This window comes from Embiotoca jacksoni, unplaced genomic scaffold (assembly GCF_022577435.1).
Source record: "Embiotoca jacksoni isolate LCO1_2020_lvr unplaced genomic scaffold, fEmbJac1.0.p SCAF_2, whole genome shotgun sequence".
Taxonomy (NCBI): domain Eukaryota; kingdom Metazoa; phylum Chordata; class Actinopteri; family Embiotocidae; genus Embiotoca; species Embiotoca jacksoni.
In genome coordinates, this window is record NW_027185340.1 from 15,216,750 (window position 1) to 15,360,928 (window position 144,179).

At 40.1% G+C, this 144,179-nt stretch overlaps 5 protein-coding genes across 10 annotated transcripts; 4 read left to right on the forward strand and 1 right to left on the reverse strand.

Moving 5' to 3' along the window:
• Positions 1-7,934: 7,934 nt before the first annotated feature.
• LOC138201654 (motor neuron and pancreas homeobox protein 1-like) lies at positions 7,935-9,930 on the forward strand. Its single transcript, XM_069155271.1, has 3 exons — positions 7,935-8,403; positions 9,230-9,390; positions 9,589-9,930. Exons 1-3 carry the CDS (start codon positions 7,935-7,937, stop codon positions 9,928-9,930), a joined length of 972 nt encoding a protein of 323 aa, XP_069011372.1.
• A 1,338-nt stretch (positions 9,931-11,268) lies between these two features.
• On the forward strand, positions 11,269-23,690 carry cfap65 (cilia and flagella associated protein 65). The gene is made up of 35 exons (XM_069154748.1): positions 11,269-11,350; positions 11,632-11,714; positions 12,246-12,433; positions 12,528-12,630; positions 12,962-13,128; positions 13,294-13,502; positions 14,163-14,299; positions 14,384-14,609; positions 14,781-15,049; positions 15,136-15,330; positions 15,485-15,708; positions 15,805-15,961; positions 16,141-16,269; positions 16,418-16,669; positions 16,762-16,901; positions 17,046-17,130; positions 17,231-17,377; positions 17,537-17,702; positions 17,861-17,989; positions 18,092-18,305; positions 18,535-18,663; positions 18,863-18,953; positions 19,107-19,192; positions 19,429-19,495; positions 20,089-20,199; positions 20,384-20,575; positions 20,877-21,014; positions 21,210-21,353; positions 21,565-21,681; positions 21,824-21,958; positions 22,053-22,103; positions 22,230-22,447; positions 22,670-22,798; positions 22,976-23,314; positions 23,466-23,690. The coding sequence occupies exons 2-35, from the start codon at positions 11,634-11,636 to the stop codon at positions 23,542-23,544; spliced, it is 5,244 nt and encodes a 1,747-aa protein (XP_069010849.1). The 5' UTR covers positions 11,269-11,350; positions 11,632-11,633; the 3' UTR covers positions 23,545-23,690.
• Positions 23,691-24,357: 667 nt separating this feature from the next.
• On the reverse strand, positions 24,358-29,145 carry LOC138200751 (FAST kinase domain-containing protein 3, mitochondrial-like). 6 transcript variants are annotated; one of them, XM_069153633.1, is made up of 9 exons: positions 29,088-29,145; positions 27,911-28,783; positions 27,572-27,722; positions 27,242-27,429; positions 26,597-26,765; positions 26,230-26,381; positions 25,890-26,061; positions 25,271-25,368; positions 24,358-24,928 (listed from the first exon to the last, which is right to left on the reverse strand). In XM_069153633.1, exons 2-5 carry the CDS (start codon positions 28,013-28,015, stop codon positions 26,754-26,756), a joined length of 456 nt encoding a protein of 151 aa, XP_069009734.1. In that variant the 5' UTR covers positions 28,016-28,783; positions 29,088-29,145; the 3' UTR covers positions 24,358-24,928; positions 25,271-25,368; positions 25,890-26,061; positions 26,230-26,381; positions 26,597-26,753. The 6 variants fall into 6 exon arrangements, with proteins under 6 accessions (XP_069009734.1, XP_069009733.1, XP_069009732.1 ...); XM_069153632.1 differs by having other exon boundaries at positions 25,271-25,385; XM_069153631.1 differs by having other exon boundaries at positions 25,271-25,643.
• Positions 29,146-40,250: 11,105 nt separating this feature from the next.
• wnt6b (wingless-type MMTV integration site family, member 6b) lies at positions 40,251-66,034 on the forward strand. Its single transcript, XM_069154749.1, has 4 exons — positions 40,251-40,830; positions 51,087-51,307; positions 61,217-61,521; positions 62,986-66,034. The coding sequence occupies exons 1-4, from the start codon at positions 40,751-40,753 to the stop codon at positions 63,445-63,447; spliced, it is 1,068 nt and encodes a 355-aa protein (XP_069010850.1). The 5' UTR covers positions 40,251-40,750; the 3' UTR covers positions 63,448-66,034.
• An 11,034-nt stretch (positions 66,035-77,068) lies between these two features.
• Positions 77,069-102,548, forward strand: wnt10a (wingless-type MMTV integration site family, member 10a). The gene is made up of 4 exons (XM_069154750.1): positions 77,069-77,133; positions 78,976-79,241; positions 85,236-85,609; positions 99,996-102,548. The coding sequence occupies exons 1-4, from the start codon at positions 77,078-77,080 to the stop codon at positions 100,521-100,523; spliced, it is 1,224 nt and encodes a 407-aa protein (XP_069010851.1). The 5' UTR covers positions 77,069-77,077; the 3' UTR covers positions 100,524-102,548.
• Positions 102,549-144,179: the final 41,631 nt, after the last annotated feature.

Consider the following 144,179-nt stretch of genomic DNA (forward strand, 5'->3'; position numbering starts at 1 on the left):
CACTTATTCATTATCACTAAACACTACTTGCAGCTAACGTTTATTTAAAGTCATTGGTTGTGTGGTTATTTCAGTAATTGAGAAGTTGTCCTGATAATGTCACTACATGAGACTAAAAGGATCACAGAAGTCATTACAATTCTTCTTAATCAGTATATGAATGTACTTTATTGTTGATCCATACAGTACAATGAAAGTTTAAAGTTCATTGAAACCTTAAGGACAAGTCATGGGGAAGTTAGTGGGAACATCCTCTGGGGACCATGAATGCCAGTATAAAATACTGTAGCAGTGTTGTTGATATATAGCGCTTGTAGAATTGATTGGAAAAGTAAAGATAATTACCTGCTAGCGTCCCTAATTTAAAGGTCTTTGGATTACCAAAGTCAGTAAAATTAAACCTCTGAGCACCATGAATGTAATATCATGTGGTTGACTGTTTAGCCAATGGCCTATAACTACTTCTGTAGCTTTACTATTAATATGACAGCATTTAGGAATGTTTTCATTTTGAAAAAAAATCCCTTTGGATTGAGGCCTTTCTCATTTTGCTCTCCCATTTTCCCATCCTGTAGAGAAGAAACAGCTAAACGCACACTTCCTCTTTCTGCTGCAGGCACACTTGACATTATTAAGTTTGAGCAACTAAAGTGGTAAATCATCACTATCTCGATGCTCGTTGGGCCAACAGAAGTCATCAGGTTTATATCTGTATATTTGAGCGTCACATGCACATAGGCTGTGTGTGAACACAAGCAGCTGTGGAACTGATATAGATAAGCAAATGGCTGCACATACATCATTAGCTGCTCGTTTACAGACATTAGACAAAGAGAGGTAGCTCAGGAGCTGACAGGCACGTATATGTTGGCATATCTGTCTTCATGCATGTCAATTCTTTTGTGACATCCCAGACTAGTACATTTAGATGTAATGTGGGCCATGATGTTGTCAGTTATTCCTCTTATCATCAGCTTCCTCTTTCATTTTTACTGCTCAACACTTCTTACCGTCATTACATCTGGTTGTTTTCTTACTCAGCAGGGTTCCAAGCATATCTATCAAATGCCACAAAGTGATGCATTGTCACTATCTACACCGTTACAGAGGTTGAAACAAACTTTGTTGATTGACTTTAATCTGCGAGCTGTTTGGGGTGAAACGGTGGATAATGACTCTCCGTCAAGTACTTCGCACGGCTTCTAATGATGCTAATCGGTTCAACACCTGTTTTTTCAATGCGTATTACTGTAGCTAATTAAATTGTTCGGACTGCCATTAGACGAGCAACATCTGTGGCGGGGGAAGGAAAGAAGCAAAAACAGGGTCGAAACAGAGCAGAAGGTTGATCAAAACAATAACGAGAGAAGGAGTAGTGTACAGGGAAAGGGATGAATTAAGATAATGAAATCTCATCTTCAGTGCGGCACAACATACATCACAGTGACAGCCCCACCTCTAAGCCTGTCAGTCCGGCCTGTGTTGAAATGACCAATTAAAGCGAAGCTAACTCTCTTGTTAACCCCTGGATAGCCTCTCTGTCGCAATCTCCTCCTTTCAGACACGTGAATGCAGACGGACACTTGCATACTGCTACCTGCTGGACAGAAACAATGCACACACACACCTGTCACACACCATTGAGTTTAATTTGCATGTGTGTTTATTTTATGAAAGAAGGACATGCATTTAACGCAGTACTAAAAACATACACAGCATTCCATTTGCCTCACGAACACGTTTGGATGACTTCAATTACCGAGAGCAGCAAGAGCCCTGCAGTCAAGACAAAGTTACTTTGTACACCAACTATCTTCAAAACAACATTTTTGTGGTATAAATGTCACCAATGTATGAAAAGACGGATGTGAATGCTGCATTCCCTCTTTTACCCAAATTGCTTTGAAGCCATATATCACCCCGTCTGTCATTTCAATACACACTTATATACAGACAACACCTCCAGCCAGCTACGCAATAATTTAAGAAACCTGCAACCTAAACTTATTACCAGAATTACAAGCCTCCACCTCCGGCCTTTTTATTTTATTCTTCTTCACTGAATGATAAAGGTTTGTTGCATATGACTTTGTCAGGTACAAGAGTAACCGCAGGAGAAGGGGGGGGGGGGAGCTGATGTGACAGTGTCAGGCAAGGTGATGGTAAAGATTTATGTGTTTGCCTTCATCACCCAAACCTAAACCTCCGCTCTACCTCCCCTCGCTCACACATATGCACGCAGCTGATCTGATTAAACCCCACAAACATGGATTGGTGGGAGTGTCTGTGGACCGTGAAGCTAATTGACCTGTCTCCACTCTGAATAGATTGAGTATTAGTTTTAGAAAGATGCATATAACAAAAGATGAGGAGGAGGTGGTGGTAAAGCAGAAGATGAGAACAGGAGAGATGTCTGTCCGATTCATATTCATGTGTAAACACTAAAGAAAACAAAGTTGTAAAATGATTGTTTCTAATGATTACTGATACAATTTCTTTTTCACATCATCCCATCTTTCATTTTCCCAATGCTGGATATCATTTTCTTGTTGCTCCGTCGGTTGGTTTGGTTACTGATCCACCATTATGGTCCAAGCTGACTCTCAGGACATCTCGGGAAGTAAAAAGTTCCCCACAAGATGATTCGCAATGATCTGAGCTTTTCCTGTAGCGCCATCACAAACAAATTTAGTTTCCAACTTTGCTATAGCACCAAATACCTGCAATATTCTAGGGTAAAAACAAGTGATGATTTGTTTACCAAGAGACAGATGTGGCAAAAATTGTTGGTGACCTTCTATTAAAAAAAAAAAAAAGAAAAGGACAAAAACAAGATTTTCTCTGAAATAAATTAAAATTGACTAAATGAATCATCCACAGACACGTGCCTTTTGATTTTAAATGTAACATTATTGTAGACGATGCAACAGATAAAAATGACCTGCAGGAGAGTAATGGCGACTTCAACTGTTTTGACGCTCTCACTGCAATTACGCGGTTTTTTTTTTTTTTTTTTTTTTTTTTTTTGTAGCTCTTGATTAAACTTCTCAAGAAGTAGTTTTGCCGACTCTTGAGAAAACGGCACTAATTCTCTCAAGGCATTGCATGAGCACAGTATATAAAAAGGCTGTGACTTTATAAATGCTTCATATGTCTAAACAGAGATTTTCTTTGTCTGATGATTTTAGAATGATAATATATCTCAAAGGGAACTCTCTGTTCCCAGTTTGACCGAATGACAGCGTGTGTTCACTGGAAAGTACACTTCTCACACAGATCTGAACTAATGCCGGTTTCGTTGAAGACTTTGTTTGGTACAGCCTTTAAGAACATATTTGGGTGATGAGTATGTTGGGGACCTCACCCTGCAGAGCAGTCTGGGTGTCCCACAGAGCAACAGATGTTGAACTACTCTGTGCAGCCACTCCTCTGCTGCCCCATCACTGCCCCCCGTCTTTGTGCGTTAACAAGCTCTACGTGTGTCTGTCGCCTCCTCTCATTCACAGACCTCTGTTTGGGACTAATTCGCTATGTGCCTCCTCTCCAGGTCTCCCTCTGCTTCTACCCTGAAGCCTCATCTTATTGTACTGTCATCTCACCGTTTACTGTGCAAAGTAATAATCATCCCATCTCGGCCCTCCTCCTCCCACCTCCCCTCCTCTCCCTCCTCCTCTTCTCCTCCTCCATTGCTCCCTCTTGTCCCCCCTCATTATCCCTCCAGTCCCAGTCGTGAAGGCTGCCATTAATCAACCCAGTTTGAATGACGTTGAACCTTGCAACCCTGAACACCCACCCCTGCTCAACCAGGAAGTGTTGAATTCCCCTGCGGTCCATTAGGACAATCACAGCAAAACTGGGGTTTGACAATAGATACAATAGAAACCAAAAGCAGATATTAGACTAGAAACCACAATAGGACACAGACAGCAGGAGAACAACAGGCTTTATTATACTCTATCTGTTGGCAATTTGTTTGTTTTTTGTCTTCTTGATCTATTGTCTCCTGGGATATGTAGTCATATTTTACTTTACTAACACACTGGCCCCCTTAATCTGTGTCGCACTCCTCAATCTGCCATGGTAATTTGGTAATTTGCAATGTTTTGATACATCCTAAATTTGTGGAGAAAGTCATCTCACACCCAGGAGCTGATCCGATGTGTCTAGCAGAGTTTATATGCAATAAACAGGATATAATAGCCATAGGCTGAACAGACATTGTATTCACAAAAACATCAACAACACATTATTGCAGAATCTGCATGTGTAATTGGTCCCAACTGCAGTGCAAAACTAATTTTAAAAATGACCTGAATAGATGTCCAAGATGTGAAAATTCCCTGCAGAAAGCTGAAACAATATCTGGCAACTTTTGGCCACGAATGCCTACAAAATGATTTGAGCTACACAAAGTTTGTCCCATGCAGTGTTATGTTGTACAAACATAATGGTTTTTAATTGTTTCTGCTGCCAGATTTGGATGGAAAAAAATAATACAATTATTATCAAATCTATCAGAGGTTACAATTTCTTTTAAGTTTGTCCACTATTATGTTGTTATTTTACACTAACTGTTGCCACTGCAATTAATCTAATTCACAAAACAAGCTATTGTCTTAATTGAAGTGAAATTAGATCAGCGTTGATTACGTCTCGGCCTCCACCTCTTAAGAGTGGTGTGACCTTTTTGCCACTTAACTCCAGAGGTCTGCCACAGTCGCCCACTGGGTTAACCTCATTCACATTTGGTTATGAAAAGAGACAACATGAATGGTTCTTTCACAGCTTAGGGTAAAGAGTGGAGCAATGAGCTGAGTAGTTGTTCTGCTCTGTTGCGTGGCCTTGTCAATTTTGGCTCTTTAGTCAGCATTGTTACTCTTGTCAGTAGTGTGTGGCTTTGGAAAATATTTCGAGGTCATCTATAACATTTAAAATGTCAAATCAAACGGGGAAGTAGTGAAATACCGATTGTACAAACTTTAACTGCAAAAGCATCGGTCTTAATTTGAAGGGGTCTTAATAAGAACACTACACAACAAGTTCATATTCATTAATACCTAATCATTTTGGATGAATTTAAGAAAAACCTCACCAACCATAACTCAAACAGTCAATGCAAAATATGTAATATGTGCCAACAAAGAAAAGAACATGAAAGAAAGGGAACCATTTAGGCTTTATACTTATGCAATTGCCATCCCAGCTTTTGACTCTTGTGGAATTCATTTTATTTTCTTTAAACCAAGTTTACATCACATATTGAAGTGCGTTAAATTGAAAATATTTTAATACCGTCTTGAATCAGTTTTATGGCTTACACTACAATTGTTCTTCAGTTACAGAGCGGGCAACCCTGAAAAATGTATTTTTTTTTCAACTCTGTTGATTGAACTTTTTTCAACAAATCCTGAGACTGAAAGACTTAGAGAAAACAAACCTCAGTCTAGTTAAGGCCCCTACTGACCTCTGGCTTAATGAATGCTGCTGATGATAAGAGATTGCCATTGATGAACTCTGATTTAATTTCACTGAAACAACATAGAAAGTTTGGCCTCATACACCTGATCATTCCTTCCTCGAGGCCAGAGTATATTACTGTAGAAAGGATCAGGTTATGACTGCTATCTATATGTGAATAGATAAAAGCAAACCGCCTGTGTTATTTGAGTACAACGACTCTTTTGTTAGGGGTTATTAACGGGGCAATCTACTGACCATAAATCACAATTCCATTATATTACCAAACATAATATCTCTCAATGTTGTTAAATATCAAATGCTGTGCCCTTTTATATCACAGCCTTGTAGCACAGTCTTATCTTAAATGATGTGACATTTTTGCTCGCATATCGAGATATGTTGTAAAAACTTTAATAAACGGTGAGAGATGTTCTTTGTCTTATTTGGAATAAATCACAGTGTTAATTATTTTACAGTTGGCTTTTACAACCTCAAATATCCTACCTTACTGTGACCTACCTGAATATCAAAGGCGGTGAGAAAGAATTATCACTTAATACATTCAATATTTTTATTATTTATTTGCAATTAAATCAATTGCTGTCGCTAAAAAGACAGACAAGAGATACAAACTTGATGCTCCATGTAGGTATAAGTTGGTTTAAGGACTCAAATGTGACTTTTACTACGCTATGAAAAACACAGAGGAGCTTCTTGCTGTTTTATTCACAACAAAATAGACTCAAAATAGAGACATAGAAACAAAATAAACATGCATGCTAAACTTTGTTAATGTTTACAGGTTAAAAAGAAAAGCTTTAGTCCACATCTATTGTTTGCAACGGTGCACATTTAAAAGGTTTCTGAGAGTTCAAAATGCCTGAAAAACTTGGCCTTTAAATATAAGTGCTCAGCATTGATTGTCAAATCTACACGTACTGTATATCCACATGCCGCCACACATATGCAACTTGGGCCGTTCAGTTCAAGCTGTTTAGTTTAGAGGCTCTGTTTTGCAGGGCAGCAGGTGTTGGTTGTGTTTGTCTTTGACATGAGAGCAGCTTGTTTTCCCAGGTCTATGGCTGTTTCTTATCAGTCCTGTTTAATCCAGCAGGAAATCACCAGTGGTGACTGGCAGAAGTCTGTTTGTAGATGCAGGCTCAACCCATTTAAGTGTAACTTAATTGCTCTATCTGAAGCTTTTAATTGAGAATTTTTTTTTTCTTCCAGAAAAGGTGGGAATCAACGGGAAGCTCCGCTACAAACCTGGGTGCACATTTATGCTGTTATGCTTTGTTTACGGTATGTATTATTGCAGACAACATGAGATAAATAGATCGAGATTTGAGCTATATGCACATTTCTGTCTTCCTTTTGTAATTCTTGTGCCCATGTATGAAGTGTATGAGACAATAAACAACAGTAACCTGCCCACACTTTGTCTGTGTGCAGGGAGAGAAAATAAGTTTGCTTTCTGTCAGTTTACTGCCCGTTTATCTGGTCCATGGTGTGGTGATGGCCGATAATCATTGCAGCAACCGCTGATAAGAACAGTTGGGTTTCTGTCAACCTTACTAGGCAATAAAGTTTAATGAAGAGTTCGCTGTAAAATCATTCTTTTCATCGTCACTCCAAGAGAGATTACAGCAATTAAAGCAATAGAATGTCTGTGTCTCATAGGCTGGATGTGTGTGGATGTAAAATGGTGTGAGAAAACTAAACCTTAACCTCACCTGAAACTGGAATCATATAAGAGCTGACAGATAATAAATATACACAGAGATAAAGCAAGAAAGTGACAGAGAGAGAAAGGAAGGCACTAACAAAAAGACAAGCAAAATCTTTCTTTTATATATTAAAAAAAAAAAAAAAAAAAAAAAAAATAGGATTGGAAATGCTATTAAAAGGGAATGAATATTTGCACATTTCTATAATTTTATGATAACGTGAGGTTTACAGAAAAGTATCCCCTATATTTTAACCTGCCGTTGTATATACAGGCTCATAAAAAGACTTCAACTTTTAATATAATATTTTAATTCAATACTCCGCAACAGAGTAGGTTTATATGAGGCCCCAAGTGACCTTAGACAAGTTTATGTGTAGGCCACCCTGCCCCTGTGCTGCAGGGCTCTGGCCAATCACAGCTCAGCAGACTTTATGGTGCAACTGGTTGCGAGTCATTTTTCCGCTCACAGTTGGAGTGGCTGAAGTGGTTTCTACACGCAGGGTTAAAGTGGATTGGCTCAGAAAGACGATCTTTTTTGGCGAAGAGGAATGACAAAGGAACCAGCATCGTGAAGTTTAACAGTTGACATCTTGTATTCAGAGATTAGAGGCCACTTTTAAACGTATCAGAAGAGTTTATTTCTCAAGTTTAGGTTGAAACTTTGGATCTCAGGTATTAACATTAACCCAGGGCCTGTTTCAAACTAACTGGCATCAGCTGGTCACTGGAAACATCCCGGGACAGAATGACGGCCACCATGGAGAGATCCAAAAACTTTTGCATTGATGCGCTGCTGGGGCACGACGTGGACCAGAGGACGGACAGCGACGGTCCGTCCCCGGAGGTGTATTACAGCAGGAGCCCCGATGATAGTTCAGAGTCGAACCGCGGTTCAGAGACGCCCTCCCCTCACCCGAAACCTCCAAACTCCTCTGCAGCCCAGCCAGGAGTCCCATCCAAGTCTCATTTTATCAACTTGCCCCACTCAGGATTCACTGCTCTGCATCAAGTGGGTCTCCTCAGAATGCACCCGGGCTCCATGTATCCTTTGGCGGCCCTCGGAGGTCAGCACCCTGCCTTCATGTACCCCGGCTTCGCACAGCTGGTCCAGGCGTATCCGGAGCAGCTGGAAGGGACCAACATGACCGGAATGCTGCCCCTGGAGCCCTGGATCAGAGCCGGGATGATGATGCCCAGACTTGGAGAGTACGGCGGTGAGTTTTGTTTTTTTCACGCCCCTGTAGATATAAACTTTTTCGTTCGTACTTCCGATTATTTAGGGTTAAACAACCAGCAAGTTAGATAGGCTATTCATCAAGCTCCGAATTTTGGATCAGGGAGGAAATTATTATTATTATTTTCCTAATATATAAAATGTAATTTAGTTGTGTATTAATATACAAATGAATATTGTAGTTCTATAATACTACAAATTGATTTATTTATTTGCAGGTATTAACCTGTTTAGCTAGTTTAGGCAGTATACAATGGAAACTATTCCAGTTTAGAGCAAATTGATCGTACATTTTTCCCTAGTTTATCAGTGGATTTAGTCAAAGCTGCATTTTATTCAAGAAGTTTTTGTCTGGAGATTCTCAGGAGAACAACCAATCAATGTTTACTGTATTGTAAAGCCAAGATAACAAACAGCTGTGTGTTGGTATTGGTGTTGAAAGGACAGTGACATTGAGATGCTGTCACTTAAGTACAATTTATCTCATACGAAAAACATGCAACATTTAGACCTACCGCTCAATCAATTGATAACATTTATAGTGTTTTCATTAAGGTAATGGAGCTCTGTGATGGTATGATGAACAGGCAGGTTGGCCTGCGCTATACAAAAAATAATATGGAAACCAAACTTCAACATTTTGTAATCTTTGTTTCGATTTGTTATTTCTGCATATTTCTACTTTAAGACTTGTTCATTTATAGGCCCACAAGCCCAAATATGAGTAGTATATACACACAGAAATAGATGAATAAAGATGTCAAATATGTAAATAAGTTGTCTGTGCTTCTGTTTTCCCCTTTCAGCTCCAGGTCAGGCTGGTTTGTTGGGGAAGTGTCGGAGGCCGAGGACAGCTTTCACCAGTCAGCAGCTGCTGGAACTGGAAAACCAGTTCAAGCTCAACAAGTATCTGTCCAGACCTAAACGCTTTGAGGTGGCCACTTCTCTCATGCTGACAGAGACTCAGGTAAGAATATGAAATATTGAAATGCTACAGATGATTGCATGGAAGTTACTTCTCCCAGCCAATGACAGTTTTAGTGCCCTCCTTTTTTGGGGGGGATTATAATAATCTTCTCCTCCCAAGCATCAACAAAGCAAAGCATAAATTAACAGAAAGAGAACACAATTAAAATATTCACACTGTTGTGATTCCTATTTTTAGGTGAAGATCTGGTTCCAGAACAGACGGATGAAGTGGAAGAGAAGTCGTAAAGCCAAGGAACAAGTAGCTCCGATCTCACTGACTGACACAGAAAGAACTGGACTGGATATACAGGTTATTAAAGCTCATGGTGGCTCTCTCAGCTCGAGCCTGGAGGATCAAAAGGAGCTAGAAGGGGAGGATGAGGATGAACACGAGGAGATAGAGGTGCTGGAGGAAGGTTCCTACAGCTCTGTTGGATTCACAAAGCATGCAGGAGGAGGAACGGGGAACTACAGCTCTTACTCAGAGGGGGAGATGGAAGAAGGGGGCCCAGGAAGAAGGAGTGGGGATTTTCTGTAGTTGTAAACTTACATGTGCTTTTATTGAATGTTTTTTTTTAAATGTTTATTACCATTAAAATAATAATACATAGTGCGAACATGGTGGCATGAAGAGGATTTTTCTTTTTTCACAGCACAAATCATATCTGGACCTCCTAAATTAGCAAAAAGGGATACCAACATTGGCACACTGTGCTGGATGTAATTACATCAAACCAGGATATTAGCATCTTTATGTACGTGGACATTTAATGGTTTAGTAGCAAGCAATCCATTCATGAGACTTCAGGATCATCTATCTTGTGTTATTCACCTGTATGATTTAAACAGTTCAAACTATTTAAAGCCCATGTCCCTGTCTTTTCATCTGCAATGAATTCATTTATAAATGTACATGTATTACAACTTTGTAAATTGCACTTTCATGGAAGGTAGTGGACAAAGAAACAGACTGAAAAAATAACTTTGAGAATGATGTTGTAAAGATTGTCACTGTTACATTATCATCCATGCTTCCTGGTCTGTTACAAAATGCTTGACAGTTATTTGTCTAAAATTGGAAACGTGTTATGTTTTTAAGAAGACTTGGATTGACGCTCTTTCGCCTAAAGTTTCAGGGCATGATAATTGTGTGGCAAGAAAACTGCTGTTAAGACTATTGTCGTACTCTTTTTTTTTTTTAACAATATTGTTCTGTTGTATGATATTTAATGCTTTGCTTTGTATTTCCTTCTTGAACCAGCATGTTGTATTTAGTTAAAGCCGCACACAAGCAAATGTCTGCACATAGACCACTTATTTGAAATTAATTGTTAACATGGCATTTCCCTTGTGTTTTGTAAAATGTTGTCAACATAATGTAATGTTTATAGAATTTAATATATTCCAATTTGAATGCAACATTTGTGGAGATGAATAGTAAAAAAAAAAATAAAGTCTAATTCATAAGAGTGTGTTGAATCCAATAAGTTAAAGCGGAAACAAGAATGACTTTAAGAATCTGGTTTGTGATGGAAAAGTGTGAGCAGGCTTTTAAATCTGTTGAGGCTCGTATGTGTCGCTCCCCAGTTCTGTCAGCTCCACACTTTGCAGCGCCGTTCAAGTTAGCTGGACGCAAGTGGTGACTGCTTGTATCGATCCTCGGACAATATTTATATTTTCCATCACATCAAATGCCCAGAATCTCTCGCGTTTATAAGGACTGGCTGAAACTCTCAAACTGTAAGACCCGCAGACTTTCAGTTTCCACCGCAATGGCGCCTCTTCGGATCCCGTAGTTTCCGTGGCGACGCAAACACTCGTTGCCATGGAAACGCGGTGACCCGACAAACTCGGCTCATGTCGGTTGCTGCTGTTAGCGGTGTTTTCATTAACTCCAATGAAGTAAACAAAAAAAAAAAATACTCTGTAACCTTTAAGTGTTGATCATTTGTTGTTAGGTAAGTTAAGGTTGCTTTTTGCGTCTCAGACCACCCGATTTCAGTTTTGCATCAACGTCATGATAAGGTTTCTACGTCCTGGGTTAGACTTGTCCTGATTTGACGCTGCGGTAGTTTTTAAAACACTCTCGGAGCTTGGTCGCAACATTTAGGGCGGCGAGCTCTTCTTGCGATCCTGTAGTAGGTGTGTAAATTGTGCTTAAGTAGCCGTAGGTCCTGGAAGAAACTTTGAAGATGTCTAAATGCCTTCTCTCTCTCTGTTTTTGTTGTTGTTTTTCCAGCCATGTTAGCGGAGATTCGGGGTCCAGACCGTTTGACGTCAGCAGCTCCATTGCAGCCCTCCGCTGCAGGGAAAGCTATCAAAGTAAAGTCTGAATATCAAAGGCCCTCTGCCATTAACGACTTGCTTTGTTTCTCTTTAAAAAAAAAAAAAACCTGTTTAAAATTATGGTTTAAATTTCACTTTAAGTCTTACACAGAATTAGCCAAATAATCCGTAAACCACCGCATTATCGATGATTAAGATACCCTCGTCTTTTTTTTCCTGCCTTCATGCTTCTCAAGACAAGAGTTTTAGAGTAAATAGGCTGCTCAACAGTCACACTATTGTTAATCAGCCATGTCTACAATGCACTCATAAAACGTACATTATGTATCGTTCGTTGTTTTGACATACTGGCACCTGTGTACAAAACATGTTAATTTATGGTTAGTTTCCTCCAGTCTTATTTCTCAGTCCAAAGCTTGCACATAAATGTCTGAATAAAACTACTCAGTACCTGGAGATAACTATTAGTGCATGATCATTTTAAGCTCCACTATTTATCTCCACATTTATACTATCCTCAGTGAACTGTATTTTTTTCTCTAAAAGTCTTCTGTCTGTATCTGGCAGGGTCCTGGGATTCACCAGAGGCAAAGCGATGGGAACTACCATCGACAAGCTTCCGACCAAATAAGCTGCTTCTTAGGATTGGAAACCAGGCCAGAGCTTGTCTGGGAGGACTGGGACCTGAAAGGAGAGTTCACCAAGCCGTTGGTGTTAAAGAACATCCATATCAAGCTGCAGAAGCTACACATAAGGTCTTACAAACTCACAAACACATGCACACAGCCCCAAGCTTTACAATATAGATTTAATCCACAGGATAACATATCCTATTTTATACCCTCACAGACCTCCAGTGTCCAAGTTCTTCTCAACCTTGATTCCTCAGATCATTGTTCTCAGCCCAGGGACTTCCTTCTCAATGCCAGTGACCTTTAGACCGCTCCAAAGGGTAAAAAAAAACCTGCATGTGTATTTTGGACTTTGTAAGTCTAAAGACCAAGTGTGAGTGAAGTACAGTTGTAGATGAGGATCTTACAAAAAATAGATTATATAAAAATAATTTTAAAAACCAGCTGTCCATTATTCAGTAACACATATTTTATTATTGTCATACACATAGAGAAAGTTAAGTGAAGAAGACACGACACCACAAGAAGAATCGGACTAGAAAAAAGATACAAATGACTTAAAAAGAAAAAAAAAAGTGAAAGTTGATTCTCTTTAGCATGTTCAACTCTCCTGTTTCATGTCTTGTGTGTCTTTCTGACTGAATGGGGAAGTGTGAGTACGAGGACAGCATTGAATTTCATGGTAAAGAGGGGAGCTTTCAAGTATGCCTCCGTGCCATCATTCCCTGCCATGCCCTGGAGCTGCCTGACTCTGTGATGCTTCCACTATGCGCTGTTCAACACTCCTCACGCACTACTTTCCCGCTGAAGAACGCCAGGTACACATGACTGTGACTGTGTGTGTCTGTCCCTCCATATGCTTATGTGTGTGTGTGTGTGTGTGTGTGTTGGTGTTTGGTGGGCAAGGAAGTTCAGTTAATATCTTTGCTCCTTTTTTTTTAGTCTTTGCTTTTATTGTGTTTTCCCCATTTTTCCTCCAACAGTAAACTCCAGACGTGCTTCCAGTGGGAGAGTGCAGCCCCATTCCAGCTGAGCCCGGAGCAGGGCCTGTTGAAACCTGGCCAGGAGCGTCACATCACGGTGGTCTTCCGGCCACAGGAGGCGCTGGTGTACCAGCAGCAGGCTTACTGCAGGTTTGGAGAAGACGTGGACATGTTTGAGAGCTGCTGCGCTGTGCATCTCCAGGCAATAGGTACTGAAACTCACAGCAGAGACAGGACAAGAGTATTAGGTCCAAAGATTTGGGCTTCAGTGTCTGGTTAACAGGAATTTGAAAGGTTACCGATAGTTCTTACTAGCTTTGACAATTTAGCCTGACATACAATGTGAATCACTACTATAGACTGTATGATCAGTACCTCAACATTTACTGTTGTGGGTGCAATATGGGATAGAAATGTAAATGGTTCTGCTTCGCCCACTACCAAAATCAAAGAATAAAATTATCACACGCTATCAACTTGATTGTCAGTTTGGTACATCAGTAATATTAGCAAAACAGACCAAAAAAATGAGTAAGGCCTTTATTTTATAGAACTCTTAGTTGGAAAACACAAAAGACAGAGTTTCCATGTAAAACCCCACTGCTTTGTTATCTGTCAACTGGCCTCGAATCTACATGGTCAAAAATGGACTTATTAGCACTTAAGCTACTGATTTTACCGAGCTGTTCTCGGGTCTGACCATGTATAACTATGCAAATAAGAGCATAGATGCATATTCAATATTTGTTTCAATTGCAGCTTTATATTTTATGTACAGGCAGTGTATGTAGTTATACTCAGAAGATTGTGTAAAAAGAGATGAGGGGGGAAAAAAAAAATCTAAGACGCTTCGCTTGCTTTCATTTCAGCCAAATACCCGTATCTTCAGTTGAGGAATCCCAATAGCAACAAGGAAGAAGAAAATGGTGCTCTGGTGCTCCACTTTGGTTCTGTGGCAATTGGCCAGAGTTTGGAGAAACAGTTTGACATCTTCAACCCCTCCCCAGTGGGTAGTACACATAGATATACAAGTGCAAATGTCCACCTTCAGTGGCCTTCTCACAACTCTCTTTTCGCTCCTCTCCTCTAGGTAACGGTTTATTTTTCTCTGTCACGAGTGTCTGGCGGGGTGCCCATGTTTGAATCAGAGTTCAGCTGTGATATCATCAGGGGTAAAGTGCCGCCTGGTCGATCTCTACGGGCTTCAGTCACTTATTCTCCTGCTGTGGTTGAGACTGTTGCTGTGGAGTACTTGTCCCTCAAATATAAGGGGACACTCAGTGAAGGTCTGCTCAAACTTACAGGAAATTGTATAGGTAAGAGGCACACATACATGAGAAATCCATTGCTTTGTATTCTTAGAAAAACAAATAAATGTTTACAGCCAGAACATATTTTTTCACAAAAAAAAAAAGAAAAGAAAGGTATACTCAACCTGTAACTGAAAGCCCAGATGCATGTGTATGAAAATGTCTTTGTGTAACTAGGTCCCACGGTTTCCCTGTCCTCCTCTGTGGTGGACTTTGGATGTCTTGAAGAAGGAGGATCAGTTGTACAGACAGTGAAGCTGGTTAATTCTTCGCCTGCCGAGGCTTTCTTCACATGGGATATTGACTGTAATGGGAACAGTGTGTTTAGTATCCTACCAGCAAGTGGCACTGTACCCCCTTATAGCCATACCACACTGAAAACAGTCTACAGGCCTACGCAGTCTATTGTTCACCATAGAAAAGTGGCATGTCTCATACTGCACAGAGTAAGGGATGCAAATGCATACACACTCACAACATGCAGAGTAACATGACCAAGACTACCTACTTATTAACCCAATCTCCCTTTTAGGACCCTGTGTTTCTTAACCTGATTGGCACCTGTCACTCAGAGTTCCAGCGACCAGCCATACTAAAACCTGAACACCTGGTTCTGTACAACCTTCACTGGTACCGCAGACAGCAATCACCAGGCACTCTCAGTGCCTTGGCGCAAGATTGTAATATACACTTGGACCAGCAGGGGGAGGACTCACAGGCGGAGGAGGTACACTTCCAAACAGATTTCCAGATTTCTCCTTTTAAATATCCTTAAAGAAAACACACTAACAATCACCTATTAACACCAAACTGACATTAACTAAAGTGACAGTAAATGTTTAGTGTTGTTTCTCTGACTCTTTCTCTGTGTCATTTTCTAGCAGTCAAACCAAAGACCAGACAATGCTGTTGTCGTGAAGAAATTTGACCAAACTTTCCCTGGGTGCATGGATCCACTCTCTTCAAGTGCTTCTTCATCATCTCTGCCTGTATCAGTGGTGCCAAGTGAACTGCTGTTTAATCACAAAATGACATCCTCTTTGTCTACATCATCTGCTTTCTCACAGTCTGTCTCCATCACAAACCACACCAGAGGGAAACTCAGGTACACACAATATTTTTCCACATGAAATATGACTAAAAACTGTTTTAGTTTTTCTTGCCCAACGAGGCTCATGTTTTGCTATTTATTCTGTTCCAGCCTCCTGTGGACTGTTGCCAAAGAATCTCCATTTTCTGTCTCTCCCTCATCATGTGACCTGGCTCCACTGAAGTCCACATCATTCAGAGTGACTTATGACCCCAAGCAGCTCAATACCTTACATGGAGCTCAACTTGAGTGCTTTGCATTGTACAAGGTATTATTGTAGAATACACTACAGTAAACAATCCATTACAACAAGTGATGGTGCTTTTTTGAGTTGGCAAAAGTGTGTTCCTTTGTTATTGTTATTATTTTCTCCAATGTCTTCTTATTGAATGAACCAAACAGTTTCTTGCTGTCAATGTTTTGCTCTCACCTCTGTGGATGCTGCAGGACGGTCCTGATGTAGGAGAGCTACTGCTGTGTCCGCCCTGGTGTGTGACTGTCAGAGTCATTGGCCATTCCTTTCAGCTCGGCAAAGAACACTTCATCCCTTGCTGTACCCTAAAGTCCCCTCTAGTGGTGAGACAGAAGTACAACCAGAAACTCATTTTCTCAATTCTCAACAGGAAGATGTATTTAAATCTAATACATTATATTTTTCAGTATTTTGACACTATTATACCAAGAAAGGACACTCTGTTACTATACCATTTTTTGTTCTTGCCAGGTGTTTCCAGCCCTGAGTGTCATGTCCTATCGGACAGTGCTGCTACAAAATGATGGAGACTTGCCCCTCACTTTCTGTCTGGACCACAGCTCAAATCCTTCCCTGGCAGAATCCGTGTTTGTAGTGCCGAGCTGTGGTTCGATCCAGCCAGGGGATCACCAAATCCTCACCCTCAGAACAACTCCAACAGAAGACAGTCCCAAACAGGGGTTCAACTTATGCCTGCAGCTCAATGCAGCTAAACACATGAAGGTACTACACAACACAAGGACACAGGTCATAAGACTCAGTCACTCAGTGTTCTTGCTGGTTTTTCTATCTGTGAATGTCTACGTCTTGTTCAGGAACTGACGGTTGTCAGTGTGGTGGAAAAGCCGTGTGTGTCTCTGGAAGGAGGCGGCAGTTTATATTTCCACCCAACAGCTGTGGCCTCACAGACCCAGCGCACCCATCACATCAAGAACTTGAGCCGCCTGCCTATACGGTTGGTTGGCTGATCTGTTATCTCACTGCTGTTATTCTAGTCCAGTGTTCTGACATTTTTTAGTGTATTGTTTGTAGTCTGGACTTATCTCAGCATCATTAATTTTGTTGACAGCTGGCTTTCTGTGATTGTGTTTGGTGATAGGTTCCAGTGGAGCGTTCCAGGCTCGGAACAGAAGCTGATTTGCGTCCAACCAGATGCTGGCGAACTGCATCCCAATGAGAGCTCAGTGAGAGACTGACACAATCTGACATTCTGGACATTTCTGTAGATTGTACCTTAAGATCAAAGATTTATCGTGCAACTGACTTTGTTTACTTTTATCACAGGTCCAGACGTGGTCTTTCACTCCGCTGGCAGAGGAAACATACACACTCAAACCTACTCTCACCTTCTGGCCGATCCGGACTGATGGATCTAACAGGTCACACCTTACACTTACAGTGGTGGGAACGGGTTCCAAAGGCTCCATAGAGGTGGGACTGCCATTGTGTTTGTGTGTATGCATGGTCATATCCTAGTGTGTATATTGTGTGTGTGAAAATTCAAACTACATCTTAATGTAGTTTTAGAGCATGAATAGACCTTAAATTGAATCAAACAAAGCAGTATGTGCATCTTTGTTTCCTTCCCAGGCAGAGAAAGCAGTGCTGGATGTGGGGGAGATTCAGGTTGGAAGCTCTGAGTCCATTGAGGTTCTTCTGGTGAACAAGAGCCCTTGTCCAGTGTCCTTCTGTCTCTCAGTACAGCAGAAACTTCTAGATGATGAGCTTGATTACAACCCTGAAACAGAGAGAAGTGGTAATTATTTCCTTGGCCTTGTTTGTGATTGTTTTACTGTACATGCATGAGATTAATCAGTTCCCTGTGACAAAGTATTTCATTTTAGCATGTGCATCAGGTAGTAAGGTATATGAGTCCTTACTGTTGATTAGATATGTCCTGTCTGGCCCATTTAGGTTTACATCTGGACTGTGAGGAGGGAACCATCGCCACATACTCCACAATGCAACTCCGATCTACCGTCAGACCATGTAGACGAGCCCAGTACCTCTGGCTCATCAGCTATCAGACACTCAATGCCATTGGTAGACAAAAAGCATACACATGCTATATACCTAAGTATATTTCACAGGTTAATTCTCAATACTTATTAAGTTCTCTTTCTCTCTGTATCTGTGTCTCTCCAGGGTTTGTGTCGTCCCCTCCTCAGGCACTGTGTGAAGTGCGAGCGAAGGGTGTGTTTCCCACTCTACAGGTGATGGATGCATGCAGCAGTGGCAGTGTGGGCAAGCTCAGCAGGTTGCTTCTGTGGAACCTCTTCTCATTGGACAGCCTCAATGAGCACTTGCTGTGCAGCCCGTGCTCTGCAGAACTCACATTTAGAACCCTGACCAGGCACAGGTAAGCTGCTGATTTAGAAACAACTCGGCATTGTATCAATTGTTTATTTTTGTGTCAGTTTTGATTTTTTTTTATGCCATTTTTAAAATCGAACATGCCAACTATGATTCATTATAAATTACTTTTAAATTCCACTATTTACTGATTCCTTTAAGTTGAATATTTATCCTGCATTTTCGTTGTCGTTGTGTCGTGTGTGCATAACTTTGTCTTCTCTTTCTGTCTCTAGGCTGAGCAGGTGTCCTTCCATCTTCACCGAAACTATGTTGGATTTCAACTTTGGTTCTGCTCCCATAAATTCAGAACCCTCACACTTTACGTTGATGTTTCACAACCCTGGTTCTATCAAGGTGGACTGGTATGTAACAGACTGTAGAAAATACAGTAACACCAACTCATACAGTTCATTTCAGTATAACAGATAGGTTTATATAGCTCATCATTTTACCATTTCACCATCTGTACTTACCAAATAGTGGTTAAAAGTAGAGTTTGTTAATAACAGACGTTTTATTTGTCTACTGATTGATTATTTTTGGCCTCTTCTTCAATATTAGGGCATTCGTGTTTCCAGAAGACCAACAGATAGAGGTGGAGTACTGGGCAGTGACGGGAGAGTTCAGCAGCACAGAGCTGTATCAGATGAAGGTCAGGCATTTTTTATTTTTTTATTTTATTGGCAAAAAAAACAAAACAATTTCCGAGTTTTACACTTAATTTTAAATATCAATTTGTGATTACAAAATGTTGAGACTCAGAAAAGACAGAGACTTGAACGCAAATATTTGAACCTACTGACAGGTTCAGGACAACCAACTGTTCAGCGTTTCTCCTCGCTCTGGATCGTTGCTCCCTGGCCAGAAGAGGGCAGTACGCTTCAGCTACAGGTCAGAGATCATCACTGTAAATGGCACAGAAACATGTGCACTTCAGAGGAACTGTAGAAAAGAGGCAATCTATAGCAAATGAGCTTTGATGTAACAATTAAATTATCCTAACTGTGAGGGTTTTGAATGTAAACAAATTATGTGTTTTTAGCTCCCAGTCTATGCATCAGATTACACTGATAATGTGACACAATGTATTCTTGTCCTTCGTTGTGTTCAAATGTCGTCCTTCACAGTCATCACTTTGCTGGGACAGATCGATTCCCTGTCGTGTTCAAACTCTCTTATGGCAGAGAACTCCTGGTAAAGTTATATTTATTCAAGTCTAACACCACAATGATAAAAAAAAAAATTCAACTGACAGTTCTGGTGGAATCGAAAGTTAAATTAGTCTCATTGCTGTAACTTACAGTTTCTTCACTTCAGTAATGCTTTTCCAGTATTGTCACAAGTGTATTATTCGTTCACTTGAGTTTCGAGAATATTAGTAATTTAATTTCTAAATTTTGCTCGTTGTGCAGGAACTAACATATGTTAAATATATTGAAAGACATTTATGTTAATGATTGACATGCCCTCTTTTTTGTGATATAACGACGTCATGATGGCAGCAGGTGCCTAACAGAGAGCTGCGTTAGGCACGGGAGCGTATCGTCTTTCTACCGTGTGACAGAGTTGATTATTTTGTGTTTTCAGTTAAACTTTTTGCTGCGTAAAATAAAGAAAAAAGGAAAAGAATGAAAAGATAAGGAAATGAAGTCACTGCGTCTGCAGCTCATTTGCGGCTTAACAATTGACAATGCGGACGGAGCGCCGCTGCAGTCTCTTTTAGTCGTTCCACTGTATCTCAGTGTTTTCACTAACTTTGTGAACATGTGATGTATTTCTGTGTGCAGCTGAACTTTCAAGGGGTGACAGTAGAGAGAGATCGACCGTATCTGCACTTTGCCTCCAGTCGACATGTCTTCACCCCTGTAACTATCGGGGACCGCAGTGCTCCGAGGCAGGTGCGTGTTTGGTTTTCGAACATTGAGTCAATACAGCTCGTTGTCTTTTCACAGTGAGCTGAAAAATAGATTGCGCTGCACTACATATGCTAAAAACTTTCATTTGTAAACATCGCAGGTTAAGGCTTTATAATGGTTCAGACATCATCTGGGATTTGTATGTATATATTGTTTTGCCATGCAGGTGTATGAATTGTACAATGGTGGTGAAATGCCAGTCCGTTATGAAGTGGACACAGCGGTGCTGTCACAGCTTCAGGTGGACAACTTTAACCATCCGGTGCTTTGCTGCCTCAGTCCAGAGGGAGACGTCCCTCCTGGAGAGACATCCATCCTGGAATGGATCTTCTCTCCACTGGAAGCTAAGCTGTACCAAGTATGGATTTAATTATCCTCTGCATACCTTCTTCACATTGTTCTTTTACAAACTGTACGGCACCATGTCACACCAGGTGTTTTCTACTGTGGCTTTGCTATCATTAATCTGATAGTAATTTAAAAAAATTAAGAGTAATTGCGATAATATACAACGGAGTGATTACAATGACTTGCTCAATTGTCCTTCATTCATTCATTCGGAATAATGCCACATACTATAGTAATTATAAGGTAAGCTAGTCTCTAACTGTCCAATCTCAATCTGTAATTTACATTTTTTTCCTTCTCTCTCTCACCAGATGGATGTTCCTATCCACATCCAGGATGGCGAGTCGAGAGTGGTGACGTTTGAGGGATGTGGGCTTAATACTCCGACACCGAGTTCAAACTGCAGTGACAGTAAAGCCGCTGTCCCCAGAGTGCCCTTCCCAGGACAGGTGAGAGCACCTATGAACAGAGTTAAATAAAACGGATACTGTGTGAATGAGTGAACTCTTGTTTTCATACTTTGCATATCATTCCTCTGACATTTTAACTGGAATCTGTGGAATAAATCTTTATGCCTGTAAATTGAGGTGATTTCAGGCTATATGTATTAATCTCAATGTGTGTGTGTGTGTGTGTGTGTGCAGGTATTATTCCTTTCTGAGAACCGTGTCTGTATCGGTGACATCCCTGTGTGCTCAAAATCTTCAAGAATCCTCTTCCTCACCAATGTGTCTTTCACGGACACTGTCCACTATAAGTGGGACATGTTCCAGCAGGACAACCAACAGGTAGAGGAAGGTGCACAGGTAGCCTCAGTTTGTGTGGATGTTTGGAGGAAGGAAGCCGGTCCTTCCTTCTTTGTTTTGCTCTCCGACGGTCAGAAACAGCAATGAAATGAACCCCTTGTTCTTTTTCTCAGGTGTATTTGCCAGATGAGCTGTCTGTTTAGATTTTGAGGTTTACTGCTGACCAGGTTTGCATGTGTTAATGTGTTGTCAGGTGGTGCAGATCCATCCAGAGCGAGGCCGTGTTTGTCCGGGGGAGTGTGTTCTTTGTGTCCTCACCTTCACCTCTACAGATTACCCCAGCGTTTATCAAATTCATCTCGTCTGTCAGGTACAACAGCTGTTTCAGTGTAGATTTAAAGCTGGGTTTTTTTTTTTTTTTTTTTTTTTTAGCATTGTGAATATGAATAAAAGCACTAGTTTGGCAGATTATTTCTTCCATTGATGTTGGTTTTCCCTCCTCTCTTCTGCAGGTCACTCAGGAAGCTGCACTTGTTCAGTATCATGACGCTCTGCAGCGCTGGGAAGAAGAGAAAAAGAGACAGCAAGAAAAATTCATAATCACAGACAGAAATGTTCCAGGGAGCCAAACAGTTCTGATAGATCAGGTCTGACTTCAGATACACATTGCCAGATTTTTTATTTTTTTTTAAAATTATATGACAGTTGTTTTTACTGTATTCACTCTTTGTCTTTAATCAGGAACCTCTCGTAGCTCCCGCAAGAAAAGGGCCACCACTCCGAAAATACAAGGTTGTTTTTGCTCTGAGTATTATCGTTATTATAGACACGCTGTCAAAATACGAACCTTTGAGATCACAATTTTAATTGGACTCGTGTCACTGAAACTTCATGTGTCACTTTGTCTTTCCCCTCCAGACTCTTCCTCCTATCTGTTCCAGTAGATGTGAGACAGTCAGCATGATATGTGCCAAACTAACAAAAGCTGAGCGGCGGGCGCAGCGAGAAACAGAAAACGTATGGAGGCGGCCTTCGCCCCCCCGACCTGCTCTGCTGCATCTGGGAGTTACAGCACACTCCCATGGGCATCAGGAGTATCTAATACACTCCCCTGACCAGTTTCATAAGCACCACAGGTAAAGACTATTACAGTAATCACTGTGTAGGTACAGAATTAGTTTCTGTTTGCACGAAAAAAAATCTTTTCACGTTTCACAATTAGGACATTTGCTCACATTCCTGCTTCAAAAATGAAGATCTGATTCCAGAAGAAGCTGATCTCCATTGTAAACACTACAGCAATATATATACATATATATATATATTTTTTTTTTCCTCTGGTGCCTCTCTGGTACCAGTCTCCAGTCATTACAGACCCAACAACCTGAAGCCACTTCTTCACGTACATCCCTCCGGGCTGGACTGTCTACATCAACACGTGGCCCTGAGAGAGATGTCCACGTGCTCTTACTCACCTCTCTGCTAAGGTAAAAACCCAGATCTATACAACAAACACTTACCGTACATCCAGACAGATCGTTTTACTTAAATAAACTTTGTTGTTTAGGTGTAATTTTTAAATCAGTTCGGTTACGGTTGGATTTACAGCTAAGAGCTTCATAACAAGAAGTTATTCACTGTACGTGTCTGTTTTTGTGTATCAGGAACATACTTGATGATTCAGCCTTCGTTGAGTCTCTGATTACTTTGGCCTCAAAGCACACCACCTACAGGCCTAAAGAGACGTCCTCCTCCCCGTGTCCCAGCTCGTCTCCTCCCCCGACACCCCGACCTCAAGTTCTGCTGAGTGGGACAGGAGACAGGGAGGAGACGGCAGGATGCTCAGGTACATGGAGCGCCCTGCGGCCTGAACGTGTGCCTGCTGACATGAGTGAAGATATTTTGCTGAACACGCTGCAGAACCTGATGATGGAAGCTGTCAGAGAAGAGCTTATCCTCACCGCGCACCCCCGCACCATTATCCTGCCACCCGTTTCAACCAGGTGAAGACACACACACACACACACACACACACACACACACACACACACACACAGTAACCCTAGCAGTGTTGCCTCTTTTCTCTATTTATTGCATTAGTCAGGAATAAATGATTACAGCGAGTGGTTTACATATATTTTGGTCTATTTGAAGCAGAAGGATTTCCAAAGTCACGGCGGAGGAGACAAAGGAAGCAGAAAACTTGAGTCTCTCCATCCAGCCATCGTCCTAGAGGTCCGTCTCCCTCTACTGCTTTCACCAAACTCCAACTCATTATCTCGTCCAACATTACACTTCCCCTTTTCCCACCCATTGTCATCCGTCTCTGCAGCCTTGTTTCTTATAACACCTCTGCATAAAAACGTGAATAAAAGAGATTTTAACTCATCAGACCAGGAGTAGAGAATGTTTTGGCACCTTTGGTTTACAGCCTAAAACTTCTTCAGCTGATTGGTTTGAATAATTTAATGCAGAAACTTACTATGTGACACTGAATACTGGAGTCTTTCTGGATCTTTTTGATATTAGAATTTGCGTATCCTTGAGGATACAAAAGGAGAAGTTCAAATATTTAAATACCGACTCCTGACAAAAGGTATTGCAGACAACCATTAACTGAAAATGTGCAATTTTACTTTTTGAATATCAGATTTACACTGACCTCATTTAACTGTGCAGCTTCAATCCTTTTTTCTTTTCTTTTTTTTAACAGTGTTGCTCTGTTTGTCTGATCAAATCAATATGCTTAAAAGTACAGTAAATGTTAAAATATAAATCTAATATTTTTCACAGTAGATCTCTTTGAAACTAATATGCTACACTTTTTTTTGACACTACAAATGTACCACAAAGTTTTCCCGTTGTTTACGGTTTTGTTTTCAACCGCCAGTCCATCAGATATTATGAGGTAATTTATGCTTAATTTTTTCACCAAATAAAACTTGATGTATGTCATTTACATTTAATGTAAATCACATTTTGAAATTGAACATTTCCAACCCCAAAGAAAGTCATTAACAAACAGGACAAAAGGATAAAAGCCACACCACGGTGCATTTAATATTTACATATCAGATTTTGTTTTTAGATGAATCACCATCATTTCCATTAGACGGCAATAAATGAATGGCAGAATATAAAATGGCCATTATTATAAATAATTAATAATAATAGGCCATAAACTTCAAATATAAGTGACATAATTACAGCTACGTCCCTCCTGCAGCTTCAAGATCTAAGAGCTTCACCCAGTGTTTCTATTCCCTTCGTAGACAGCTTTGATGTCTTGGCGCCTTGTTAAACTATCAGTTGACATTTCCTAACGTCTATGCTGAACATAAGGCCGGTTGTTAATACAATTTAAGGTCACATGGAAACAAACAAAAACGCCAGAATGAACTCCAGCTTGAATCTTGTAACTGGACACTAAGGTTAGTATCCTGTCAGTCCGATATATTTGAAGGCGGTCATTAAGGATCTCTGGTTGAACTTGTTCCCAAATTGTCAGGTGACTAAGATCACTGACTGAACTTTGAGATGGTGGGAAAGATCCTGTTATAAAGATACTGGAGCTGTTCCTCCTGAGTTCTCAGCTTCTCGAAATCATAGTGAGGAATCTGTGGGAGAGAAGGAGATCCTGCTGAGTACCAGAGACAAATTAATTCATGCTTCAAAATTCTTTAAATAATAATACAAATCAGGGCCATTTTATGTTTGACCAACTTTTACTTGGGTATAATGCCTTGAGGAGAACAACTAAGTCAAAATGTTAAAAAAAAAAAAAAAACAGTTTAACAAAAATGTAGAGCCTATTTGAATTAAATCACCACTTAAACAAATATAACTGCAGGTACGTTTTTCTTGGTGTACCAACTGCAAATTAGCAGCCTACAAATTTCTGATATCTCGGTGCTACAATCGAGTTTTATGATAACATTTACAAGTTTTATCAAGTATACCTGCACCACCTCGTAGCCCATCCTGCCAAGATGTCTCCTCTTCGTGGCTTCCTTCCCCAGCAGGTATTGAGTATTGCTACAGAAACGGTTTTGTCCATCTAAACACAACGCAATTCTATATGAAAATGAAATGAAGAAAAGTTCAAATGTTCAGCTAAGAATAGGTACAAAAGTCTGGCAGCCAAGGTTCAATTCTAAACAGGGCAGGGCTTCACGTTTTTAAACGTGGTCAAAAAGTGTATTCGTTGGTAATTATATATATGTTAAAGGGAATCTGACTCCACCGACCACAGCTGTTCTTACCTTTTGTAAGTGCAATCCCACTGAGACAGAGGCAGAACAAATCCCATCTCATCCAGACATATCTCCACGTCTGGACAGACAGGTGAGGCGAAACAACAATCACGAGTACGACGGGAGCAAACGAGGGGCGAAAAAGAAAGAATTTGGAGAGGCGCTTTTGGAATTTTAAAAGGGCCAATGCAATAAAAACGTCCCAAATTATGGATCTCGGCAGGTAAAACATTTGGGTGACACTGATACCGTGTACCTTAACTCTCATTTCTCTTACATGCCCCGTTTTGATCATACATTTATGCAACAGTTGGGTATGTCTTACCTACGGTGTATCCAGTTGCACTAACGACTCTGGTGGAGTAAAACTTCCCCCCCAGCAGCTCTGCAAGTGGACCTTTGACCTGTTTGTACAGCAGACGGTCCATAGGTGTCTCAAAGGCCTGGTCTGCAGAGGAAAACCTCTTCACATGGAGGAAGAAGGGCAGTCTGGGACCCTAATGAAGACGGCGGTAATGACAATGTATTGTACTGTTATCGGGCTCAATCATTTCTTTCAATGAAGAAAATATAAGGGAATTACTTCTGCTTAATTTACTGTAAGATCTGTGACACTCAGGGAATAGACCTTTTACAAAACATTTAAACGTTTGAGTGATGCTCACCCAGTAGTATGTGCACTCTAATGAGGAGGAGATGGAGCTGCGTCAGCTGTCCCAGTGCGCTCCTGTCCAATGGTTTCCCCTCTGCTGGAGGACACAGAGACAGCTTACATCGGAGACATTACGTAGCCTTGTTTGTTGCGCAAATAATTGTGCTGAAAAAAAAAAAAATGGAAGAAATCTTAGTCGTACTGGATGTGTAGCAGCAAATAAAGAGTAGCATAAGAAAATAGGAGTGTTTCAACAGATGCCGATACTTTATACAACTTCACTAAGTATCCAACCTGAATCCACCTCGGATAGGAAATAGAGAAACGCCCACAAAAATGAAGTGCTGACAAACCTCTTCCTCTACAGTCCTTACACGTACCTTGCAGGCTCTGTAGGAAGTGTGGGCTGAAAACTTTGGCCATGTGGTTGAGCGGGAAGCGTTCCAGGTGGACGCAGGCGTGCAAAACGTCGATCAGCGAGCGAGGCCGGAACTGGGAAAACCTCGTCGACAAAATGCTCTCCAGCTTTTTAAACATCTAACCGGAGCACTGAGGAGCAACGGAGACATTACAGAAAAGAGCAGATAACAACATGTGGTTATTCAACTGCAATGTCCTTCATCTTTGCAAAAGTGATGTGAATATCTTCTTCCATAAGTTCTTCTCTTCTATCTCTATGCTGTCCTTTTCTCTCTATGCTCTCCTCTCACCCCAACCGGTCGAGGCAGATGGCCGCCCACCTCTGAGCCTGGTTCTGTCGGAGGTTTCTTCTTATTAAGAGGGAGTTTTTCCTTCCCCTCTGTTGGAGGTTTTTCTCCCTTAAAGAGGAGGGGTTTTTTTCCCCTCCTAGCTTATGTGGGAATTGTTGAATTTCCCTGTATAATATTGTAACGTCTTGCTGTAAATGTGTTAAGTGCCATGAAATAACCCGTGTTGTGACTTGGCGTTGAATTGAATTGAATTGAAGTCTCGTGGCTTTATTTAGAACAGTTTATATGCAAAATACATCATGGTAACAGCCTCACCTGTGGCAGGTAGTTGAGTCTCCCCATGGCAACGATCTGCTTGGCTATCTGAGGGGTGGTGTGCCTCTCAGCATTACATACGAAGTTCTCCGCCACGGCCTCGAAGACCGGCACAGAGCGGCACCTCATCTGCAGACAGTACTCCATGACAGCACTGATCAGCTCCGGATCGCACCCTCCCAGCCTCTCTGACACACGAGACAAAACAGCATTATTTTCTACCCGCATTATCATCTTATAAAATTTAGACAAGTCACGGAAGAGTGAAATCTTCTCAGGTTAGTTACAGACAGGTTTGCCGAACACCAATTAACGGAGAATATACTACACCTGGCAGGTGTTTCTCCATAGCAGACAGGAGCTCTTCATCATGCTGTCCCAGAATCATTAGTGCAGAGAGCACCTTAATTATTTCATCATCAGTGAAAGATTTGAAGACCCGTGATGCCCGGTGACTCAGCCTCAACACCAGGGAGATGGCCTAGAAAACAGAACATTTGTATTAGTGTCATATTCTCTCATACTGCACATAGAAAGATGGATCTTAAACAGATTAACAACGATTATATTGTCCCCCACAGGATGTAAACGGTGTTCAAAGATGTGTATTTGACCGCTCATTTCTCATCACAGATCAAAGAGAAGTAAGAAAGTGGCTGCTGCTCCTACCTGTCTCTGCTTTAACTTCACCAGGGACTGCAGAATGTCGCTGACTTGGCTGGCTCTCAGCCGGTGGACCAGCCTCTGTGTGTGTCTGTGCAGAGCAGACAGCATCAGAGTCTGCTGCTGGCTGGCAGGCTCATAAGACAGAGTCAGCAGGGAGTAGATGGTGGCCGCCTCGCTGGGAGAAACCAGGGCCTTTTCTACAGCAGTTCAACACCTCTGTCGCCATGGGGGACCGGCGGCCTCCCAGGGCGATGGCCATCTTACCCAGGTGGCAGAGCGGTGCCACCCGGACGACTCTGTTAGAGAGCAGCTCCAGGCCCTCATTCATCAGTTTGAGCACTGGGGGGCTGTGAGCTTCCAGGCCAAACTCCACGCATGCTCCGAGTAAAGTGGCCAGTCCCTCTGCCCTGTCGCTGCTGGGAAAGTCTGCCAGCCTGGCGCACAGCTGGCCGACGACATCCTCCTCAAACAGAGACTCAATATTGACGAGTGCAGCCGCGTTGCTCTGCAGTTTGGCGTGTGGTGTGTATGGAGAGAGGTGTGCGGCTGAACTCGCTGGTGTTTTAGGTGTCACCCGCCTTCCGGTCTGGTACAAGTGGTGAGTTCATCCTCCCTGTGCTCTGGTGTCGGACCCACGCTCGTCATCTGTACGGCGGGGTTGCGCGTCCTTTGGAAACAACGCAGGTCGGTTACGCACGGTGGTTGTGCCACTACAGTCTTACTGGCGAAATCAAAATGTGTGCATCTTCCCACTGAACTGCAAACACTTAGACCACGATTTAAAGGAAAACAAGCTGAGCTGAGCTGACAGGCCGCCCTGACACACGCCGAGATACAAACGATGGACTTCATTGTTTGTCTCAAAGAGGCTGCTTCCTATTTGAAAACACGAAAAGACACGAAGAAAGTCGCTGTCAGTACATTTTCTTACTTTCACACACAGTAACAAAAAACACGGTATAGAGTCAACAGACAAGCTAAAGAAAAAGCTCACACGTTGAGACTGATTGTAAAGAAAACAGTTACACAAACAGAAACGAAAAAGACGACGACTTTCAAATTGAAATCAGCGAAATCATATTCACCGATTTTGCGCTGAAATATGAATGAAACCTCATTTAAACCAGTCTGGAAAACACACTCAGGTTTTATTTTTATTTTAAGGTTATAGTCCACGTACCTTCAGAAAGACTTCTGAATCCTGCACGCCTTCAACATATTACAGAACTCGCCTTCAGAGTTGAATAAGACAGTTGTGTAAGATGACATGTGTTTACGTGTGCCGCCACCGTGTGGTCAAACCACGTACTGCACGCTGGCTGCACGTTATTTAGTCCCGTGGCGCTCTGGGTTGGTGTAAAACTGGTGGAGGGCAGGGAGCATGGGAGGGGAACTACGGGGAGAAATATGCTTCAGACATGAACACATTTGATCTTCTCACGTGCTTATTGTCTCGATTAAGCACCACTTTATCGTCAATATAATTTAAAAAGCATATTTTAAAAGTAATCAAATCTGCATTTATAATAGGCCCGAATTGTTAATAAATTGGTTTTACTTAAGAATCTCGGGATTTTTTTTTTTCTATAAGTTAGATTTTATTAGTAGGTCTTATTTATGATTTAAAGAGAAGTGAGGAAAAACATGCCAAAAGAATGTTGTTGTTTTTTTTTACAATCTTGCAACATTGACCATAAAGCACCTGATTTAAAGAACATCATTTTACTTATTTACTCTTTACATAATGAGAAATTATCATAATTTGTTTTATTCTAAAATGATGCTACTCTTGAAATAGTCCTTAAAAACACCAAAACAATAGAAAATACATAGATGGGAGTTACGAGTTATGGATGTTTTTTGTGTATAAGATAGTAACTTCTGAACTTGAAGCATCATTTGATTTCCACCCATCCATCCAGCCATCCTTTATATCCATATATCTCAGTCATTCAAGAGCACAACATATTTTTCTCCCTCTGAGATTTACTGGCTATCATAAAATAAAAATAAACTAATCATAGAACTGATTGCAGTGAAAACTTAACTTTATTTTAAAAAAAAAGAAGTTTGTTTTAATAATTTAGATCTGACCGAAAAGGCTCATCCATCTCTTGACCGCATAGAGTTTAAAGACATTTAATTTTTTTTTTTTTTTTTTTTTTTTTTTTTTTAATGAGTCAGCATCGCACATAACAGCTATTACTAACTTCTTTGTCCTCTTGATGGTGCTTTTACTCAGCAGCTTATTTAACCAGCCTCCACTAGATGGGGCAATATACAAAGGAATGGACCTGCCTCGAAGTTCATTTCGCCTCAGGTCATAACTGAGGTTAATTTCATCCACATTTAACAGAGAAGACATGCTATGATTTGTAATGTTACAGTAACAGCAGAGAAACAGCATTCAGTTTCTGTCTAACAGAGCTCCTCAACGAAATCATAAAAGGAGGAAAGAGTTTCTGTTCACTGATACCGATGCTTCATGCTCTCGTGTCTAAAATCAGTTTGGTTTTCGAGCAATGCTTACAGTTTCTTGGGTTAATCTTTTTTTTGTGAATTACATCTATTAGCTCCTATAATGGAGTTTGAAAATGTCAATACGGGGATGTTCTTCTTTTAAAAAAAAAAAAAAAAAAAGCTGTGTGTGTGTGTGTGTGTGTGTGTGTGTGTGTGTGTGTGTGTGCGTGTGTGTGTGTGCGCGCTAGCAGTGTATAAAGGCAGATCCAAACGTTATCTGCACCCGCTATCTTCAAGACAGTCTGTGTGTGTGTGTGTGTGTGTGTGTGTGTGCGTGTGCGTGTGCGTGTGTGTGTGTGTGTGTGTGTGTGTGTGTGTGTGTGTGTGTGACCCATCTGGCTGTTCCCCTCTATCTCTTTGCAAACAAGCGGCAACACCACAAGCCCTCTGGACACAAGTTGGACAAAGAAGAAAGAACAACAACAAAAAAAACTCGAGCTCTCGAATGGTGAGCGGTGCAGACTAGATAAGATCTGTTATAATAAAGTTACTGTTCTGCCAGTAATGCTGATGAATCACACTGACTACTAAATTTCTGGAGGTAAATCAAACCCATGTCATTCTTAATAAATAATAATCCCATGCACTGACTATATGTAAAAAAAACAAAAAACATTGCACAGTTACACAGACAAAAAAAAAAAGAAGAAGCTCGTTTTACTGAGTGAAACTGGCAAAAAATGTTGGAAACTTTTAAACTGCTATGAACCCGGTGGAGGAACATGCCAGCTCCATGTGCCCACAAACGCACTGTGTGGGAATAACATCGCACCGTGAGTCAGCCAAATCTAATCACATAATCAAAAGTTCAGCGGCGATGTTATCATTACTCACAAATAGATGTGACGCATTTGGAGAACATGTCTACCCTGTCCCAGTCTTGTCTGATATTGGATTAAAAATAACACAGAGTTAAGTGGTTAACCTCACTGGGAAATTAGGAAAGTCTGGTCGTTCATCATATCGATACTCAGCTGTTTTGGAAACTGACAGGAGATCTTAAATGGACACTGTGAGGCCCCGATTATGGAGGTTTAGAGGACCACGTTTAGATAGACATGTATAAAAGATCAGATCGATTGATATGCAAGTAATTCGTTTTTAGTTCTAGGTCAGTGATTTTATGCGCTCAAAGTGTCGGTTTTTTTTATTCTTCAAAAGGTTTTATTCGCTGCTGAGGGGATGATGTCATAACCTGTAAAAACACTGAATGACAATGGCCTAGATGCCATACAGCTTAGGCAGCTGTGCTGTAAATTCTGTCCACTCGTACAAATTAAAGGCCATATCCCCACATTGGATACCTTCAATGGAAGGACACATTCCTTTATTATAACAATGTTTTTTGTCCACTGAGGTTTAGGAAACATAATATGAACACAGCATTGACATATAATTATGTAAATTCACATGTCAAATATGTCAGCAAACTGTTTGTTAAACATTTGGAGTTGTGCTTCTGGCAATCAGGTACGTCCAATATTCGCTGTTTTAGCTCTGGTTTTGGTCTCTACCAACTCCTGACGGAAATATCAGCCTATTCTGATGCTAAGTGCTCCACTAGTTGCTAATTTCTCAGCCTTACGGTGGAGATTCTCTATCTTAATTGTAAGCTTTGTTTGTCTCGTGTTCGGTGATTCATTATTTTTTTTTCATGGCAGAAAGTGATTTTTTTTTTGGAATAAATATTATGATAATAATGGTCATAAATTTCATGAAAATTCATAGTTTTAGTCAAATAACTGCCCTCCAGAAAATATCACTGAGAGCAGTGAGACTGAACTTAACTTGTGAAATTGTGGACCAGATGGCAAAATATTGAGCTAAAACTCGCACTGTTAAACTACAGTACGTTGTACATTCATCACTACTTCTAGTCATATATATATATATATATATATATATATATAAATATATATACACAAAAAATAGGGGTGCACTCTCAACAATATTGCTCCATAGTGCCTCAAAAAGTGGTGGAAAAACTCCATGAGGTAACTATTATGAGCAAAGTAACAAGTTACTGAAGCTTTCAAATAAATAGATGAATACTACTACACTACTACTACTTGAGTAAATGTTATTTTCCACCACTGCTGCAGGGTAAAATTCAATTGCTCAGAAACTGTTTTATGTTCCGAATTGATTTAGTAAATTTATGTGAGCTATGAATTGTGAAAGTGTTGTCAGTCTTATGTTTCGAATTTGACATATTTCTAGTTTTTCTTTAAAGCAATGAAATAATCCTCCAAAAAGAGGTCAAAAATTAGTGGAAAAACTTACAAAACCTGAGAGCCAAAATTTCAGACACCATGTAAGTTATTTATTTTTTTTACCTCTCATTCTCATTTCTGCTTGTGTATAAAGATGGCAGTGCTGGAGGAGATCCTGTCAGCGACAACTTGAACAATTCAAAATCTTTTGGCAGTTTACGGGACTTCCAAAGAAAATATCTGATTTACTGGAACCTTTACAGTTGAACTTTATCATCATCTCTCTGCAGAGTCACAGATTATTATTCCTAATAACTGGTGAGCTGGTCGATTCCAAGTGTCTGCAACTTGTTATAACATCTAATAATAGACAGATTGCAGATGGGCTGCACTTTCGTTACTTGCTGTAACAAGACCATTATTCTGCATAACTGCAGTTACTTCCTCTGAGAAAACAGACGTTCTGCTTGTAGACATGTAAAATCATGTGGCAACGGGAGGTATTAATATTTTATACAACAGCCTCTCTCACTTCCAGTGTGTGTGTGTGTGTGTGTGTGTGAGGTGTGTGTGCGTGTGCGTGTGCATGTGTGTGTGTGTGCCCGTTATGAAGGAATTTCATGAACATGCCTTTCTCCTGGGGATTCCTGGGATGACTGTGGTTTATTTTAAAAAGGTTAGGGCCATCATGTGTTTCTGATTTAAATGTAATTCTAGTTGTCAAATAAAATATTGGGCCCAATGGGATTTCTAATCATTTTAGATCATAATCGCCTGGGAATGTGTTCTGTGGGCTCGGAGTGTGGGCCAGGCATTTTTTGTGGAAACAAAAGGGCACACGTGTGGCACAGAGGAAGAAGAAGAAGAAGTAAAAAAGGGGAGGGGGGACAAAGAGGGTGAAAGAGAATCACATCCAGAGATAGGTGGTGCGTTCTGGCAGACAGTAGGAATCCATTTCACGCCCAGATGAAAGCAGTGTCGGAGGGGGAATGTGTGTGTAGCGTGTGTGTGATAGGTGTGGCGGGACAGGGGTTAGGCCTGTTAGCTTTTCTGAGGTGGAGGAGGGTGGGAGGGAACACTTCATAATCCAGACCAATGCTCTCTCACTTCAATTAATGACAGACTAAAGGGGAAACCACAAGTTATTGCAGCAGATAGTTTATTTTGTGGGTTTTTTTCTGGACAGAGACGTTTTCTCATACAAGATTGTCCAACTCAGTATTACACAGTGCAGCATTTAATTGCAGTATAACAACATATTGTAGCGCCACTTACAGTTTAGGTCTGTACAGTTTATACTCAATATGTTTATCTTTAAGTGTATATTTCAAGGTGGGGCTTGGCATGGCAGCATGCTCACAATGACGATGCCAAGGCGGTATCAAAGCGTGTAATACAGCCGTCAGTCCACTAGAGGACTTCCCAATCCCAATGTGTATGGTATACATAGTACCCTCTAGTGGACTGATGGGTGTATCACACACTTGTTATTGGTGCTGGAGGACAAATTCAGTGGACCCCGTAACTTATTAGAATGTATACTCAGTGGGAAATCAATGTGTGTACCAAATTTCACGGCAACCTATCCAATAGTTTCCAAGCTATTTTGATCGAAACCAAAAATGTTGATATTATGGTGTCCCTGGATTAGAAGAAAAGGCAATGAAATGTTTCTCTCTGGACAGACCAGATGGTTGCTGCCGCTCTTTGGTTCTAAATGTAATGTCCAGGGAATTATTCAAACTACCCGCTCGAAAGCTGCCTTCAAAAACACTCATCTAAACTGTACAGAAACAATATGCATGTTTAATTTGTGTGACACTGTATTATTGTGAAGCAGCATCAAATTAAATACATGTGTTTGACTGACCATGCCCACATACAAAGTGTTGGAGTCTGACACATGAGCCCTGGGCTACACTGAGATCCAGCTTTCATCATGTCACTGGTCATGGTTTCATCCCTGCCTTTCTTTTCTTCCTCAACTATCTTGTACAACAAAACTCATGTTATAAGTTTAATGTAATAACTAAAAAATGCAGCATTGGCTGCTCTTCGCAAAGCTCCCGTATCTATCAGGGCGTTGCAACACTGACCTAAGTCCCCACAGATGTATTATACATGCTGGAAGGACATGTCACATATCTCCACTCTGAGCTATGTGATTAAGATGAAACAGTCAGGGAGTAAACTGAAGGGACTCCAGTCCATGGAAAGGGGGAGGGCAGAGAGAATACATAGTAGAATGCATAGAGAAACCTGGTTTCTGCTCCTGTGTTGGCGAGCATCGGCTCTGCTGAAGTGTCGCTGAGCAGAACACTGCATATCTCTTCGTCAAAGACTTGTTGATACAAAAATAACAAGCAGTTACAGGTGTTAACTATGAATCTCTTACACTTTTTTTTTTGCCAAAGCTTACCATGTGTTTTTTGACTGAGCAGGCAGTCACCTAGTTTCAACCACAGACTGTACATACGAGTAGACATAGCTTATGGGTCTGAATAATTAGGCCAATATGGAAGTGCCTTAAACTGTAATTCCTCTGAGAGACACTAGGGATTGCCTCCAAAAAGCCTCTGGCTCCATAAACTCCCATTCAACTTGCTTCATGAAGTACAAGGGCAATAATTGTTTTTCCACAAGTCATCGTGCTGTCATTTGCTAAAGTTGCCCCTTCTTATTAGTTCTCTGGTGGTCCATTTGAAATTAATCCCATCATTAATTAGATCTATTAGGCATCAAAAAGCAGTATGTTTGGGGGCATGGCTGGTTTGATTGACAGGCCTGTGGTGCAATCAGGTTTCCACTAGTAGTGGGCGTGCACCGAGTCCATGGGTTCCCAGTCAGATCGAGCCAGAGCCACTTCTCGCATCTCCTCAGCTCGTCCAAATATGGTCAATTATGGCTCCGAAATAGCAAAATGGCGACGGGCAAAATCTGAATTTGAGGCAGTTCACAAACCGATGGGTGACGTCAATGTTAGGTGCCGCTTTGTTTAAAAAAGTTAAACCAGGTATGGGACAGGTAATGCACCCTGAACTTATTCTTTGTCATGAGGCATGAAAAGTAAGTTGCATTAGGTTTAGCCACCAAAAACCATATGGTTAGGTTTACAAAACAAAAAACTTGGTTAGGGTAGGAAAAGATCAGGGATTGGGTTAAAATAAGTCATTGTTTGTCTTTTCTTTTACAAAATTGTGAGTCAAATGCTTTTTTTTTTATGGCAGTGCACACAATATGCGCTGTTAAAGTATTAAATCACTGACACGAAGGGTAATTATGAGGAAGAAGAAGTGCACTTAGTGACTCTGGCCAAGACCATGCTGGTGTAGAATGGAGCTGCACACAGACAAGAATTTCAACAATACACATCATGTACAATATGAATCTACTGTATGTGGGCTGATGGCCATCTGGTTAGGGGCTGTGCAGTGTCTCCTCCCAGCAGGCAACTAAAGCTGAGCCAGGACCCCAGGCCCAACACCCTGCCGGACTTTGAAATCAGATCTTTATTGTCCATAAAGCCTCAGCCAAGTATGAAGAATCAGCCCTCCCTAACAAAACACACTCATCCAGCAGACCAGCAGAGAGAGAGAGAGGGGCAAGAATTGAGAGAAACTGGGTAGGAACGAGTGGGTAAGGTGGGTGAGAGAGAGAAAAGCCAATGTAAAGCACATTACAATTGTCAAAGCTTATGTTCAGAATGATGCTGCAGTTATTTATGGGTCGTTGACAGATAACTCAATTTTCATAACTTTCTAATTCTGCTGCGGTTGGTCTCTGGCCACATTTCAATACAACACTCTGCATGGAGTTCTGCTGTGTCTGCTAAAACATCACTGTGTGCTCTGTTTCGGCCACTGAAAGACAATTATTTGCTTTATTTTGGCCACATGTTATATGAGATGTGGTGAGAGACTTCAGGGCAATAGAGACAGAAAACAAGAGAGGAAGCTCAACAGAATAATGCAGGTTTGATATAAAAATAAAAACTTGATGTACCGTATATATGGAACAGTGATTTCCTTTTAAGTACAGTATATTATAAATCTACTTCATAAGACAGGGATTTTTTGGAGAATAGAAAACCAATAACATGTTATTTTTGCTAAAGTTAAATGCATTTAACTCCTGAGTCTTTCTGTAAATGAATAAAAAACTAAAGGGGCCAGGGTGCGTCACTTTTTAGATGTGGAGACAGGACACCAAAAGCATGAATTTAGAAAGGCCTGTCACAAGACAGCCAAAGGCTGATTTTCCACAGTGATCACAAATGTTGAAAAAAATATCTGTTCATCAGAGACGAAAGCTGCACAGATAAATCAAATAAAATGAGCCTCTGGTCACAGCGTACAAGTATGTTTGAATGTGCGGAAGACTTTGTGGCTCACTGTGAGTGGACCACAGTTTTACAGAGGATGATGTCTCGAAAAAATGGAATAAAGCAGTTAGCTGTGCAAGCATGTTGAATCAATTTGGCATCATTATGTTAATGAAAAAAATCCTGCAAATCTGATGTCATAATGAGGCATCCTGCTCACTGGTTTGCAGCAGGACTTTGGTATAAACAGAATCTGGAAAAATCTAAAATGGTGCAAATTTCTGCAATATCATTGTATAATTGTCATGCGGTTCAACCTTTGAACCCAGTGTAGCAATGAGCTAATATAGCTAACCTCCATAGTGTTATTATTAAGGATGACTGTACACCTGCTCACTCATACATTTATGCAATCAGAAGAACTTTAACTCGGATAACTTTTTACAACCGTGGAGAGCAATGGGCAGAGACTGTAAAAAATGTCCGATACAAACAACAGAAACATGTAAAGACGACTACGTGCAACAAAAAGTTCTGTGTGGAACTTTTTCAAAAACAATAAATGAAAATGAAGTGCAGTGTAAACTCTGCCAGGCAAACGTAGCCTTTCATAAGTCTACCACTGCTCAGAACAGATTCGATGGTCCATCCACAGATCAGCAATCAATCAATTCCTTCAAAATAATAGTCAAATAGTTCCCAAAGAAAATGAAACATGCAATAATATTTTTGCTTACAATGCCAATCTCTATTCACTACTTGGAAACCACGAGCATGAAAACCTTTCCCATCACTAAAATGGAACTGACGTGATTTGAATGCTGCGTTAGAAACAGATTGTCTGTGGAATGAAACACGACAGCCAAAGATGTTGGACGAAGATTCTACAACTGAACAAACCAGAGGAAAGTTACAACTGACCGAAAGCATCCCAACTGACTCCAGTCCAGTCCATCTCTTTAGTGGTTCTCAGCACTGCACGGCCTTACAATACAAACAACAGAACACCTAAAAATCTGCCAAAATTAATTAGAGCTGAGTTTTCTAAACTACTTGGAGGGAGCTGAATCTGATGCTGAGTGCAATGAGCATAAATCAGTAACTGCAAGTAAAAGACAAAGGCAAACAAATTTGATATGATTTTGGTCTTTGCTGATTTGGTCTGATTGGCTGACAGGCTACTAAATGTATTTTTCCATTCTGGAGTTTAAAGACGAAAAGTCCATTTTGAAACAACTTTAAAGGGTCAGGACATCAGTCGTTTATCAGTTTTATCGGTTGCTTAAATTTATGTTCGCAACAGGTGTGGAAAAAAAACGTGTGAAATATTTCCATTCATGCCTGCACGTCTTCTCCTGCAATGTAAAATTTACAACATGAAACACGGTTAAACTGGTCTTCTTCCACCTGACAGACCTAGACAAATGGACCAATTCAATTGTTACACATGGCCAGTAAATCTGCCTAAGGCACCAGTCTATAAGCTCAGGCATCCACTGTGATTATGTTTTATGCAGGTTTTTTTTATTTACAGCTTGGACTTCTGTTACCAGACACATAGAGACTCAGAGCCGCCTGCTAGCCAAGCTGAACGGTCATTTCTGGACTTCTGCTTTTAGACATATAATCACACACATGACAAAAAACCAAAACATCAAATACTCCATGTCAGTGTTAATGCTTATGTTAACCGTCAAATCACACAGGAAGCTGAAGTTGTTGATTCATAACAATGGTGCTAAACAGGCACCCTTTGACCATGTTTGCTAAAGTTGTCAATCAGAAATTTAGAAAGTTAGACATCCTTAAGTTTGGATGATGTATGAAGGTATAAGCCCTTCCCATGCACACATGTCAAACATTTTCACGTGTTCCCAACTATCATACTTTGAACAACAGAGAGCAACAAAGCCGAAGTGAGACCATGTCAGACAGAAAGTTGAAAAATTGGATAAAAAAAAAAAAGAAATCCCCAATAGTTCGATGTGCATTGGTCAGCTGCAACTGAAAGTAAACCTGATTGAAATAGACCAAATTAAACAAACACCTTTGTGTGTTTTCAGTGGATTTGTTTCAAGTTGATTCAACCTTTTCACATGGCATTCACACGTAAAAATACTGAAAGGGATGACAGGTTTGGATAAACAAATGAAACCTGCTCCTTTGGGTCAGAGCCCGTATTTTGAAGACTGGCAAAAGCAAAGAATATTGACGTTGATGTTGTTCTCTGCATGGTTTGTGTCAAAATTTAAAGATTGAGACTTTTCTTTGTCAACCCTTGAGTGAGAGTCTACAGTCACGACTGGCACGAGTCTTTGGTAATAACAGCCATGGTTGTGTGTGCACTGGTAAATGGAACAGAGGCCCTCATGAAAGCCAGTGTTCGGCGACCTGTCTGGATGAATTCGCCAGTGTTACACTTGTGATTGATTGCATCAGTGCAGTGGAACGAAGTTGGGTGTCGGGGCTTTTATGGGCGACTACAGAACAGAAGTGTTGAATTTCAATGGATGTGCCCTTGGCCAGACAGGTGATCATATACTACCCAGTCCCTACACACACAAACACACATTTAGTAATCCAGAACACACTAAATAATTCATCTTCAGGGAGATTTTTAAACGTTGGCATTTAATGCATGACGGAAAAAAAAGTTGGTGCCAACAGCATGGCTTTAAATTGATATAACGAGGTCGTTTTGCCAAAGACAGAATAAGACATCCACCCAGGTGGGTTCACAACGTGCCAGTCTTTTGGCACAAATATCAGAGAAGTGGTATCACACCTGTACTGACATCACCTCATTCCATAAGCTCTGATTTCTGGTGACCCTAAACACACCGTATGGCAGCTCTCTCTCCCCCTTTCTTTCTCTCTCTCTCTCTCTCTCTCTCTCTGTGTGTGTGTGTGTGTGTGTGTGTGTGTGTGTGTGTGTGTGTGTGTGTGTGTGTGTGTGTGTGTGTGTGTGTTAACCCGTCTCTGCTCTCAGACGGGTCCTCCTAAAACTAATTGCAGTTTCTTTCTCTCTCTCTCTGAGTGACAGCGAGGATTTCGCTTCGCCCGGAGCGACGTCACACTGAGGTGGAAGGAGAGGAGCGCATTTTTTCTCCCTTCATCATCCAAAGAAAACACATTGACAGACTGCGTAGTAGAGACGCCTCTACCTGCAGCCGGTGGGCACCGAAAACTATTTCACGCGCTTCATCCGTGCGTCAGTTCAGGGCGCGTAAAGAACGACCAGCAACTCGCTGCACCAAACGACGTGTTTAATTTTTGTTATTTATTTTTATAGGAAATGACGCGTCTTATTCCTATCTGTCTTTATTATAATGTCTTACTTTAAAAAAAGATCCCCAAAGAGTGGCGAGATTCCGAGTATCCTCACCACCGGACCTGATTCGTGCGCTGTTACGCAGTCAGATAAGACCTCGCTGCCTCCAGTGCTCTCTTTCCTCCTCAGACCGCTTTGAAAGCACGTAATGTGCTGCGACAGATAGAGCAGAACGACAATGAAGAGGTTAACCACACCTTTGAAAGCGGACATCTCTTCAGTAGCCTCTTGACCAACTTCGTTGCGCATTAAGATGCGCCTGACCGAAGAGGAGTTGGATTTTCGCGCTCTCGTTGACAGACAGTTTCCAGCGAGCTTTTACTGATTCGTTCCGTCAGAAAAAAAAAACAAAAACAAGGACCCTCTATGTATTTAAGAAATAATCTAACTCGGTACTGGCTGTGCTCGTCACTTTAAAGTTTGCTGGGAAATCTCCTTGAGGATTTGCAGCGTTCAACATGACTGTTCGTCTATCGCGGATCCAGCTGGCCCTGTTCTTTATCTTGCTCTGCCCGGTCAATATCATCGGACTCTGGTGGTAAGTGTGTATTTTACCACGTGTTTTATGCTTCTCTGCCTCATTTCAACCTGTGATTTTAATGATCCCCCCTGACTTAGCCTACTTTGTATGTGTTTTATGTGCACAATGGGGCGTATTCAGCTTTAAAAAAATATATATTTACAGCACCATCCCGTAGCATTAGCTTACCGGCTTTCCCTTAAATACAGTATTGGAATGAATTCCTGGGCTTTCCTAAATGTCTTGCCCAAAGTCAAATATGATCATCTTGAGAAAATGAGCTCCGCAATCAAGGCTACCAGGATGCAAATGAGAGCCAACTCAATAAAGGGAATACAAAGGGGCAGTTAACCTTAAAATAAAATCTACTTGTTAATTTTATTTCTGAAATAATGATAATATATATATAATATAATAATAATGTATTCAAGCATTCCCCTGTGTTGTCTGGCCAGTAGTGATATATAATTAACTAATGATTGATAAGCTGGGAATTTCCTGCAAAGTGCCAGCATGGAGCCAAAAATGCTCCTAAACAAACGCAAAAAAAATAGGAGTCTTAATTAAACTGAGTAATGTGATTTCCCAATGTGAGGAAGTCAGTCAAGTTGCATCTTTTTTGAAAAGTAAGATGTGCAGCGAACAACAGACTGAACCAGGTCAGAAGAGAAAGACAAACAGGGAGGTGAGAGAGGTGTGTGCTGCTCATTGCCTGCAGTGACAGAGAGGACTTGGAGATTGGTGGAGGTGGTGGTGTTGATGGTGTGTGTGTGTGTGTGTGTGTGTGTGTGTGTGTGTGTGTGTGTGTGTGTGTGTGTGTGTGTAGAAGAGTTCAGGGTGAGGAATGTCAGGTGGCCCTCTAGGCGCAGTGGATATGTCATCATAAAACAATCCATATAGGCTCAGCTCCGCAAGGTGTGTGACAGTCGAACAGACAGACAGACAAACAGACAGACAGGCCCAGCAGATCTGCTGATAACATATTTTCTCTTCATGTGGGCCTCTGTCTGTCTGCTGCTTTCTTGTCTTATGTGTAGTGTTTCAGTAGAAAACATCCAAAGTTTCTTCCCTCATATCTCTCTCTCTCTCTCTCTCTCTCTCTCTCTCTGTCTCACACACACACACACACACACACACACACACACACACACACACACACACACACACACACACACACACACACTTCTGCAGTGTTTGAATGTGAAGCTTTGTGATATTTTTTTTCCATTAAATCCTCCCACTGTTCATTCACAGCCCAGTCAAGGTCAATGTGGGATGTAGTGTCACGGAGGCTCTGTAAGTCTCTGTCCTTGTATGGCTGGCAGATGGATCTCCTCAACGTTGGCATTTTTGTGTCACTAAGTGTAGATGGGAGGTAAATTCAGGTAACCTAAGGGGATGATTAGAATTACCACGAATGACCATTATTAGGGAAAATGCATAATTCCTGCTGCTATCTACAGAATGTACTGTGTATGGAATGAATTTGGCTAAATTACTGGATCTCTCCTTTGTATATAAATGCAGAGTCAACAATGTGTGCTGATGGACCAGTAGGATTAATGCTCAGACTACAGGGTGGGGAACTGAGTATGAATAGCGCCCTGAAAAGGGCATGGGTTCAAGCTCTGAGGTGTCACTGAGCAAAAAGTGAAGACTGTGTCCACACTAAGATAAAAAAAAAAAAAAAAAAAATCTGCAAATGCAGTTTACATGTAACAGCACACATCAAAAAACAGCCAAATTCTGCATTTGTGTGTGTGTTTAAGCTCTCTTCTTTGTGTGTTTATGTGTGTGTCAGTCAAAATACACGTCCAACCAGTGGGTTAATCTGTTGAACATGCACTCAGAAATGTACACTCATTCAGTCACACAGTTATGGGAACATACTGTATATGCACATACACACACGTTCACACACCGATTCTGTAATTTCATGAAGCCAAACTCGTGCTTTGTTCTCTTTTCATTGGCGTTTTTGTTCATGCTGTTAGTCAACTGAAAACAGTAATTTAAGTGCAGCTTAAAAACACACAGCTTCTACCCTGTTTTGTTGCTCAGTCTTGTACTTTTAAAGTTGTTTGACAAAATAAACATGAATACAGGTTATTAACAACATGTGTGCTTTAGATTGGTTATATTGACATCTAAAATTAATTATTAAAAATATTCTTGAGGTGAAAGAAGGTTGTCTTCACAACAACAGTTTTCCTGAACCACACTTAAAAGCAAAAATGGGATTTTCAGAGACATTTTCTTGTGACTTTTTTTCTTCGGAAGTGTGTGTTAGTGTTGATGTGGGGCCAAAACAGTGTGTTTTATTCAGACAAGTAAGATACTAGTAGCCAGACGGGTCGCTGAAAAGCGCTGTGACCCAGCTATGGAAGGAAAGAGGGAAAAATAACGATGCGTAATGTATTTCAGATCTGTCAATTCATAGGTTTGTGCTAAATCTGTAGAAGTCCTGTCATGAATTAAAGCGGAATCTAAATCAAAAAGAGAAGTGTGTCAGTGTTGAATTGCATTTCTATAATGTTTATGTGTGTGTGTTTAATCTGCAGTACATTCTACAGGAGTCGGCACATTTATTTTAAACAAAGCTGTGGTGGATTAAGGGAATCAACACTAAGAAATCAGCTACTTCCCTTTTATCCCCATTGACATACGCTGTCATCTTCTTTCACTCACTCACTTGTTCGCCGGCTCACTTACACACTCGCTCACACAGACAAACGAGTGGGCACATAGAGCGCACACACAGCTCCACACAGACAGAGTGGCCGACTGTGGTGCAGCTCGGGTGAAGCCACACCTGTGGGTTGCTCTGCCGTCTGCCAGGACAATGATTCTCTGTGTTGAAAGATGCTGGACATACCATCATACATCTCTCCCCTTCTCTGTCTCGGGCTCGCTCCTTTTCAATGTCTCTATCTCTTTCTGCCTTTTGAAGGAAAATGCCTATCGTATAGATAGGTTGTCGCTGAAGGAGAAGAGAAAGCGGCAGTCAGTGACAGCGAGTGAGAGAGATGAAATGCTGGGAGATAGCCGTCCTTTCAGAGCCTCTCCTGATTAAAGCGCTCTAATCACTTGGCCTGAGAGCAGAGAGCGCCGCTCAGACACTGAGAGAGGAGTGAGGAATGTCTTTGCTCTGTTATGCTAGTTTTGACCGCAGTGCTTAGCAGGGCCAACTCTGTTGTGTGTGTGTGTGTGTGTGTGTGTGTGTGTGTGTGTGTGTGCGTGTGCGTGTGCGTGTCTGTCACAGCCGTGGTTTGGCGGACAGCCCGCCTGGAGCGTGCCACGAGGCCGCAGGTGCACGCACACACTGCATTTGTGCGTGTGTGTGTGTGTGTGTGTGTGTGTGTGTGTGTGTGTGTGTGTGTGTGTGTGTGTGTGTTTAAGCTCTCTTCTTTGTGTGTGTGTGTCAGTCAAAATACACATCCAACCAGTGGGTTAATCTGTTTAACATGCACTCAGTGATGTACACTTATTCAGTCACAGTTATGGGAACATACTGTATACGCACATACACACACGTTCACACACAAGCACAGATTGTGTAGTAAGAACCTCCATCATCACCAGAGGAGGGTTTCATTGTAACAGATCTTATCTTGTCCGCTTCAGTCCTGCTCTGAGAAGCTAAATGTCTAATCAGGACCAGAGAGATGGGCACAGATAAAGATTAAATGACGATGTGGGTTTGGCATCAGCTACAGTGAAGAACTGAAATCAAATTGGTTGTGTGTGTGTGTGTGTGTTGGGTTGCATGTGTGTGTCTGCTCTTTTGAGCATGCATGCATGCATTTTGTAGACTTTCATGCCAACAGTGTTTTCGAGAGTCAAGAATACACAAAGCAAAAGACAAAAATGGTCCAAGAAAAGTCAAAACATGTCAATCATTTGGAGAGAGGCAAACCTGGTTCGGAATACAAGCCAGCTTGAAATGTAATTGTAATATTGCAAGCTGCTGTAGCCTTAACATTGGGGTTCATTGTTGTAGATTTTGCTGCCTTACAGAGTTCAGTGTCAGGTCCGAGGACTTTTGATTCCTATGATCCTGTTCTTTTAGAGTGGTTGTGTAACAAATTAAACTTTTCACAGTTCTCTGATCTGTTCTCGTTCGTCATACTGCAAGTTTACCCATCAAATATCAGGACTTAGTTTGCCATGCCGAAGGCATGTTTCTGACAGCTTAATATTTGAGAAATTAGTCACTTCTCTGTTCAGAAGAAACCTCACCGTGTCCGGTGCAAACACAGAATTTTTGCTAATATTTGAGGCCACTGGGATTTAGTGACAGTCCAAATAGTAGCAGAGAAAAAGGCACAATACGATTGTAACTGTACTTTTCATGACATTAATACTAAGTTTGTCTTCACTGGAAATGTCTACAGATTGTATCGAGAGAAATCATTCTGTCGTCACTTTGACAATCTTTCGTACCACTTTGATGATTGACAAACAACACTGACAAAGGTAGTAGCAATGGGAGCACATCTATTTCCAAGGTCCCCTAGTTCAACCCTAACCCAACCAGACTAGCCCACACAGAAACACAGGAAACATAGAACCTTTTGAACGTAGGATCCAGGGAATGTAGAACACTGGGATCATATGATGTTGGGAATATGTGACCAAGGGAAACATAGGACCTTAGGAACATAGCACCCTGGAAACATAGGACCTTAGGAACATAGAACCCTGGGAAAATAGGATTTAGGGAACATAGGACGTATATGTAGAATTGGGTAACACAGGACGCTTTGTTATGTCCCCACTATGCGCCATATAAATCTGAAGAACACAGTGCCATGGGAACATAGGAATGACTCCAGATCAACATGCATCTTTTTCAGGATAGAAAACCTACATCTTGCCAGATGCGCTTGCTGAAGTTATTTGCTAAAATTAAAGGAAAAGTGATTGTGCAGTAGCCCCTATTAATTTTAGTTAGGTATATTTTACTTTATTTACTCTTCTCAGTCACACTTGCTCTCTATCATCCGTAGCTAGTGTTGAGCTCATCAATGCACTATTTTCACCCCTTTTTATCTGAATACATCCATACTCGGACTCTGTATCGTTTGGCTGTCAGTGCTGTTGGGTGTGTCACCGTCGTTAGAACAAAACAAATGTTGTTCTCATGTGAAATTGGTTTGGTGGTGTTGGTTTCTTGCTGGTCACACTTAATTGCTGTGTAAACTGAGAGCATTGCAAATTATGAGAGCTGAAACGTTTCATCATGACAGATTCCATTGTTCTCGACCTTGTTTTACATCAGCAACAACAGCATGATCGAACATCGCTGAAAGTGACAGACATGTCCCAGACTGCAGGGTCAGACAAAAAAAGCGTGGTCATTATTGAGAGGCACCTAGAATTTGTTCCAATCTTTAAATTCTGTTTGTGCCAACAGATGCATTTTACATGCGATTCGATTTTCAGCACATTTATACCCTTGCTTATCTGTTTGTATCTGGTTCTCTTCCCTTCTTATCTTACCTTGAACCCCCAGCGTCTTTTTTTTCCATCTTTAGACTCTCTCTCTCTCTCTCTCTCTCTCTCTCTCTCTCTCTCTCTCGCTGTCTCTCTTTGACCCTTTTCCTTTTTTTTTCTTTCACTCTGGCGTCTCAGACTAGCGCTTGTCGTGACTCTCTTCATCTCCAGCATACTTGAGGGATTAAGGAGGGATGAAATTCACTCATTCGTGGGTGGAGTGAAAAAAAGAAGGGCCCCGTACAGTACAGCTCTATATCTATGGTGCCGTGAGATCTTAAATGAAACCTGAGGTCTCTTTGAGCACCGATGTTTAATCTCTTTCTGACCCACCTCTGAGCCCAGAAAACACTGAATAAGGCATTTACTTCTAATATCTTCATTTAGAACCTTTTTTATTTTTTTTATTTCAACATTATAAAAAACTGTCAATCCAAGCTTTTTAACATTGCCTTAAATCTGAAATATTTTTAAATATTTAAATATAAAAACGTGTCTGATTGAAGTTTTTTTTAAGCCGTACATACAACTCAACATTGATAACCCCATAGAGAACGATGTAGACAGCCGTTGTAGATACTGTAAGGGTTTAGTTCTTGATTGGATCAGCTGTGGATTTGTCGCACTGATAGTTTTGTTGATTTGAGTACGTTTGAATCTTTGTCCTGTTTTATCTTTGGCTGCTATGATCCTCGGCCACTGTTTGGGTCTTTATCATCACAGAGAATGCTCATGCGAGACAGTGTTTCCTTAAAGTCCCCCGCATACTATCAATGGCTGAACATCCCTCTCTGTGTTTTGCCCTGAGTTATCTCTTCAGGAGTTGTATCGTAAATGACTGACTGAAGCACAGTGGCACTTTGCATGGAGAGGATCTGATTACTGTTTCACTTTGAAGTTCCTGTTTAGAAGTGTGTGTGAGGTTTTTATCAGCAAGCACGTATGCACTGTACTAAATGCACCTGTTTGGATAAATGTGCATGTAAATTGCATCTTGTGCATGTATTGTATTCATATATACATTTAATAGATCACATTTTGATGATTTAAGCTTTGAGAGGGTAACTTTGATGCTCTAAAGTCATCAGTTGACCAATCCTAAGTATTTTTTTTTATCTTCATTGAGGATGCAGACACATGAACTTCCTTCAGCCACTGTCGCTTTGATCATTTAAAAAAATATTTTTTTTGTTATCATATTACAAAATATTTTTAAACCTTTCCTTTTTTTGCCTGCTTTCCTTTGTGCCTGCAATATGCACTTTTTGGAGGCTGAAGTATTCCCATATTTTACCTGACCTCGGGGATGCACATTACTGTTTTGCTCTCCAAACAAGGGCAAGAATGCTGGGCACTTAGCAGTACGTTTATCCCATTATCCAATGAATGCACACCATTTTTGGGTGTATCTACAGCAATATACTTTTCCACCTGAGTTCACCTCACTTCCACCATGCCCACTCTCCTCATCATGCCCTGTTTCCAAACTTCTGAGGCGGTGCAACACGCACTATCCAAAGATCCTGCAGCTCAAATATAGGGATGACTCCAGTGTACTTTGTTAAAAAGTATTTTTTTTGGTGCAGTTAATGTTGAAATTTTAATAAGATGCTACTTTGTTATTTGTCATAATTATTCAAAAGTTAAAAACATTTCCTGTTTCAAAACAATGTCAGCTGTAATTAACCAAGAGACAAGTTAAAAAACCTGCTACTGCTTGTTTCTCTTCTCTGGCTGGTGTCTTTCTCCACTGTTTCAGGTATCCCATTCAAACTATTCTCCAGCTGCTCAGGCTGAAGAAAATACTCTTTAAATTGATTAAGTTGTTTGATGTGACCTCAAGAACAAAGCAGACTGCAGCATGGGAATGTGCTGTGTTTATGTGTTGAGGTCAGGATGATTCAGGGTCACCTGAGCCAGTCCTAACTATAAGCTTTATCAAAAAGGAGAGTTTTAAGCCTAACCTTAAAAGTAAAGCTGTTATCACATGGTGCATTATGACCATTAAGAGAGAAAAACATGTTCATGCAAGGCAGAAAGGTACAACTCAGATACAGCTTGCCTTTTTGAATGTAGTAAAAAGAAAATGAAAAAAAATGTAGGACAGGAGACAGAAAATGAAATAATAAAAACAGAAACACCAACGAAATCACTAAAAGTAATACATAAAGATGTCCAATGCAACCTTTTAAGGATGACATTTCTGTTTTTTGGGTAAAGGAAAAAAAGAGTGTGGTTAGGTAAAGCCCAAATGACTGATGAATAGTATGCAGTAATGGCCCACAGGTCCACTCGCTAAATTAAATGTTTACAATATTCTTTATCTCTTTGACGAGCTCACTTTGCAGTATTTTCTCTTCCACTAAAAGAGTTCATTAGAAATGTCTCCTGGCATTGTCAAAGCCCTCTAACTATCTCTGTCTCTCTCACATCGAGGCTCTCTTTCTTTCTCTGGCAGTGACACAGGACTCGGAGAACAAAAGTCCATCCAGTGCATTCACTAGTTTTACAACTCTACACCTCCCATTATAAAAACCCGGCTGGCTTTTGTGAGCTGCTGACAGAGCTGACTTCCCAGCGCTGCCCCTGGCACATGCACAAACACATGCGTAGGCACAAACAAGCCAATTCTCTTTTTCACATCCATAAAAAACCCAAACAGTCTGCACAGAAATAAATTTGCATGCATGGACATTAATTTGATTCTCTCTGTGTCTGTCTCACACTCTCACACTTACTTCCTGATGGTAGTGGGGAGATAATAAGTGGTTTTTGAGTAGGAGTGTGTGTTGCTAAGTATTCTTTCTGAACCTGCTAATTAACACCCACAGACTGTCTGTATGATTTCATTATCTGTGTAAGCACCACACACACACACACACACACACACACACACACACACACACACACACACACACACACACACACACACACACACACACACACACACACACACACACACACTGTATACACAGAACACCTGTATTGGAAATACACTATTGTTTCCATAGCGATGTTGTCAATACACACTCAATAATCACAGAAGGAATGGAAAAGTGGGAGTCGCTAGAGTTTGCATCCAAATATGTGTCTGTGCAGACACTGCATGCTGGCTGTGATGCAAGCGTACGTATGTACGCTTTTGTGTCAGTGCATTTATTATTGTTTTACTCTCGATGTCACACCTGACATCATGCTAATTATGTGTTACATTTGTTCCTCCTTTTACAGGATGAAATATCTGTAATCAAGTTTGTTTACCTTTATCATATATTAAAGTCCTGGTGGGACAGTGTTTACAGTTTGCCTCCAGACCTGCCTTACCATGACAGGATCGTCACAAGATGTCCTATGAAGAGTGTTTAGAGTGTTTGTATTCTGTTGTCTGCTTACATGTTAGCCTGTCATGTCATTTTATTAATATGAAAAAATAGATAGGTTTTCAAATGCACAGGGTGCTAGAATTATTGTGCATGCATATGTGTGTGTGTGTGTGTGTGTGTGTGTGTGTGTGTGTGTGTGTGTGTGTATGTGTGTGTGAGAGAGAGCAAATGCCTCGCTGTGCATCAGACCGCCAGGAGAGGGGATTGACAGGAGTGTTTGTTCTGCTTCTTAAAACAAACTCTCAAGGCAGATGAATGATAGCAGGAGGTGTGATTAACAGGGACAAGGCTGAATGAAAAACTATAAGGTAGCCCTTTTGTTCACCCTCGCTTTTTCTTTCTATTTCATTGTAAAACGTAGAAGTTATAGATCCCATTTGCTGAGATTCAGGGACGAAAAGTGGAGGCCAGACTGAGATTGAGTATGAGAGAAAATGTGTTTAATGTCCACTAAGTTTGCAGTGCAACAGGGATGAGTGGGTGATAGCTAAGGGACCAAAGAAAGAATGGAAATAAAGTAATCTCATAAAGCCACTTTGCCGTTATGCCACTGAAGTGGCCACAAATGCTGGCAGTTATTCTAACTTGTGGAGCCAAGCCCCTTTTTTCCCATTAAGAGTTAGAATAAACTATTTATCTTTATTATATACACTCATCTGTCAAAGCTGTGGAGGAGGTCCACAGATGTATTCATAAAATGCAAGATGTATATATATATATTTTAATGTGTTAAATATTTGAACTGCATGAAGCAAGCTTGATTTATTTTGCCACACATTTAAACATTCATTTTTTCCTTTCTTTTCTGTAATATAATATATACACTTTTCATTTTTACGGGTTTAATCTGGGAGGTTTGAAGGAGGGCTGATTTGAGGGATATGTGTGGTTTAAGCGGTGAAGTTCTTAACTGCTACAACATCTACAGAGAAGTGGTATCAACTGGAAATCTAGAAAGTCTGCCTTCTGGTTTACCAAAATCAACTTAAGCAGCATTAACATCAACTGTGAATGACCTTTCGTTGAAAAGACGTCCAACTATATGATTTCCAACTTTGTCAGGACCACACAGTTCTTCCAAGTGCAGTCCAAAAGCAAAACACAGACTTGTGAATCTGACGTCAGAGCTGAGATGCCTCTGGGAAACTATGCTGTGTTGTCGCCCACGTGCCTGTTCAAGAGGCACATTGTCACCACAGCTGAGATGTGGTGGGTAGAACTGGCAGGCTTACGAGCTAAAGAAAAAACATTGGTGTGCGGCTGCTGATGACTGTAGCCACAGATTTCACTGTTTGAACTAACAGGTGTTGCTCAACAAAAAGAGCAGTGTGAAGTGTCTTTTGTTGTGTAGCATAGAGACTGTTTCCCTCTCTAACACAGTTTCAACTTTTGCAGGGCAGTGGGCAGTCCACTGGTAATGGACCCCAACAGCATTTGCAGGAAGGCAAAGCGTCTGGCGGGGAAGCAGGCTGAACTGTGCCAGACTCAGCCCGAGATTGTCAGCGAGGTGGCCAAAGGAGCCAGGCTGGGTGTCAGGGAGTGCCAGTACCAGTTCCGGTACCGCCGGTGGAACTGCACCAGCCACAACAAATACTTTGGCAAAATACTTCAGCAAGGTAAGTGAAGAAGGAATGAATGTATCTGTATTGCTTGACTATGGGACTACGGGAACTAATCTTATTTGATTTTTGCTGCTAGTTAGATGAGAAGATTGATACCACTCTCGTGTTTTATCTGTCAACTATCAAGCTATAATTGGCAGCCCATTAGCTTAGCTTTGCATAAAAACAATAATCAGGGGAACAACTATCCTGGCTCTGACCAAATGAAACAAATTCTGGCTACCACCACCCTTAAAGCTCAATAATTAGTGCCTTTTTAACAACTTCATTTGCTGACTTAAATAAGTTGCAGAAAGAAAAGTATAAATATGACACTTTAAGGACACAGTGATTTCCTGGGATGTCACTGCGATACATACAAGATGTTTCGTTTTTCACACAGCGTAAGTGAGTGTTAGAGGTGCTTGTAGGAGATGTATTTTAACTTTTGGAAATAGCTTGGCTGGGTGTTTCTCCTTCTTTACAGTCTTTACATTAAGCCAAGATAACCTGACTGTAGCTTCATATGGCATTTAACAGACAAGAGCATAATATTGATCAAGAGAAGTTAACTTCCCAAAATGTCGATCCATTCCTTCAACAGAAATGTTGTCAGGACATTTACTAACTTTGAACACATATAAAAATTACCATTAACTAAATTGCATGATACAGATCATACCAGTTGTTTGGATTTGGTAAGGCAGTTTTTAAAAAAACGCCACAATGTACACGATTATCAGTTCTTTGAATTTATGTACGTTGCTAATGGAAAGGCTATTAATTCCCCAAATCATCTTTGCTCTCTTTATCAGTCCTTCCAAAATATTTTCATAGGATTTAAAGTCCTTGCATAAAAATAAAAAATAAAAACACAGCCGTGAGTACCTTGGGATTGCAGCCTGAGGTCAGATCCCTGTCTGATGGCACTCCAACAGACAGACAAGGGCAGCTGTTGTATGTCAGACTAGACGTATTCACACTTGAATGACTCTCCTCTTCATCAGATTGGGCACGCTTGAAATGATCAGCTAAGATTGCTTTTCCTCTTAACATATCTCCTAAGATCTCTTAACATCTTCCTCCAGCTCTTTGAAGTCTGTAATATAACTGATGTAGGGTCACGGCTGGGTCTTCTGCAATTACTGTGTTGGTTTTTCTCTTGTGTGATTAGATTCATAGAGAGCTTCTTGTCTCTTCTTTGACTGGCATCACAGAGGACCTTTATCTGTGTGTTTAGTGAACAAATAAGGAACATTTAATATTGATATGCAGCAAAAAAAAAAAAAAAAATTGGCCAAACATGTTATTAAACCCATTTTGGGGGAAGATCTTCATACTGAAGTTTTGTTCTCAGCTGTCATCAATGTCATAAAAACTGACATATTTTAGTCATATTAATCTGACATGCTGCATTGTAATGATCAGTAATAGAACATTATGACTGTCAAAGCTCTTGATCAAAGCTGTATAAGTTTCCCTTTTGGAAAAAGTCTGATTACTTCTTGGCCTAACAGTAAGCATACAATATTCCAAGTTCCCTTAAGCAAGCAAAATACTTATAATGCGGTTTGTTATGTAAAATCTTAACAGTTTCTTGTATTGAGAAGATAAACATAATAGTCAAAATTGTTTTTTTAAGATTTTTCAACATCTCTGTTGGAAGCCTTTGCAAAACGTGTGTTTCATACTGGTGTTAAAGTTGCAACCTTGTTTCTTTTAACTGAGACAAAGTCAAAATGGTGACATTTTACATAAATAAAGAATATGCAATATAGCAATTAGATTGTCCCTGCTATCAAATAGATCTATGTAACAGAACTTTCTACTGCTATAGTCTGCATATGCCTGAGAAGAACCTATTCATTTGTATATTTATTGAAAATAAATGTAACCTAGAGGCATATTTTCTCTGTCCTACTCCAAACAATGCATAATCAAATTTATAATTGTCTGCATTAATATTTTTTGAGATCAGAAAAAAGGTAGGCAGGTCTTTTTTTTTTTACATAATGTACTAAGCTAATGGACACAAGTGTTATTAAGCAAAATTGCTTTAAAAGTTTTTTCTCAATATCCAGACCCACACCGTTCAGCAATATTAGGAAATCAAAAAAAGTAAACATAATTTGTCAGTAACGCATGTAGTCTAACTTGGTTGAGGTTAAAAATTATGATTATTTTGTCTCTTAATCTCATTTGAATGTACGACAGCACCAGTGTTGTCAGTCTCTCAGACAGAGTAAAACAGAAAGGAGGAAAAAAAAAAAAAGAGTGAAGACACAAAGATAGATTGAGAAAGAGAGGAAGCGAAAAGGGGGCAAGAATCTACCAGCAGAAGACAGACTCGCAATTAATCATAAATTCCTGGCTGTCTATAAGTGAGGCCAAAGTGCTCTCTCTGTTTTGAAGCCTTTGTCCTCAATTACTTGGATCTGCTCTTAATGGCTGTTTATCATAGACTAGTACCAGTAAATGTCGAAATAAAAGGGCCTTTGTATTTAATGTACTCTCTCTCTAAGTGGTTTACTTAACCTCACTGACCCCTATTTAGAGATTTTGTGATATTTCATTCTTACAGAATATCCTGATGACACGAGTTTTTATTTGCCAGAAAATGTCATAATCAGAGTGAAAACTGCTGCAGTCTGTGATTTTTAAGTCCATTCATTTTTGTGTCCGTGTGTGTTGCAGTGCTTGAGCCGCATGCATTGTCGTTGAGTTTTCTCTACTTTTTTTTAAACCACTAGTCAGTTTCAAATAGCACATGTGGTGGTACACACGATATGTGATGAAAAATCTGCCTTACTTCCTCTTATCGTTGAAGTATTGAGGCAGTTGATAAGAAATTGTCAGGGGACTATTATTGGAATGCATGATCTTATTTTAACTCAATGTAGCAATGTTTCATAAGTAACTTTGCATGTGTACATAAGTTACTTAACACATGTTGCGTGAGTTAAATACGTTAAGTTATATAAGTAACTGCTATTTAAAGGAAATCCCAGCTGAGTTTGGTTTTCAAACAGACTTGAACACCGGCCGTCCAGTTCGAAGTCCTGTGTTTGTATCATCATTTATTGTGACATCACCAATTGGTTTCTGAGCTGCCATTTTGAAGCCTTGAATTTGGCATTTTGGCTATCTTGGTTTTTTTGGGAGCCAGAAGTGAGAATAGTTGGACAAGCTGCAGGGGTAAGTGGTGGATCTGACTCCATCTATAACTGTCAACCTGAAAACACTACACAAGCCCAACTGTGTCGGAACCTGACAGCACCCCTGTCAATCAAATCGACACGCCCCAAAAATATACCTCTCCTTGAGGCCGAATATTGAATAATGGAATTATTTTCAGAATGATCACCAGAACACTAATGAGCAAATTTAGCGAATGACTCCAAAATTTTTGGACTTTGTATTTCATGACAATTTCAAAGGGAGCCTGCAGAGCAACACGATTTTAGGAGCCAACCCCCAGTGGCTCTCAGTGGCATTGCACGTCAAGCCACGTCCGCATTGGCTTTACTTTTCTATGGTTCCGTCCAACCAAGCCTGACCTCCTCCCTATTTGTACATTATTACTCTTTGCACTTTATCACACGATCTCTGCTACGTGACCTTCTTCACCCCTGGTCAAACATGTGTGTACTTTTCATGCATAGGCAAGTCAAAACGTGGTACTGACACGGCGTCCTCTACTGGACTTACAAGTGTATTACAGATTTTGGTGTGAATTTAGTTTGCTAATTTAGTTTCACTCCCACCTGCTGCTTGTGCACTGGGGGCTTCTTCTGGTAACTCATCAAATAAAATTCACATAGTAACTCACTGAAAATATATATATTTTTAAAGTCCGATAGAAACTGACTTGTAGTTAATATAATTTTTATTATGTATATTTTTTGTATATTTTACTATTTTTATTTCAGCTATGGTTATTTCTGCTTAGTGTTCTCCATTAGATAGCAGCCTTTTCATTGTACATTTAAAAAAAAAAAAAAAAAAAAAACCAGCATTAATTGCTTGGTGCCGTTCACTGAATTTCTTTTCTTTTGCCCTGATGAAAATTATTTTTGACTGAAATCAGTGGCAATGAGTTTAATTTGTCTGTTTGTAACACAATGGTGCCAGAACATAATCCTTTTTCCTGTTTACTTGCCTGATAGAAAAGTGTTTTGCTTTGTATGAAGTTAAACAGTCACATAATCCTGTTCACAAATAATCTAAGTGCTCAGTTAAATAGATGTTCACGATGATGTAAGCGTGTACGACCTGCTTTGTTTTTGTACTACTTTAAAATGCATTTCGAACCGAGGATACTTCGCTGTGAGTTTGGGATAGGGTCATACAAGACAAACTCCTCCAAACTATACAGTGAAAACGCAGCAACAGGGCATTAGGTTCTGGAGAGCAACTAATCAGGCTGAACCATCCTGTTTTTTGTATCCCATTTCTGCGGAAAAAGATCAAGCTTTCTTCACCCGCTGTTCAAACATAAATCTTGCAGCACTCGTGTCATGTCAAGTGTTTCATTAGACAACTTTCCTCAGAAATGGGATTAAGTCTGTGACATGTTAAAGAGCGGCATGACTGCTGTATGTCAACATGTTTCTGAAGAAGAAACAACTGTAGCTTGTCAGTAGAATAAGAAGATTGAAGTTAAAGTGAGTCTGTGTTAATTACTGTGCAGCCATCTGGCCATCTGTGTTTGTGTATTTCATTCTTCATGATGTTTTAGATGATTAGAATGATAATGTCACATATTTAGCTCTATCGAAATTAAATAACAACACAGCAACGTACCATGCCACAAATGTTTACTTTTTGACTTGCGTCAAGCCAGCAACAATTTGTGTGGAAACGTGTATCTGTGCGTCTGCGGTTGTGTGTGTGTGTGCATGTTTATAGAATAGGGGTTTTAGTTGATTTCACAACATCACTGAAACACTGCCATTTCACACCTTTATTGCGACAAGTGTGAATGAATGAACATGTCGACGCAAGGACTCATTTTGCATCTGAATCAGAATGTTCTCTTCTCTGGACGTGAACCTTTCACATGGAAAACAAGGTCAAATTACTTCTTCTTTGTCATTAATTGCTGGTTATTATCCTCTTTTGGTTGATCTCCGCTCTGTTTAAATAACATACAGACCCTGGAGCGGTCAGGACTCGCCGTGTGAGCCAGCCTGCATGCAGTGATGCTGGTAATCACATAAGCGATGCTGCGGCTCTTCTTTGAAAGTCCGATTGTGTGTGTGCCAATGTGTGTGTGGAAATCTGTACTGTAGAACAAACAAGGACTGTTGCTCTGGGCTATGCGGTGGTTGCACGTTAATTAAACCAGTTGTCAATCATGTCAAAAGTTTTCGAATTTTCTCATTAATAATCTTCACTGGCAGACACACAGAAACAGGTACCGCCATGTTTACATGTTTGCTTTTGTTTTTAGTCAACTGGTATTTAAAGTTAATTAATATAACTATCATGGTTTTCAAATAATATGTGATAAAGAGACGCCATACATAAATAAAAAAGAGATGTTCAAAAGGACCTGAGGACAGTCATGACTATTCTGAATAGATCTAAGGGAAATTAGACCTGATCCAAAACATGGTTAACTTGAACAGACCTTCTTGAGGGACAATAACTGTCAACAGCACAATGGAAGCCAACAATTACCAAGGAGTCATGGTATGAAATAGTCAAAACACTTGTTTTTTTCTGCACGTCACACTCACTGTAGTGCCTCAGAATAAAAGAAAATCCTCCGCCTGGCGATCGTGACGCACCAGCTGATCAGGGCCTATTGTGTGGTTTTCTCAGACCCACTTGAGTATAAAACATATTATGACACAATACTGCCCAAACTGAACAGAACAGATATATATGTGAGGAGACACATTCACCGACATTGGTTGGTATGTTGTTTAATGCTTGGTTAGTTTTGGCGCACAAACAAAAGTCAGATGGGGGTCAATGCTGATTGATTAAAGTTTAACCTTTAAAGGCTGCTACATCACCCTGAGGTCTATATGCCCATGAGGATGCAACAACTGGAAACAGTCCTCAATGCAGTCTGGCCAGACCCTTATATTTAGGCAGAAATTTGGGCTTGATAATATTTGGCTAGCAGGTGTCACCAAATGTGTTTTTCAAACTTTGCTTTTCTGCACTGTAAGGTCTTTGTCTCTGATCTAACCTACCTGAACATGATTCTATCACTGGCTAAAAGTTGAAAAGCTATTAAAAGAATATGTGCTAAATCCTGCAGAAGGGCCTTTTGGAATTAGAAGCAGACGTAGACAGGCCCAGACACCCACCGGCTGAGAATTTGTTTGGAATTCATGTCTCCGAGGAAAATGTGAAGCAGGGTGCCTCAAATCATCAGATTTTTGATAGCTTCTTTTACTCTTCTTTCACTCTCCGTTAACCCTCTGCTTGTTGTTACTTTCTCTTTCTGTGCGTTGTTTGTCTCTCTCACTCGCTCAATTTCTTTGCCCAGTTTTAGAGGCATGATATTTTGCTCGTATTACCAAGAAAGAAAACGCAACTTTAACAAATATCAACATGGCATTTGCAATATCCACATTTCATTGACTAAATGCGGTCTTTCGTTGGTGTATTTAAGGACATGTGGACAGCCTTCCAGCTTGTTTGAATGCAGCTTGTGTTACCATCAGCATAGTGTACTGATAATGACTTCTTGTGCGCTGGTGTTTCACATACGTGTCTCTAAATAGATCCAGGGATGTTTCAGAGATGACACACCTTGATTTGGGTATGCTGCGGCTCCTAAAATCTCAGCCCTATTTTACCGAACAGCAGGAACGATAAGGTGTGGCCGATATGAACTGTAACAAGGGCATGTTGGACACACACAGTTGGAGAAATGCTCGACATGTACAACCACACAGATGTAAAGGGATATATTCACATGAAATTGCACTGGACAAAGTCACTCCCAAACAAATGACCACATTAAGAGCACACAAGCTGACTGTTGGTAAAAGTTATATGCTTTCAAACTACATAGAACAATACTGTTCACACACACATGCACACAAACTTATACAAATTGCCCTGCATTGAAGACATCTCTGGGTGTTGGGGTGTACAGCTGGTATTGATATCAAGGCGTGCTGGGGTGTGCAGGTTTCGTCGCACGCCACCCATTCTGTGTGTGTGTGTGTGTTACCCTTCCTAATGAATCCCATTCACTGAATCATGTGATATGGAGTTGGCAGTGTTGACGGTGGTGACTGCACGCTCACAGCCTTCCAGCTCTTAGAAATAAAAGTCCTTTCGCTTAGTCTCCACACACCATGCAAAGGATGGAATATATATATTTTTTTTTTCTTAAACTCTCTCACAGTCGTGTTTTGTTCACTGTAGAAGACATTCATTTCCTGGTGAATTAGCCTAACTCTAACCATAATTCCAATTTGCCTGATTGTAACCTTAACCTTAATCTAAATCTAATCTCACCCTAACCGTTGACCAAATCTTCCTACTTAAATATGATTCATTTTATGAAGACTTGCTTTTTGCGAATAGTTTTATGTCCCAAAAATATGGATAAAATGTTACTCACATGGACTCACACAAATACAGCCCCAAGTGTTTCATCTTTCATCCTGACAGAATTTTGCCTTTCAAATCATCGAGGTCCCCAACGATTCCTACTGCTTGCTTGTTATGTTCAGGCTGTATTGATTGGATGGTAATGCTGATTTGTTGGTTGGTCCACCCCTTTGAACCAGACTGAGTTATCTTAACAACTAATGGATTTTGGTAATCGACTGACTTTTGCTCTCGCACAATCCGCTGGTTGACATTTGTGGATTTGACTGAAATGAGTGAAATACTTCACCAACTATTGCACTGATTGTCATAAAATTTTGTGTATGACCAAATACGGACAAAAGCAATGATATCCCCAACACAATCTGCTTTACATTGTGGTTGGCGCTAGTTACCACATGTTTACATGCTACGATGCTATATTAGCATGTTGAACATCTCAAGTAAACATGTAAACTTTAGCACGCTGGTGTTAATTTGTGAGAAAGTTGCCTCAGAGCTAATGTTGCTGTAAAGGCTTTGTCTGGTTTCTTATTGTCAACAAATCCCAAGAAAAGACCAATATTCAGCAAGACCATCTTCAACACCCCTCAAGATCTTTTGTTCCTACTTGAGATTTTTATAAAAAGGCTCGTTAATTTCCTGAAACAGCTGGGCAGTGTGGTTTTGTAGTAAAACCTTACCAAACAGGAGTAAACTGAATTTAATGAGTGCTTTTTTCCAGCTAAAGATAAACAGACATTTGGGACAATTATGAGTATCCACCACAGCAAATATGTGGGCTTGACACAAAATAAACTGAAAAGCTCATGTTGTTGGAACATGTCACTTGTACGGTGTGTCATGTAATAGGTTTTAGACAACTATAGAGGCACAGAGCAGTATGCTTTATTAGGCTTTGGCTAACAGGATTTTTTTTTTTTTTAGGAGCATCAGTTTATAGATTGTTGTAGTTTTGTGTTGTTTAAAATTGGAAAAAGAATGATTATTACAATCCTTGTTTTGCAAACTTTAACAGCAAAAATATACTAATTCTACAGTGACAGTCAATGGTACACAAATGTACAATAAAAACAAAGAAAAAGAATAATTAAGACGTGTGTAGCAATGTCTACTTATTTCATTCCAGTGAGATGGTTTCATAACAGCTCTTTTCTTGGAGAGAGAATGACATTAGCTGAGAACAGAGTGTTGAGCTGAGGGTGAGAACGGTGCTCAAGCCACTGGGGAGGACATACGATCAATTTGCAGTTGTGGTTGGACATGCCTTTAGTCAGGAGTGTTAAGCTCTGCACCCAAAATAAACCAGCAGCTGTGGTGTGTGTGAGTGTGCGACTGTGTGAATGCATGTGCATGAGAGAGAAATAGCCATCCTCTCAGCACCACAAATCCAGTGACGCTTGAGATTGTAGTAATGAACCAGGACAGAGTAGAAATTGCTTTCATCCTGTTCCATGCTGCTGAGATATTGACTGACTGGGTGCAGACGCTGATGTCTGGAGGAATAGGTGGATGGAAAGTAGATTATTTCACTGGACGCACTGCCATTCCTCGTCGTTGTCCTTCAATTTATTGTGAAGGACATGAGGATGTCCATTAAAGAGTATGTCAAGAATATAGTGTTGTGTAATATATAGATATTAGTTTCATGCATATATTTTCACTGTGAGGGAATTTTTGAAAGTGGAAAGCCTGTGATGCCCGTGTGAATAAGATAGATAGCTCAATCAACAAGGTCCTGAACGCAGTAATGTTCATGGAGCAAGTGGACACAATAGCTTTTACAACGTTGAATTTTTAGGGAACAGAGTAGTCAGAAGGCGTTAAATCTGTAGGGGTGGTACAGAAGGGCAATTGTAATTGGGAAACTTGCAGGTGAGCGGGTGCGTTGTCAAGCTGTAGAACCGGAGTGCAATGGCACCACAGTTCAGGTTGTTTGCATTGAATGTTTTTGTGTTCAATCTTTTTAATTGAATAGAATACAGCTGAAAGGCACAGTCTGACATAATTAGTCTATTGGGAATAGACTAATATTGACTTTACTGCCAGTAGTTTCATATTTAGTTGACAAAGAGGAAAGTGGTAATAGAAAATTATAAACTTGTCGCTTTAACAATCAAGTCAAAGAGTGAAAGAAAGTTTCAGTCATGTGTTTTAAATTTTGGCAATGGAACTGTTTAAAGTATAGATTTTTCTACAGGTCTACGCATCTGATATTGGAAGATAACTGAAATGACTCTCTGCTCTGCATTTTGGTAACATTTTATGCAAACCAGACTTAAATAAAAGTCCAAGCAATCTAAAGTAAAACTCCTCTTTTGCTTTTACATGTTATTGTAGATATCCGGGAGACGGCGTTCGTTTATGCCATCACGGCTGCTGGCGTGACGCACGCTGTGACCCAGGCCTGCAGTATGGGAGACCTGCTGCAGTGCGGCTGTGAGGCGACCAGGAACAGAGCACCTCCGAGGCCACCTTCAACCCCCTCTACTGGGGACGGGGTTAAGTGGGAGTGGGGCGGCTGCGGAGACGATGTGGAGTTTGGCTATGAAAAGTCAAAACAGTTTATGGACGCCAAGAGGAGAAGGGGCAAGAGCGACATCAGAACGCTCATTGACCTGCACAATAACGAGGCCGGGAGGCTGGTAAGAGATAATTTCACAGGTTTCCGTTTACATTTTGTGGAATACAACATAATGCATGTGTTAAAAAAAAATTATTATATCTGCTACTGTGTTCAACACAGGTCTGATGTTTCACTGTAGGTGTTTCACTAAAGGTGTTGCTTGTCCTTTGGAATGTTCCTTCATTCCACAAACACGCAAAAGAGAAAGACATTGCCTCCAGCCATATATGTGTCGTGCCGTAAGCTGATATTCTAACAAGAATCAGGTTTCTGAAACAAAAAAACAAGAGCGTGCCACACATTTTGCTTTTGAGCCTGAGAGCAGGTAGCTTCTAACATTTCCACAGTCCCTGTAGAAGTTTAACGTTCTTCTTTGTTGCTTGGGTGAACACTGAGTGAGTTATGGCTGTGATAATTCAACATGCTACCAAAAGAGCGGAGATTAAGTTGCAACTTTATCAGATGAATTAATTTATAATACCTCTTAGTACGTCTTTCAGAAGATGCTTTACTTTATAGCTATCATTATTTTGTTGATCTCCGCTTGTTGTAGCTCAGAAATGTTGACACATGCGCAAGCGTCACATGGAGACACTAAGCTCACTTTGGTTGGGGTCAAAAGCAGGTAGAGAGGAAGAGGGGAGGAGGAGGATTTTTGGGATGTAGTCCAAACCATTTGAACATTAGAAGAAACCTACACACAAATTCCCAGAAGATGAGAAATAAGCACGCTGTGATGTGCCCAAATGTCTGTCTACTTGTATACACATTTTGTATGCGTGTGTTTGCATGTGTGTGTGTGTGTGTGTGTGTGTGTGTGTGTGTATGTGTGTGTGTGTGCGTGTGTGTGTGTGCGTGTGTGTGTGTGTGTGTGTGTGCGTGCGTGCGCGAATCTGTGTCTGTGTGTCTGTGTGTCTGTGTGTGTGTGTGATGGGTTAATTATGTGCAGTATAAGTGAATGATCTGTTGTCAAGGCTTGTTAGATGTAGGAAGGCCAGAGGCAACATTGAGGGGAAGGGGGGTTGGGGAGTTAAATTCCTTCTGAATAGCGTCTGCTTTTATCTTACCTATCTATCAGTGCGTGCTTGTGTGTGTGTGTGTGTGTGTGTATGTGTGTGTGTGTGTGTGTGTGTGTGTGTGTGTGTGTGTGTGTGTGTGTGTGTGTGTGTGTGTGTGTGTGTGTGTGTGTGTGTCTGTGTGTGTGTGTGTGTGTGTGAATGTGTGCATGATCTGGTGGCTTTGTCTGTGATATATCATGAAAACACAATAATAAATTATTCTTTAGTGAGCTTGTCATTTGTCAAAAGCAGTTCTGCTTCACTTCAGGGTAAAAGTTCTGTCCCTTTTTTTTCCCCCTGTGTGATTAACCCTCTCTCTCTCTCTACTTTTTTTTTTTTCACCTGTTTGCCCTCCTTCACCTCTCTTTTCCCCTCCACCACCCAAAACCCTACATCCACACCTTCTCCACACTTTCCCCTGCTAGGCAGTAAAGCTCTACATGCGGACTGAGTGCAAGTGCCATGGACTGTCGGGCTCGTGCACCTTGCGCACGTGCTGGAAAAAGATGCCTCATTTCCGCGAGGTAGGCGACCGCCTGCTGGAGCGCTTCAACGGCGCCTCCAAGGTAATGGGCGGCAACGACGGCAAGACCCTAATCCCTGTCGGCCAGAACATAAAGCCGCCAGATAAGCAGGATCTGATCTACTCAGACGAGTCTCCAGATTTCTGCCTCGCAAATCGGAAAACAGGTTCACTGGGAACAAGGGGGCGCATGTGCAACAGCACGGCCATGGACATCAGCGGCTGTGATTTATTGTGTTGCGAGCGAGGCTACCGGGAGGAAACGGTAGTGTTTGAGGAGAACTGCTTGTGTCGTTTCCACTGGTGTTGTGTTGTCCAGTGCAAGAAGTGTTTGGTACGAAAAGAGCTGAGTCTCTGTCACTGATGAACTGTGGTTGAGAGCAGTCTAATTACTAATTATTACTACTTCTGTTACTTTTCGAGGATCTTGCTTTAGTTTGGCTACTGTGAAAGAAGGAAAGGATTTAGACTGTCATGGTAATCCTTCATATTTTTGTTTTTCACAGTATGATAATGTCCTGAAAATCTTTCCCTTCAAATACTAGTCAGTCTTTTTTGGCTCCCAGAATAATTTAAAACATGAGAGCTACTGGCCAAAAGTTCAAAAGATGCCACATGCCAACAACGTCAGAAAGCCAAATACTGTATGTTCCTTTTCTGAACTACCTATTTTTATATTTCTTGTTTATACAAAAAAAGGACCAAAGAATGTTCCATTTCAATTAAAAAAGAGGCCCTATGCATGTTCAATCTAGGTTTGACTAACTACATAGTTTGTATGTCTTCTCCCGTCGACTACCTGTTCAACAACACAGCTCAGTATGAATCTAAAACCAAAGAGGGTTAGGCATCAACATATAGTGATGTGCCTGATTTACCCAATTTTATAAACTGACTACTCATCTAAAAGGGCTACACTGACTATGATTAAACCTTTTAAGCCTAAAATTTAAAAAAAAAAAATTGTACTCTGTTATTTAAAGTCCTTGAGAGACATTGTTTTTATTTTGGTTTTTTTTCTCCAATATGCTGTAAAATCATATATTAAGGATCTCAGTAAGGCCCAAATTCGAGTACTTTCATTTTACTTTGACATGTGAGTTCACAATATAAGTGTTATCTAACAGTGTAATCATATTCTTGATTATGCATTACCAAAAATCAGATCATCTTTACATTTTAACCACCCCACAATACTAAAATCTTTAAAAACGTTGTTATAAATCTGTTTTTAATAGAACATGAACACACACACAAAAAAAGATAAAGACACTGGTCTTGACTCTTTTTTTTTTCTGCTACTGTGTCAAAATTACTTAAAAAACAAAGGGAAATGGAATCACATTATTATATTTGAAGAATGCTGTCAACACCGTGCTTTACCTGCCAGCAGAGACTCTTATTTATGTAAAGATATGATGACAAGACTACTCACTTCCAACTCTCTCAGAGGCACTTTGGATACAACAGCTGCCGCGGACTTCCTCAACAGCTTGGCAATAAAACCTTCTGGGGTAAATAAAGAGAAACCTTTATTTCCGTGACTTTGTTTGGCATCAAGAAATGTACATGATGTATTTTGTTTATCTATTATGATATACAGGGCTAATAATGCACTTTGGATGTTAGCTTTTATTTGATACTGTAAGTGCATGTGCATGTGTGTGTGTGTGTGTGTGTGCGCGTGTGTGTGTGTGTGTGTGTGTGTGCGTGCGTGCGTGTGTGTGTGTGTGTGTGTGTGTGTGTGTGAGAGAGCGAAAGTATGTGTGACTCTGTGTTTGTGCAGGTTGGCCAGTTATCACCATATCCTTCAGTTGACAGTAATTTTGTATGTATCTTTATTTAGTTGCTGTCTGATGTAAAACTGCATTATGCTGGTTATTGAAAGCACACTGTTTGTCGACGCTCTGTCTCCGACTGGGACAGACAAGATCTTTTTATTGTTGTTCATTTTCAGGGGACGTATGTTTCCCATAAACCTATCATGTCATCTCATTTACACTTTTAACTTTTATTATCCAACAATGTACAGTAGTATACTGAACTGTAACAGCATTGCTTCAACTTGTTCTGTTTTGGTCTTTTGAGTCAGTTTGTTTTGATCTCTCACATGGTGGTCTACAGTATCATGACTCAGATCTGGATGATGTTCCCAAAGTCTGTTACTGTTCTATGTGACAACATTTGCAGAGCCTAAATCAAAATGATCAACTTTGTTATTGACTATTGATTATTCTGCCATGAAAGACCTTTTTTTTTTTTTGTCCAAATGTTATTGTTTGCAGTAACTTCAGGTCATGATAACAACTGCATCTTAAACTGAGATTTTTAATGCATATTTTAAGACAGAAGATCACTTTTTTTTTTTTTTTATCAGAACAAGGACAAAGTTTAATTTTTTGCACTTAGGATATGCAATTAAAAAGCAAAGAAGATAAACAGAAAGAAAATGAAAGTGGGACTAAGAAAGCAAATTGAAATGAACTATAAAGGCATTTTTAGCAAAATAGAAATGTGGCAGAAGTGACAGTTTAACAACACTAGGTAAAAGCTTATGGCTGGAGTGTGAATAAAATGCTAGAGGGCTTTTTGTTTGAAACAGATACAGGAATTTGTGGCGTTCAACCGACCAATGGTATAACTTGACATTTGCATATACAACTGGCTCGCTGTGGTGCTCCAGCCCAAACATTTCACTGACACTAACTACTACTAAACCAAACCCATCCATATCCAGCAATCCAACACAAGTCATCTGTTTGTCATTTATTTAAATGCTGTTTGTCATATGTTGCTTTTGGTTTCCTTCTGCTCTCCATCCTTGTATTCTTCAGAAATCATTTCATATTTGGATGTTACACTGCAATTTCATTAAACATAAATGTTTCAAAGTGACTACAGCGACTCACATTCAAAACATGAAAAAAATTCACATTCCACAACGTATTTTCTCTGTAAGCAGTAGATGCTTATATTAGATTTTGAGAGCTGCCTTTTGATAATTAAATAGTGTTACATGTTGCAATGTATTTGGATAATGAATTTAACTATGTTTACATATTTAGGTGAACTAAAAACACTTAAATACCTAAAACACTTCATTTAAATTCCAATATCATGTTTTCCCATCAGGAGTCCTCCCACCGTATTTATGTGAGTTGTACAAGCTTTCTTCATTTTATTTTCATTCTGCAGGCTCCAGGTCTTGGAGGCCAAGATAGGTTTTGACTTCTGTGATGATTATTGCCAAACTACATCCTTTCTGCACCTCTGTCTCGATTAGATCATTTCTGCCACTCTGCAAGAAGAGGTATTGTTTTGAGGTATTTATGCTGTAGAAATGAAAAGACAAGTGGGGGGAAAAAGAAAAGTGGGCCTGTATTAGTTTGAGCTGCACAAGTTGACACAAGTTCATATTTTCCAGGAATTTGTGTGTAGCACTTGAGCCAGAAGTTGTGTTTAAGACATGGAGGGGTAGGCCAAAGAGGAGGAAAATGCCATGGGGCATTCATCTCCTTCTCAAACTCTTGTGCCCTCTCCTCTCCTCTCCTCTCCTCTCCTCTCCTCTCCTCTCCTCTCCTCTCCTCTCCTCTCCTCCCATCCCCTCCTCTCCTCTCCTCTCCTCTCCTCTCCTCTCCTCTCTTCTCTTCTCCTGTCCTGTCCTGTCCTCTCCTGTCCTCTCCTCTCCTCTCCTCTCCTCTCCTCTCCTCTCCTCTCGCTCCTCTCTAACCTGTGCAGGCATTCAGTACTGCATGGGCAAAGCCAGAGAAAATAGACAAATGAGCAGATAGATTTATTGGAGCATTGGTATAAATATAGTTGCCTGTCGACATCTGTGTGCATGTGGGTGCATGTGGCTGCAAGTGTGTGTGTGTGTGTGTGTGTGTGTGTGTGTGTGTGTGTGTGTGTGTGTGTGTGTGTGTGTGTGGCCAGGTTAGAATGGGTGTATTTTTCCATGTGTCCCTCAGAGTGAGAAATAATGCCTGAGGAATGTATCGTCGCTAACAGGGATGAGTTTTGGTCTCCACCTACATTGACTGTACTTGCACAAATACATATAAAGCCTCGCACAAAGCATTAATGAAGGGTTGCCACGGTTAATGGACCTACAGTGTTACTCTGCAGACAGTCATTCCTGTAAATCAGTCGGCAAAATAGTGTCCTGTCATTGCTGAACTTCTACTGTAGAGTCTTGGTGGTCTTCTGACTATATTTACCATGCATATACTGTTCAAAATGTGTGTTTACTTGCAGTAAAACAAAAGGAGGGCTAGAACATAGATAAAAGGTATGATATTATATAAAAGTGAAAATTTAATGGGCCACTAGAGGGAAATGAGCGACATGGTCGGAAAAATTGATGAGGAAGATAACGAAAGTGAGAAAGAAACACAGACAGAGAACTTCGAGGTAACCTGACACTATAATGCTCCTCCATTTGTGCGAACTCTCCTCCGATCCTCTATCAATCTAGCAGTGAGATGTTGCTTACACAAAAGGGCAGAGCAACTCAGTGTGGGGTTTCATCTGATACCAATGACTGTAATTACAGGAGTGGGAGAGACAGACTCACAGAGACAAACACGTTTAATAGAAAATGAAGCAATATCGCTTCTTTTAAGATGAAATATGCACTAAAAGTATAATTCATCATGATTTCAAAATACGGACGTGCACGTTTCACATGTTCTCACATTTGCGCACATCCCCATCAATGCACACACACATCTATGTTGGCTGAGTGTATTTGGAAGAGACAGTGATCTTTATGAGTTAATGCAGGCCCTGGAGGTGGTGGCTCAGCTGCTGCTTAAGTTCCACAGCCCACCCAACAAGGCTGCTTGTGCTAAGAGATTTAATAGTCCATCTCGTTCACAACATCACATCTTCACCGTTTAGGCAAAGCTTGCCTCAGGATGCCTAAATGACATTTACTGTACAACAAAACACATCAGGAGGATTTGACTTGACTTATCTTGCACAGGGTTGGTCCTGAACATGAGCTGAGTGCAGCGCTAAGCCAGATAAATTGCTCTGCAGATAAAGCCCGGAGCTAGGGTAGTTTCATTTTAGACTGTATTTTGGCAAAATGGCCCGACTCCTTGAGAAATATACTATATGAGAAAATATGAGTGCTTTCCTCGAGGAACCTGTCATCATTGCAACATCCTGAAACAACACTCGCTGCCTTGAGAAAGACTCACTGACCCACATCATTGTCGTGGGTGGATAAACATTGAGATGACCTCGCAATGTACTCATCTTTCTCCTTCACCCCCACTCCCCTAGATCTCCCATACCTCTGTTTCTCTCTCTTCCTCTCTCTCCATCAGACACAGACACAGACACACACAGACAGACAGACACACACACACACACACACACACACACACACACACACACACACACACACACACACACACACACACACACACACACACACAGTGCTGCTTGTGATTGTGTCGTTTATCAAACTCTCTAACAGTCTCTCTGCCCCACATCCTCTCCTTCTTCTCTGTTATCTCTGGTTGTGAAAACATGGCTGCCAGAAGTTGGTGGGAAACGGGGGGTCTTTTGTGGCTGCTTTGGCTCATGATCTGTTCCTGTGTGAAGACGGGGGCCGGCCTCTTTCTCTGTAAGACTGTGATAACTGTAATAATGGTTGTTTGTACGACGACGGTCAGGGAATGCAATGATGGAAACAGATGACAAAAGTGTGGTCAACCTGTGATGAGTATACAGCATCTGTAACATGCCAGTGGAGTAGATAGGTGAGCAAGAAGGGCCCAGAGCTCAAGACAATCCTAAACCGCAACAAAGTGCAGCTGCATCTGTCCAGTACAACGTCCCATGACTGTCAAATACTGAATGTTCAGTTCTATTTAGATCCAGTACGGTAATAATACAGTAGAACAGGTCCATGCAGTTACATCTGTTCTGCAGAATACTACACAGTGGATATGCTGAACGGAGATTTAGATTCATTTTAGTGTTTGGACACAAGATGGCGTCCTTGGAGTAGAAAGCTGATTTACTCAATGGTGTTCCTCCCTTCTCTGGATTCACGGATTTCACTAAAAGGACTGATGACGATTAATAAATATTATCATGTATTAGCCAAAGTGACTTAGAGGAAACTGCAATTAAGTAAAATATAGCAAGTACAGCACAGCATATATAAAATAATTAAAATAAAAGAATAGAAGGAAATATGGTACAATACATACATTTCATCCGCTGTGTTTGGTTTATGGTAAAAGTGAGTGCCATTTGTTGCTTTGATCGCATTTTTTGCTCCATTTTTTTCATTGACATTTTTAGTTTAGTAACCCATATAATTATCCAGTTGTTCCTTATATGGTCGTTCTCCTCTGAAGCAATGATAAGGATTAAGGACACATTCTTGGACCCGCTGCGACTGCTACCTTGCATACCTCCCGAGTTGAATTACACACTCACAGAAACACACATTAAGCATGCAAACAAACACACACATGCACATGCACACACACACACACACACACACACACACACACACACACACACACACAGACACACACACACACACACGGACACAAACATTTTGAGACAACAATAGCATGCAAACATGTCGTAATCATCCTAAATTAGGGATACCCAGGGGTAAGTGAGGCAATAAGGAAAACAAGCACATCTGATTCTTCAAGCAAAAAGGTTTGTTGAGTGTGTGTGTGTGTGTGTGTGTGTGTGTGTGTGTGTGTGTGTGTGTGTGTGTGTGTGTGTGTGTGCATAAATCCCTGCTCCATATTGCATTTGTGCATGTATCTGTTTTAACACTGGCATGTTTTCACTCTCCTATACATGCTCCTGCTTTTCCAACACTCTTACTGAGTCGGCTCCTTAGTTTCAGATTAGGGAACAAAACATATTGTTAACACGGGTCAGAATATAGTGCATGAAAACGATTTTGTTCCCATGCGCTATATTCTTGATGGGGCTTCTGCACTGCTATGGTGTATCAAGCAGCTGTTTGAGACCATGTTTTTTAGCTCAAGCGATAAAGTTTCCTTTTTGGCCATAAGTTTGTAGTGAAGAAAGAGGAAATCAGAGAGGAATGAGGTTCTACAAAGGTTGTGAATGGGGCTGAGGACATCATGGTGTGCAAAACTTTGTTTCTTATTGTACTAATGGTTCCTTTTTGACACCTCTTATCAAGTTTGGGGAACAAAATGAGTAGAATTACAGAAGTAAGCTAACTAATCAATCTATTATTGTGACCCCATTAAAATGCCATGTGGGCTGGTCATTACTAACGTACTGTATGCTGTGCACCAAATCGTGGTTCGAAGCCACTAAATAAATAAAGTTCTGAGTTGCAGCCCAAAGTTACCCAAGATATCACATGTCAGGCTATATGTTGGTGAAAATATCTAGGTTTCCGATTGATGGCACATTCATGTAAGAAAATTTGATTAGAATAAGATAGGTGTGTTCATTCCTGATGGAGAAAGTGCAGAAATATAAATCAATTATTAAAGCATTAAAAAGTGAAAATCCATAAAAGCCTGTACAGTATTTGAATATTTAGAACTACCTGATAGTGTTTCGCAGTGATTAATTGCATGATTCAGTAATGTCAAAGCAACACAGGGGAAAACTGTATGTTAAGGGATCAAAATAATAATAATTAAAAAAAATGACATAGGCTTAATCTTTTACTTTCTCCCTTTCCCCAAAAATATTTTCTTTTCCATTCTCCAGAAGAAAAAAAAGATTTGCATCCCACGCTGGTGCCTGTTTTTTTTTTTTTTAAAGGATCATCTGTGAAGTTATATCTTCCCTCCGGCATCTGTAAGTTCTATGAATCTGGGATCATCTGAAATGATGCCCGTTCTCACTACCCTTGGATATTTTCTTTCCCCACAAAGACCGGTTAATTAGTTCAAACCACACAGTCTCGGACTGGGATTGTGACACAGATACAAAACATTACAGCGAGAGATAACTTTGTTTCTCTTCTAATAACATGCAGGTGTTACTGGTACTGCACCGCTACAACACACGTTAGATCTATGACAAAGCACGAGTGGGTAAAATAAAGTGAGATAAAGTGAAAGACAGAATACTTAAGATGATATTAAATGGCAAGTGTGGTAAAACATAAAATCAGATCCCTGCTGGTTTAAAATGACATCCTTTTTCTCGTGTCGGATAAAGCCATACGATGTTATGCTGTTGCTTCAGTCAAAGTGTTCAAAAGGACTCAGAAAGAAGGAAAATGATGTCATGTGTGTGGTGAAAGGTGAGCAAAAATACTTGAATATGAGTATTTTATGTTTTCAACGTTCTCTTTTTCAAACCAAGACTTTCAGTCATATGCGATCGATATCTATTGCAGATTGTTTAACAGGGAGCCTTGTCATTTGTCCCAGCATGATATAATTGCACAGCTGTTCCTTCCTTTGCGCTGTTTGTCCTCCCTTGTCTGCTCTCCACATTTCACACAAAATCACTCACAAAACATGTGTCCCTTCATGCAAAAAAATATACAAACACTCATGTGCCTCATGCAATCACACTGTTTTTCTGCCCATCTTTCTGTCTTCTGCACTCTCGCAAACACACACACGGAGCCAAGACGTTGCTTGTTAGAAGTTTGTTACAAGAGTTGAGCCTTGTAATTGACTAACCTCTGCTCTGCCGCGTTCCTCTGCTTTACTCATTTTCATCGGCTCAGTCCAAAACTCTCCAAGAAATGTGAACTTCACTTGAACTCCCTTGTCAGAGAGACAGTGAGAGCGAGGGTGTGACAAACATAACTAATGTTAGTTAATATACTGAACAGTTTACTGTCAGTGTTATTTGGTCCATGTGCTGAGGTAAAGAATGAAGGCGCAGTAAGAGAAGATGAGGGATTTGGCAAAAATAGCCACAAGCTATCTTTAAATGACTATATGTTGTAATTATTCCTGACCTTCTGTCATAAATCCTATCACAGTAAACTACCTTCTACTTAATTTGTGGGCTGTCAGAGAGTTTGGGTTCATGATGGTTTTTGGTTCATGATTTGTCCTGTCCATGAATTAAGTGGTGAAAGTAACCAGGACACCTACTCTGCAATTTCTGGGCAGTCTTAATAAGTTCATGGCAGTAAAAAGGTGGAGTTACAGTGGGGTGGGTTGGTGGCTTCAAGCTAATGGCAGCCCATTACTCTCCAGTTCAAAAATGCAATGGAGTGAAGACACAATGGGAACCCTCTACAGTGTAAAAAGTAGTAATATATTACATTTCCATTGACATATCACCTTTGACTTTACAAGCGTGAAAGACGCAATCAGAACAAAGTTGCCATGGTTTTCAACCAAGCATGAAAACAGCCATTCTGTTGACCTTTGCAGTTAACAGGAAGGAAATGATGTGGCTGCCATACACATACACATACACATACACATACACATACACATACACATACACATACACATACATTAAAGAAGCTTTGATTCAATTTAAAGCAATGGCATGACATTTTTGGGAAAGAGCACTTTTTTTTTACTTTCTTGCTACTACTTGATTCCACTCTATTTTTTGTAGGTTAAATATGAAGCGACAGCCTGTCACTACTTATTTTAGCTTAGCACAAAGACAGAAGCAGCCTGGCTAGACCGAAGGCAACTAAACCAACCCACCAGCACCTCTAAAGCGCACTAATTACCTAACAAGCTATCACTAAGCTAATGATAACTGGTGAAAGCTTCATATTTACTGGCATACACGAGACCAGTATTGCTCTTATTGTAATTTTGGGTATTTCTCATAAATGTCAAAGTGTTGCTTTTTGTTGGATCAAAACAGTTTCCTACTGTTTTTTTTTTGTTTGTTTGGTTTTTTATAGCATTTCCTTTCTTTTAACTACAAACCTCAACTGCATTGGTGCTTGGCAGCTTTAGTCTAATTACTGTACACTTTCACACTTGTTCAGTCAGTTGTGATGTAATAACAGAATTTACGCCAAGCAACTTCGTCTGCATTATGTTTGACAAAAAAAGTTTCCATTTCAGCTAACATATATGCCGAATTTGATATATCTGTAGGCCAGTAGCGCATTATCAGCCGGCCGATACATCAGTAGGGCTCTAAACTAAAAATGCTGCCATTACAACAGTATAGTGGGTATTAATGAACTATCTATCTATCTTATCTTGTAAGTTGTTTTATACAGCAAGTACAAACTAAGTGTATAAAGTATTTTAGAGAAAAATAATTTGTGCATCCTTTCAAATGTACAAATACTGCTTACCTTTTAATTACGTCAAACAATATGATACATTTAACACCTGGAAAAAGGTGTGCAAATGGATTCTTCATTTGCTATGAGTGTTTTTATAATACATGACAATAAAAGTAAAGTTGCATTGCAAAGCATTGACTATTTATTCCAGGGGAAGATCAATAAATAACTGTATGAAATACATGAACCCAAAATTTTACAAATGGATTTGTCTAGAAGACAAAGAGGAGACGCATAAAGATAAATTCAATAGATTTTATTGCAGTGATTAATCACTGCTGTCCCTACCACACTAAAAGTTAACAATGTGATTGCACAAGACCATAAACTATATATTCATGAATGCTGTATGACCTAATGTGTTTACATGGCACTCACCACTAGACTGTGAAAAGTTAGTCATGTCTCTCCCTGCAGGACAATAAAGATTCACTTTATACACTGCAACCTGACAAAAATACAGCCGCTATTGGGAAACCTCCGTGTTTTAGTTTATTATTGAATTAAATGTTCAGCGGTTTCATATTTCACGTAACAAAGCAAGAAACTGAGCAGTGCAAGATAAAAAAAATAATAAATGTTTTCAAGGGCTACATGAAAATCATGTTAAAACAAAACTCAGGAACAAAACTGGGAACTCTGAAATTAAGCTGGCGGGAGCATTCGACAAAAATAAAGTCTTTATGTCTCTAGACACAAGAGTCAAGTTGAGCTGAGAATAGCAATGTAGTGTTTCCCACATCATTTTTAATGAATGTAACGGAGCAGGAATATATTCACTGGTGAACAATGGGAAACAGTTAAAGGTGTGTGAGAGTGTGTGTGTGAGAGAGAAGGATTCTTTGGCAAATGACCAGTCCAGATGTGGAAGTTGTCTGAACTATGTTTCTGGATGTGCATGACGTTTGTGCACACAATCTCCTTTTCATGAATATGTAATATGTGTGTCAAAACTGCTGCTGCCTGCTCGGAACTAAACTTGTCTTTTAAATTTGGAAAAATAGGCTTCAAAGTCATCATCGTTGACATGTTTTAAAAACATTAAAGATTGAATAAAAACAGGTGACAATTTGAATTCCTAATGATATTTACTTAAACCCCGATGATTCAACCGTAGGTAAATCATTTGAGGTTCAATCTGAGCACAAACTTGACAATGAGCCTAAAGTTAGTCATTATAACAATAAAGATAACTGATTACTCATGATACGTCACACTTTGTCAGGAATTGTACCAGCTGTCTCATCATTTCTACTGCTAAGACAATATTTTAACTTCCTTTTACATAGTTCTGACTCACATTCTTCGTCATTCTTTATATCTATTTAAACAGCACTTTTTTTTTTATCTCAGAATTTTTTACTTGACTTGAGCATTTTTATCTTCATCAAAACTACATTTTACATTATCTTTCTCTGTTATCAATAGACTTCAATACATTCTAGCCTGTTTTACAGTACAGAAAAAAACCTCTTGGCACCTTTTCCTAATTCGGTTTATGGGACTGCTTCATGGTGTTACAATCATTTTCCGCTCTACTGCTGTTTTGGATTCTCTAAGTGGGAAGAGGGGGGTAAAGTATCAGTCATGTTTATAAAAAATTGTGATTCAGTTATTATCAATGTTATTATCAGTCATTATGAGAGAGACAGGGAGATCCAGATGACTCCATGCAACGTCCTGCTGTAGAACTAATGTCAAAGTCACATAACCACTAAGTCTACTCGCAATCCAGCTTTCCTTACATGCCTTGAAATAATTAAGCACAAATTTGCCATCCCTGCCAAATCTTCCAGATCAGGGTGCTGTTATAAATCCCTCTGGGAGAAAATTTGATGTGGGATTGTTTCCCTGATCTTCTAAATTTGTGTATGGCAACTTAATTGCGTCTGAACGCTAAACCCGTGTCGTGTTTTACTACTCTGGTGACTCCATGTTGGCAGAATGCTTGCTTCCCTCCACTGGTGGGGGAAAACCTTTTTATTTGTGGTTTCTGAATCTTTATTCTGAGCTACTCATAAAGCACCGAGATGAGTGATATCATGTGGTCTTCATCAACAAGGGAGCTTTTTGTTATACTTTATAGTCATTTAAATAGAAAGATTAAAGACTATGACACACAGGCAAGGTTAGACAGCAATGGGAACCGACAATTTTAACAACGCCTCATTTTTCTTCATACTCTTTGTACTTGCGGATCACGAGGGTTGTCACATTTAACAAATTCAATCTTTGCAAGCCCACATCCTATACACATCTTGAATTGTTTTCAAATAGATACTTGAGATGCTCCCGGTACAGAACATCACGATGTGTTAAAGGGCAAATACAACAGTTGTACACATCATGTTGAGTTTACTTGTTACCGTTAGTGCTCACCAGCCTGCAAAAACAAAGGGTTTAGTTGGCTCTTATATCTGAGAAAATCATATACTGATGATGTCAGCAGGGGTTACCAGGCGGGGTGGGTCTAATAAAATTATGCTGCTGGTTGCATTATGGGAAGTATAAGGCATTTCAGGACTGGGGATCAAAACCTTTTTGATTTTGACCTTTTATTGTTAATATGTCTCCGGTGAGTCTATTAATTTTATAGAAGTGAAACACAAAATCAGCAGAGTGCCCCTTTAAATTCATCTTGAACCAGTGGGAAAAATAAGCCTGGATGTGCTAAATGATTTTGTCTCTGAAACAGAAAGTTTGAACTAAAGTCATGAGTGAGGTCATTGATTAAAGTATAATGTTAGGAATTAATCTTGATTTGTAGTTACCTAATTCGGTCTCTTCAAGATACAAAAAGCAAATGTGCCCTGTTGTAAAATTCCACACAAGCTGAAAAATCACTAATCTCTAAATTGAGAATAAAACAGGCTAAATATCAGTGATAACTTAATGTTCTTTCACCCTAATTATCTCATAAACGTGAATCTACAATTTTCTATACAACTTACAGCTTTCTTATTCTCATCCTTTCTTTCCCCCACTTTATTATCATTTTCATTATCATCATTTTAACTTTAAAAAACCTTAAATCAAGCCCAAAAAGAAAGTTTTTCTACTGTACTACACTTCTCTTCATCGCCATCCTCCTCCTCGCCATCCCTCCTCCAATGAATATAAATGTTCTCCGTCGCAGAGGGCGCAGGCTAAGTGTTTCTGGTTTCCTTATCTAGAAGGATCTCTATCCTGCTTTAACGAGGCACTTGACCTCCCTCGGCGCTCCCCTACTCCCTGAGTGACGCAAAAAAGTGGGCTGGCGAAGCGCTAAGTGCAGTAGTTTAGAGGACTATCGGTGCGCACCGAAACATACTCAAGCAGACTTCATTTAGAGCGCCTATAGGTCAGCCGTCTCTCTCGGATGTTACACCAACGCAAACACCTTGTTGGCGGAGATACCGGCATGTGTACGGATGTGTCTGAGAGGGAAGACTTTTCCTCAAACTTTGTAGCAGCCTCCTTCGTCCAGTAAGTTGGGAGGTTGATGAAACTTTTTCTTGAATGAGTATCCCGCCGCTGGCTGGCACATCTGGATTCGGGACAGTCGGAGCTGTCAAGTCCAGCGCGAAGTTTCAGCCGGACCTGACCCCTCCTCTTTTGTTTTTTTCATCGCTGAAGTTTGAGGCGGAATATTGGAATTGTTTGAATCAAAGTTTCCTCTCTTCATTTTTACTACTTTTTTATTTATTTATTTTTTTACTCTTTTTTTTTTTTATTGCAAGGCAGAGAAATGGAACACTCTCTCCTCAGAGTGACGTGCGTCTTGGTGATTATCTGTCTCAAAAGGTGAGTTAAATTTATAAGTGATGTCTGAATTTAAACTAGAATAAAGTCCATCTCTGTGCTGATTTAATCCACTTAAAGAGCATGTTTGTCTCTTCACGACTTGCTTCATAAATTTTTTTTTTTATCATATCCTCAATTGCAGTAGTTATTAATAGGATTTTGAGAATAAAATTAAATTATGAACTACAACAATAAAGTAATCTTTCATTCATGCAAGTACATGTTAAATAACCCATAGTTTTCAGGCAGCTGTAAAAATAATTAATTTACATAATGAAAAAACAGGCGAGAGATAAAACTATTTTTTTTCTATTGCAATATTATCATCTGTCACAAATGATCTGTTTCTCATTCAGCCCCCTTATTCACAAATAATACTGGCAATTGATAAAAAGTTGCCTTTCATAGAGTCCGTTGTTGCACTAGATCTCAGAGCAGGAAACCCAACAGGTAGCAACAGAAGCCTAACTGAAATTATGATTCACACAGTGCAATGCCACCCTGAAAGTATAGCACCACCACACAAACAAACAACATTTAATGCCATGACATTATCTATTTGTTTTAAATCCAATGCTACTGGCTGCTTTTCAGAAAAAGCAAAAAACCTGGTTTGTGAAAGTTTTTCTTTGATTAAAAAATACAACAAAGTCGTCTAGAAGAGACAACTTAAATTACACGTGTTGACGAAACTATAAAAGCAAGTAATATACAAAGTACTATGTGTGTATGTGTGTGTGTGTGTGTGTGTAACTGCACATGCTTCACTGCACCTGGGTATTTGTGTGTGCATGTCGAGATGTGCTAGAGTATGTGTATGTGTGTGTGTGTGTGTGTGTGTGTGTGTGTGTGTGTGTGTGTGTGTGTGTGTGTGTGTGTGTGTGTGTGCATGCGCGCTTGCTCAGAACTATGCATGCTCCTGACTGCATGCACGGTTGTGTGTGTTTCAGTCATACAAACACTGAAACACACAACTGGTGTTTTACTTGTAATGATAATGAAAAGACAAGTCGGGCACCTTTCAGCTCTCAAGCTATCATCAGCGCAGCATGTGTTTTCCTTGTTACTGCTGTTACGGTTTCCCTGTGAAGTAGAAAAGAGCTCAGACCGCGCTGTCAGCTGAATTACTATTGTTCACATGATTGATCTGCAACAGAAGCTTCAAAAAGTTGAGGGCAGAGACACACCTTAGAGCCAATAAGATATCATGGGTTAAAGTATTTCCTCATGATTTTATGAGGCAGGTAAGTACTTTTTTTTCTCAGCGTGAGTGTATCCAAAATCTATGTCGACAATGGGCAATCATGCCAACAGATGATGGTCAGGGAACAAAATTAGACTTAAATTAACAAGAAATGCAAACATGTGTGTTTTAAGTGCATGTCTAAACCAACATTTTATTTGTGGAAACCCAATATGATCCAGCAGTCTTCTCTATTCACTCAATGTCCGTAAGCATTGTCTATTTTGTCACCAAACTATTTTGTTTTGGTAACAACTTTGTACGATCATAAACTGTATTAATCTGAAAAACTAAAACAACAGATCTGAGAGAGTGCTTGCCCCTCTAACCGCCAGCATCTGGAGATGGTTTTACAAACGTTAACCCACAGTATTTGTATTTTTGAGGTTTTAAAGGAATCAATTATATGGGGGACCATCAATCAGGGCATCTTTTTGGTACTGTGGGAACTCAGCATGAGGTGACACCCAAGACACTTGAACAGAAACCCTACTAGTCCTAATTAGGCTGTTTTGACCAACAAAAGTGAATACAGCAGAGACAAAAGATTTGAGTTGTGCGTTTGTCTTGTCAATAACCCGACCATGTGCTCCATGCAGGGTAGACTCCAATGAAATCTTGGGCCTGAAGCTCCCCAACATCGACCCTATCCTGAATGCCAACACGGTGTGTCTGACACTGCCAGGTTTGACCAGACGCCAGCTGGAGGTGTGCATGCGTAACCCAGATGTGACAGCCTCAGCAATCCAGGGAATCCAGATTGCCATCCATGAGTGCCAGCACCAATTCAGAGGTCACCGCTGGAACTGCTCCAGCCTGGAGACCCGCAACAAAATACCCTACGACAGCATAGTCTTTAAAAGAGGTCAGTTTTATGGTCACTCTGCTTTTCAGTTTCTGCCTTTCTTTATCGACATTTTGCATCTCTTCCAGGAGGAATTTGAATTGGGGGAAGCAAAATGATAAATTTTCAAAATTATAAGACACACATCACTGAATACTTACAAGGCTTTTAAAGGGCTAAAGAGATGGTTTAGTAGGCTACAGAGGTAAAACTTCACCACAGGCAACAAGGCAAAAGTGTGGTCTTCAAACAGACTGTGGTTTTCCGCCTCAAACACACTTCAATGAAGTTCCTTGAAAGGATAGGCTTAGAAAGATTACCTGCCACAGAGATACAAAAGGTCCCTAAACAAGAGTTAATATAATATAATTCTTCACACAAGAAAGAGATCATTTTCCCCATAGTTGCAATTCATCAATGTTATCTTACAAGGCGTCCTCCAAACGGTCAAGTCATCTCTAGTCACTAGCAGCTAGGTATCTACTTTCTAATCACCGCACTGTCGCTTCTCAATAACCCGTACAAAAGAGCAGGTAGCTTCAAAAGCAGTTAGTCACCTCCAAATTACTAAACCTCATGCAGATCGGTTTTCCCTGATGCTTTGTAGTGTTTGGAGCTTTGGAAGTCAGCCACAAAAGGATGAAAGAGGATCTTTAGAGTTGGGAAGCCTTCAGATGGTCTCATCCCAGGTTATTGACTGGAAAAAAAGGCATACATTTCTTAGCAGCCTGAGCACCTGGATAGCTAGCACATCACAAAATGCGGTTGGTAGTTTGAGTGTTGAGTTTAGTTGCCTTTGATTTCGCAGGAAATGAGGGATACGAGAGTGCTCAAAACAGAATTATTATGAGCCCTCAATCCAAATGTTGTATCCAGCATCTTTGAAGCTGTAGAAAATTTGGAGAAATTAGACTTGAAACTGGCTTTGTTGTGCAATGGCTGAGATTATAAATGTATACCCTTAATTTAGCTTTGGTAAGTATGAAAGCCTGAAGATTGTTGCTTTAAGACAGTGGCACTGAATTGTTGTTGTTCCCTCTCATTAAAGAAAGAATAAATAAACAAATAAATAATAATAATTTATAAAATGTGAAAGGACGTTTCCATAATTTCTTTTCATTTTTAATCTTTGTGCAATAAAATCACGAAACTTTACTTTTTGTGACCCTCGTTGGGGACTATATCCCATCATGCCATTGAACTTATATGAGAAGAAACACCCACTTAATTCCAGTATATGCTTTCACACCAGTGGTCTTACTTTCACTCCTTACTGACTCATTGAAAGGCTGTTTGTCATTATTAGTAGAGGCAGTTGCTGGTTGTCTGGCATCCCTGGTTTGCCTCGGGTGCAGAAACTCCAAACCACTGACATAAACAACCTCTTTAAATCGGATGATTCATCTGTTACATGTTGATACGATCCTCTCTACAGAAGCTAAAAAACTGGATACAAGTTAACATGCTGCAGCCATTATAGCATGCAGCTACTGCAAACGGGCAGCACTTTCAACAGGACATGTTTACTGACGAGGATTAGATAGAATTGTTGAGATTAACCCACATTTACGGTGTGAATGCTCATAGAAAAAAAATTAGTCTCACACAAGGTGTATGTATACCAAAGTGGTATTTTTGCTTTACAAATCATAAATTGTATCCAATTTATTTATGGTTTTTAAAAGCTTGTGCAGCAAAAAAAAATCCTTCTTATGAAATATATTCAGATCTGGTGTTGGAAGTTTTCTGCTATTTAATTCCTATATCTGATCTCCTAACAAGTTTTTGTGTAGGCTGCAGGTGTTTTACAATTTAATGTTTGCTTTGATGTCTAATTTTACTGCATCAGATCCTGCTCGGATCCTCTCAGGCTCTGGGATCTCTGTGCTGATGGTCTCTGATAACTTTTATGGGCCGATGTTCATTCCCTGTTTAGCTTGCATTAAAACTAGGCTAAAGATGATGCCAGCCAAGACAAAAATAGAAGAATCGGTCCCCCTCTTTCTGTGTCTGTCTTTCATTTCTCCCTCTCCTTCTCTGTCACTGTGTCTGTGTCCTCCCTCGCTGAGCTGCTCCTAATGCTTTTACTTCCCTTGCCAGTGCAAGTGCTTGTGAATTTGCTCTCAGCACTTTCCCAACTCTCTGCGGCAAAAGCATAAACCTGTTTAGTCGGTTTCTGTAACACAAAGTGACAGTTTCCTTTGAATCTTTAATTCATTTTGCCACTTCCTCTGCCATCAGTTCAGCCGGGCGTGCCACAGCTGGTGAATTATTTGTTAGATTGATTTGCTTCCAGTCTTCCGGGGGCCTGCGTCGTGGAGCCCAGCTCAGAGCGGGGCAAGAGCTAAAACAGCCTTTCTATGTATGAGGATGTGCCTAAGTGCCATCCCTCTCTCCTCTCCCACATGGTGTGGGTCAAGGTGGGCGGGTGGAGGAGGGGTGCAGGTTGCGAGTTTGCGAGTCAAATTTGATATATATAGTCAGTGCATTTTCATAGTTTGTATGCGCGCATTTCTTTTGGTATAACTAGACAAAGGAGGAAGTCTGGTGATGTATTATAAAGAGTGACAAAGTCTGAAGGAGGTCAGGGGCAATGGGATGGATCAAACACAGAACTGTGCAAGTTAGCTTACTTAATGTATTTAACTCACAGAACCTAAGTTATGTAAGTAACATATTTATCTTAACTCAAAGCATAAACCTAAACATGTGGTTTTGCTGCATAGTTTTGCTGCCTGAATCTGAAAAACCTGCAACAGCGTCCCAACTTTAACCACGTGTTTAATATTGTTACCATGATGATGAAGGCCTAACGTGCCTGTCGCCAATATTCCATCATATATGTCGTTGATAATGGCCCACTGAGCCGACCAGGAGGTAGAGGAGGGCCATGCTAGACGTATCTATGGTCCTGATGACAACTGATAACGCCCATTTATTCAGTGGACTGACAACATTGGAAGCAGGTGAATGTGATAACATGTCAATGTGGTGTTTATAGCTTGTTTTCACAGCCTCCAGTCGGCAGCTTGTAGAGATGATGACTTAGCCTCCTTGCTGTCTGAAAATCATCCAGCATCTGGTCAGCTCACTGCCCCATTCTCAGTTAGAAGACGTTAAAACTGATACCATATAAAAATGCCAGTGAACACGACTTGAGACATAGTAAGAGCACATTTAATTGATTTTAAATGTGACAATTGTGAAAAGTTAGTTCAACTAGTTCTGCCTTGCCCGCAAGTAACTGAGCTAGATTTAGACAAAGCTAAATCAGAGCACTGCGGTCATCATTCTGAATGTGACAATTCCCTGACAATAAACTTTGTACTGTATATAAGTATGCCAGAACTACAGAATGTCTCTTGCAAGGTAGATGGATTTTTTTTTTTTTTTTTTTACTTATGGCTGCCACTGGCTTTTTTAAGCACTCAGTGTTAAGTATGCGAAGGCAAAGAAGTGCAGAATGACGGCAAATGTGTCAAACATTACGCCATATCTCCAGGTTTTTTTTTTATATATATATAAATGAGGAAGTAACATCAAACAGTGCTAAAAGGGGCAGATCCAGTTAATAGCTTTTTATTTGACTCTAACAAGCAGCCTGAATCATTTCCCCCTTCAAGCACTGTTCTATAAACCCCTAAGTGGTTTCTTTTCATGTTTTCTTTACAAGTTCCATTATAATCTCCACTGTTTTGTAACGCAGTGAGTGACTGCCAGTGGGGCTGCTTTTATGGAACCTGAGGGCACCTTCACAGGCAGTAAGTTGAGCTCTAACAACAAACAGAGGGTAGCACTGCCAGTGATTCTGTCGCACTTCATCCTTCAATATTCACGGATTCCACAATTGGACATGGATCTTTTTTTTTTGTCACAGAAATATGTCAACATGTATGGAGTGTGTTTATATTTCCAGTGTGTGTGTGTTTTTATGTGTGTGTAACAGAAGTCTACTATAACATCAGTTTCACGAATTACAGATCAGTCATGGTAAGGTTACACTCATTACATGTGCTGCATGCAAGTTAGACTTGCTGTCAAGGAGCAAGGTATGTGTTTAAGTGTAAAGGCAGAATAAGTCACACATTGCATGGAGAGATTACATGCACGCAGTCATTTAACTACGTCCTCTGCATGCATCCATCTGAGTCCATCTGAGTCAATCCGAAGTGATTACAAGGCAAAAGCAGCGGTATGGCATAATTAGCCCCTCTAAGTTAAACAAGTGTACATTTGGCGGTAGGTTTCCATCAGTATGTACGTCTGAAATGACAAAAGAAAAAAACAATAAAAGGATATAAATACAGCCGCCAGTCAGCCAGAAAAGTAAGTCAATGACTAAATGTGCCAGGCGTAGTTAATGGTTACAGTCTAGATTAAAGATCCATGTAAGATGGAGAGAGACTGACAGAGAGACAAGGATACAGAGCCAGGAAAACATCCAATGTGGTTCCGGACTCATGATGTTTAATGCAGTGCTACCGAACGAATTCAGGAACTATCCGACGACTATTCTACTAACTTGCAGCAGATAGTACATCTAGGCAGACTACAGTGTACAGAGGTACGCAGCTGTGTATCTTTATGAGCAGTAGGACAGACAGAAGGAGACACAGCCCTGTTTATTCACAGTGTGTGAGTCCCCTGTGAGTCCTCTGTTGGGAGTGGTGAGGGTCTGTTCACGTTCAGCTTCGTCCATAGAGAGAGAACGCAAGTGTTTGGAACACTTAATTGCTATTGTCCCAGATGCATCCTCCCGTTTTATGAGTCTTGGTCTGAGTGCATATAAAAGTGTGAATAAACTATTTTGTACATCGTGTATTTTGCAGAAAGTACAAAATTTAAATAGCCATGACGTGCAAACTTACAAAGCATCGTGACACAGGTTGCTATCTGAGAAAGTTAAAGCCCGTCTTTAAAAGCCAGAGTTTTAGGCCAAGGAGAATTTTACATCTTAAAGTTGTATCCAGCACTCTTACAACTTTAATGAGGGGAATGACAAATCTTTGTTGCTATTTATTGTGTTATATTGGTCAAAAACATACTGTATATAAAAATGGACATAGTCTCCAGGTCTAAAAAGTTAATTAAAGCCAATGTGAAAGTGCCTTTAAGTGCAATACCACTACGGACAACTAGGGACTGGCTCCAAAAGACCATTTAAAAAAACTCAACTTCTTTCAAGAAATGCAAAGTCAATCCATTTTTTATGGTCTCATTTGCTAAATTCACTCATTTTGATCAGTGTTCTTGTGGTCCATTTCAAAATAATTCCATAATTAATTTTATATTAGACCTCATAGGTGGGCAGGCATATTGTCCTCTGGTTCTCAGTCAGATTGAGTCAGATCCACCCCTCAATTCTCCCCAGCTCATCCAAACATTGTTTAAAAAATAAAACTAAAACACCAGACTTCAGGCATCAAAATGGTAGTTCATAAACCAGTGGGTGACTTCATTGTGGATTCCCACTTCAAAAATAGAAAATGAACACCTGCAAACGGTTTCTTAATCATAGATATGTAAAAATGGATCACTATCTTGCAAATTCATTTTCCGTCCTCCATTTAGCAGATAATCTTCTTATTTCACTTGACAGGTTCATGACACACATACAATGGTATGTTGTGCCTGCAGGTTATTGAAAATTCTACATCAACTCCATTTCGCAGTATAGCAGTTATAATGCCTCTACAGCAGCTTCTTAAGAACTCCATGCCACATAGCCAAACACTGACATGGTCCTCATGTCAACTTCTGTCTGGGTTTGAGTGTGATGCTTATGTCATTTAGGCAGTAAAATACTGTGTCAGTTTAAAGAGCATAAATTCCCAATGCCATTATAACTGAAAACATGTCTTAGACTAACCTTTAAAACGACATGTTATAAACTGTATATGTCGCAGTCTTTTCTTTCCCAAACCCTGTTTCCTGATTGTGACACTTTTTTTTACACTGTTTTACTGCCACATTAGCCCAAACAACAACATCACTATATTCTCCCTGTACCCACAGGTTTTAGAGAGAGTGCCTTTGCATACGCCATCGCAGCAGCAGGCGTGGTGCACGCGGTGGCCAACGCCTGCTCAATGGGCAAACTCAAAGCATGTGGCTGTGACGAGAAGCGGCGCGGGGACGAGGAGGCCTTTCGCATCAAGCTGCACCGCTTGCAGCTGGAAGCCATCCACCGAGGGAAGGGTATGGTACACGGTGTCATGGAGCACTTTCCGGCTGACCTGCCAGGGCCCCAGGACTCCTGGGAGTGGGGCGGCTGCAGCCCCGATGTGGAATTCGGAGAGAAGTTCTCGCGGGACTTCCTGGATGCCCGTGAGACCTATAAAGACATCCATGCTCGTATGAGGCTTCATAATAATAGAGTTGGCCGACAGGTGAGTGCAAAGTGAGAGGATGTGTGTTTTCCTAAATGTGCATCACTGCTGCCGTATTTGTCATACCGCGTTGAAAGCTGATTTGTAATTTGGTTCAGTTTGCCACACAACAGTTAGGACTACACCTGGCACTTATAAATATTTTGTAAAACTAATCATTGTGCATTATCTCCTTCTCCTATTACCATCACTATTATGTTATGTTCTATATAATTTATTACACAATTAAACAGGTGGGCAGTGGGTGGGTCGAGTGCCACGGGGTCAGAGATAATGTTACAGTGAGCAGCACAAACTGATTTAACAGGTCGACACGGGACTTTTTCTGCTTGCTGACTTCCAGAGACTGTGTGTGTGTGTGTGTGTGTGTGTGTGTGTGTGTGTGTGTGTGTGTGTGTGTGTGTGTGTGTGTGTGTGTGTGTGTGTGTGTTTTTGCATAAACATGCTCACTCTACAGCTTAAGTCTGTATAAAAATAATAACAATAAATTTCTTTCTTTTTTTAAATAATTTAAGTCAGTTAGAAATTTATTGTAATACTATTTACTGCAGGAATTTCTGATATGATTTGTTTCAAATGGGAATCGTATCTTATCACAACTACGTGACTGGGTACAAACAGAGACTGAAGAAGTTCAAAACATTTTCTGCAGTACTTTGAAGGTCAACAGTTGTTTTTACCTAATAAGAATTGTTTGAAAAAAAAAACCTTAGCAATGCAGTGGAGTGTGAGGCTGCTACACTGGGTGACACTGTCAGTGTATTTTATTTTATTTTATTTTATTTTATTTTATTTTATTTTATTTTATTTTATTTTATTTTATTTTATTTTATGAGATTATAACTGGCTTTACCAGTCGTTGAGGTTTTTTTTATTATTATTATTCAGTTATACTTATATTTTTTTTTTTACATTTGTGAAATTTGTTCGGATAAATTCTGAAAAACAGATGGAAAAAAATACGTGGGTGGATACAATTAATTATTTATTTATGTCTTAATCCACAGATGTAGAGATTACCTCTCAACATGTAGAGTATGTCTGGAACCAGTTTCCATCTAAATCACTCTCTGAATTACTGCATGTTGTGAGAATGAAATGGTTTTAATGTTACTTTTGAATTATTTTCAGATTACTTGAGTAAGGAGGCCAGTAAATAAGCAAAATATTCACATGTAGAGGCTCAGTCAGTGGACACAATGTACATTTTGTGTCAGTGTGTTATCATTTGCGCTGTTGTAAGTGGCTGGATTGTTTGCTTGTTTTGTTGTTTATTCAGGAAAACTTCAGTAATTTCTCCAACTCTTTCAGAATATTTAACACATTTACTAATCAGTCTCAGAGAAGGCAAATTGTCAATTTAGATTGAAGGTTTTGTTAAAAAGGTGCTACTAGTCATATCAACCAATCACATCAATCGATCAGGGTGTCAGGACCTCTGAAGTTGACTCTCAGAGTCTTTCACATAGGTTTACTGACGTTTTATTTTATTTGTTCTGTTGCAGTAGTAATTACATAATAACCAGATTGCTATGGATGTCATTGTATAGCGTTATGGACTATCTCTTGTATCTATCCCTGGGTACAATATATATATATATATATATATATATATATATATATATATATATATATATATATAGATATAGATATAAGCTCTTGTATTTTAGAAAGTTGATGTAATTTATAACATGTTGAGAAGATTAGCCCTAAAGGTTTTTGCTTTGGACAATTCAAGAGAAAATGTAAATGGCAGTGATAAGCCATGGCAATGTCCAGCACTGTGGTGGAGCAAAGAAGGGACCATAAATTGCTCATTGTTCCCTGTTTCCTCCTGAGTAATTTGGGCTAGTATCTTTTCATCAGTTTACTTCTGGTTTCCTTGATTATGCAGACAAAACACAAATGTGGAGCGCGTCAGCGGGACTCAGCAACAGCTGGCCTCCCTGTAGTAGCTGCAGTTCGTAGAAAAAAATCATAGACGTGGGACATGGGAGTAAACACGGGTGGAGGCTGACATGACATGATTAGTAATGAATTATTGAGCTAAGCAGAGAGAATAATTTGTCTTTTGAGTCTTCCCCTTTTGAGTTGTAGTAAGTATGGTTATGAAACTCAATAACATACATAGCCACAGTATGCCCATGTGCATGTTGTTTTTAATCTATCTACCTCTTGAGGCCACGGGCTTCCCCATAGTTAAAAATGTCCCAGTAGCAAATTGACTTTGACGGTGTCTCACAGCCAAAACGCCTCAGGTTTGATCCTGTTCTGTCTTTGCTTATCAGTCTGTCTTTTTGCAGCAGTGTATCCTATTGAAATGCAGTTTACATAAACACTGAAACCTTCATGTGAATCCTTGTGGTTTAGATTCATAATAATGTAAAAATTCAAAATAATGGTTTGTAATGAGTAATGACTGAAGCAGTCTGCTGACATAATCAATCACAGTTTCACTGTGCTGTTACAGTACATGCAACCTTACTTTTATATTGGCACCTGGAGATGGTTGTATATCACTGTCACCGACTGACCTTAAATATCCTTTTACAGGGACATAATGACACAGGCACCAATTATCTCATTAGCCAGATATTTAAGTGTCAGTTGTATTATACAGTAGCCGCAACCTCAATGACACTGTGAACGTGATCCAGTATCGTATTAAATAATTACCACAGACAGCAGTTGACAAAAGCCTGGCAATGGAAGACATTGCTGCTCATGTTTTTAAAAACTGACAAGAATCACTGTGAAGTAGTGGAGAGCAGAGTCATAGTCAATATTTTGCTCCTTATTTGGTCCATGAGTCTCTTTGGCAGCATCGTTGGTTAGTGTTTGTGATTTAAATATATAAAGGTAATGAGATGTGCCATTCATTTGTCAAGAGTTCATGTGCAGGACAAGATATGAAAAACAACTTTACGTGTAAATATGACATGACAACATGGGACACTGCTGTGTTAGAGGAGGCCAACTTTCACAGGTACAAATGAAATATCAGTCATATTTATGAAGTGAAATGAAATGATAAAATTGTATTAGGTTACAAATAAGTTAATCTACCCAGGCCAGTTGCTTTTGGCAGGTGAAGTGCCAAACGGAAACTTTGAGAAGAGCAACAGTAGCTCAAAGAAAAACAAACTATAACTGGCACTCCTCAACTTCATTTTAATTTACAGTTTGATCTTTCCAGAAGGATATTTAGAAAGTCTAAGTATTGGCTCTCAGGTTCCTCGCAATAAATTTCGTTTTCAGCGTGCCAGGCTGCAAATGTCTAGCCAAGCAAACAGAGGCATCCATCAATCAAGACAAATTTTAACTAAAATTGATCAAGTAGTACATTTCATACAGAATACACCTCATACAATATTGTGGTGATGACTAGCTGGGGCTGAATGACACATAGTGATCAACACTAATTTTCGATTCAAGCCCGATAACCCAGATGACCTTGGTATGGTTTAAAGCTTGAGTCTTTTGCTACTGACTTGTGTGAAAGATGTCTTTATTTCTAAATTTGTAGATAGAATAAGGATAATTTTTATTATGTGGCTGAAATTAAAAAATGGGCTAAATATCTTTCATTGAAAATTAGCTTAAAATGAGTAGAATGGGTATAGAGTTAGCTTCGTACCATCGATAAGGAATTTTAAAAAAGGGTCATACTGACTTGTTGCAGCTCACTGCTTTACTGTTTAAGACAACCTTCACATGAGTACATTCTTATTTTGAAACAGTGTGTAATCTAAAAATATATCTGCCCAATCATGTGTTTTACTACCATTTCAGAAATCATCATTTATACTAACACTCCTAAAAAAGGATTTCACATGATCATTCTTCTACACTGGGCATGCCACTCAAAACAGGTGAAAACCAGGTATTTGGTGACCTATTAGATTGTGTGACCAGCAGTGTTGGTTGGGTTTTGGCATGAGGAGTGAGATGGGGAGGGTAAGAATATCAGGCCAGGTCACAGAATCTGATGGGTCAACAAATAGGGTGCAACAGCGATGCTCCATGTAGGACTGATGACGCTGCTGAACACAGTCAATTTTGCAAATTGCTTGATTACTAGCCTGCGTCCTGCACATGAAGGCCGTACGAGTCCTAGATATTTGCATGATTTAGACACATAGACAACAAGGTCCGCAACACCTGTACTTATCCGTGTTGATTTAACCACTGGTAGTCAACCCTGATGTTGTTTGTTTTTTTTCAAGAAAAAGGTCACGTGATAGGGGAGTGATGAATCAGGAAAGACATGGCGTGACTGATAAGACCCAATCAGGAACTGAACATGGGCGTCTGTTTCGCTGTTTTTGCCCATCCAGACAAAAATGTAAGCCCGAAGTTTTCAGAGTAAAATGGAGTCAGCAGCATTTTTTTTTTTTTTTTAAATCTCCATTTCAGGTATTCCAAAACACCAGAGTAGTGTGAACGCGAGGTGTAAACACAGCAAAAGTTGTGTTTTCAATCAAAGAACTTATGTATTATTGTGGCCTAATAGTTAACGCCTGGCTGAAAAGGAAAAGCAAACGAAGACAGAAAGCAAAAATAAAAAGTGTGTGTGTGTGTGTGTGTGTGTGTGTGTGTGTGTGTGTGTGTGTGTGTGTGTGTGTGTGTGTGTGTCTGCATGTGTGTGTTTGTGTGTGAAGTGGGGAGCAAGGGGTGAAGGATCGAGAAAAGGAGAGAAAGGCAGCACTCCAATGAGTCATCGCAAAGCTGTTACTGTAAAATACCACGCATCTGATGACTTCAAGTGTTACAGAAAGGCGCAACAAAACCCCATTTAGACCTTGCGACACACAGACACACATGTGCGCACACGGCCCCTATCAAACAGAAACCACTGACAGATGGGGCCTCAAAATAATGCCTACCTTTCCCGTGTGTCCTTCCTCCCACCAACCCACCACTACCTCCCTCCATCCACCCCCGACCCCCACCCCCGCCACCCCAGTTTCCCCCCCCCCCCCAACCCCCCCTCCACCCCCACCCCTTCAGAGAAGTAGTGTTTAAGCAGAGGAATGCGGTGGTTTCTAGCGGGGTGTGCATGTCGCCTCATGCCCACCCCAGGGTTCTCACGACGTCCCGTCTTGTTTTTAGCCCTAATTAGTGTCTGCTGGCAGTTTGGAAACAGATGTTTAAAACCCTGCAAAAGATGTTAGACTTCAAACACCGGGGCGGAAAGTAGAAAGAGATTCGCCCTTCCTTCCCTCCCTCCCGTCTTCCCCTTCTCCTGCTCTGCCTCCTCCAACTTCTCTCCAGCAGGGCTTTGCTACAGAAATAATACTGTACACCATGGCGGGAACAAGAAGTGTATCTACAAATGATGTCATTATATGAATAATGCATATGCAAAGCACAAGTTGGGCCTGCTGCTTCTTTATTTTTAGCAATTTAAAATATTGGTAAGGTGTTATTATGAAAATGCAAAAAATAATTATCAAAAGTCAAAGAGATTTTTTTGTGAGATTTCAAGCTCTGTTTTGATTATTTTTGTAGATAGTGGTGTTAATTTGGACTGAAGAAAAACACTATTGTTCAGTGGTAAAAACTGTTTTTAAAGATTCTTACATGTTTAAAGTGGCTGCGTATAAAATGGAAACACGTCACTGAGCAGTAAAATGATTGGAAGCATTTATTTTCACCTGAGCGTTTTTGTCTACTGTTTAAAAGTTCAAACCTCGAAACAAATGCTTGGCACACTTCCTTGTGTTCATGTTGCACAGCTTAGAGCCATGTCGAGGTTCTGTTGAATCCTGTCTGTTCATTAGGCAGGTGGTGACAGTGCTGGCGATGCAATAGTCTGCTGTGTTACTGGCAAGCAACTGCTGGTAATTACAATTTACCATCAAGGCCTGACTTCAGGGGAATAAGAAGAGATGGTGTGCACCTTTGCAGGAAGGAAACTATACATTTCAACTTCTTGTGGGTACACATCTGAGACTGATTCTCTCCAAATCATCATCAATGGTTATTATCATGATGACACTTGTGTCTTTGGTATATTTCACTCTTGGCAATCTTTAACAGTACCTGAGTTGGGGTGCAGGTGCAGCAGTGTGTAGGCTGCAGAAACGTTGTGTCCAACGGTACAGTGCAGTTTTGGGTTTAAAGTCACGATTAACCTGCAGTTAGAGTGTCTTCATCATCTGTAATACAACGCATTTTTAGGGTACGCTGAAATATGAAGGCTGGGTATGGTTACAAAAGGGATCCTTCAGGTCCAATTAGGAATGCTAAAAAATGGGAAATGCATTAGTGAATATGGTGGAATACAACATATTAGAAGACTGTAGACCTCTACCCACAACAACTTCACCTGCACCATCGGAGGAGTGAAAGAATGGCACCAGAAAGAGTTTGTGATTAGATCAAGTGGCAACCCGCTGTGACATGAGTCAGACATTTTGGCTGTCACTATCTTGTTTTATTCTGGAGCCAGAAGTGACCATATTTGAATGATCTGCAAAGGAAAGAGAGGTGAATATAACTTGATCTGACCAAAAACTTTAGGACACTATGGCCGGCAACGTAAACCCATCCATCCATTAACTATACCCGCTTTATCCTGAACAGGATCACGGGGGGGGGCTGGAGCCTATCCCAGCTCACATTGGGTGAAGGCAGGGTACACCCTGGACAGATCGCCAGTCTATCACAGGGCCAACACGTAGAGACAGATGGAAACTTCACGCTCTCATTCACACCTAAGGGCAATTTGTAGAACCACCAATTAACCTGAGACGCATGTTTTTGGATGATGGGAGGAAGCCGGAGTACCCGGAGGGAACCCATGGAGGCACAGGGAGAACATGCAAACTCCACACAGAAAGGCCCAGGCCCAGATTTGAGCCAGGGACCTGTTTGCTGTGAGGCTTTAGAAAATTACACCATAATGACTGGTGGAAAAAAAATTGTTGACTTTGTATTTCATGAGAGAAGTTGACGCTTTTTGAATGGTAGTTTATGGAGTCCGGTTTTTTGGGGGGAGCCAGCCCCTACTGGCCCTCAGTGGTATTGCAGGGGAACTTCCACATTATTCTCACTTTTCAGACCAGGACACTACATCCATCTTTTTTTATACAGTCTGTGGATTAGATTCAGTCACCTTCGAATCATACTTGGACAAACTAAAAAAACTGGACGAAATGTACACAATTTACTTTGTGTATGTCAAGACCCATCATTACTTAACTGAAAACACACCAAAATGTATTCAAGTCATAATACATTTGAGCAGCACCCCTTCTAGAGTCATCCAAACCAGCAACAGATCCTTTTTATGGTTAATTTAACCATTCAACCATGATAAACTGCTCCTATGACGCTATTCACGTTAATTCATTGACTCAGAACCCACACAAAAAGCAAAATGTGTTTGATCAAAAAATAGAAACATTAGTGCTGGGTTAGTCCTGTGCACCTCAGAGGCCCTTCTCATATCATCAGTGGTGTGCATAGCATTCCTGAGTCCTGACAGTGCAGAGGCAGAGCATTTGATCTGACCTAACATGCACTGAACATGCGCCAGTGCATGCACACACACATGCATGTGCATATGTACACACACATAAACTCGTGCCCACTCCAGCCTTACAACTCTTTCTTTTTTTACGTACATGCGCGCCCGCACACTCGCCCGTAAGTATACACAGAGGCAAATGTTTCTTAGTAAAAGCTCAGCAGGTGGAAGTGCTTATGTTGGTAATAACATTTTATTAGACTCTCTAAACGAGAGCTGTGGACATTGTGTGCAATTAACAGTGAGTACATACTGTGCACATGGACACAGACGCACACACACTCAAATGTAGTATAGCTCTTACTGTATACTGTATGCTCAGTAATTACATGTCATTGTGCTTGCACGTGTGCATGTGTATTTGTCTGCGTACGCTCAACTGTTCTTTTGAAGTGAGGCGTTTGATTTGTTTGAAGTGATGTCTGGGTTTAATGTGTTGCTGTGGGATTTGTTTGTGTGCTTTGATATCGCCTTGGCTTTCTGCTCAGCTTTAAAGAGTCCTGTAGTAGATTTTCTTTGAACTGACAAACTCAAGGCAGCCTGCAGACTAGTCTGCCGTTTATCTGCGAGAAGGGTCGACTGTGGGACAGATAGACCTTAGATTAGGATTTTCCCAAATGCGGTTAGTGACGATGACACAGGGATTGGCCAATGACTAAATTAAAGGCGCCCAAAAAAACAGGGACTAAGTCATAAATTTTTGTTGTGCAATGTAGCTGGTTATGACAAGCAATTAAGTCGCCCAACTTCTGTACTTCCCCATGGTGAACTTGCAGTATTCTTTGCATATGGCAAATGTTGCATATTGCAGAAGTTGTTTATTATTGAAAAAAAAAATGAAAATCTTCTTGCTTGCATCCATCGTTTTGAAGAGTAGCGTTGGGATCACATATTTGACAATAAAAAACACAATGCAATGCATTTTCGCTAAAGAAGGAAAGGCATGGTAAAACAAATTTTCATTGCCATCAGATATTTCTAAGTTTTAGTCTGTGCCATACCACAGGGTTGTTCCTGTACTACAGGTCATCATCAACTGCCTCATAACCAATGAATCAGTCCTGACTCAGTCAAATCTTTGTATTTGATGAGGATGACCAAATTGAGTCTAAAAAGAGTGTGGTAACATTTCACCTTTGGCACACTGCAGTCCGGGATCACAGTATGTGTTGACAGGGCTGCAACAAGCGTGTGCATGCAGGAATTGAAACACTGCCACATTAACTGTTCTAGAAAAAGAAAAAAAAATGTAATTATTAAAAACACTCACAAAAAATATGTCATATTGGACACTTAAATTTATTCTAACACAAAATAAAAATGAAATATTGCGTTAAATGACTAAAAAGTGGCTTAATCAGCTATTAATTGTCAGATCTGTACAAAAAAATAAAAAACAGGACAAAGTTTGTAGTTTATTTCATCCACTCCTTCAGATATCACAGTAGTCTGCTTATACTTTCCCCTGGCCTACTGTATTCTGTAGCTTCCAGTCCTGTAGTCTGCCACCAACATGTTGTATTTGATCTCTGTCTGGGGGTTGTGTTTTATGGATGTCTCTGTCTACTCTCTAAGCCAATTAAAACTTGCCAGATGTTTGTTTCTCACTATGGTCCACCATTGACTTTGAAGCAGTTACATCTCTGTAGTGTATGTGCAGTGTGGGCCAAAGTGTTAGTCATGAGAAAGCATAAATTAACAGGTTTCCATCCTTCCAAATGATAATATTCAATGCAGATTCATTTACCAATTTTATCAGTTCCAAGACTGCATTGCAAGGACTCGAGCGTGCAATGGGTCTCATATTATGGACACTTGTTTTCTCTGAAAACAATCAGCCATTTCCCCTGGTTAACACAGTGACCTACTTCACTCTTCCCAAACCGCGGTTCTAGACCCACGCTGAGTCTCTGGATACATTAACATACGCCATAGTAACTGAAAGTAAGATCGACAATATTTTTACATCTTGCATTGCCAAGACAATCAGTGATGACAGTTTAGATAGGACTGCTGACTGCAATCTAATCTACACGGCTAAAAATGGCAGTGGTGGCTGAGCATAGATAGAGTATCAGTTAGATGGACAGGTGATTTATGATAGCACACGCACACGCACACACACACACACACACACACACACACACAAACGGGCTTTGTGTATCAAGTGGTGTTGGGACAACAAAGAGATAATCCAAAAATAATCTCTTCCTTCTGTCATCCCCTTGTCCTCACACCTCCCCTCACCACTGAATTTACTGTACCCCCCCAACAATAAATCATTGCATCAGATTTCTTCCTGTTTTCACAGTAAGGAAATAGATTGTAAACACAGACAAAAAGACAGACACATAACATTTATCTGTGTTGTCTCTCTTTCTCGTCTTTGTTACACACAGTCATAGCCGCAGGTACAGATCAAGAAGGAACGGGAAGAAACCAGAAAATCACAACCTTTCATTTGATCATCAATCAACCAGTCGGATTCTTAAAGTGGTCTGGATCTGGAAAAATACAGTTTAATTTTTTTAAAGACAGACTGCAAGTTCATAATTTTAGATCAGTCACCAACTCAAAAAAATACCTCTTTGCAGACTGTCATCTTCTAAAAATAGAATAAATCAATCATTCAATCCTAAAAAAGATACTCTAAGTGAGACTACTTTGAATAAATAAAGGTTAAAAAAGCATTAGAAAAGGCAATGCCATGTATCTGAGCTTCTGTCAGAACATGTCTTTTGACAATCAAAACTCATTTTAACATGCAAAGGGATTTTTACCCTGTTTTTCATTTGAACAAAATGTTCTTAACTAATGCTCTTTTGTCAGATGAATCAGTACTTCACATGTCATACTGACAGACCACTTCTAATATAGCAAGAGCAGACAGCTTCCTCATTTCTTATTACCTGCTGAGGGTCTGATTTGTATCTGTTTGCCTTTCATCTTCATGCCAAAAGAATATTTGACATTTCCCCCAACACACATAAAGCAGTTATTTTCTTTTGTTGAGGTTTTAGGAGCTCACAGTCAGAGGAAAGGGTGTGCAGCATGCCTCGTGCGTTTAATTAATAAATACACCCTGAAAAAAGAACTCAGATGTTAATGCTTTGATGCAGCATTGGCAGATGTGCTGCATTTTAAATTGAGAGCAATTCCCCCATAAATCTAAACAACTGTTGTAAATCTCACCATTCTTTAAAGGTTTGGGCTTCAGCTCAGTAGGAATAAGTTGTAAAGCTAATTGGCTTTGTCTGACAGAATAAATCTAATTTATATGAGGCACTGTACTTTTGTAGTGACACATATTCCATTAGAAACAAAGGGTGCAACTGATCGGTCTGGCACTCCTAAGTCGCTGTTTCTGATTTACTTTAGTCATTTGTAAACAATGAGTTAAAATCTTGCTAATGTATGACAATCGTTAGTCAGCAATGGGTCGATTGCAATCAGTTTGTTGATACATTCAGAACTGAATTAATACGTTTAAAGACCAATTCATTACTTCGAAAGATGCACAAGTGTGTCAAATCCTCTGCCACGTTTCCATAACACTTCTTCCTGCCATTTTCTCGCAGCCGCTGCCGTCTCAAAGACATGGAAAGTAAACGATCACATTTGGGTTCACATAAGTCATTTTATGTAAGTAACGATGCGCACATAAATTAAAGACATTACATTACTTAAAAGGAGTGTACGTTAGCTTTTGCTTTCTCATGGGACTGGAACACCAGACTCCTGGATGAAAATCCGGTGTATGTCCCATCCAACCAGCCACTTACCAACCCCCTGCCTCCACAGACCTGGTCACTTCTGCTCCATCCCATACCCTCACCTTTGACCCTCCCAGGGTCAAGGTGCTGTGAGTGTCTTTCTGACGCCAACAGCTTTAACAAATGTTAATATTTATTTTTGATGCTCAAATTTCATTTTTTTTTTACCATTTTACAGCTGCTGCTCTTCTAATGATTGTGTATGGAATCGGAAAATGCTCTTTGACACAGTGTGCATCATGTAATGTGTATGGAAGTTGTAGTAACAGGATTTGGCCACTCTGCCAAAACAGAGTGAGAGCCCAGTGTTTCTTGGAGGATTGACATTAAAGCATTTGATATGGAAGCCAGAAATGCTGCACACTTGACAAGCAATAATTTTGAAGACATGAGAACATCACCATATGCTGTGTCTGCATCAGGAATACGTTCAGTGAACTGCTCTACTCTGACACACATCTACGTAAAAACTTTCTAAACACGCTGCTGTGGGTCATAATCTCCAAAAACATTTTGTCTTTCTTTTTCTTCCCCTGCATTGTACATTTGTAAGTAGAAATAACACTTTTTAGCTGTTTTTGCTGTTTCTACTGTTACTTTGAAACCCCTCTGGTGCTGTGAATCCACCATCAAACAGTAGCAATGTGGATGCAATTATGACTCTTAAGGTCAGTTTGTCTCTTTAAGGTTTAAGTGGGCTGGAGCGTTTCATGATTACAGACTTTGCTGTATGTTTAAGGCCAGCACGTTTGTGATTCTGGGGTTGCCTCTGTCCCGATGTAAAAACTGAACCAGAAGCTGCAATCTGAACTCAGTGCAAGTGCTGTTTGAGCTATTATAGTGTTGTTTACTATAAAGCCGTACTGCCTCTAGTACCTCCTCGCCACTGATCACAGCCCCTTTAAACTTTCTTTTCAACACTCGGAATAACAGTAGAACTATGTTTATCCAAAAAGCACACTTCTAAGTCACTTTCTGTAATCCTGAAACTGCAAATATTTTGCATTCTTTCGCATAATTATTATAATACACCATCTAAATATGTTTAAGCTACAACACCAGCGTTGCTAACTTTTCATTTTCTCGACTGATCCACATTACTGGAAGGTTTGATGAGTGATGGGAAGATAAACAGATTTACAAAAGTTGTATATAATTAGTCTAAATAATAATAAAAAAAAATAAAAATAAAAAAAACAATGTTCACATATTCTAAATGTAACTCCTTGAACACATTTTGCACAGTTGCAGAACACAGTATTCCCCCTATCAAACTTTGCAACTTTAGCTGGATGCATCATCTTCCCTGCTTCATAGTTTTTGTGACAATGCCCTCTTTTAATTATTTAATTCTATAGCTCCTTTCTAAAGTACACATGCTCATTTATAACTTTGGCTGTGTGGTGAACAGGAGGGTTTTCTTTGGCTGCACGCTCCACTTGTTCATTCTGAACAGATGAGTCAAGCGTCGCTCCTTTACTCTGCATTGTTTGCTCAACTGGGAAACCCGCACAGCATGAAATGGTGTGTCATACGCATAACATGCACTTTGCTACATTCAACAACTTGTTCCCTCTCAAAAAGGTTGAACAGAACAAGGAGGCAGAAAAACTGAATCATCTGATCATTGGCAACGATCCCAAATGACCTTGTTTCTGAGATTGTGGGTAACAGGACTGCAACACTCAATAGATGCAAGAAAGGACTCTCGCTGGGCTCTGTTTTTTTTTCTCCTTCTATGCTTCTGTTCGTAGTTTTTCCTTTTTAATGGACAAGACTGTAATTAATAATGGAGACCGTTTGACTCAGTAATGTCTAAACAGGGGAAATGCACCACTGTATCACACAAGAAGAGTCTACAGGATAAATTCTGCACACACATCTTTTATCTATGCATAGGTACATATCACAATGTACACACAAGTATACATACACACAACAACTCCTTTGCTTGTGTCCATGGTCATGCCTGTATGTCTGCCGTTTTTGTCTCATTCTGTGTGAAGTGAACGACTATGCGGGTGACGCTCATATTTTGCGCGTGTGACGCTCATATTTTGCGCGTGTGATAATAATTACCCGTATTGCTATCACATGTGTAGTATGTCCTTAATTGCGCAAGTGTCCAGTCGGTGTGGTTGTGTGTGTGTGTGTGTGTGTGTGTGTGTGTGTGTCTGTGTGTTGATAGGGGCGGCAGCAATACCATCTGTCAGTAGTCTGGGTGGCCTGGTGTTCCTCTTGGTAATTGGATCTTAAAGTTTAGGACGGGTGATGACTGATAAACACACACATACATACACACGCACATGCTAACAGAGATGGACAGAGCTCATGCCATGTGGGATGTTTTTATGTGTTTTTTTTATATTCTGTACCAATGAAAAGGGATAAGGAGGTCCATGCAGAGTTGGTCCTTCTCTACTGGGATGTTTCGTGTTAGCACTTGTTTATGCATGCAGGTGCAGACATCAAAAAGCATTCTTTTAGACTTCATAAATGAATTAAATTGTGTGGCCACATTTAGGTCTACAGCCAGCTCAGCTCAGCACCTCTGGCTGTTGTTATCCATGTGGTTCCATTGGCCAGCATTAAACCATTACAGTGGAAATGTGAAAATACTGCAATGCTCTGATGCCTAATGTGCCACTAAATGTGGGTCATACTTGGAGTCATTACTTGATGCCAAAAGATGAATAATGACACGACTGTCTGTTTGGGTAATGCCTGCATCCAACGGTGTTATTTGATATCAGCATGTTTAACAACACACTCAGAGTTAGACCACCTGGATTTTCAATGTGGAACCAGTGTTTCTTTAAGGCTGTGTGTGTCATTCAGTATAAAGTGGAACAGTGCCTGGGTTACAAGAGCAAATGAAAAACAATAAATATATGACAGGCAGTCTACAACACCCTGTATCTACATAAATTAAACTTCATATGCAACCAGTAATAAAGAAAGTCATTAATCCTTCTCATTTTCTTTATTTCCGCCTCCTCCTCTCACTCGCTCGCCTCTGCTCACTTCCTTACTCCATCCCACTCACTCCTTTTGTCTGTCTGGCCTGTGTTTTTCCCAGGTGGTGCTCGACCACATGAGAAGGAAATGCAAGTGCCACGGGACGTCCGGGAGCTGCCAGCTGAAGACCTGCTGGCAGGTCACTCCAGAGTTCCGGGTGGTGGGCTCAATCCTCAAAGAGCGCTTCCACATCGCCACGCTTATCAAGGCTCACAACCGGAACACTGGACAGCTGGACCACTCCCACCACAACCATCACAACCACCACAACCATCACAACCACCACAACCATCACAACCACCACCACCACACACATCGGCGGCGGCCCAGCATCAACGAACTAGTCTATTTTGAAAAGTCGCCGGATTTTTGCGAGCGGGACCTGGGCTCAGACTCGGCGGGCACGCAGGGCCGGATCTGCAACAAGACCAGTCCTGGCATGGACAACTGTGAGAGTCTGTGCTGCGGGAGGGGCCACAACATCCTGCAGCAGACACGGAGCGAACGTTGCAACTGCAAGTTTCACTGGTGCTGCTATGTGGTCTGCGAAGAGTGCAGGATAACAGAGTGGGTCAGTGTCTGTAAATGAAGAAACACACACCAAAAGACTAAAACTAAGAAAACTAAGAAAAAGAGAGTTTTTTTTCAATCCAGACTTTTACTTTGAAAAGGCAATATGACTGTAATATACGTGCCCCGTTCTTTTTTGCAGTGGACTGCAGTTTTTTTGCAGAAAAGACGAGCAAGGACAGAGTGTGAAGCAGTTGAGCCAACAGAAAGATACGTGTATGTTGGTAAAGAGTGTGCACATGCAGCGTAAGCTGCCACAACTCAGAGAGCTTGGATGTGTACTGCCTTCCTCTTGGGGCCAAGGAACATATTTATATCAGATATATATCTGTTGACTGACATACAGCTGCATGACATTCAAGCGAGCAAGGAGGAAGTTGAAAGTAAGCCGTGGGTTGCAAGCAGAAAGAAAATAAAGTTACGTCATAGCAACAGCAATATAAGATCTGCATGAAATTTAAAAAAAAACAAAACTATATATTTTTCAAACAGAAAATTAGTCCTTCAACCACCAATACTATGACTTATAGTGTCGCATAAATCCAGCCATGTCATACAGAATCAACCATGTCTCCTATCTACTACAAACAGCAACAAATACAGACCTTTTCACTTGTTGACAGCACAAGATTTGGCAAAGCAAAACATATCTGGAGCACTTCAGGATTTTTGTGCCTTTTTTAAGGGCAGTTCAGATGTTTAAGTATTTATTTATACAGTAGCAACTATCATGTTGGACGTGGAATACATCAGGTGACTGTTTGACTCAATTGACATTCTGTTGTCAATATTACTGTTGTATGCATAACGTTAAACTCTGCCAGCAATGATGGTATCTGGCAAGCAATACATTTTCACATTTTAGTAAAAAAAGCCCCACAACAGACTGGACTATTGAAATTGTATGATTGCATTAACAGGCCAAACTTATATAAGAAGTGATGGCCCCTGAAGAAATATTCAAGCAATGCTAAGGGGCTTAATTTAAAGTCAATCAAACGCCTGTTATTAACTGTAACAACTCTAATTGTTGGTGTTGATTCCTGGGATTCCTCATATCAGACCCTCGTAATTTTAAACATTTCCTTTCCTCTAATGCAACATGTTGGGATAAAATTAACACAAACCAGCTTCAGTGTAAAAACAACTACCACGACTGTTGAAAAATCACAGTCTGAAAACCATTGAGCTTGTACCGCTGTTTTCAGACCTCCCTAAAACACAGGCCAGATGCATAGTCCCGAATTACACTATCCCAAATGTACCATGTGTGGTCTGTTTTGTGTGTGGTATGTAATGTAAGAGGACCGTCAGAGTGCACAGTAAACCTTCACTTAACAAGTATAGTTTTCATCGTCAACATGATCTGAATGGCACTGTAAATAAAAATGAATGATTCTGCACAAAAAACATCAATAATTTGAAAGTGCCTCAGGAAACTGAGTGCACACGAACCAGCTCGAGTTCCTCTCACTATAAACATCCCAAACTGTCATCAATCAAAGTGTTTCCTGTATTGTGATGCGATGTACTGTGTGCAACACTGTAAGCTTCTTGTACTATATCTACACTCACCTTCACACTTCTTTGATGTGTACGACAGGGATATTCTGATGTCAGCTTCAAAGTATATAACTAAGAACAGTGATATGGATTTCTGCCTATGTACATTTAAAAGATCATATTTTCTCTCAAGAAAAACTTGTATGAGTAAGGCTCCTTATCAGACAGTGTAATTTATTTCAAGCAAATATGTTTCTGTGTTGAAAGCAGAGAAAGTAAAAAAAAGTCTGGGATTATTTTTCCAGTGTAACAGATTATTTTGATTCTGATAAGTAGTTTGCACATACAGAACTGTGTCCAGGAAAACTCTGGGAAGATATCAGCAATATGCATTTTTTTTTTTTTTTGTCATGTCATAAATGTAATGTATGTATGTATTTTTATGTTTTAATATGGTTATTATCTAAGTTATTTTGTTTTTGTGGATAACTTAATATTTGTAAGACAATAAAGAGACCATAATATTGAAAGGGGGCTTTAATGTGATGAATAATAAAATACATGAAAACAGTGGAGTTCGTAAAAGAACCCTTTTATGTTTATTTTGTCACGAGCCAGCTGCCATCAGTACACTGATGATGATGAAGTCATTATTTAACTACTTAAATGATACAGTATATTATTGGCTAGAGATCAATCGTTGTCTGCAGTTTCCACTCTATGGAATAACAAATATTCCAACTGGTATTATTACTCTATGAAGTAAAAGAAGAAAAACAGCTTTCTCACAGTATCACCAATCCAAAATTACACATTTACAAACTGATGTTTCAGTCACATAAGGAATCAGGAAAGGTTGTCATGACAAGCCACGGTCAGAAACGTAAAATCTCCGAAATGCTGCATTACAGTAGGTACAGTATGTAACATTTTGAAATCATTCAGCATTATACAATTCCTTCAAAGAATGTTTTCCGATGCAAATTTGTTGTATTTAAATATAATTTCTCTGAGGTAGAGTTGCCATCTCAGGTTAAAATGTATTGCAACAACTTGATCCGTGTTTCTTTAGCCAATATTTGCTTACAAAAGTACAGAATTAAAAGTTTACCAAATTAGCTATTAGCATTTCTTGTTAGCAATGTTAGTCCAGACGACTATCGCTGTGCTACTTTGATGCTGAGAACAAATTAAAGACAAAATAATTTAAAGGTTCTGGAGGTATTCAAAGGATTTTTATCATGATTCTGAAGCACACCTAGGTGCGTGAGTTATGATGATCAGAGTAAATGATGATAAATGTGTAACAACAGACCTAAAAATATGTGTATCATTTCTGCGTGTTGAGATTTGACTTGCTATGACTGAGTAGTTGGTCATTTTTGATCAATTTTCCTCGCGCAATATCATTGCTTCGTTTTCTTTCTCCGTGCCTACCCTCCAACTCTCCTACACCAAAGTTTGAGAAGTGCCTTAAAGTTTGAAAATCTTTGCCGTAATGCAACAATGTGAGATCCCTGCCCAGTAAATACTCATGACTTTCAAACTCCATACTTTTAGCTTGTAGAAAATGCTTTCTGTTATAAATTATGAATCTCTAAACCCAAACCAAGATAATGAAGACATCATCAGAGTTCCTTTTCTGTATGCAAGAAAGCTAGTCGAGATCTGCAGAGCAAACACCTGTTTTCAAGGGCTGAACAACACTGTGACAAAGTCAATGAACTTGATGTGGAAAATCAGTGAAGGGTCCCTTTAAGGCGATATTGCAGACACTATGGACTACTGTTTGCATCTTTGTATGTTATGTAATAGGTTTTTTTAAAATTTGTATCGTTATGATGTAAAAAAAAAATACCTTAAAAAAAGAAAGAAAACATACCTTGTATTTGGCAGAGGTTTGTATTGGGAGGTTGCATCTATATAGTCTGGGAACCAAATGTTTCTTTAAAAAGGAAGTCACAGCTAATAAATATAAAATATACTGAGGAGAAGGTGTGCAGAAGTTTTTACTCTTTCCACACTGACTAAAAAAAAAAATGACAAAAAAAGCACCCATGAATTGTTGTCCTCATTATTTTAATAACAGTACTTTTGACTGGACATAGGCTTATTGTTTTAGATAGATAGATAGATAGATAGATAGATAGATAGATAGATAGATAGATAGATAGATAGATAGATAGATAGATAGATAGATAGATAGATAGATAGATAGATAGATAGATAGATAGATAGATAGATAGATAGATAGATAGATAGATAGATAGATAGATAGATAGATAGATAGATAGATAGATAGATAGATAGATAGATAGATAGATAGATAGATAGATAGATAGATAGATAGATAGATAGATAGATAGATAGATAGATAGATAGATACTTTATTTTGTTAGGAACCGTAAAATATACCCAGACCAGATAAGACTACAAGTCTGTGGTCAAGTGCAGACCCTCTCTTACCAGTTGCTGCTTGCGTGCAGAGAGAAATCCTGTTGAGTGTCCTGACTCACTTATATATTCTGTGCCCCGAGGGAAGTGATGAAGTCACCAACTCAAGTGTAAGAATACACGAGATACACTTCCAAAGTAAACAGATGTGCATGTAAAAAAGGTGCTATTTCAGAGTCATGCGATTCTATTCTTATCCAAACATTCCACTCCTCCCCGTCGCTCCCTCTCTTTCTGTTGCACCATCTGTATGTTGAGCTTAGAATGCACAGCGCATCTTTCAGTGCACTGATTTAAGTAAAAATGCTCTGCGGCTCCATCTCTACACGTATACATCGTTTATGTGTGAATGTATACTTGCAGTGACTGTGTGTGAAACGCATGTGCCTGTTTGTTTATGCAAACATGCGTGTTTCTTTTTTGCGGGCAATGAGTTTAAAGTGACAGGGTGTGTGTATGCACGCCAGTATTATGTGTTCACAATGACCTAAAGCCTAGGTTGAGTAACCTGCTGCGATCACTGCTGGGTTCTTCCAGCAGAAGGCTTCAGTGGCTGCCAAATCAAAGTTCAGCTGATCCTCTCTATTGTATTTAAGAAGTAATTGCACAGAAAAAAATAAATGCTTACTTCTCGTTTTTCTGCTCCAACTATTTCATGTTGCTTGGGAAGAAAAAAATGGTAAATGATCATGTAATTGTTCAGAACCTGAACATGTATTATAATCCTTGATAAAGAGGTTTAATATTAGATTACTCAAAAGAAAAAAAGAAACATTAATCTTCATGAGAATTGCTCTTGCCTGTGAATGTCAGAAACACCAGGCCTAGGCTTGTGTGTGGAGTTTATTTGAACAGTGGCTGTTATTTTGATAGAGAGCAGGTCCCAAAGTGACTGCAGATTTGAGCAGAAACAACATTATGCTGGTGAATGAGATTTATTATGATGTGATCCCTTGACATGAACCGGCATGTCTGCATCACTTGTTACACATTCTTTAATGTTTTCAAGGAAAAGGTCAAGTTGTTTTGCAATGATGCCTGAATGGACACTCACTGTGCATGTAAATAACAGGAAGTGACGCGTGTCTTCACTGTGCAGAATGAACTTGCATGTAAAACCATTTTTTTCCATCTTCTAAATCAACATCTGTCAACTGAAATATTATTTACCTATTTATACGACTGGGGGAGACTCAGCAGTTTATCTGTCATTCTGTCAATAAAAGGTTTTTACAGACCACTGACAAGTTTGGTCCTTTGGCACTGTATACCAAACTGTCAACAAATACATTCATCAGGCTTAACCGTAATTGCTTAATTGGTGTTGTTGTTCTTTGAGATGGCTGGTAAAGAAAAATGTAATAGCTCAATTATCATCAAAGTAAACAAGCTACTGTAATTAAAAGCATACATTTTGCATATTCCTACAGGAAACAAGACCACAGTGTCCAAACTGTAATCAGTGTTTTCACTAGAAATGTGTGCCTAAAGAGATTAGTAGAAAGACAGTGAGGGTAAGAGTATATCCCTGTTGTTCTAGCATATCACATGTTTGTGTATGAGCAGTTGAGCATGCAAGTGCTAATATATCTCTTGTTGGCATGCGTGCATGCCTTTTTATGAATGTTTTATAACACCCAACAAACCTAGTCCGTTTTCTGTCCCTCTTTACACCATGACATTTGGAATCAGTCTCCTAAACCGATAACATTTACAGAATGCTGTTTGCAGATGATGTGGTCCTGTTGCCTCTTCGGACCGTGACCTCCAGCATTCACTGGGACGGTTTGCAGTCGAGTGTGAAGCTGCGGGGATGAGAGTTAGCACCTCCAAATCTGAGGCCAAGGTTGCTCTGCTGGGAGATCGACAGGCAGATCGGCGGCAGCAGTATAACAGGCACTGCACCGGACCGTTTTGGTAATAAGAGAGTTGAGCCGAAAGGCGAAGCTTTCCATTTACCAGTCGATCTACGTTCCGACCCTCACCGATGGTCACCAGCTCTGGATCGTGACCAAAAGAATGAGATCGCAGCTACAAGCGGCTGAAATGAGTTTCCTTCGCAGGGTGGCCGGGGCTCAGCCTTACAGATAGGGTAAGGAGCTCGGACATCAGGAGGGAACTCGGAGTAGAGCCGCTACTCCTTCACGTCGAAGGGAGTCAGCTGAGGTGGTCCGGGCATCTAATCAGGATCCTGATTAGATTGGGGACACCGGGCCCAGGTGTCCCCAATCCATCTGATGGCCGGCTCCAGCCTCCTACAACACAGAGCTAGAGCGTATCCATCAAAAACAGACAGGCCATCACAAGTAGGAAGTCAGACATTTGGAGACAGACAGGCAGCCAGCTGCTACAAGCTTGATGAAGAATAAAATGTTCTCTTTTCCCTCAAGGGTGGATTGACAAAATAAATTGTGAAGGACCAGTCCCTACAAGTAAACTCATGAGAAAGAACCCTAAATAGTGCATTATAAGAGTAATCCGCATGTGCTGTGTGTGCATGCCACATGCAGCCAACAGCAAGTCAAGGAGAACAACAGCAGCAGAATTAATGATTCAAATTTTGATCCATTTACAGAATCTGAACATAATAGAAAGAGTGTCGTGCCACTGACAGTGATTTGGTTGTCTGTGGTTTCTGTGATTTGTCCATGAAGTTGTCAGCTGGTGACGCTCTGACGGTTTTCAAGAAAAGTATAATAAAGTCAATAAAATAAATTAGAAAAGCCATTTGGTCAGTATTCATTTGCTGTCTGACCTACAGCGTCACATAATTGTGATTGGCCCCAGTGCAAGTATATTTATTGGGTCCCTCCTCTCATAGCCCTTGTTGCAACTACCTAAGGACAGTGTCCACCAAAGCATTCTTTCTGAGCTCTGCGTATTTTTTATATTGTTTTTAACGAGCGCCAGCAGCGTGACAAGGCGCCCTGATTCTGCCCTGAGCGTTGAACACTGGCCGTTTTTTTCTGGTCACCAAGAGTTGAAAAGTGTTAACACTGTGCTTGTCACTGTCATCAGCCGTCCAATCATAGTGAAGGAGGGGCGGGACAAACACAGTTAACCACTGACACTGGTCGCTGATTGCTCCTCTCTTAAGAGCGGCTGAGGGAACGATAATACATGAATGAGCACTGTGCCCAGATTATAATCATAGTTAAGAAAACTGAAGCTGTGAGCTGTAGTCTGGCGGAGCCAAGCTACTCCTCTCGCCCCAAATGTCCAACACGTGATGTCACAAATGACAGAGTAAGGAAATTGGACAAATAAACTACTATTCCCAGCATGCCTTCTTCCTGTGTAACTTTTGAGAATAACAAAATTCAACAGGTCGAAGTGAAGGGTCAAAATAATATTTATGTTTAATAAAACATGCAGTTTCGGAAAATTTCAATGAAGACAAATAATGACACATAAAAAGGGCTATGACTAAAAACTACAGGTGCACAAGGTGGGAAGAAGGTATACATACCTATGACAATGAGCGTAAGACAATTTCAGTGGAATTGTTCAATTAAGTTGAGAATTGGGTCAGCCTATTTGTAGTAGGGCCCGCCCCACAACTTATCGTGGGCCCCTTGCTACTCCTGGGTCCGGGTGTATTGCACCGTTGCACAGTGGATAGTCACGCCATTAACTATGACACTATTAGGCTACAGGAATAGTTTAAATGGCCAAAACAAGCAGAAATACACATCGTTGGAAATGTAAAAATGACCAGCCGAGAGCAGTCACACATTCCCACATGTTGAGGAAAGTGTTGCAAAGAGTTCATACAACATTAGCGATATGGAAAAGGTTTAGATTTCAGTGCAATATCAGTTGCAAAATATGCAAGTGACCTGTAACCATGAACCCAAAAGCACAAAAAACATCTTACCCCATTTGCAAAGGTACAGTTAACATCCTATCAAGTATACAGAAAACCAGAGTCTCTGAAGATGCTGGCACAACCATGAGCACCAAAGCTCAAATTCTATCCTAAACTGAAAAATACCCCTCGAACTTCAAATTAAGTATTCTTATAAACAAAAAAAAGTTATGTTGGCATTCAGTGTTACTCACCAAAAGAAGATTAATATAAAAAGTAATGATCTGTCCACAGTACCATCAAGTTAAGAGGTGATTTGCAGCAAAGTAACTTCAGCTTGTAACTTCAGACTTTTTTGTTTACTGCTGCTTTTAATTGAACCAGATTCAAGGATGTTGATCAATTTCCTGTATTTCTGCATTTTACTACTGTATTTTATTTCTTAAACTGCTCTGCAACTTTTATTCTATTCTTAGCTTGTTTAATGTTTTAATGACTGTTTTTAATGTTTCAATCAATGTTCTTAATTGTTTTTAAATTTCCTTTTCTTTTGCCTTATGTTTTGATACTTTTAATGGTGTTATGTGAAGCACTTTGAATTGCCTTGTTGTTGAAATGTGCTATACAAAAAAAACTTGCCTTGCCCTGTGCTTTTTCTGTTGCATGGTTTACTCCTAATAATTTTCTCATGGGCTGTCACTTCAAAATCAGTAGGGACTGCTTAAAATGCATGTTACAGTAATGTTTGGAAGCAATACAGTCCCTGAATGTCATTTTGAGAAATACCATGTCATAGATGCCCTGGTTGAGGCTAGATCAGAGAAGACCACACAAGTGGAAAGCTTAATCCAATTTATTGCATAAGACCAACCCACTAAGGTTAAATCAGTTCTTCATCGAGTGAGTTCTCCGACTTCAGATGAGTAAATACGATGATGTCTTTTCCATTTAATTCTAACTTTATGCTAACAGCTTTATGAAATGTTTTTTCAAGACAACTTTGTCTAAAGATAGGAGTTGTGTTAAGATAACTAATTCATCATCGTATACCTTCTTTCTAAATTGAAATCCGATGTGACAAGCGCAAGGAACATGCAAGGCACATCCACATTATCTCATAGGGCCTCTCTTGTATATAGTCCCTTCAGCTTCCTTACAAATACTTGATCTGCGCTAACACTGCAGTTTGATCTGTGTTATTAATTCATGCGGTCTTCCACCAGGGAAGGATCGAAGAGGAAACAGGGATCATTTTTAGTGTGCCTTTTCTAATTAATTATTAAGAACGGAGGCCAACGAGTACATGCTTTTAACACCATTTGCAACATGTTCCGCTCGACCTAAGCTGACACTTGCTCCACTGGATTTGAGTTCCACTTTCTCGAAGCCTGACAGGGAATGAGATGGTGAACAGAAATGCTATGGGCCTGCTGACGAAATCACTTTAACTCAAGCCTCACACACACACACACACACGCACACATAATACAATCACTTCTTTGTGAGCTTGGGAGATGGGGAGTGACACAAGGAGCAATTTTCTAAAATATTGATCACCGAGGGTCAAGCATTTCCTCACAAAAAGGGCTATATATGGAAAAGAGCTAACCCGTCTGGTCGAGTGTTTTTTTTTTCCCAGGAAGAACCTTATGTGCATCAGTAGACCTTGCTGATGCACATACAACTGATTGAAATATTGCACTTAGAGCTCAACACAGTATAAGTCCGCATTGGACCGTACTTGGCATTATGTGGACTTCAAATTAGAACAGTACTTGGACAAATGCTGATGATGTTTTGTAAGTGTGCAAGAACAAAAATGCAGATTGAGAACACCCTATTTCAGTTCACTGCATTGCTCAATAATCGTCCCCTTCGGAGCAGGTAAAAAGATTTGTAGTCAAGCCATCGCCCATTCATGTTTGTAATACGAAACAACCGTGATTGCTTAAAATATATAAACAGGAGAATGGGTCAAAAACTTCAGAGACTGCTCTTGTTTTGTGTGAACTGTGTGCAGCACCGTGATGTGCACAGAGCAGGGGAACAGAGTGGGATCAATCTTCTCTAACCCACGACAAGACAGCTAATAACCGTATTTCTCAAAACTATTCCTTTAACCTCTGAGGTCTCGTCCCACTTTCAAACAACGTCTAAGGTTGCCTGATATCTTGATTATTGCCGCCAAACAAAGGAATAAACCTATTGGGCCATTGTTTGGCCTTTTATCCCTGCATTCTTTTCTCATCTGTCACGCATTCTTTAGAGTTGCCTTTTCCACCCACCATGCCAATCATCACAGTGAGAGAAGTACAGACATCATGAAAGTCTCCATCAACATTCTTCTCTTCACTGTTTTTCGTGACTCTTAATGTTTATAGATAATGATAAATTATCATGGATGTGTTACCAATTAGGAATCATGGACGTGTAGAACAGCGAACTCTCCATGAACACCGGTGACTGATTGGCAACATGCACGCCTGTGGTAATGTTCCTCTGCTCATTACACCTCCATAGTCAAATAGCACAAGTATGTCGATTGCAGCTGGCACTGGAAGTAATGTTCGTGATAAAATCTATGTATTCATTTAGAAATGTAAAATTCATGTATTTTTCGATCTTGTTCTTATAATTTTGACTGCAAGTTAATAACATTTCACTTGTTGCAGAGATTCTTAAAACAAAAACTCTGTCTATGAACTATCCAAGTAAACTAAATCTTCATATGACGAAAAGTGCATTTGGTGGAGGAATCAAATAGAAGTTTAAGGCATATTGAAAGGGGAGACGGAAAGGCAACGTGCCAAGAAAAACAACAAGCCTCAAGTAACTGGTGATGGTTCTGTGTTCAATGCTCTCTGAGGCTAGTGATGCCAGACTTGGAAAATCTTGGCGTAATCACAGGTGTCTTTCCCCTGGCCACCGCTCCTGACGCACACAAACTGGTCTTTACTTCAAGTAAAAAATCCTCTTCCTGTCAGTTCTTTAAATTTCCGTAAACTGATGACATGAATTAACATTAATAGGGCAGTCATATCTTCTAAATTCAACAGAAATTATGATAAATTTTACTCTTTTCTTTGCCATCTCATACATGTCATACATGTACAGTGAACACTTCTCTCTCTGCCTATCTCTTTGTATGTTTCTCAGTTTACAGCCTTCATCTTTATGACCGAGGCGCCTGTCCTGCTTTGATCAGCTATCTGCCCCAAACAAGTTAAATTTCTGCATCATCAACCAAGCCTTCAAACATCTAAGACAGTATAATTAGTAATTTCAGGATTAATAACACAACGAGGGACAAGCAGTGGTACCCTTTAATCTTCCGATCTTCAGAGGGTTGTTTTATGTCCTTTCTCCAATCCACTTCCTACCTTCTTCTTAACTTCTACTGACCCGTGGTAGACTACAACCCACGGCCTCTAACCAGACCAGACTTTAAACCTCAGAGAAAGGGTGTGTATGGTTGTAGAGATCTGAAAACAAGTGGGGAGCCAAAAGGCTTTGTCAGTAATTTCTCATTTGTAGCTCTGTAATTCTTCATTTTAGTCTCTGGCGACCTGTAATGCATCAAAGCATTATAATGGATGCTAAGGATTAGCGGAGGAGTTCGAGAAACTGGGTGGATCTGAGTTGGAGCCTGATTGACTCATTCAACATAAATTGCATATTTTGCACTATTTGGATTAAGTGCGTGAGTTGCCTGTGCTAGTTGAAGCAGAGCTATACTATGTAACTTTCATCGTGTCATCATAGACAGTGCAAATAGACTATTAGCTTTTTGTTATAATGTATGATGTGTTATGATTACATTTTATTCATTGTAGCACATTAAAAACCTTAAATTGTACGAGTTCAGTTCTTCATTAGGGTACAGGTACTGCTTAGGAAGATGAAACAAATTGACCATTTTTAGAACAGTATCATTACAGCAGTTGGGTTGGAGATTTAATGCAGCAATGGAATTCCAATTATCCGTTGCAATGAAGGTCAAAATCTTTATCATCAACTTTATAGCCTTGGCCACAATCATGGTCATTACCAAAACTGCTCTCAGCTGTATCCATAGCCTTGATGAGAACTTTAAAGAAACCTACATAGCAGCTAAATATTAGGGGCTGCACTCACAAAAATACTTAAGAATTGATGGCTATGTCAGCACGTCTAAGAATTTACATTTTGGGGCTCCTCCAATTGTCCAAACTTTACAGCAACAACACTATTACATCTGTGAGAAGTTAGAGGCAGTCCAGAGGGTTCTTGAGTCACTAACACCTAATCAAAATCAGTAGGCTGCTGCCAAGTAATGGGACGTGTTTTGGGGAAAATACAATGATGATAAGCGGAATCGGCTCCACCAAGAGGGTGTTTCGATAGCTGGTGAGCTATGTACTCCCTTCCCCAACAAATTAAACAATTCAGTCACACTGGAATCAAAGTTCACAGTTTCCGTTACTTGCTAACTGGAATGTTTTCGCTTATCAGTTCTGATAAGTAGTGATATCTGTCTGTCGGTAGAACTTTTCATTGAATCATGAATGCACTTAAGAGTGCGGAGTTTGACAATCCATTAGATTATTGCCAAAATGGCCATTTGCCAGACTGCAGTGTTTTTTGGTGTGACAAATTGGTCACAGGTCCATGTAATCTCTACAGACAGATATCAGCGTAAGAGTCTGTAGGCAACAGTAAGAATTATGGCCAAAGAGCCACTTTTGAGCCTTTCTTGTATTTTCTTTGCTATACCATGAATATACTGAACCACGACACGAAAACAGTTATATACCTAACTGAATGTGGAGCTGCTGGCAAATAGCCACGTTAGAAGACTCTGCAAGTTACTGTAATGATCTGGTTTGATGGCAAAACAGTGTATCTTCTCCTGTAATCTTCTTTTCGTAAATTTTGTAAGGGTGTTCTTAAATATATTTAGTGCTATTGAGACAGATGCTTTACTTGCTTTGTTTTTTTTGACAGTTGAACTCAGAGAGCTACAGGCCGAGATAGCGTCTTAAAATGGGTGTGAGAGTTGATTAAATGAAGGTTAATCAGTAGCAAGTTCTTTGTGTGAAGGCAGAGACAAAGAAGTATCCCGAGGCCATTTCTACTACCTTACATAGAGTTCACTGCGCATGCTGTCTTTGCACAGACCTGCCAGGCTGAGCTCACTCTTCATTCTTCACATTCTTCCATCCTCCATTCCCTCCTGTCCATTCCTCCTCTCTCTCACCCGTGAGCCCACAGGGCAACCCTGCCTGCAGACAGTGGCACAACGGGGGGTAGATGTGCCGCAAACAGGCTAGATCACCAGGCTTTCTTGCACTTACTGTGGGCTTACCCTCTAGTTTTCTGCTTACACATAGACACTGGCTGTACTCAAACTACTTAAACTGTGTGTATTGAAGAGATTATACAGTTCACTCTGTACATCTGTCGTTGAGAAATAGCCAATCACTGAGCTCTCTCAGTTTGTTTTAAAATTGAAATGAATTCACATTTGCAAACATTTGGCCAACAGAAACAGACGTTACCTTTAGTTATATGCCCAAGCCTCTCTCTTACTGCTACCTCTTCAACATGTACACACAGCATCTCAATGTTTTTCACACATACAGCATACAGTACATTCCATGTGTTTAACTAAAGGGAAGAGTGAGAGGAATGTGGCCTAAAACTTTCACCTTCTGTTTTTTACAGGTGTGACTGAAGTTTGCAACTCCTGTTTCATGTCATAGCCCACCCCACCCCCACTTACGTGTGCCGTTCTATGCTCTTCCAGCTTAACTTCAAGAGGTGCTTTATTGATCACATGTAAGTGAAATAACTGGCAAAAAAAAAAAAGGAAGAACACAATGCATCACTTCTCTCTCTGCCACCCCTCCCTTCTCTTTTTAATGTGACAGACAGAGGTGATCAGGTACAGATTAAGTGGAGAATCAGTGATGAGGACAGATTTGAACATGTCAGGAGGGGAGTGCCATGGCTTCCCTGCTACCACAGTGTTCAAACCTGCCCCATGCTGAAGGCGGGTGTGTGTGAGTGTGTGGTTGCATATCTATGTGCATGTACACACATATACAATATTTTCCAAGTATGCATTTCTGCAGACCAGAGACCTCCCAGCAAAAGAGACCTGAGGCCACAAGTAGCAGAGACTTTTAAACACAGTGTTTGTCTTGTTTAGGATGGTCATTAATGATGGTGACTATAGTGCACACCATAAGGGGCTGAATATGGAAATACTTTTTTTCTCTTCTGACCTTCAATGCACACTTTTCCTTGGCCAATGCTAAGCGTTTTGCAAATGAATGTTTGAAACTGGAATGGCAGGAAGAGTTGGGCTGTTGTGTTAACAAACAATACGTGTTTTCTAAAAAGGAGAGCGTAATGCTTTCACCACCTAGAGAATTATGTCTGAAACAAACTATGTGTGGCCTTCAATTGTGATTTTGCTTAATTTGAATGACATTACAACTACAAGGGTTAATACAACCCTGCATTTATGTTGTCACGTATCTTAAGGATTTAGTAGTGCACTAGTATAATGTTGTCAGACAATCAATGGGGAGTTGTTTAATGTAGCACCGATTGATGTGCTTCAATACATTACAGCATTTTAGATGCTTGGTTAAATCATTTTCTCAATATATCTAATCTTATAACATACGGGTTATAACAGGTGAGTTCACATGCAGCTGATAAGTACTGGAGGCAAATGGCCGGCTAACAAGATATTGTGGACATGGCAATGGCAACTACCACACGATAAAAAGTTTAAATTAAAGTGCAGTACAGTAGGTCTACTTTTGGACAACTAAACACATGTTATGGTCAAAGAAACATCAAGGTAACTGAAATATGGTTATATTATAATTGAAATTAGGCAATTAAAACAGCTCACTACATATACGAGGAAGATTGGGGTCATGATTTAATATATATAAAAAAAAGTCAATAGGATACAAACCTGTTTTCTGACACTGGTTTTGAAGTCAAATTCTTGAACAGCCAATCCCCCTCAGGCCTCCTTATAGTCACATGCTCTGCCCTACAGTAATGTAGATATATGGCTGACAAATGTTACTAAGGTTCATATGTTTATTTAATCAGATATGCAGTTACATCTCAGTCACATAATGCTGGCTTTTAGCTACACATATTTGTTTCTAAAACTGAAAATTAGGATTCTATATAGAGTGTATTATTACAACAAAATTTGACTAGTCACACTGGTCATGGTGGCACAGTGGTCCAGTGGTTAGCATTGTCTCTTCACAGCGAAAAGGTTTGGGGTTCAAATCCGGGCCTGGGCCTTTCTGTGTGGAGTTTGCATGTTCTCCCTGTGCCTGCGTAGGTTCTTTCCGGGTACTCCGGCTTCCTCCCACCATCCAAAAACATGCATCTCAGGTTAATTGGTAGTTCTACAAATTGCCCTTAGGTGAATGGAGGAGCATGAATGGTCTTCGTTTCCATCTGTCAATAAGTGTTGGCCCTGTGATAGACTGGTGACCTGGCCAGGGTGAACCCTGCCTTCACCCAAAGTGAACTGAGATAGGCTCCCCCCCCCCCCCCCCCCCCGTGATCCTGTTCAGGATAAAGCAGGTATAGATAATGGATGGATGGATGGCCACTGGTCATGAATCCAGGCTGTGGGGAATAATGACTGTAATTTCAAAATAATCCTAGCCCGTTCTCATTCCCAGGGCGTCAAACAATGCCGTTTTGTCAAAGCCTGGTTGTATCTCATTGATGTGCACAAGGTGCCTGTGACTACCCAATTCAAACAGCACAGTCAGGTGAGGTGAAATAAGAAGTGTGAAAGCCCGTATATAGAGCAGGTCGGGGGGGGGGGGGGGGGGGGGGGGTTGGATGGATCAACAATGTGTTGGACAATGCGGAATTCTTTTAAGTAACATCCACAAGTAACATTATTTAACATATTTAATTTACAGAATGTAGTTGAATGTAATTTATGTGACATATATGGAGTTACTTGCATGAGTAAAGAACTTATTTTGACCCAAACAGTGATCTTTTTCTAAACCTAACAAAGTACTTTGGGTTCTTAAAACTACCTAAAACTAAAGGACTTTGAGATATACACGCCAAGAGAGTGAGAACAGGTTGGTAATCCATGTAGCAGCCAACTCGGCACCAAATCCAAGAGGATTAACTATTTTTAGTTATTGTGTTTTTTAAATCTTAAAGTAAAGTGAGACTATACTTCAATGGGTGTACTTCTATGTCACTGTGAGTCAGCCTTTGTTAGCATTGTGTGTTGAGTGTGAAACAATAGGTTTTAAATCAATCCCATTCTTCACCACCAGTACCTGAACATGATGACATAATATTTGACCAGGTTACATCCTCACCTGCACCAAATGTCTTATGAACAACATTCCTTTGTGTATGAGGCAAACATTGGTGGTGTGTCACCACCTCAGTACCGCTGACATGAATACACCTTCTGGCTGCAGGTGACGTGTGTTTTTGTGTGTGTGTGTGTGTGTGTGTATGTGTGTGTGTGTGTGTGTGTGTGTGTGTGTGTGTGTGTGTGTGTGTGTGTGTGTGTGTTTGCGAGCGTGTGTGTGAGGTAATTGAGAATTATCTCTGATGTAGTGAGTAAGCATTAATTTTATGTGCTCAGCCCTCTACATGATACACACACCTGACATCTGGAGCGACGTGCTTTTATTGGGGTTATGACATTAAGAGTATACTGTTTCAGAGATCAACAAATGGCGTGTATGTGTGTGTGTGTGTGTGTGTGTGTGTGTGTGTGTGTGTGTGTGTGTGTGTGTGTGTGTGTGCTTGCAGAGTCTTGCATTCAGTCATTGGCGTTTATGTATTTCCACACATATACGTGCGTTCCAGAGTTTAGGGAACAAAGAGATCAGACACAGAGGAGAAGCATTTAAGCGTGTGCCTGGCTCACAGTGTCACAGCAATAGCCTTCATCTCACCTAGAGAAACCACAACAGAGGACAAGGAGGGGAAGCCTCACTGGTACATGAATGATGGCCCCCGCCTAAAGGGGAATTCCACCCTAAAACATATTCTATGCACAGGTGGGTTATATGGAAGACATCTATTCTTTCATAGAGGTTCTTGTGTTGCTGGCAACCAAACTGAATTCATTTTGAATGATGACAAAGCCAAACTAGAGGAACAATTGTTGTGTGATTATCCAGACTTTAGATTCCAGTAGAGTTCTCTTCATCTTCAAAACAGTTAAAGTTGTAACTAATACATAGGAAGAGGAGCGTTTTTATAAACAACAAAATTAACAGCAAAACAAAATGACAACTCTACTTTACTCATTAAAGGAAAGTAAGTTATGGTCTGTGTGAGTAGGGCTAAGTACCACACCTAGATACTTTTATGGCACCGACCAAACTGCTTCGATAATATCTAGTATCAAAAAATGTGTTGTTATTCAATAGCAAATTTATTCAGTTTTAACTTGGGTAAATCCTTATTTCACTATTTTATAAATAAAATGTTGTGTGCGGTGTCGTAACTGAGTGGGGTAAAAGCCTGTATGTGAGGTGTTTAGGAAACATCGATAAATTGCAGCATCTGGGGGAACATCTGTAAAATTGTAGTGTCTATTAATAGTCAGCATGTGACCCAAAACTCTAAATTGTAGCGACAGAAAATAGCCTGGATTAAACTCTACTCCAAACTGCATGAAAAGTAAAGATATGCACTGGAATGTTTCATCAAATTTTCTTTTTGTTAAAATGGGTTTTGTAAAATTGGTATAAAAAAGGGAATTTTTCACGAACCATCAGTTAACCATCATTAACTTCTGAACGATACCCAGCCCTATTTGTGGGTCTTGTTATGGTCTGTAAAGATGATTTTACTCAGAGTATTCAACAGGAAATCAAAATAAGATTACATCTGTGTCGACAAGCTCAAACATCCAATAAGCCACGAAACATCTTTCGTACTAGGTGACATTGTAATAGTTTGCTTCACCAACAAAGGCAGATGGGATATTTAAATGAATTACCCTTTTTATAGTATATTAATATCTGAAAAAAGGATAGATTTTCATTACACGTGAACTGATTTGACCTGCAGAATCCGAAGAGCTCTAATTATTAATAATTATATTGCTATGTGTGAAATGAGTCATTTATTAAACTTCTGTGGGCTTGTTTAGTCATTTGAGAGGAATTCTCTGAGCAGAAATTACACCTCTTTTAGAAGTAGTATAGAATGGGTCATTGTTTCAGGCTGATGTACAAACCAAATCAGCCCAAGGGACATTATCATGTTTAGTGCAGGACAGACTCATTAAAATGTAACTGGAAAATTACTCTAAACAAAGAGTACTAAAAAGCCAAAAAGATGAAAAATGGCATTGACATACTTAATGTACATGGCTTTGTAAAAAAACATAGTTGAATTGTAAAAAGGAAATTTGTGGGAAAAAAAAGTTCCGCAGTTAAAAATGTTATTGTTATAAAATATAACTCCTTTAAGTGTTCGTGGCCCCAATTGTCCCAATGTCAACAACTCCACCTGCTGTCTGGCAGCCATAAGTGTGGGCTTAGGGGGAAAAGTGCATAATCACATACACTTTTTAGATAAAAAACAAATAAATGAATTCTGACATCTGTGAGAAGACAAAAAGTTTAAGAATACTAGGAATTTGAGCGTTTAAAGAAATCAAAACTGAATGAATTTCATAGGGTGTGATTTTTGCTGTGCAGCGTTCTTGCAGTGCGAGAATCCAAAGCTTGGCAGGTGTAGCAATTGTGTTTAAGAGTTGCAAAGATTTCAGTTCCCAACCTCTCGCCACCGTCCATCCATCCATTTATCCGTTCGTTCATCCATCCATCTAACCGCTCACTAAGGGCATCCAGTGCAGTGCAAGCCTCTAATCTGTGGGCCTGAGCAGCTGCTGCCTTGTGGCTGACAGACAGCAGGGCTCTTATTATTGTACACACATGCATGCTCTCACACACATGCGAGCGCACACACACACACACATGCACATACACACATGCATCCACCAAAGTCCTCTAATGTGGTAGGCCAGCTGCCAGTGGCGTGCCTTCCCCCTCACCAGTGTGACCCAAACATTGCTGTTGCAGCTCCTGGTGCTACTGCTAAACTCAGGGGACTTTCCAGGAGAGAGGTGAGAGTGTAATGTTGTGTTAAAAAAAAATGTAAAAGGGGGGTTGGGGGGATGTTGCAAGGTGAGAGATGACAGCAGATACGAATATTAGGACGATATTGAAGAGAAAGTTCAGAAGCAAAAACATGGAGAGAGTTGTGGTGATAACTCAATATTTACCAACTGGCTGGACACACTATTCAGACTGAAATGTTGTTACTGATACCAGGAGAGGTAGTCAAAGTTAGAACGGAAGTCATGTCAGGTAGGTTTTGCCCAAAAAAAAGAGTCCTACCTTTCTGGATTACAAATCCCATTGCCCCATTGATCTTTTCCTTCCCTTTGCCACATCATCTCCCAAGTTTATTAGCTTCAGCTAGCTGTGTTTCTGACATATTTTAGCTTTTGTAGGCAACCTCAACCAAGACAATATTCATGTCCAACACTAGTATTTTAGTAATCCATTCAGTTATGCGCATATCTAAATGACCATTCATTTATATACATGATAAACATACAAGCCAAGTGACCATGCAAGAATTTATATGGGAATATCAGTGTAAATTCAACCGTCCAACTCTTCCCTGCCCAACCCTGGCAAGCCCATCCCAGCCAGCAGACTGCACATCTGCTGGTGAGGTCAGCAAACTCTTCCCATCGCAGTAACATGAGGATGATGGATGCTTTGGCCGCATAGGTTTTCTCTGTGGTTTCCTCCTCTATAGACCTCAGAACCAGACTCAACTCCGTCCACCTCTCCCCTTCTCTGATCTCTCCTTCAGTTATCTTGGTGGCTGCCATCTTTAGCTGACTGTGTAATTCTCAGAAACATTTATTAATTACTCCTTGTCCTAATGCATTTTTCTCTCAGCATTGGGCAGGGCTATGGTTATGTCTATATAAAGAAAGCAGTGTAATATCTGCTCTGCAATAAATGTTCTACATTGCAATAGGTTGGCACTGCCAGCAAAAAGATTTTTACATAGGCCTAAAATTCTCATTATTATTAAATTGTGAGAACCAATGAATGTTTTTATAATTGTATATTTGTATATATAACTGCTGAATCACTGAGGTAAAAATCAAGTTGAACATACAGAACTATAAAAATTCTTAATATGACTAACAGAACAGCAACAGTCATGGGCAAATAAACTTTTCTGCATCTGTACTCCTGACTCTGTGTTGCCATGAGTTACATAAAACATTGTTTGTTTGATTAATGCACCTGAATGCTTTGATAATGTCTTGTGGTATCCTACATTTGTTACCTGACCTCAATTTCTCCATTCCAGAAATGGGAAACATAATACATACAACACACACCCACACATATAGTACACACACACACACACACACACACACACACACACACACCATGGCCAGCTGCATGTGTTCATTTGAGGTGATAGTAAGATCAAAGCAATCATCTTGTCGTCCCCCACCAGAACTGATCACACACACACGATCAGGATGTTGTTAATCAGTAGCCGTTTGAGCTACTAGGGAGGGGAAGTAAGGAGAAATCCTTTTTTTTTTTTCCTTCATGTGATATTCACATGGCTGTTTAAGTCCTGCATTTATTAACTCTTTTGGGTACTAAAAACAAAAATTGATACAAGATTTTTATAAAAAGAATTTGCACTTGAAAGTAAATAAGACATGTTTGTATATTCTATATGACTTCAACTGAGTGCCAGAGATGGCTCAAGCAGGTTAAGTGTGACTATTATTTTAATGGCATACCACAGCTCGATATTTACTCTTCCAAAAAGTTGAGAAGGCCATGAAATTGCTCATGCCATGAATGAAACAAGTGGTTAAAGGGAAATACATGGACTTCATTAAATCTACGGATGATATACACTTTAAATACTGATGATGAAAAGCAAAGACAAAGAACAACCCACTGGATGTTAAGCCATTAACCGAGAGCCAAAATGAGTCACAGGCTTCTGTCTGGTGGGACACCACATGTGCTTTATGATTCAATCAGCCCGTGTCCCAAGATGACACTGCATTTCAGAAAACCTTCAGAATAACAAATATTCACTCTGTTTAGCTATATTATTTAGAGCACTGATCAGCTAACCAGCTGCTGTTTTTCTTAATAACATTTATACAGTGCCTCCAAAGAAGAAAGAAAGAAGCTTCTTAGAGGCCGAACAACTAAAGAGTCAGAAGAGGAATGTACACTGGCCTGTGTTGAGGGGGTAGCCTAATTGCTGTAACTAAATAATAGAGTGAGGTTGACGCCCAGATCAGGTGAATGGGTGGTTGTCACTTTTAGGCATCAAGAGAAAATTATTTTCTGAATGACCCACATTTATATACACACAGACACATGCATGGCCACTTGTAGTCCACACTTAAAAACACAGTCATAACATGCTGAAGGAAAACGAGAAGAAATCTCTATAGTTATGTTAGCTGAGTCATTTCTTCTGCTGAGATTACTGGTCTGTAAGAATAGATGACGCCTTCACCCTTTTTACTGAAGAGAAATATTACCGGCATTTTGTTAAATGGATGTTTGTGTTTTGTAAACTGTTTTCAAGAGCCACTGAAGGAGTTCTGATCTGCACGCAAGAAAAAAGATCACTAAAAGCTGTGTTTCATTAAATGTTTCTTATCCATCGATTTTTTTTTTTTTTTTTTTTTTTTTTTTTTTTAAACCAGATGATTCTATGCAAACCAAGTCACGTTTTTCATTAGTTTTTCCAATAAAACTCTCATGGCTGCCCTGCAATATCCAGCATCTCCAGCAGCTACACACAGTTATAAGCTGTCTCAATTATTTGGAAATGTTACGGGAACAAGAGCCTTGAGTTACGGTAAGTGTTTCTGTGCATCTGTGTTGAGTCACCGTTCTCGAGCCAGTCACAAAGTGAGGTCAAAGGTCAAATAGGTCCCGCTTGCCTCAATGGGAGCAACCATATTTCCTGCACTCACAAGCTTCTTGTGTGGCTCCTGAAGATTGGATGAAGGGGAGAGAAGAGGGGGAGTCAGGCCGGGAATAGCTTAATTTTGAAGCATTATCATTGGAGTGTTTAACATCCCTTCAGACAGGACTTAGCCGTAATTACACAATTGTACCCAGATGATTGTGACGGAGGGGAGGATCTCTTTAAAGTCTTTTCTCACAGCAACTTGTTTGCTTGCTTTGTGTCTCACCCAAACGCACGGAAAGACTTGACAAATTGATTTACAACTTCTGACTGACATAAACATCATGATTAGGCTGTGCTTTCATCATATGTTGACCAAACACGGTGAACCCATTCCCATAAATCTGGGTGTGCAGGCGGATAGAGCTTTACAGGGTGAGGATTCTCATGAGCAAAATTGTGTCACTCAACTGTGTTTCTTACTAATTTAGGAATTTGGTTACATTCATTATCGTTACGGCCAATCCAGAATTCTCATGACGCATCGACGGCCCTGAAGGAAGTACAATCTACCCGCTTACATTGATCTGGTTTGATTATTGTCAGACTATTGTACAGGCAGTTGTCATCACATCTGTCCCAAATACATTGGTGAGTAAGGGCCTAATAAACCTAATCATAGTTTCAAGAGGCCATTATCAATGAAATATGACTCTTCCTGTTGCGCACCGACAGGGTGCAATGGAGCTGCGGAAAACAATAACTTTCACGAGTTATTATGACAAGTTACACGAGTTTTAGTGACCACTGCTTCCTGCGCATTTGCGACAGGCATACCAGACCGTCGTTGTCACAGCAAAAATAACAAACATGTGGCTAACTTTGTGATAAGATTGGAGTTTGGTTAGGTTTGGGCACCAAAACTACTTGGTTAGGTTTAGGAAAATATCATGGTTTGGGTTACATGTCACACAATAACAATTTGTTTATGTGGCACCAAAACTACTTAGCTGGTTGAGGAACGTTAGCTTACTTAAAAGCAGAGTGAATGAAACAATTTTCCAAAGGGTGAAGTTTTCATTATTTATTTTTTTTGGCTGTTTTGAGTTACTGTAGCTGACTTTGACGCAACTAGAGACCAAACTGTTTAAATGGCTTTAGAGTTGTTGTTTTTTTAACCATTATCCTATTTCTAATCAAAGTTGTTTGATTGGTCAACATTTTTACACAAAATGAAGAGTTGAAAATGACCAGGGAATGAAGATAAGTAAGCAGACTTGTCTTCCTTTCATATGAGGGAAACATAATAATTACATTTTATGTTTCAGATTGAGTGCTCATTTCACAACTTAGTTTGACACAGTGACACTAAGAGAATCACAACATCTCATTTAGGCCTTCTTTTGAAAAAAAATGTGCTATAACTTAGAGTAAAAAAAAAAAACATCAACCATGAGCCAGCCATCTCGCGTAATTTCCATCTTTTCTCATTTTCCCGTGTTATTTTAAACTTTAAATCATCAGACTGGAAAGAAGAACAAAGCTGACGGTCTCTAAAATATACAGTCACTGGTTATCATGATGTTTTTTTGGTCTTGGATCTCTGAGAGGGTTGGTTATGGTTGAAATGAAGGCCGCTCATTGCCATAGCAACCATACAAGACAGAAACGCTGATGAAAATGTGATCATGGCTGTGTGTGCGTATGTGTGCACACATGGTATCATGGGAAGGTTTTATCGAGTGAACAAGAAGTCCAGACTGCGCGGTGAGACGTTGACAACTCGGTCAATATTTCCATTAAGTCAGCGTTACTCCACTTCACACTGGCCTGACATTTAGCTACCATCAGTGTAGTGGGGCTTTGTTCCTGGACCACTGCCAGAGAACAGACACAGAAGTTTAATATCTATATCTCAGGAACATGTGTGCAGCACAAACATGCTAATAACTAAAGCAAACCACCATGCAAATTAATCAATTTACTGTATGCATCACCTATTTAATCGTTTGTCATCAAGCCATTGTTACTGTCAACACTGCTCATCAGCTTCTTTTGACACTTGTGCTGTATGTAACTCTACTATGTTTTTCATTCCTTCTCTGTAACTCTAGACTACACAATGGTAATATAGCAGGAAAGTCAAAATTTCAGTGAAAATAATCTGTTGAGCAACAATCAAAAAACTATGATTCTATCTTGAAAGGCTTTAATCAATGAAAAATTTTAACTTCTCTTATCTATGTATCTAATGTATTTGGATTATTTGTAAAAAATAAAAATTAAAAAAAAGTCTGAGAATACTGTCAATAATAGAGCAACTTCTGCCCAAAGGCCACACCTGTATGTTATAGGCCCCATAAAGCCACCATTAACACCCTGCCACCATCAGCAGGTAAATTATTACTTTAATTACAGACAGAAAGAATACTAGAAAGAGCTTATAACTACTCTAATAGGTATGACCCCTGCAGGTCCTCTACAGGGTCAAAGAGGGTCACCATCACTCTTCACAAAAAGAGTTCAGGGCCTGGGACTCTGAAGTGGTTTGAGCTTTAGGTGCTTATGAGGTCCTTAGAGCCTGATATTGAATAACCATGCTCTTTTATATCTAAACTATTTAGTGAAATTACTGGGACATAAACATAGATGAAAACACTTGCATTAACTCTGAAGAGTCACAAAACAGTTTGGCATTTTGGAGAAAGAAATCTATTGTTAATCATGAATAAATACATGTACATAAATACTAAAGATAGACGTGTAAAAATGTTAAGTATATTTCTGTGATGCTTGATGATTAATGGGCCATGTCTTGAGGATAAAATCACACTAATTATGTAATAAATATCATATAAAACCATTGACCTAAATATACTTAGATATTCTAAAAACAGTGATCTCAAATACAATAGATAATTAAAACTGCAAGCAGTGATATGCGGGGCCTCACATGCTGCACGTTGGGGAACCAGTGGGTCGGGGGCCTCTTGTCGTCCGAAACACGACAAAAAAGTCATACTATAGCATGTCGTCCGAATTATGACAAAAAAGTTTCTTTTGGGGGATCTTTTTTTTGTTTGAGTTTTGTATTGTTGTTGACCTTTGGTTTGTTGTTACTCTTAGAGTGATTTGCGCTCCAGTAACCGTGTGGCTTATTAAGGGGACTCACCCTCGTGAATCATGTGTAATACCTGAGCTGGGCTCGCACCCGTGTCTTCATGATGTCATTTCCAGCAGCATCGTAGACCGCTGGACTATCTCCGGTGTCGGAAAATGTGTCGCGGCAGGAGAAAGTGTTTCACGAGCAAACGGACAGTCTGGTTAACTCAACAGGTAAAAGATTCTGCTTCACCAAGGTTGCTATTAATGGTTCAAATTCCACCTTGGCCTGTTGATGGTGATTCAACTTTAATGAAGTTGAAACGTTTGGAGAAATTGAAAACGTTTTGCATACACTACACATTACAGGAATATATGTAATATCACTGCAGACCCCCTTGAAAACATGTATATATACTATCCAAAGAATGTCTGTGTAATTTTGGTTGCACTTGAATGAATATTAATGGTCGGTGGAGTTATAAGTTACAGTGAGCCAAAGACAATGCTATTTAACTGCTGGGAAGATAGATGGTCCAGTGGTTAGCACTGCTGCCTCTCAGCTAGAAGATTTGGAGATTGATCCTCCGCTTTGTCATCCCTTAAAATCAGTCATTTTTTTGAACGACATGCTATAGCATGACTTTTGGGTCACTTTTTGGCCGCCATGCCACAGGCACATCGATCGAAGAAAACTAATGATTTTAATAACTTTTAATTCCAAACATGTTAAGAGTGCACAGACAAAATGTCAAGTCAGTCCGACAAAATCTGTAGGAGGACTTCGTTAAAGTACCACATGTGGGAATCTCCAAAAATGGTGACTAAATTCCAAATGGCGGACTTCCTGTTGAGTTGACGAAATGGTGAGTTGGAACTTTTTTGTACATCTCGGTGTGATACACGTCCACCAAATTTCGTGCATGTAGGTAAATGTAGCCGCCGGGGCATCTCTTTAGGGGGCACTAGCGAGCCATTTGGCCACACCCACTCGCGACTCCACAAGAATACAACATTTTTCACCGGGAGAGATGTGTATACCAACTTTCATGAGTTTTTCACTATGATAAAGCCTCCAAAAATGCAGTTCTTTGCGGAGAAAAAATAAGGAATGAAAAGAATAATAATTCCTTGGATAACAATTGGGCTTTCGCACCATCGGTGCTCGGGCCCTAATAATATGAAATCTTTTTTTTTTTTTTTTTTTTTTTTTTTAAACCACATTGTGTGTGAGTTAGATGATACTGTAAGTCCATTAAATGAAAACCATCTATTACAGCAATTCTGTCACTGAACCTAGAAATAGATCTACAACAGAGTAGCGGCAAAAGCTGGAAAATACACAAAGCATTTGAAAATTGGTATTTAATGTTTTTCTTTGATGCCAGTTCAAATTCTTGCTGCATTACTTTCCCATAGCATTCTTTTTAGATTTCCACAAATTTCTAAAACCAACCAAAACCACAGGAACATCAACCAGATTCAGGCAGCAAAATATTTCTTAGTTGAAAAAACATTTTTGGTTTGAACCCCTGCATGGTTCCATATGTGTGATGGTCAGGTCGAGCATGCATCTGTTGTATGAGTGTGTGTTTATGTGGGCTGGGAGTTTATCTGCATATATTGAGGAAACATGTACAGAGAAGTTGTGTCTGTGTGAGTGTTCATTTGTATCACATTTGTGTAACAAAAGGCTCAGTATGTGTGAGGGCTTGTGTTTGTGTGTGTGTGTTGATGCTGTGGGTGAGCAGGGTGGGACCCTGATGTGGTTGCCCTTGCAATAGTTCAACACATGGCGATGGGGGCATGAGGCTCCACGCATCACTAAGAATGTCAGGGAAACCTTCTGTGTTGTGTTGTGTTGTGTTGTGTTGTGTTGTGTTGTGTTGTGTTGTGTTGTGTTGTGTTGTGTTGTGTTGTGTTGTGTTGTGTTGTGTTGTGTTGTGTTGTGGGGAGGGGAGGGGAGGGGAGGGGGGGATGCATCTGTGTGTGTGTGTGTGTGTGTGTGTGTGTGTGTGTGTGTGTGTGTGTGTGTGTGTGTGTGTGTGTGTACAGTATGACTTTTATTGGGCCGGTGTGGCCATACTAATCATTATGTATCTGTGTATCATGACGGTGGCCTGGGAATATTTGCTCCAAACATCAGGAACAGCTGCCTTGCTAACTCCCAATGGTACACCACAATCACTATCAATCTTCCTGGGAATGTATTTCTCTTTTGCTGTATGCATATGGATGTCCATGTGCTTCTCTGATGTTTTTCTTAATAAGAATTTCACGGTGACGTTACACTGCTGATTTGTGAAGACATATACTTTGTCTGGACCCCTTTACGGGATCAGCTCAGCGATGTCTTATACATCCGTTCTAATGCCAATTTAGCTATTTTTAATTCGGTGTGCTGTTTGGCTTTTGTTTTGTTGTGCTGTGGTTTTTTTTTATGTAGCAACAGCATGACTCAAATACAGCTTGTGTTCATTGTGGCAGACATGAGTACGGCATCCTATAAGCGATGGATGAGAGCTTTTTGTCTTTTACAAGGTTCGAAGGATAATGTTCAGTTGTTTTCTTTTAAGTCTCAGATGTTTTGTAAATTACAATGTGTAAACACACACATTCACCTCAGTAAGCTTTTTGATTCCAAAAAATTACATGGATGATACACTAATATCTCACTCATAAAACACTTGTAATATACAGGTGCACTCATAAACAACAACAAAAAAAGAAATGAAAAACGAATGGACATGTACTTTTTTGAGGCAAACAGCTACATAACAGTATGAATATATTATTTATAACCACAGACTGTCAGGACTGACTGATACAGAGCTAAAACAATAACTGCATTAAAATGTAACTTCGTTTTTTAGCTTACGTCCTGCTTAAGTCCTGCTTAGGGATGTTTAGGCTGCAGCTTGCCTAATGTATTACGACACACATGAGTGTGGTAGACTTGCATAGAGCAGTTCCATGCATGTCTGGGTACAAACGTTTCTTTGAAAAGACCTTAAGACATGACAGTGTGATGTGCATAAACTAAATTGAAATTACTGCAACTGCATGTGAACGATAGCAGAGAGCGTTAACGAGAAACTCCACGTTGCCGCAGCCAAGCTCGTAGTTGGTAGGACTTATATACCATTTCCAAAATAACTTTGTTAAGTGTCGTGGTATCATATATCTGTTTCACAACACACAACTCTGTAAATTGTGGCTATGACACATGTCGAGGTTCTCCGCGCGGTTCCTCGCGCGGTTCCCTGAGCGGTTCTCGTGGTCCTCGCTCCCCGAGCAGCTGCACAGAATCAGGGCCAATCCGCTGCTGACTTGACTGTTCTGCTTCCAGGAGTCAACCAACCCAGGCAAATGGAGTTCATCTTTTCCAGAGATTTCAGGCTCCCGGGATAAAACATCGTCGCTAACAGGCGGACCCGGCAGGCAGGCAGCGGTCACCACAGCACCGGCCCATGGGCCAGAGGGAAACACCCTCCCTGTGGCTTCCCTCTCATGACAAATATTAAAGACCTGGCCTTCCCTTTGGCCATTTCTGCTTCCCTTTATTTGCGTGCCATTTTGTGGTGGTGTAAATAAAAATAAAAAAAAATTTAAATCATAATCGGGTACTCCATTATTTTTGTTTAATATCTATATGAATCCGAAAAGTCCAAAAATACAACATCTGCTGAAACACTTTTAGTAGCTTACTTTATATTTATTTTTCCCATCATACTTCCCAACTGTTAGAACATTAGAATGCATTTTTTTTTTAAGCATAAAAAACCATCGCAAACTTTCCATCATCAGCTACAATTGAGAGCTCTCTTGTCGCTTGTTTAAGTGTTTCCCTCCCTTTGCCTCGCTGTCCTTCTCTTCCTTCCCTCCCCCTGTTTTCTCTCAAAAACTTACTGGGATAAGTAGCAATGTCTTCAAAGGCAGGGCAATATGCGTGCAGATTTACTACAAACACACAGGGGATAATTGCACCAAAGGCAAAGGATTTTACTCCCCAACAACCACGAATCACAGGACACTTCCCCGACTGCTGCTAAAACTCATTGTTACCTTTTGCCAGCTTAACAGAAACCCACATGTAGCACTTTATCCGCTGTTCAAGTTAAGACTAATTTTCTCTCTGAGCCATTATGTGACTCATAAAACATTTGCGTGTGGCAACTCCCACCTTCCCTTTATCCCCAAAGAAAAATATACTAAACACACAATTCAGTTGCAGTGCACTTTAGGCGCTGAAGTGTATAAAAGAGGGATTAAAAAACAAATGCCTCAGCCCAGTCGGTTTAAGGGGCTATATGGAGGGTGAAGAAGGCATGTGGGAGAAAGTGACGTGAAGAGGGTCCCCTGTGCCTCATCCATGCGCTCTGTCACCAGGTGATGTTTCAGTTCCTTCATTTCAACTGTGCATGCAGCAGCTCGGGTGTAATAAGGATTTATGTAAATAATCTAAGCATGGAAAAGAAGGCAAGAGAGAGACATCGAATAAGAGCTGAGAACAGAAAGGTGAGGAGAGTTCACAGAGAAGGTTGCATTTGGCACTTTTTTAGGGTAGTGAGAGGGGGGAGAGGGAGACAGTAAGAAAGAACAGCAAAGTTTGAAAGTCGAGCTCATTTTCTCCTCTTGCGGAAGAAGACATCTGGAGAGCAGGTGTTGCAGCCAGCTGTGGTGGAAAGAGGAGACAGTGCAAGAGCATGGGGAACTACTCCCTCTATAGGTCACTGAGACACATTACTTAAGACATGTCCAGGCAAGGACCACTCAATCCAAAGACTGATCACCCCACACACACACACACACACACAAACACACTCATACATACACACACAAACACACTCACACATACACACACACACACACACACCCCACCAGGTAATGTGAGTCAGGTGTCTAACTGACCTGAATCAAAGCATGAAACAAAGGTCAAAACAAAGAATTTTAAACATAAAACTAACATAATTTGCAGCTTCATCCCAGTGCCTTATGGAGAGTGTAAAACCAGTGTGGCTGCATCAAAAACTGCATTTACAATGAATCTGTATGTTTTAGCTTGCTATGCAATTGATGACACAACTGACTTTCTCGTGGAGTGATGTAATGGCAGTGTTAGATATTCCACCTGAGGAAACATGAAATGAAAATACAATGGAGTGCAATGTTGTAAAACACAATGGAGCATTTTTATGGATTAAAAAAAAAAGAAACATCGCTGAAATGTTACAGGCCTGTGGTCTTCCTGCCTCACTCAAGACTTTAACAAATGTTGAGTTAACACAATTGGAAAATTCTAATGAACTGTTCTGGGTGCTAGACAATGTTCTTTTTCTCCTTATAAGCGTCTTGATCCCTTAACATGTCTAGTTGTCCTGGCAACACCGCTCAAACACAATAAATTCTCATTCGAAGGCCAGATGAAAAACTATCTGGGTGACGCAGCATGTCTGAAGTAAAAATACCAGCTTGGTTATTTGTTCAATCTTGTAACGATTTCCCATCTTTGTTTGAAATTGTTTTCTTCTGAAAAATGTTTTTATGTATGCATTTCCTACAGGGGTGGGCATTTCAAGTGAAAATGCTATTTGACAAATAAATATAGTAAATAAATAAATATTATAATAAATGCAGAAGTACATGTTACATCATTTAAATATGTAGCCAAACAGAGGTGACATTTAAAAATGGTTTCAAAAACTGCAAAAAGCGAGACAATTTTTAACACTGTACTATGTTCTTACGGTATATTTTAGCAATTATGTTTAAAGCACATAATTTATTGAGGCCAAGTAGTAACTGAAGTCATCAAACACACCAGTTTTATGGTGGCAATGAATTGTCAGAGAAACGAGCAGTTAGAGTGACCCTTCCATACTGAAAAGATACAGCATTTTGAAGACCATGAAAAGCATAAAACTGAGAAATCATGTGATTTTATTTTATTTTATTTTATTTTTTTTTAAACAAGTTTCAAATTAAGAAATCGTAAAACCTGCCCCCTCATAAAGCCACACTTAATAAAAGAAGCTTTATTCTTGCTTTGGACAATATATCGGTTCCAGAAGATCTTAAGTTAATAAACCAAATCAATTACTATGTTGCGGATGTCACAGATAAGTGTCGCTATAAATTGTTTTAAGAGAAACACAAAATGATCAAAGTGGGTAAATAAGAACCATTCACTTTAGTGGTCATGTTCAAACATTCAGTTATACTATTTAATTGGTGGTTGCATGTACATGTGTTGGTCCCCAGACAACACAGTCAAATTCAGTGAACCCTTTATTGTGTCTAATAAGGGGTTTGTGATGAGGGTTTTGGTCAAGACACAGCCTCTTGTTTTTTGTTTGTCTGAATCTGGATATTTACAGCGTGCAAAGCAGGGAACAATTTTGGAGAAGATGGAGAACATCTTGTTTTTTTTTACAGATACTAACCACAGTATTCACTGAGCTATAGAAGAAACCCTCAACCAAGGAAAAATATAACTAATTTACCATTACATAAATTTAGACGTGTAAAAGTCATATAGGACTTTGAACACACACACACACAAAAATAGAACATGTGATCATCCTTCCTGTGTTATGATCAGTGATCTATGAGCCCTGTGTCCTAACACAGGTCTAAGCCTGACTCTTTAACTGTACATCACAGAGATAATCTCCAGATGAAGATCTATTAGCAGTAATGATGTTTAATCCACTCTCCAGTATGCGTGGATAACAGCCCTCAAATTTGTACTTCTCATTAAACACTGACTGTCACTCTCTCATCATAAAGAACTGTTTGTTCATGTATATCACAAGCACAAATACAAGAACACAAAAGCGAACTACATTTTTTTTCTCCAAATTGTGCCTGTAGGTTTTGTGTGTGCCTCCATGCGTGAGTTTGTGTACATGGCTATGTGTATCTGCACATTCCTGGCCCTCCAAAAGCATGTATAATAAGCTTTACTTTGTCGTGCACTACAGATGAACTTGAGAATCTGCATCGTTTGACTTCTTCGCTTTTGACATGGCTGCCAGTCAGCATCAGCGGTTGGATGAAATCAGAGCTGGTGCCCTCAGAGGATCTTCTATCACCCTTTCTCTCCCCCCTCTCCCTTCTTCACTGCTCTGTCTTGTTCATTCTCTTCCCCTCACTGCAGTTCTCCTCTGCCTGCCCTGGTCAGGTAAATCTGTTTCATATGACTTTGCGAAAGAGGCCCTGTGCAGAGGTTAACACCAAAAGTGGAACACCATGCTAGCAGAAAATTAATCTAGAACTTCTGCAACTTGTTCATTCGTATCTGATCTAGGTTGAACAAAGAACCGCACAGTTATGGAAAATAAAGTAATATAAGCATGTAACCTAAAACTAATTTTCTTTATAATTCATTTATCTACGTCTTACGATCAGAGCTTTTTTTTTTAAAGGCCGACAATGGCCTGTCACTGATATATGTCAGAGATTAAAAAACATTTTACAGACGCTAATACAGAGAAAGATGCTTGGGTTGTTTTATTCATATTTATTTAAAATGATTAAATTACCAGTAAAAAAAAATACTGTTTCAAACACGATAGAGTTTATTGTCAAACTGTAAATCATCCCACCACTGTTACAAAGCTTTATCACAAGTATTTGATAACCAAATTTCGGTCAGTATATCAATATTGGAATTGTTTTTACTCCCTAATATTGCCATCCCAAAACTCCAGTATCAATCAGGCCCTCTTTTCTACATCTGAATTTAACTCACTAATTCAAACAACGTTTTACATTTCATTGACTTGTAATACTGAAAAACTAATGTTTGGTGAAATGTTTACTTGCTTTTGGCTGTAGTTGCTATATTAACCACAGTTACTGTAGTTGATATAGTACCTGTAGTTACCATAGTTACGTGAGAAAATTCCTGAATGCTAAATAAGACCCTAAAGCCAGCAATTGGTTATCTTAGCTTCAGTTTAAAAACAAAACCGATGAGATACTGTATTACCGTGTATAATCGGTGTCACTCATTACATTATACAGTAGGCTTATCCCTGGGCATAGTATGTCTTAATTATCCTCCAAAATGTCTTGCCTGTATACATCGAGCAACTCAACCAAACCTCATAATCCAAACCCATAACAGATTAGTTTGGGTTCGCTGTTTTCAGAGCTTTGATTTTCCCTGGCCACAAATTGATGTCATGCTCGTCAGATCCCCTCCCATCTCCCGAGGAAGGCAATAGGAGATGATAGCTGGTTGTTGCCAAGTTACAAAAGGTGAGAGGTTAAGGAATGCCTCTCCCTGTGATGGTGTTTTCAGAGAAGGCCAGTGAAAGTACCGTTCACTCCTGGATACTTAGAACATGCTTGTCTTAGCAAGGAATCAAACACTGGTGATTTGGCTCTGTTATGTGTTTGTCTCCTGTCTCTCAGTCTGGGCCTTCTCTCCCTCTCAGCGCTCTCGGAATCGTCCGTGCTTCTTCATCTCTCGCTCCAGTTTGTGTCCGTCTCCTTCTGGCTTTATCTCTGTGTCTCTTTTCTGTCAGCCGACCACCCTGTTTTCCAAACCTCTTCATATGTCATTGATTGAGTTGCTGCTGTGAGCTTTACCAGATTGTTCTGTTTAAGTAGCCTACTGCCATGGGAGAGCCAAAAAAAATTACTTGTCAAAGAGGAAGCATGCCTACACACACACACTCAACCACACACACACACACTCAACCCCCCCCCCCCCCACACACACACACACACACACACACACAGCACTAACAAATTCAAACATGATCAGAGAGCTAGAAGAAGATTTGATCAGCTCTGATGTTCTCACAGATATTTTCATAATCAGCAAACTGAGCTGACAAAGAAAATAAACTTCCAACCAAATCTATGACATCCAGGGTCCAGGGTCCCTGAACTCAAAACGATCTTTGGCAGCTTTTCACAGGCCACAAAATGACATCTACCCCCTATTTTGGTGTCAGATATCATCCACCTTTCACTGTCAAGTCGGAAGAGTTATCCTAAAGCTCATCTCTGACTCACACATAGAGGCTGTCTCTGCTTCTCTCTGTATCTCTCTTATCCACAAACTCAGAGAACACAGGTCATTATGGAGAGCCACTGAGCTCTCCAAAGCATGATAAGTAGCCTTTAACATGGCCTGATATTATCATATTCATGCCTCATTCATAACAGACAGGCTGATCAAAAACCTAGAGCATCTCCAAGAGGTCATCTTTGGGGTTTACTGTAGGTCAAGCCTAACCCATGAAAGCTGAGGGTCATGGGAAGCTGCAGTTCTTGGCTCGACCGAATAGGAACTTCACTGACAGGTTCTCTTGGAGGATGTTTGTAAAATGGCCGACCACTTATACCACAGCAAAGCGAAGTGCATCACAGGCCAAGGACATGGTGAGCACATCATGACCAATGATCTGAACCGAGGAGGAGGCACTGAGAAATGAGTGGAAGAGTGTGGCCTTTAGTCTGGGTTTGGACTAGGACAGGGTGTGTTGATGTGTGTGTGTGTGTGTGTGTGTGTGTGTGTGTGTGTGTGTGTGTGTGTGTGTGTGTGTGTGTGTGTGTGTGTGTGTGTGTGTGTGTGTGTGTGTGTGTGTGTGTGTGTGTGTGTGTGTGTGTGTGTGTGTGAGGGAGAGCGAGCACTAAGAGAGTGTGTGCCTGTGTTTTAGTGGGCTGAATTGGTTTGATTACATTTGGAGATAGCAATCAGCTCCATTCCACTCGCCTCTTTATTGTGTTTGATGTTCGGTGAGCATCCAGACGGAGCAACTCAATAGGCATGACTGGCTAGTATACACACAGACACACACACACACACACACACACACACACACACACACACACACACACACACACACACACATGATGGGAAGGAGTCTCGAACAGAGCACCATTTAACTGACAAACTGGTCTGACTACTGCCTACACTTGTGACAATGGTAGCACAGGTGTGTAAAGGAAAACTAGCCAGACAACATCTGCAAGCATCTTCCTTTCTGACTCCATCCGTTCTCTTTTTCCCAGCTGTATATGTCACTCCCCAGATTTATTTGTCTGTTTGTATCAGTCTGGGTATATCTAATTTTTTTGGTGGCAAGTGGTTTTCTTTATAAGTAAACACATTTGGAAATGCTCTGTCACTGTTTAGGGTGGGAAAGGAGTGTGTGTGTGTGTGTGTGTGTGTGTGTGTGTGTGTGTCTGGGAGTGATTGTGGTGGGGAGGTACAGCTCACACAGGGTTAGTTTGACTTGATGCCGTGGAAACGGGCGATGTTTGGTCCTGATAGTTTCTCTCTCTCTTTAATTGTGGGGAAATGGGTTTCAGATGTTACTGCACGACTGATCACTTTGGGCCCCGCTCGGCCCCCGTCATGTCCTCCCAAACCACATCAAGGAGCCCAGGGCTGATGTGGGACGATACAGCAGCCCGGCGAGGGAGGCCCGCTGTGGGGTTGAACATGCTCCTCTGGGTGCCCTTGCAATAACAAGATCCACATTAGCAGCAGCCGTGTGATCTGTCCGTGTTGTCAGAATGTGCTGCTGCTGCCGACGGTGAGATATGTAACACTACTGCACGAAAACATGCGCTTAAAAATGATCGGAGCTGAAGATTTTCAGCTCTACTTTGTTGAAAGGAGCTTTTTTTCAGATGTACGCTGTTAACATATTTGTGATATCTCTGAAATATGATCTATAAACACCTTTAACACCTAATTTAATGCTGGGGTTGGGGTTTTCTCTGCTTACTCCCCTGCTGCACAGAGAAGGTCAGAGGTCGGGGTCATCTGCAAAGTTGTATATCAGGGGCTGCGAGGCGTTAAGTGCCTTGCAAATGGACATATATTCAGGCCACACGAGAGCTTTAACAACTGAGATGCTACTGTAAATTTAACCTTTTACACTTAGAATTTGTTTACTTTTATTTATCAAGTGTACATGTGTTTTTGGTGACACCCTCTAAAAAAAAAAAAATCTGAAGAACTACATGAAAAACTTTATGGATATAATCAATCTAATGAAAACTTTCCTCCACATATTTTCAGCACCTGTTGAGGAGATGGCAGACCACTGTGGGTGTAGCAAACCCACATTCCAGTAATAGAGCCTTTTGGTTGCTTTGGTTTGTTTTCCTTGGATGACTCCTTACCCCTGGGTGAGGACTCTGGTTATTCACATGGGAGAATGCAGGGGTTGATGTCATGTGTTCCAGCTTTAAGGAGCGGGAGAAAGACAGAAACACACTGAACTGAGAGAAATTTGGGATGCAATGCTGCCCTCTGTTGTTGGGTAACATATTATTATTATCCAACTCTTGATTGGAGAAAAACCCTTTCTTTTGCTAAATTATTACTGGAATTTAGACATTTTAAGTCCCCTGCACACAAGCCATGTAAATAATAAGACAGGGACACAGACAATTACTCAAGCACTTTTACAATTGCAAGGTGTTTGCACTTTACTTTATCACTATGCTTTGTAACTGCACTATATTTCCAAATGGCATAAAGTAGGTCAATAGTAGGTAATTATTAAACTATACAAAAAATGTACTTAATTATATTTGAATAATTTCCAATTTCTTACACAGTATTTCTTTCCGTGTGTGCATGTGTAACTTTGTGCGTGTCTATGTGCTAATAAGACAGTGGGAAAGAGAGAAAGGCGCAGGAGGAGGATGTGGGAGGGAGGGGAAGTCAGATAGCCACCAGTTGATAGAAGTGTATCAGCCAGCTGGCCTGCAGCCGCAGAACTGTGGAGCTCTCCCTGATCTCTGGCTCAGGGAAAATACAACAGCCAGAGGCAAGAGGGGGACTGAAGAGGGCTGTATTTGCACTGACGCTTGCTGGGCAGTTGTTTTTTTGTTGCAGTTACAATAGATATTGAGGGTATTTTCTTTGTCTATATTTTGACAGCTTAAGATGGAGGAGTTCATGGTTTTCTGGATGAGTTGAACTTCCGCATCTTTTGTGTGTGTGTGTGTGTGTGTGTGTGTGTGTGTGTGTGTGTGTGTTTGTGTGTGTGTGTGTGTGTGTGTGTGTGTGTGTGTGTGTGTGTGTGTGTGTGTGTGTGTGTGTGTGTGTGTGTGTGTGTGTGTGTGGTTAGCCCTTAGTACATTTTTGACATACAGTAAAATCAATGTCAGTCACATTAACTTAAATATATTGCAGAACCTATCATTTCTATGTTTTCTTTTAAGTTTACACACAAAATCCCAGAAACCAGGACAGTTCACAATGCTTCTGCCCTGCGGGTATGATAAGCCCACAGACAAAAACATATATATAACATCTGTTACCCATATTTTGTGAGTCTTCCAAGAGGAGCAATCCAGGGTTACTTTAAGAGAGTCATCATCATTTCACTCTCTGCTTCTGTCCAACTGTACGTTCTCGCTGTTGTCCTCCTGCTCTCTTTCAGTAGGTCCTATTGAGCATCAAAGCCTCCACACTGTTCCTATGGAGCAGGAATCTCCCTATGTGTAAACATCGCTCCAGTGCTTCCCAACTGAGAAACAGATTGGATGTGAACCTGCGTGTGAACCTGGACATCTATACAGTATGATTCAGCCAAAGGGAAATTGAGGCGTGGGTGGGAAGACGTTTATCTTGTTTGGGGTCTAATTTACCACGAGTAAAAAAAAAAAACACAAATGGAGACACGCTATGTATCAATCTCCTTTTTTTTTATGTAGTGACAGTGTTGTGCAGGACTAATACGTACAATTCAACGTAAATAAGAGCATACCAGAAAGATTGATGGAAAGATCTGTAAACAAGTTGTGGAGATATTAAGTTTTGTATATTTGTGATGATTGGGGAATTTCTCTAAACAACGTGAATTAAATCTATTTCAATCTGTTGCTGTTGTTACTTTGACGTAACTTTTCAAACTACATTTTCGAGATGTGTAACGGGGTCTTCCAGAGAGCGACAGTGCTGAGATGTTCTATTGCTTTGTGTTGTGACTTTGCCCTAAAATTTTCCGCCCATTAATTTTAGATCACAGCAGTATATTTGCATCAGCAATGACACACGCACGCGCAAACACTCACACGCACACGGTAGCCGATCTGCGACAGTTACAATGTCATTTAGTTTTTCACAAAAGGCGGGATATTCAGCTCAAGGTATATACAGATGTAAAGTTCACGAGCCTACCTACGTAAACACACCTCTGAATATTGAAGCTCACACAATCGTGCCACTGACGGAGCCTGCACACAAGCAGCACGCAACAGACAAGCAGGTGTGTTCACATTAAAGGCTCAGATTCTAATCAGTCGTCATCAAAAGCAGGGGATGATGACAAACACAGATCTCGTGTGTGTGTGTGTGTGTGTGTGTGTGTGTGTGTGTGTGCAGAAGTAAATATTTTATGAATTGTGTATTTTGAGCATTAACTATGGTATAAATGGTTGTCTTTCCATGTGCACTCTTAACTCACAAATATACACACATATCTATACACAGCCACAACCGGTGATATCAAAATATTGTATTGTATAATAGCGAGACAAGGGCACAGCCTGGTGGCTATACATGGTAGGTTCATCTAATCTTTACTTGGGCCATATAGCATAGCATGGGCACTTCATTTGCAACTTCCACAGTCGTTGTTCACCTGTTTCCCCCCTAAATTTACAAATTTCCCCCCTAAATTTACAAATTCTCAAACATTTTGTTAACTAGTTTCTTTGGTGTCTCTACGGCAGAGATCACATCCGTTTGGCATAAATATCAATTCTGTGACTTTTTGCTCAGTCTTCATGGTCAGAAATCCATAAAAACATAAGTCAGTAAATGGGCATTTCTTTCAAAAGGTCAAAACTACATTGCAGGTGTTCACTACAAAATAAAAAGTAAATCAAATACAATCATCTAGTCATACCATTACATGTGATATTATTGTAAACGACTGAAGACTAATCTGGAGATTATGTTCCTCGTCCTGACAAAAGCCTCATGGTTATATGTTTAGAGTGAGTTGCTCTTGTACTCAAGACGGTGTATTTATTTGCGTGAGTGTGTGAGTGTGTCTGTGTATGTGAGTGCATGAGTGAGAAGCTGAGTCTTGACTGTGTCTCCATCCGCCGTTTGGCTACTTCAGATAAGAACATCAAAGCATTTGAATGCTTATCGCCCCTTGTTCTAATTATAGCGGTGAGCCACAACAGTGCAGGACACAATGGCCTGCTGGTTTTATATGAGAGGAAAGAACTACATCCACCCGTAACTCTGAGTGGATGTGAGCGAGAGATCAGAGCCTTTGATCGACTGGCTGTGTTTGATTGAAATTATACTCCGGTCAAGCTTTGTTTTGATATCATTCTCTTCTTTGTCTTTCATTACATAATTCAATAGGAAGCAGCAGGTGGGGTTGCTTAGCACCAGATGTTGCTTTTGTGCTGTTGAATGTTGCATGTGCCTAAACAGGGTGGCCAAATTAGCTTTCTGGTAGGCATAGTTGGAGATGCTCACCATAATAGTGAATTTTTCCAAGAAACACTTGATCAGTTTATTGCTGGGATACATTCTTCCTCTTCAACCCATCAAAGGAGAGACAGTTCATGTCAAGATTTTATTTTCTCACAGCAAAATCAAGCATTAGCATCCTGCGGCAGAACAGTTGAAAAAAAATTACATGAAAGTTTCTAGATCAGTTATCAGTATCGCTTACAGTGGCAGTGAACTGATAATGCAATGATGGCAAACAAAAGCCAAAATCCTGTGGGATTATATTTGTGTCCCAGCTGGACAAGCTCTACTTACTGTGAACTGAACTTTCTGATTTTGAGGCAGCACTGTTTACCTCTGAGATACCATTTTTATTGAGACTTAATGAGAAAAATGTGAGAAAAGATCAAATTTTCCATTCTGTCGAAGGTGGATGAGTCCCTGACTCTACCTATAAATTAAAGTTGTCACCTCAAGAACTGTAACTCCTGAGAGTTAGATGTTTACATTCTGAGAGAGGGACAGCTTTGGAAAGATTTTAAGGTAGTGTATGTGCTTAAAGAGTTAAAGCTGGGACTGAGAGAAGTGGAGTTTCATTTGATGTGGAGAAAACCCACTGGTCCACACTCTCGCTGATCAAGTGAAACACTAATGAGGTCTCAAAATGACTGTAAAAGCTGTCACTTTTGACTTACAATACACTTGAAAAAAAATAAAAGTGATGTCACAAATCTTCTGGCTGCTTTTACACTAATTATAAATGTGTGTTAATGGACCAGGACTCCCTAAAGGCAGCCTCCCTGAACTCTACGGCCTAGTTGTATATTTCTCAATAAGAGAATGACTCTATGATATGTGAACTGCTCCATTCGGTGTGTGAACAATCCTGCTTTGTCATGGATGGGAAAATATGTGAATATCTGTGTGTGTGTGTGTGTGTGTGTGTGTGTGTGTGTGTGTGTGTGTGTGTGTGTGTGTGTGTGTGTGTGTGTGTGTGTGTGTGTGTGTGTGTGTGTGTGTGTGTGTGTGTGTGCCTGTATGCCATGCAGCTGCAGACATGAGTAGCAGAGACAGCTCTTTTACAACTCTGTGACATTCACAGTGACCCACCTGTTTCTCTGTGTGTGTGTGTGTGTGTGTGTGTGTGTGTGTGTGTGTGTGTGTGTGTGTGTGTGTGTGTGTGTGTGTGTGTGTGTGTGTTGTGTGTGTCTGTAGAAGTGTGTATCTGTTTCTATGATCCCACCTGTCTCACTCGGCTCTCCCTAGATTGTATTTTGTCTCCACCTGCCTGTGTCAGCCGTGCTAATCCCTCCCACCAGCTTTGACAGACACGTCTTCGATAAGACACGACACCCGATCCCTTATACCATTTGATCTGCCCAGCACAGACACACACACACACACACACACTCACACACACACACACACACACACACACACACACACACACACACACACACACACACACACAGAGTTGGATTCCTCTTTGTAAACTCTTGAAAAGCAGACCAAAAAAGAGGCAGTGAGAGATTATATTTTATTCTTTCGTCCTTATGTGCTTCTTATTTCAGTGTATTTTGAACTCAATAAGAAAATGTATTTTCAAAAAGGATGACTCACACAACTTTACGTTTTTCAAAACAAGCCATCACAATTACAGTAATGTATATATATATATATAATGTGTATATTTTTATATATATGTCAGATGATTATTTTCTTATCATTTGTAAAAAAAAAAAAAAAATTCTAAATGTGTTGCTTTATGCAGGGGTCTAGCTTATTAGGCAACTGGGCTGTAAGCATGCTGCTAGGAGTAGATAATAATAGCTAAATATACCAATTTCAACAAAGAGATATTTCAATCGCATTGAGACATTTGGCCTTCAAGACATTTTATTGCTCCAGTGTGGATGAATCATCACTATGCTTTTATGTAACAGGCTTTAAATAGATTTGACTTTATGTTATGTGTCAGTAAAAAGAGCAGGTAGGCCTATACAAAGTGACATAAACACTGCCATACTGATGAATATTCGGATGTATATTTGTATAGTTTTGTTCCTGTGCAGAATATCTAAGCCATATGTACAATAATAAAGGATTTAAAGCATTGCAGTATCTTTTTCCGTGTCAGCGCTCTCTGATTCCCTCTGTCTCCCTGCCCACTCCCACTCCGCTGGCAGATCCTCCGTTAGTTGATGGGAGAATTCTGTCACTAAAGCAAATATTAGTCAGCGGTCTCAGAAACCGTCACTCCTCCTCTCTTCAATCCTTCTACCCGATATGTCGTTCCACAGTTTCACTAATGAAATGTCAGGATGGGGTGGTGAAGACGCCTGCTGACAGGAAATGTCACCAGAAAACTCTCCCTTCATGACAAATATTTCCACTCACAGACCGGGTTGATTTACAGCCAGCTGGATGTGACTGCCCTCCAGTGGTCAACTTTCACTTGTCCACCCCAAATTTACACATTGTTTCATATTGACTGACTGATGGCACTGCCCTGCTTCCAGTATTGATAAATCAGATAACAAAAAAAAAAAAGATTCTGAAATATGCCGAATTCATTAGATGTAATTTAACTTCAGGTATTTTGTGTTCTCAAAATAATGCTTTCAAAAATCCCCTACAGCCGCTACCTTGCAACTTTAACTTCCTAAAAAAAACTTGTTTGCTGAAAAAGAAAACAATATGACAAATATTGACAAAGTGTCATCCACTTTATACATTGATGTTTGTTTTTCTGAAATAAATATAAATGGGATCACAACATTTATTTATTTTTTTGACCAAAATGAAGCTCTAAAATATCAGATAAACTTTTAAAGTCAATCAAGCTGGTATTATTGGTGAAATTGGACCTAATACCGCTAGTTCTAAAAATGTATTGTAACTTTGTGCCTCACCATACTTTCACTATGTTTTTGTGGCTATGAGAAGTTAAGGAGTGTATTGCTTAAAATAAACGTCAGATGGTAAAATGTATTCAGTCTTATGGTCAGGTCAGGCTAAATGCTTAAACATGGAACTTGGATAATGCAGAAGTCGGTGGAAGTTGCTGTAGGCGCTACAGTTGCACATAAACACCACCGGGAGGCAAACTTACCACAGACAATGAAAAGAAAGAACCTGTTGAACTGTCCTCCTTTGAAATATCTGACTGCAAAATCTAGAGTATTATCACAGCAGCTGAATTTTGATGATTCTTTGCTTTTTCTAAATTCAGCAGTTCATATTGTGGGTTTTAAATAGTATTAAAATGGTATGGCATATAGACTGTAACAGTGGAACAAATAAAATTAGGGGAGGTTTTGCTTTTGATATGTTCGAAAATAATGGTTTTGTGAAGTTTACAGTGACCAAATGCTCACCAGTATTTTGTATGAAAAACGCATTTTAAAAATGTTGACATTGTGCTGAATGTTCATACTGATAGTCTATTGTTTTCTCACACGTTGGCAGCATTGTTCTTTCTCTCTGGTGAATATATACATCAGATGTTCCCCATCATCATAATATGAATAATCTGAGTGAACATCTGGAGCAGAAAACAACTCCACATCTGTAGTTCTTTGTAGGCCTATCTTTTCTTTTTTGCACCACTACAGATAGTGGTTTATTAGATTAGCTGTTTCTAAAAGGCCGAGGCCGTTATGATTTGGGGTGCAGTTTGTTTCTGTTTGTTTATCAGTTTGTCGGTAGGGTTACAGATAACTAGGCCTGCAAACGAGGCCTTTCATGACATTTTGGAGCAAGAATGCAGCCAAAGGCCAAGGAAGTCCCCCATCAAATTAAAAGGGATTTGGCCTCCTAATCTGTTTACGTCTGACGTCACGGTAAGCGTATTGCGTCACTTCCTGTTGTTGAAGAGCTTCACAAAGTTTATTTTATCTTAAATCTTAACTCACCCCTGTTAAGTCTCCATGTACAGCAAGCTGATTTCGATTTGAAAGCTGTTTGAAACACACACACACACACACGCTCGACTCAAGACCGCCTGGTCTTGCAGCATTTATTTCCAAGTTTTAACTTAGCAGTTAGAAATGGCGTCCGTCCCCGTGTTTCCGTCTCTCCAGCTCAGTGTCGGATGTTTAGTTTCCCCTTCTGCTTCCTTGTGTAGTAGCGGTTCGTAATTTGTAATACATTGAGTTTTCACGGCAACGAGGATGAGGTTTACTGTCAAATTACATTAAATATCTACGTCTGATAGGGATTAAATGGTTTTATCTGAACATACTTTATTTAATCAGTGACAACAGAGGGAATTTTACACCCTCACATTCATTTTCAAATTCTTAAATTCTGCTTAGAAACAC

Bases quoted from the DNA above. Each gene is read 5' to 3' on its own strand.
- LOC138201654 (XM_069155271.1), top strand. From the start codon at position 7,935: ATGACGGCCACCATGGAGAGATCCAAAAACTTTTGCATTGATGCGCTG. The intron at 8,404-9,229 runs GTGAGTTTTGTT...TTCCCCTTTCAG, and splicing joins CAGACTTGGAGAGTACGGCG to CTCCAGGTCAGGCTGGTTTG. The intron at 9,391-9,588 runs GTAAGAATATGA...TCCTATTTTTAG, and splicing joins TCATGCTGACAGAGACTCAG to GTGAAGATCTGGTTCCAGAA.
- cfap65 (XM_069154748.1), top strand. From the start codon at position 11,634: ATGTTAGCGGAGATTCGGGGTCCAGACCGTTTGACGTCAGCAGCTCCA. The intron at 12,631-12,961 runs GTAAAAAAAAAC...TGAATGGGGAAG, and splicing joins CCTTTAGACCGCTCCAAAGG to TGTGAGTACGAGGACAGCAT. The intron at 19,193-19,428 runs GTCAGAGATCAT...CGTCCTTCACAG, and splicing joins GCAGTACGCTTCAGCTACAG to TCATCACTTTGCTGGGACAG.
- LOC138200751 (XM_069153633.1), bottom strand. From the start codon at position 28,015: ATGCTGTCTGCTCTGCACAGACACACACAGAGGCTGGTCCACCGGCTG. The intron at 27,723-27,910 runs GTAGGAGCAGCA...TCTGTTTTCTAG, and splicing joins TGAAGTTAAAGCAGAGACAG to GCCATCTCCCTGGTGTTGAG. The intron at 27,430-27,571 runs GTGTAGTATATT...CTCGTGTGTCAG, and splicing joins TATGGAGAAACACCTGCCAG to AGAGGCTGGGAGGGTGCGAT.
- wnt6b (XM_069154749.1), top strand. From the start codon at position 40,751: ATGACTGTTCGTCTATCGCGGATCCAGCTGGCCCTGTTCTTTATCTTG. The intron at 40,831-51,086 runs GTAAGTGTGTAT...CAACTTTTGCAG, and splicing joins AATATCATCGGACTCTGGTG to GGCAGTGGGCAGTCCACTGG. The intron at 61,522-62,985 runs GTAAGAGATAAT...TTCCCCTGCTAG, and splicing joins ATAACGAGGCCGGGAGGCTG to GCAGTAAAGCTCTACATGCG.
- wnt10a (XM_069154750.1), top strand. From the start codon at position 77,078: ATGGAACACTCTCTCCTCAGAGTGACGTGCGTCTTGGTGATTATCTGT. The intron at 77,134-78,975 runs GTGAGTTAAATT...TGCTCCATGCAG, and splicing joins GTGATTATCTGTCTCAAAAG to GGTAGACTCCAATGAAATCT. The intron at 85,610-99,995 runs GTGAGTGCAAAG...TGTTTTTCCCAG, and splicing joins ATAATAGAGTTGGCCGACAG to GTGGTGCTCGACCACATGAG.